This window comes from Phalacrocorax aristotelis, chromosome 2 (genome assembly GCF_949628215.1).
Source record: "Phalacrocorax aristotelis chromosome 2, bGulAri2.1, whole genome shotgun sequence".
Classification (NCBI taxonomy): Eukaryota; Metazoa; Chordata; class Aves; order Suliformes; family Phalacrocoracidae; genus Phalacrocorax; species Phalacrocorax aristotelis.
The window spans coordinates 41,037,429-41,181,607 of record NC_134277.1 but is presented as its reverse complement, the minus strand read 5'-3'; the positions used below and the strand labels follow the sequence as shown (position 1 = coordinate 41,181,607).

Here is a 144,179-nt window from a genome sequence, read left to right as displayed (position 1 = left end):
CCGAGAACCAGAACTGCATGATCACATATGATTCACTTACCAGAGCTCAGCTAACTGAAGGCAATGGAAGTCAATCAGGTTAACTCCTACTCTGCATTCTCCTAACTTGTCAGTCAGACAGGCAGACACGCAAACCCGTTAAACTGACTTAAACTTAAATGACAAAAAGTCAGCAATGACACCAGAATATTTTGAACAAAACCTCAGACTTGCATTTGTTCCATTTTCTCATTTTCCTGCATTTAAAATTTATGTTTTGCTTCACATATGGGAAATTTAATAAAAGCAGTTACCAACATGATGTTAAGCTTCATTTGTGAACTGTTTGAGAAAAATCAGAATCTGTCCAGCCCATTAGTGTAATGAAAATTGTACAGGCAGAATTCCAGCACTTTTTAATAATTGAATCTAGATTTGTTCATTACAGTAACCTTCAGGGAACTATAATGCAGATCCATGACACCAGCAGCTTTAATAGGGACAAAAATGTGAATCTCACAGATATTCTCAGAATTTTTCAACGCTAAATTGCATTTTACTTACAGATATTGAGTATACGCTCTTTACATCTCCTTACACAGAAAGTCATTAGCTTTATCTCATGTTACATGTAAGCTAGAGAAAGTGACAAATACAAATATATAAGTGGTTTTGCACACGAGGGCAACAGCTGGGGTGGAAAACTCCTGTGTGCCATCTCCAGGTACAGGGTTCTGAAGAGGCACTGACTGTGACAACAAAATGACTGTTAGTCACCTATGCCTACCAAGTATTGGTCGCACTTCGCTACTGTAGGACAGATTTCTCCTCTGGCTGAGCCTACCTTCACTTCCTGCCCAATCCTACGGCCTGTCTCCTATACTAACGATATTTATGTCAGAAAAAAAAAAAAAGGCTTTCTGTTTCCTGGGCCTGTACGCTCGCAACAGACTTTTAAAATCTTGTTGTCAAGCTCTAACTCTCACCTCACTTAAGCTGTTTCTAAAAATCTGGCACTAAGTTGGATGGAAAAAAAGTCTTCAGGTAGAAATACTTGGATCTTTTGCTGTATTGCACTTTAGCTGAATGACTGCATATCTTAATCACTTTCTACCTTGACTCCTTCCATACTTTTCTTCCAGGATGAAATCAGACCTCTTTGAAAGGGACAGTAACATTTCCGTCATTGTGGGAGGAGGGTGGCGGGGGAAGAGCACAACTGATATCACATCTCCTATATCCTCTCTTGCTTTTCTAGTCCTTCATTAGGGTGGAAAGAGAGATTTGAGAAATGGCGGTGGCTATGTTTTCCATGGACAGCTAAAGCAGACCTGTGAAAACAGCAAAACACCATCCTACATTTGTAAGCAAGTGATGCTACATTTCTGGGTAAATTTGGTCTTTCAGTAAATGTGGCAGACCGTGCAGTATTCCCCTGCACTTTGAAACTATTACATAATACAAAGGACAGAGCAATCAAAATGCAAACAGTTTTTTGCTGGTTACAGCTTTCCATTATTTATAGCTTCATGTCCCTTTTGGGAAATGCCATCCCAAAATTAAACTTAATTTTAGTCTCCAAAATTAGGCGAGCCCTATGACTCAGTGGAGGAGAGAATGTTACACATGCACACTTCTAAATGGGGCGGGCAGTTTAGTCTATTAAAACTCATTAGAGACTGAGTCATGATTGTGAAACTGAATTTACTTAGGACAATAACCTTCAAGTGAAAATATGCATGAGAGCGAGCCAGTTCTCATTTCAACAAGAAGTCAGGCAGCCTCCAAGCTGCGGTAATCCATTCAAGTTCCTGCTTGGCAGGATTTAGGCTGCCTCCTCTACTTTCATATATAAGAACTTTACCACATATGATATCTGCAAAAAAAGAGAGTCACATGAAATTGGTATTTGGCTGCCTGGAGTGTTTAGTCTGTATAACATCATTAGCAAGACACTAACAATTCATTCCCAATCTAGTTAAGGAGTAAAATTAGAAAGGGACCACATACAAAAATAACATGAATAAGTGGAAACAGCTGAAGTAATTCCCTCTGCACACAGCAAATAAAGTCTAATAATAATTTATTAAAACAAAATATTAAATGTCAGTTGGAGATCTAAGGCTAAAGTTAAATATTGGGAGTACTATTTCAAGAATGAGAAGCCTTGAGTACATTGCTGTTGATCACAGATTATTGACTGTTGCTGAAATAAAAATAGCTTTTAAAGAATCAAATCTTTGTCTGTCAACAGCTTCTCAGTTTGGCAGGAGATAGCTGCACCCAACTATGCAAGGGCATGGTTTGAGTACTTACTCACTTCTCATGGGCTGAGCGCAATTAAGTCGGACTCTTTCTCAGTTCTGACTTTGGAAAGTACCGGGGGAAAAGGATAACTTTAATGGTAGAGGATTTTCATCAATTTGGCTTCTGTTATGGGGTCATAGAAGTAATGATGCTGAAGACAGGTCAGCTCAGTTTCAAACATTGATAGCAATTGCAGAATGTCAAGCATTTGCTTTTCATTCTTTCCTGGTTGAGCAGTGTGCAGTATTCATGTACACTCAGGTGGTTCCGAACTTAATTTTGTCCCTATTGTACATAATTAACAATTAATACCGATGCTTCACAATTCATTTAAGCATACAGCAGTCCTCTGTTTTTCACAGTGGCAGTTGTGTTCCAACTCAATTGGAACCCTCCCTAAATCTATCCTCTAATAGATTGCTTAATTTTATTTTTGTATTCCACAGTCCTTGATAACAGCAAACTAATTTCTGTAACTCTGTTTGATGAAAATGTGCTGATGGAACTCATATTTCACTTCATTGACTGTAATGAGCTATTTCATCAAACTGCCCATGTGACACTATTATAGAGAAAATGATAAATTTACTAATTTATTCACTAGAAATTCCATTGGAAATTTAAAAAGGAAAAGAAAAGGGCCATGAAGTGAGTTACATTAGACTTCCACCAAATGATATGTCAGGGTCTACATGAAACAAAAGCACTGACTACTGCTACACTTAATGGAGTGTAAACATTAAGTACGTGTTGATTAATCACTAGGTTGGCTGAAACTCAGCACAACAAACACACGGACCATGATGCAGGTTTTCCCGTGTAAATATTTTCAAACTTTACCTACTTATCATATGCGGTGCTGCTACCATTAGAAATCAGAGTTTCATTCATACACTTCCTCCCCGTCTGTGAGATTTGGATAAATTCAGCAGCGGACAACCAAGCTCTTGTGGCAAAGAAATGATTCCTCCAAAGAGCATTTTTCCAAAGATTATTTGTATTTACCTCTTTTAAAAAGGAGACATCTGCAACTACACTGTTGTGTAGGATGAAACAGTATTTTTGGAGAACAGTAGGGAGTATGTAATTAGATTATTCATCTCATGTTAATATTAGGCCTGAAAATAGAGACAGTATCACATGGCCTGCCTGGCTTATTTTAATTAGATGTCCTCCACCTGCTACTAGTGTTATGATCCATGTATTTGATTGCCTGCCACAGACCATTCTGAAACCCAGGCATCAGCCTGGAGAGCATACCAAGGGGAAAACCATAAAACCAACTGGGGACAATTACTGACACACTACCTTGTTTCCCATTGTGTACACCTATGCAGGGGCTTTCTTCATCTGTACTCAAACCTGCAGCACACTCCATCTGCAATACTAACTTCCTGCACTTGTTTATTGTGGAAAGGGATTTTGTAGGAGGTTAAAAATTAATTTAAAAACACACACAATTTTAATTACCTTCAAAGAAGTCTAAAAGCAATAAAAAAGTTGGAAATAAAATAATATTTCATATCATGGAAGATTACTTTATTGGACATTTCCGGTCCACATAGTTTAGGGGAAGCCATTTTACATAGGGAAGTGTGGGAAGATTTGTTTTTTTAAATCTACTTAATTAAGATTGATGCTTTCAAAAACTGCTTTCTTTGCTAGTCTAGTCTGCTTGAAGGAGATGATGTCTGGAAGACTAAAATCCAACACAGATGATTGCATACCAAGCCCAAACAACACTTTGCATGGCATATCTTGTACTCACTTAAGGATGCACCATTTACACATAAATAGAAAACTACCACAGGGACACTGCAAGAGGTCTTGTCTTTTTCCTCAGAACCTGAACATTTTAAGACACCCACTCCCTGCTCAAAGCTGGTGACAGCCTGCTGAAGGCAGTGACAGAGAAGCAATCATCTTGCTGCTGCACAAGGGTTGTCTTCTTTGGGTATGTTACAAGGAAAAAAGTGGTCAATATGCATGGTTTAAATCAAACCATGAACAAGGCAGTCCAATGATTTTATGATGTAGTTAACTGGCAATCAGTAAACTATACATTCAGGATCAGTATCAGAGATACAATGCATAAGCCACAATATTAGAAGTTTCCAAAATGTTAATAAATACCTATGAATTTCTAAGCACACTATAACTAACCCCAAGAGTTACAGCCCCTCCCCACATTCACAGTTACACACACACTCCACCTTCTCATAGGGTTCAAGGGTAACAAGGCCTCACCACACTCTCCTGGGAGTGCAAATTCCCCTACTTGCACCATCTTGCTGGAAATGTGGGTGCTTTTGCTTTGTGTGTACACCTGCTGCCCTCTACAATCCCCATGTGGCTGAGAAAGCACCCCACAGGTTCACATACACAGGTCCTTACTTCCTGCACCCTGTCCTGTGAGTGTGGTGCCTGGACCACTCCAAAGGGGAGGATGCTCTGTTAGGTCTAGACAGAGGTCGTCATGCCAGTGGGTCACTTGTGGCAGTATCAAAATAGCTTTTGGCTGCTTCTCGCTTCTCTGTTCCCAATTCTCTCTCCCCTTCTGTCACAAATTTAAATCCTTCTTTTATACTTCTTTTCAAGTTGACTCATGCATTTATTTCAGAAGTTTCTTGGTTAGAGGGAGGGCCACATGGGTACCCCAATGAGGTTATAGCAACAGGTCCAAGTGGGGAAGAAGTCAGTGAAGAAGCTCTTCATGAGAGGAAGTATTTATCAGCTTGGACTTATTTCTACCCTCATGCATCTAAACAACATCTAGTCAGAAAGACCTCACACTCTACCTGTGCAAAGGACAGAGCAAGCTCACCTCTGATGACACCTGACCAAGAAGATGGTAGCTTATATTGCTACCAAACTGCCTGCTGGATTGCACTCTCCCTGTTTGGACCAGGCCTCTGGAGAAGTGCCATTTAACCTCCCACTCTGGTTCCAGCTTTAATTAGTCCTCAAATTGCCATAGCATTTAGACATATGAATGATCAGCGCCTTGTGCTAAGGTAGCTAGTCCTTAGAAATATAGCCTCTGTAGATCCTCTAGAAGTACAAACTTAGCTTTAAAAGTAGGCAAACGTTGAGGAATGGAAGCTGCTCTCTTTTTATGAGAGCAAGTATGCCACACTCTAATTAATATATATCATTATATAAGTCCTGAGCACATCAAGTGCCAGAGTCTTCCTAAGAGATTTCTGTGTAATAGGCTAATTAGTAGTTCCTAGATCCCTATCCTGGGATTTGAAAACAGTAAGAAGGTCCAAGAAAATCGATTTTGATGCTATTTGTAAAACAGACCACATACTCATCTTCATGCACAATCATCAGTAACCACTATGCTGATGATACTTGTACAGTATCTGTCTGAGGAGAAAAGTTGTTTCAGAAGAATTTCCATAAAGCAAGATTAGATTAATTAAACTGTCCCTGGTAAACCTGCAGTCTCCAGAATGCTGCTGTATGGTTAATTAACAAGTCTTTGTTCCGGTACCATTTTAGTTTTTTTTCTATTACATGGATTGATGTAGCAACCATCTATAACATGGATATAGTTGTAGCATAACTGGGGGGAAAAGAAACCCAACAAACCCAACAGTTTCCTGTCATGTAAAGGAATCCCTTCAGCTCAGGCCAGATGGTCTGATCGCAGTTTGTCTGCAGATCATGGAGGTAGCTAGGAGAAGCAAGTGGCCTCTGAAAGTTACTTTTGTTCTTGTCATGATTTAACCCAAGCTGGCAACTAAGCACCACGCAGCCACTCGCTCACTCCCCCACAGAGGGATGGGGAAGAGAATCAGAAGAGTAAAACTGAGAAAACTCATGGGTTGAGATACAGACAGTTTAACAGGTAAAGCAAATGCTGCACACGTAAGCAAAACAAAACAAGGGATTCATTCACTACTTCCCATGGGCAGGCAGGTGTCCAGCCATCTCCAGGAAAGCAGGGCTCCATCACATTTAACAGCTACTTGGGAAGACAAATGCTGTCACTCTGAATGTCCCCCTCTTCCCTCCTTTTCCCTCAGCTTTATATGCTGAGCATGATGTCATGTGGTATGGAACATCCCTTTGGTCAGTTGGGGTCAGCTGTCCCAGCTGTGGGATGGTGTGAGAGGTGGAAAAGACCTTGACTCTGTGTAAGCACACTGGCCAGCGGTAACTAAGGCCTTCCTGAATTATCAACACTGCTTCCAGCACAAATCCAAAACATAGCCCCATGCTAGCTATTATGAAGAAAATTAACTTAAACCCAGCTGAAACCAGCACAGTTCTCCATGCCATGGCAGGAGAGCAGAAGACACAAACTAATGGAGACATTAAAGACACTTTAGTCCTCTTCACCAAAGATCTGACTCTGGAGGCTGTTACTATAAGATGCTACTGTAGGAGTTTTTTCCTAGTGGAGCCACAGTCCTAATAATAGTACACAGAGTGAGAACACAGCAGAATACCATAAGCCTCCCAACTTGATACAATCAAAATTAAATATTTGATCAAGTCTGTGAAAATGGATATCGGTGCAAGTCTTCAAGGAATACAAGAGCAAAAGTCATTTAACAGAAAAGACTTTAAAATAGTTTTCAGAACCTCACTCTGTAGAGTAACCAAGCACTGGAGACAGACTAGCCAAGCCTTACCTCTTTGCCAGTCTCCTTACACATGTTCCAACTCAATTTCAACCTTACAGCAAGATGCATATCACCCATCTATACCAATATGAAATCACCCATTTGTCACGCTCTCAGAGTATGGTCTGCCCACAGTCCCTCAAGCGTCAGCCACGGGCACTATTGCAATGCCTCTGATTTATGTCCTGTTTCTTACAGCAGTGAGGAGAGTGATCCCAGAATCACTTTATGGAGCAATGGACTATTAACACAAGTAAAAATTGATCAAAGAAAAGCTCACATTAAAAATAAACTACCCAGCTAGTCAATCAGCCACCTAAAACATATATTTACCATAATTAAAGGAGCATAAGACACTTGAAATGGAAGGACTATATAAAGTAGAGGCATACAGAAGTGCAGAATTATTAACAAATCTCATCATGAAAACTACATGCAGATTTTGAACGACCATGCTGCTGCCAGTGGAAGTGAAACAGCCACTCGTTGACTCAAGTGCCCTAATACCACACTGAATAAATACAGGGTGTACTTAGAAAAGAAGTGACCAGCCACAACAGAATGGTGTTTAAGAATCACCAGAGTACAGTTCAACCCCAGGGAAATTACCAGCATTTAAATCTATGCTGAAATATCTTGTTTCACATCCTGCAATTTACGCAGCACTGAAATTATTTCAAGTTACAAGTTATCATAAAACACATTCTTTCTATGACGTGATGAATTCTACAAACACAAAGATCTGCCTACTTCTTGAAGCATGTTATTCAGCTGGAATTTCAAATTTAAGCTCCAGTTTCTAACATGATGCCAAAAAACTCCTGGCCAGCAACCTTCAGCATAAAACATGCTTATGCACCGATTCAATTGCACTCCTGCTTTGAGCTGGCACGAACCATTCATTGGGTAGTTCAGACAAAGTTTACAAGCCCAACCAAACAGGCTATTTCATCAGCTCAGGAGAAACTCTTGTTGACATGGCAGTCCACGTGGCAGCATAACCTATTTCAGTCCTGTTTGCATAGACAAGATCAAAACACTCGTTACAGTGCTTGGCAGCCAACTGCAACTTGCATGTTTGATATCTGTATGGAAAATACGAACAAATCAGGTTTTAAGAATGTTCTTAAAAATGCCAGGTTTTCTTTCAGAACACAGAGGGAAACACTTAAGCACTGTTTTGGACATCTAATCTAAGTCATATTAACCACTTTAACAACTTCTAGAGCACAGAAAGAATAAAAATTAACAGCATTTAATAGAAGCACAATTTGTTTGGCGATTTCTATCTTGCCGATATAACCTTAACAACATGCGAGTTTCTAACTGGATTCAAGTAACATTTTACTGGTTCACAAGGCAATTTCTTGCACTCTGTCATTATTTGGTGATGGACACTTAACAAACTGGCTAATCTGAAGTGTATTAATGAGATGCTAAAATGTTTTAAGGAATAAAGTAGGTGTTAAAATTTCTTTGATACATTGTATTCATTTAAAGGCAATTCATTTAAAAGTTGCAGGTCTTGATGGGCATATAAAAAGGTTTGTTATATAGAGATTTTTTCTCATTATTCACTTTTAGAGTTCATTTACCTTTGATTCATTTATTAATTCAAGCAGGCTTCACTGTTCTCAGAAAAGGAAAATACACACCATTTCATATACTTTGGCACATTTATGGTGGATTAGGAAAGAAAGAGACAGGATATAGAAGAACAATCCATAACCCAGAAAAAACAATATACTTTATCTATATTGCTCATTTCTCAGTCTCTATTTTTTTCTATCCTGTAACAATGACATAGCTAAGGGCTGAATCCAGAAGGCTTCAGAAAAGCGAGCTCCCACTCCATTCAGGGGCAAGGTGAATTCTCATAACTGGCCCTAACTATTCCAGTGATAATTATGTTTCAGTAGACAGTGAACAGTTTTTACTGAGTCTGTTCATTAATTGAAATTCAGGGAGATTTTTTTTCTTTGCAGTGCAAACCAGCAAGAGTTTTGCTTTATTTCCTGTACAAACAAGCAGAAGGTATGAAACTGAATTAACTGCTCTTAAAGAAGACAGGAAAGAACAAAGCAAGGCTCTGAATACTTATCAGCTAGAGAAAGGAAGAAGCAGGAGAGAAGTAGAGAAGGAACAAAAGTTGTCTGAATTACAACTGGTTGCTTTACCTACACCTAGAGAAATGCTACAAAAAGTTAGGGAGGTTTTCTGGACTAGACCCTTCAAGTCTAGAATCTTAGACTCAAATGTAGCATCACACAATTTCTTTTTTTCAGACCTAAGGAGCTCCACTTCAAGGCACCTGCAGACTTGTGTTTGCCCCACCATCATATGCACTCTGTTCTAAAACCTGCTTGTAACAATAGTTAGAAGCCTTCTTAAAGGCTAAGCCTACTTTTCCTTGTGGCCAGACTTTACTCATTTGCCTTTTTATTAAGGTTAGCACTTAACCTTCTTTTTCATTTTTGGTTTGTTTTTTTTTTCCTCCATGGTGTATCTGTACTTAGAAGCTTTGTCTACACCTCTTGTTTGTTTTATTAAACTAAAACACCAGGTTGTCTGAGATACAGAAGTCATTATCTTGGCAAAAGGTGACCACCAACAATATAACTGCACCAAGGTGGTGTTACAGCTGAGGCAATTAGCTCTGCTGAAGAACACTGCTCATTAGCCCAGGAGTGCAGTTAACACACCCATGCTGCCTGAGACAGGCTCTCAACGTTGGCAAAGTAGGCAGTTACTGAGCTAGTGCTGACGCTTCCTTTGGGATCAGGACCATTCTGCACGCTGCTGTGATGGACCATTTTGTCCTGGCTGTTTCTGGGCTCTGCTAACATGTCCCTAGTTTCCTTTTGGATGACATATTTTCCACAGAGCATGCCAAAAAACTGATTTGGCTAACTGATCCAGCAGGAAAGCCATCATATCTCTGTCAAAGTGTATAAAGGACAGAACAGGAGCCAAGATGAGCCAAGAAATGTTTTAAAATTTCAGGTGCTGATGTACTGGACTGTGTGCTGTTTTAAGGTAGAGTTACATGACTGAATTCTGTCCAGAAGTGAAACTCCTAAGGTCGTGCTTTGCTTTTACTGGTTGTAATTTTCTGTTTGTAGCTTACTACATGTTGGGACAAAAGGCAAAAGTGGACATGAGCGTTGTTTTGAGAAGATAGTCAAACAACGATCCCCATAACCATGGTATAAACCCTTTTTGTTAGGCTATGTTTTACCATTAGCATTTGGCCTTCCTATGCAATTACAGTTCATCAAGCATAAAAAGTATTTGTCAGTCTATTAATTTTCTACTGGAATCCTCTATTATTGCTCACTTGAGTGTGCAGCCCAAGCTTCTTCGGGATCCAGCTGGTAGTGACCGCTGTCATTAAGGAGGAATTCCAACCGCTGCGCAACCCTCCCCTTCATCAGTGGCTCCTAACTTTCTCATGCAAAATCTATCAAGTCAAAAATGTCTGTGACTGTTCTCAGCCCAGTGCTGAATTATTTTGGAAAGCATGAGTAAAATCAATTCAGTCATTTGAGTTAAGCCAGCATGAAAAATAAACTGCGCTTTCGCCATATGTCCTGATTGAAATTTTCAAGCATGAAAATCTTAAAAATGGCTAATTCTCCACACGTCAGTCCAGGTTGTATTATAAATCCTTGCAGAGGAAGGAAAAATTATTTATGGCTAATGAAAAATGGTTCAGTAATTGTAAACTTATGAGCATTTAAAGTCGCACATTTGTTTAAATTTTCCCTGAAATAAGGGATGAGTTAATGCTGCTCAAGTTTAGAGCTAATCAATTACCAGTAATGTGCCTTGGTGAAGTCTGTTTTAGCAAACAATTAAAGCATGGCTGTATCACATTTTTAAAGTACTTTTTCTTAAAAAAAAAAAAAAAAAAAAGAAAATCACAAACCAATAACACTGACACAAATTAATGAATCAAGACCTATGATTCTAAGATATCCCCAGATCCCCAGATATATGTTCCTCCAGTATCAGCTCTACCTTATTCAACACACTCAGTACTTACACTCACTTTCCTGCACTTCGTGAATCTGGATGTACTATTTTTTTCTGTTACTTAAACTGTTAGCTTGCCTACAACACACAGAAAGAATACAGTGGCCAAAACAACAAAATGACATTACTGATCATGTATCAGGGATAGGGATAGCCCCTGTCTTAATGGGGAGGGAGGAAGAAGAGCTGTGTGGTCAACAGGGCTGTATTACCTACGAGTGAGGGTACACCAAGCCTGTGAGTTACTATTACAGAGAAAAGTGGAGGGAGTTTTGTGCCTTTAGACCCCTCCTCAATAAATTGGCACTTGCTCGTACAATGCAGGAGCCAAAAATTCCTTGGACCTCCACAGGGTCCAATGGAAAGAGACATATCCTGCTTTAAGAGCTTTCAACTTGGAAGATAATTGAGGGCAAGCGAAAGAGAGATACCATGTAAGTGGATCATTAAATGAGTGATAGTGCCTGTCTGCTTGGATGTATTTCATTTGAAGGCTGGGAGGTAAAGTTAGGAGTTATGGCAGGTATAGGGTTAAAACAGTCAAAGAAGTATAGAAAAGAAAGTAGGGTAAAATACTTAGACGAAACAAATGAATAGAGCTACAGTGCAGAGCATACGAGAAGATTAAAAGACCTACAATCCGTTAAGGAAATACCACTACCTAAAATGTAAATCAGTGGAGAGTATTGAGCTGAAGACCATTTTTCTCTCCCAATTTCCTAACTGATCTCTCTGCTGAAAGGTTGATCCATCTAGAATTAAAAGGAACAAAAATTGCATAAAAATGAAATAAAGATCTAAGAATTTGGCCTCTAGTATTTTCACCTGACCTATTTTTTACGTCATCACTAGCAAGCTACAGCTTTATGCTAGAAAGGTAAGGCATCTGTGTAGCAGTAGTCAATTGTGTTCTCATTAGGAGCAACTGATGTTCTTCCAATTGTTTGAAACACTTTATTTGCCATAGCAGCAAGGTCAAAGACTTGCAGAAGTAAATTAATTGTAGCAGTGTTTGTCCTAGCTGAAAACACCTGCAGCTGCTCCTGAGACCTGATGGTCAATGTCACTAACCTAATCTGGGAAGCAATGATATGAAGGGTAATGATCTTGCCAGAGAAATAATCTTGTTGCTTTAAAAGATGAAGACTTTAAAAACCACTGAAACAACAAAAACAACCACCCTACAATATTTTTTTTTGCATAATAACATTTAAATAACTATGAAGTCACTGTAGAATCAGCATCATGCGGTCAGTACCTCCAGCGGTGCATTATCACCTACTTTTATTCCTTTATATTTCCTTTGTTTATTGGAGTTGCATGCATTCAGCAGTGCTAAATATCCAAGTGTTTCACAGTCCCATGTTTACATGACATGCAACTCTCAGTGACCTTTCCATGCAGGCCTGTTTGCACGTCTATTGAACCTGACCCCAGCACAGGCTGTCCAAATGCTTTTGCAACAATTCATGTAATAGTTGATCTTGGTTGTGATTTGAGTCTGTTTGCTACAGAGCTAATATCTGGTTGTTAGTCAATCATGAAATGTTTCCCAATGAGAAAATGCTTGCTGCCTCAGGCTATGTTTCAGACAATTTAAAAGTCAGATCCAGTATTAAGTTTTTATGATATTATGTTTTTACTCTTTTCCTCAAAGTTCTTAACACCAATAAAAATAAATGAGAGATTCATATTTTTAACCATTTTGAGATTTTTCACATAATTCTGAAGTCATTAAGTCAAGTAACTACTTCCTGTGAAAATCAATACCAAAACATTTTTCATCTTGTTAATACTGTGAACAGATGCTAATAATGGTGAATTTTTCTACCTCTAGTAGAGCAGACGTTACTGGACAGAAGATCCATCTGCTACGTGAGAAACTGGGGGTAGGCTACTTCACATATGTCTTCCCCATGTGACTTGGTTTAGCAGGGATTCTCTGATTTGCACAGGATTTTGCACCAACATGCAGCAGCTGCCTCTTTTCAATTTAAGTGTTTTTGTTATGGGCTTATTCTTCTCTCAGTAATTGCTTAGTGGCTAGTGTGCTTAAATAGGGTGGAAGAAAGCAGGACACAATTTTCCTTTACCTCAGAGGATTAAAACTTTCCCTAGGAAAGGGAATCACTTGGCTGTAAGTTAAGGGGAAAGGAGATGCTCTGTGCTCTTCTTGTGTGGCTGTGCCACTTCACAGCCAAGAGAACAAAGATTCTCTGAGAGGCAATGTTTCAGCAAGACTCTGTTGCTAAAGGGTAAAGCTTCTCACTTAGTTTGCCCAGTGAATTAGCCAGATTGCCAGCTCCATACCGAGAATAAACTCACCTTTTTTTTAAATCACTGTTACTTCCCCACTGTGACTTTTACAGGCTGGCAACCAGCAGGCTTCCACGGTGGGCAAAAGCTGGCTGCACTCTGCTGCACGATGAATTTCCCAGCAGTGTACAGATCCCAACACTGGAGTAAGGAAGGACATACTCATCATGTAACCATGCAGCACCAATGCCTGATAACCCGGTGTATCAAACCTTCTGGAATGGGACAGGACTGTTTTAGCCAAAATGCAATTCATTAATCTAAATCGGGATTTTAATTTGTGGAGCTGTAAATATTGGATGAATATCTAGATCCTCACTCAGTGCAAGGATAGGGTATTCTAAATATCTTCACTGAGGTGTCTTTTCGCAAGCGTAAAGATGAAAACAGAAGACAAACATAGGGCTCTGAAGACCCTCAGTTAAACATACATTTCCATCTGTTATCCTTTCAGTCAATTCAACCCTTAACTCCAACAACTACAACTCAGTGCCAAACCTATGAAGCAGTGCTGCCACCTTACAAACACATGTGTATGTCCTGAGAACAGAGCATATACCGTGCACCCAGACACCTTATATGTAGTAAATAACTTGTGTTTAACATTAAAACTCCTTGTGCTTCTGACACAGTTGCCTAGTTGCAAATGCAATGTCAGGTATTTTTATCTTGTTCAAGACTATGCTTCCATGAGCAATTATAATCTAATTAAAGTCATTAATGTTTATGCCCTAGGGAAACATTCAGTTATTTGTAGGCATCTGAGTTTTTCCTGTCTTCCGATTCTTGTTGTAATTTATGCTTTATTGAGCACTTCTAAATATCCACAAGTTATTTCACTGCCACCCCAAAGCGGTGCCACCCTGTAGCCTATGGCACCGTTTTCAGTGCTTCTATATAGAGTTAAATTGAATAAAAATGAGTAATATATCCATTAAAGTTCCAGAACTGGAGCTACAGCTTTTGAAGCCACGTTTTATAAAGTTTCCCCTTATACCAAAGGATGTTCAAGCTATTCATACTATAAATCATGCCTTAATCAGAGTTCAGAACTCTCTATGCCTTTCAAATGCAAGCAGATATCTAGGAGTGTCTGAAAGAATACGCTGGTGATTTAAAAACCTAGAGCCACTATAGGAGACGTAACAATGCTCTATAAAAATCACGTTGGAGCTAGGAGGAGCACAGAGCAAAGTATCAGTGAAGACTTAAGATAGTGTTGGAATATTTCCTGTTATTTACCAATTATATAGCCAATCTTTTCATCACTAAATGAATAATGTTGCATAAAGCACTAAGGTTTTCTTTTCAGAGTTCTGCTAGGGCCTGATCCATAGACATTAAAGACAGTACAAACGATCCTACTGATTTAGGTAAACTCTGGAGCAAACTTCTGTGTCTCTCAGAGCAAATACACTCTGGCCATGAGGCAAGAGAAGGAAGGGTGCAGTCATTACTGAAGGGCATCTCTAATAGCTCCCCAGGTTCCCAGGTTAGGACCTTTCGTACTTGGAACTGAGACTGTTTGGGTGCAAGGTGAAACAGCCAGTGAAAGAGCACAATTCCATTTCAAGCAATCTAACTCAGTTACTGCAGAGGGTGTGGGAAGTGATCTGTGCGTATCATTGCTGTCAGCCCGAGGAAGGATCATTGCTGATGGCCTGTGACAAGCAAAACATTTTCCCAGCTGTGTCTATACCAGTCTATCACCAAAAATGTTCCCCATCACTGCAGAGAACAAGGTATTTCGACTACAGCAATGAAATATTTTCTCATCCAACGTAATTCCAGATTTCAAATATTTTTTACTCCATGTTGGTGTGAAACCAGAACTTCCTGAAGGTTTTCACAAAGAGAAAGCATGCTTTCCCTGGTACTTCCAGATCAGGTTCAACGTGTTGTACAGTCTGGTCTAAACAAGGGAATTAAGGCTAAGCCTCTTTCTGACATATCAAGAGCACCAGGCTGTCTCGGGGTGGATTTTATTCTCTACTGTTGGAGCTGTTACATACATACACTATCTATAAACACCCAAAACATTTTACTGCTGCAAGGACTTGATCCCAGTAGAGTTTATGAACTTGATTGTTGTGGTTTGGGACTACGTCTACTCGTCCATCTCTATCTTTCTTCAGCATGGGGCCAAGATAGCTGTCCCAAACTAAGCCAAATACACTTTAGTTTGACAACTAGTCATTTTACGACGAACGTAATTCCAGTAAAATATTCCCAACCAGTGGCAGTAATGCTTCTTTTGGAACAGGTTCTAAATAGCAATCAGCATGGCCAACGTGACCTTGTCTGAAATCTGCTCAGAACACATTTCATTAAAATTACTAGAAAGCTATAATACAGCTTGATATGGCATGTGTTCTCCAAAAACCACTGTTTTAGCTAAGGTGTTCTTTAGTAGGGGGTCTGATGCCCATATAGTACAGTCCCATGATCAGGGCAGCAATTAAATGTGTCATTAACATGAAATGAGTGGGACTTAAGCACCTACTGTTACATACAAGTTGTCCTAAGTATGGATTAAGAAATCACTGCTCCTTGGGAATTATTCTTAATATGTGTAGAATTAAGAAATGCAAGCAGACGTTCTCTGGGGCTTTAGTCCCAATAGTGTAAACATAACTTTATTTGCAATGTTTTGAAAGCTGACTTCTATATATTCTGTATGTAAGAATACATACAGAATTGGCCTTCTTTCTACACGCTCTTCCACTCATCGTCCTGGAAAAAAAACAAAAGCTATTTTTTTTCTGTGTTTTCAAACAAGGAACACATCAAATAATTCTGAACAGCTGCGTTGCTGCTATCAGCAGAAGTGATAATCAACATTTAAGCATACAAAACCTGTATATTTTAGGTTCCTTCAGCATACCTTATTTACTGTGCAAGTCAGGACACCAAAAATTTAAACATTATGCTGGGAAGGTTTAATTATCTGCTATTTCCATCACGTATCTCCATCCCACACTTTACTGTCCAAGCTATTAACTGAAAATTTGGAATACAACTACAGATGAAAATGGATTTATTTGATTAATGTGAGTATACAAGTGTGGGTTCTCTTGTGAACTATTCAAGTGTTGAGTTTAATTGAGCTACAGCTGGTGCTGACTGTGTTTTCAGAGAGTAGGGATTTACTGACTGATTGACTGTCTCTCCCTTTTAACCTGGATGAAGATGCGTTCAGTAAGAAGAGAAATTTCCTGATGATACAAAACCACAGGGAGAATAGTAAAAAGGAGAATATTCAATAAATTGAATAGAAATAAGAGCACATAAAATCAAGTAGCTTATGCAGAAGGAGGGAAACAAGGCATACTGGTTAGAAAATGCACTAAATCAGGGATATTATCTGTAAATCTCCAATTCAACTTGGAAAATAAAAATTAAAAAAAAACCAGAGTTACGATTCCAATGACAAAGCAAATCTCTACTGGAGAGGCAGAATAAATTAAGTTAATGAACTTTTAAAAGCCCTTAGCTGAGGACTTCTCTCTCATGCAGCCAGAGTTAGATACAGCTGTTCAAATTGTATCACGGAGGGAAAGCTAAAGAAAAGCAGAAAATTGTAAAAAGAAAGAAACCAAAAATTTGTCTCCCCTGTTCATGGAAGTCAAACATTTGGTGTGACCTGAGGTAAGTACTGCTTACCCTAAGAGAAAGGGGTGAAACCAAATGTAAATTGCCAGGGTGCCAATAAAAGCATAAAAAATCAATAAAGCAATCCAGTTAAAACAAACAAAAAAAAAACCCAGAAGAACTTCACAGCCTTTACTGTCTGCAAAAACAATCCAAAATTTAACCCTTTTCCTCATTTTGGCTGAACAACAGCAGTTGTGGGCAATCATCCAGAAAGAGGTCACCACAAGGGCTCTTTCCAGCCATTCTGGGTATACAGAACCAATACTCCATCCTGCCCCTACACCATCTTCCAGCATTAACAGAGCCCATCCTGCCCTTCTGTAGGTGGGAAAGTCAATTCTGTGTTTCGGGTGTTTTCTTCTGTTTGAGCTTTGTTCTTTTTCACCAGTAATTTCATTCCTGTCTTTACATAAACTGTGATCTGTTCTTTACATGCAGGTTTAACACACTCCTTTTTTTTTTCTCTTGCAGGGGAATAATACTATAGTTTCTAATTCTATGTAAGTCTTGTTGCTGCCCACAGTTATAAATTAAGATGTTCTAGAAATATGGTTTGTTTTCATGATGTATGTTTTCATTCACTTGGAAAGAACAGGTTCTATGCAGAAATAATTGAGGAAATATAATTATCTAGAAAACCTTAGTAGTTCTGAATAATGTCCCAAATATGATTTTGTATGTAAAATCTAGGAAGCTGTAACACCACAATTTCCTGGTTTTTCTCATTTTTTCATATTAGGATAGGGACAGTTACAAGAAAACTCTGTGCCAGGTTTGCCAGTGTCTCAAAGGCTTGAAAATCTCAACCATCATCTGATTCAGTGGGTCAGGGAAGGAGATGCGCTTCTAAATGGACATGAGAGAGCTATGAGTGAAGACATACAATGTCTGGGACTGTGATGCTATTCTGTTGCAGGGCATTTTTTCTTCTAACTTGATTTTTAAAGCACAGGCCCCTCTACCTGGCTAATCCTAAACTCCACTCCACCAACGTTTTTGCTTCTCTCCTTTTCTATAACCCCAGTTGCCAGATCTATCTGTCAACAGCTGGCTGATTGGGACAACCGGCTTCTACTGGCACACAGGGTCACCAACCAGGAAAAAGCCTTGTGTTCAATATACTATGAAATAAAATATGGGGCTAGAGCTTAAGTGGCAGAATCTATTCCCAGTAAATGAGATCTGGCAAGTCTAAAGAACATACCGAAAGTGTAAGCCTCTATTCATACACTAGTAAGAACAACTCCTCAAAAGGATCTATCCTTATCCATCTGTCTTGAAGCAAGTCGATACAGACAAACACTAAACAATGAGAAGAAAAAAAATGTCAGAGAATACACACACTCCCAGTAATAACCTCTGATCACTGAGTATCACAATGGCAGAGAGAGCCTGATATTCCCCAAGTTCTTTGTTACAGTGTGTACAGTAAATACAATGCAGTTGTGCACAGTAAATACAATGCAGAATAAGAATCAGTAGGTGCTTCTGCTGTTGACACTTCTTTAAAAACCGTCCCATACATACGGATAGAAAAGAAACAAATTATGAGGAAAAGTTGCTGAGAGTTCCTATACTCAGCAGAGTATAGAGGAGGTAATTACAGTTTGGTACCCTCTCCTTTTTTTCCCTCTAAGAATGTTCTGTTCTCTACACCAGAAATAAACTAGGTGCCCTTCTGGATTTTATGAAGAATATTTAAGAGAAAGATTAAAAAATGGCATAAATTTAAAATATTAGCAGTAAAATAATTTTTAAAAGCGTGTAAATTGTTAATAAGCTTAGCATTAACAACCTGAATTTCTTTAAATTGTACCAAGAGTGACAGCTATTGCTTCATCCTCACAGGTTTGCATGTACATTACCAAATATACCTACACAGTATTCCCATTTTATTCCAGCAAAAGGAGATAGCCTTTGCTTCAGCCACCAACTCCTTTACCTCTCCTGGGCCAGAGTAATTAAAAGCAGAGCTGTAAAACTTCTAATACCTCCAAGGATTTATTGAAATCCCACAATTTTTTTATTCTTTTCCTCCAATGTTCTATTTATAAATCCTGCTTTTGAGACCTCTTATGCAAGGTATTTGTGAAGCACATTCAATTTGCAGAGTAATCTGGCTCCACCAAGTGACGATTTCTGGGATTGCTAGTCAACACTTGGACCTATGATAACACAAATGAGTACTAAATATTAAACTAATCTGGTAACATTGGGATTTTGTTGGAGAGCTCTGACCTTCAGAAGTTAATTTTAAATACATTAATTCATTGTAGCGTAGATGGTAAGTGAAAACACTGAAGCACTGTGAAGAATTTATTTGCCCTGCTTCTCCTGCATGATGCTGAAATTCTGTCTTACAAAAGAGGACATACTATTAGTAACTCCAACAACAAGACCTATGAGAATAATTGTAGTAGGGTAGAAGGGAGCCAGGAGAGCAAGTTATTTCCCTCAAATGCATTCCACAGCCTCCAGGTGCTGTGCAGGTAGATGACTAGAGAAAGTCTGCTGGAATATGAGGGACGTGTGGATGAAGTTACTATGCAGTCTTTAAAATAAGGTCTGACAGAATGTACTTCGGAAGGCTCAAAACAAAGTGGAGAAGCTTCCTGAAAATCACAAACATAAGGCAGGCCTGTGTTTTGTGCATACTGTTTTTTGAATGACAAGATACTCTGAAAGGAAAGATTTTTAAAGCACTCCAGAGTGAGAAGGCAGAAGGCTGGAGACAAACCCTGCACAGCCAGACAGTGAAACGGAGATTGTTTTGGGTGCTGCCTGCATCAGCTTTGTGAACCCATTCAAAGATCCCGGGCTTAGCTTTTGCAGGCTCACAGGGCCACGAAAAAGTAGATCTGCTGAAACTTGAAAGTACCTTGAGGCAGTTGGCATGTTTTAAATATCATTGTTAGTCAGCTGTAAATTTTACCATAAACAGTAGGATTTCCTTTATCATCATTACTTGCAGTTTCGTTATTTTTGGAGAGGAAGACTATGGAAAGGCTGAGCAAGCTGCCTTTTCTTAGCTCCGAGTTCTACATCAATTAATTTTTAGCAGAGATACCAGTAAAATGGGTCAGCAGCTACTGGAAACTATCATAAACTCATGCACACAGATATGCAGACATGCGCACACACCTGGGGCATACAGACTATCAGAAATGGACTTAAGGTCTTCGCCATTATAGTCCTCTTGGCATTGTCCCTAGCTATAGAGCAGTACATGGGCTATAGCATAACACAGTATGTTTTACTTGTGTGCTCCCAGTTACATGCTCTGTTTCATTGAGAAGACTGGATGAGGAGGAAAGCCCTCAAGACAATGGGAGATAACTCAGTGTGCTCAAGGGAGAGAAAGTCAGAAGGAATAGACAGGAAAGTTTCAAAACAGAACAGCATAGCTCCAGAAAGACTGGAAAGAAATTCCCGAACAGGACTACAGAGAAACTGTGGGCATTCAGCAGCTGAAATCCAGGATCTGTCTGCAAAGTGATGGTGGGCAAGAACAGTGGATAAATCTTATTTCTGTTGTGTCACCTCAAGTTTTCTTTATATAAAAGAAGTAGGAATGCAACTTTTTATTTAAATTAAGTGTGGCTTCTTTTTACTTTAGAATTTTTTGGTCTTTTGGGGGAACTCATTATAAGATGAAAGTCTGAGGCATTTCCACATCAAAGCTGTACTCCACTCTGCATCTTGTCACAGGAGGGAACAGACAACCTTGCAGACCAATAGAAGCTGCTAGTGTCCTAGATCCTGGTGCTTTTTTGAAGAAGGGCAGGGGGTTGTGAATAAAATAACAGGGAAAATCACCTTTGGATCTGAACAGATTCCTTTTGAAGAATATATTGAGTGCTTCTTGAAGCCAGATATTTGCTTAGATTCTGTCATCTTGTGTTAATCTGTCAGTGTGCATAAAGAAAAAAAGATCACTCTTACTCTGCTTGGTTAAGATCAGGGAAAAAATATATCTTTTTTTTTTTCCCCCAGACTTAGACCAGGATTCTGTCCTTAGCATTCTGGGACTTTATTCCTTTGGAGTTACACACTCTGTATGATTTACAGACTTAAGAATCAATGCAATACTTGGAATCTTGAACAATTAGTGTCACTGTTACTGTCTCTAACAAACACCAGCAACACCAAATTCCACTGGCTCATAAGACACCCACTCTAGAGTTAAAATCATATTTACCCCAAACTGTAAACTGACTGTTCAGTTAATAGCAGCTTAACTGGGGAGCAGAAAGGAAGGGAACAGGTAGATAGAATGCATTACAAATAAAAAGAAGAAAGAGTAGATCCTGGTAAAATCTGTGCTGAAGGCTGCGCTGAAGGAAAGAAATACTCAATTGAAATGTTTGGGAAGGAAGCTGATAATTGTGCATTCAAGTTGTACTTTGGTGCAAGATTTCAGGGGAAAAAAAAAAACCACAACAAAGTGAGTTTTCATGAGGCAACAAAGAACCACAATAAAACAGTACCAAGACACACCAAAACATCATCTTTAGAATAAGGATTATGGCAAATGCAGACCTCACTACTTCCTCACTAGTAAGTACTTTCTGGGACTACAGAAGACCACCGAATAAGCCCTAAGCCTCTTTACCATCAAATGCATAATCTGATAAACTAACTAACTAAATAAATAAATAAATAAAAAACCACAAACAGAATTAAATGGGTTGGCAGCTGGGTAAGGTGGTATTTCAGCCTACAAGCAATCAGACAAAATATCATGTGCCCATTGAGCTTCTATATTATGTGTAGTAGTACCTTCCTCCTATTTATAGGACTTCTCTGTTTCTACACCTATTTTACAAAAAGACAAAAAAAACAACCAAAAAACAGTTACTTATCATTTCTCAGCTGGCCTAAGCTGACCAAGAGTGTGTGACTTTGTACTTCCTTTTCTCATTGGGACAGCAGTCAACATATCTGATAGAGACAGTATCCATAGGAATGAAACTAGGAAAGCCAGAAATAAGTAGGTTTTCCTAAACATACGTAACAGGAACCCAGACAGACTCTCCCGTGACAGTTTGCATCCACTCTTTGCAAAGCAAAAATAGTAGGAGAGATGTGCAGGAAGGTGACTGAATGTTGAGTAGGCTCAGTGTCTGCAATTTCATTTTCTCTACATCATAGGAAAACTGTCATTTGAGCAACTCTACTTAGATTTGTGTTTATTTCTTGGCAAACAATTATTTCATTCTCATTTATATAATGAAATTTCTATAAAATTGCTTTGTACTAAAGCTTTTTGAGAGTTTTCTATTAGGTCTTCTCCCAACCTGTTTATATCAGAAATTGCTGGCTAAACCGCAGTGAAAAACCTTCTGGGAACATATTGATTGCATCAAAATTTGTGACAATAGCTTAATTACTTTTTTCAGTAATATTCAAGCATTTTACAATTATTTGATCATGGTAAATGCTATGCTGTATTTCTAATGATTTAAATATTGTTAAGCTTGAAAGAAATTTGGTTACAAGATCTCATTTTTCAAATATTCTTAAATTTTAGAATACTTGAATCACACAAAATAAACAAAAAGAACCATGGAACATCCATTAAAACAATCTTTTTCAACATACTGCTTCTGTGTTTCCTCTTTCTTAATACAATCTCTAGTTCCTCCCGTACCTATTGTACCTGCATATAAATATAAAATACCAATATTGGTACCTTTTTATTCTGATTTCTCCAGTAAAAGTGAAGGAAAGTATCCTGAAAGGAGAGAAAAACAGATTAAATTGTGGGAATGAAAAACTGTAACACTGGACACTGTAATACAACTGCAAAGTAAGATAATAGAATGATAAAAGGTAGTGAGATACAGTGAAGCAGAAGCAGAGAAAAGTGCAAAGATAACAGAGCCCAGAGAGTTCTGCCACTGTTCTGCTTTTCTGTCAGTCAAAAATCTTGTCATGTTTGAAGTCCACATCAGCTGCAGTTCAGTTGCCTTTCCGTATCTCTTTACCACTGCCATGCCACTTACAGCTTTCTCTGGTGACAGATTTGCTTCAACTGTTCAAATAAACATCAGAATGTTAGTGGCAGGCTAAGCTACAGGAACAAAACAACCCCAACCCTTCTAAGCCAGTTGAATGTCAAACATTATAATGTCATTTTGGCCATATAGCTATTACTTTTGTTGATCCTCATGGGTGCTAGTCTTTCAAGTGCCTCATTTCCTACAAAGGAACAGCAGCCTTTGCAGCAGCCAAGACACATTATCAACAGAGGCATGGAATGATGGCTGGGGTGTATTGCTTTATTATCACACTGACCACTCATTTTTTGCCTCTGTTTTCTGTCTGGTATTACCCACAGCATTTCCCACAAAGTGTAGGAGTTATAAAATGACCCTGCTTACTTACAGATGGGCAGAGTACCTAAAGCAGAACCAAATGGACTACTACTGAGGAACGACGTTTGCTTCTTTGTATATCCTTGGTTATAAATTATACCCTATCTTCTCTTCGTTGTTCTCTGTTGTGGACTGAAGTCATTAAAAAGTGCTTGCGCAGGACCTGTTGTGAGAGAACAAAGCGTCAGTCTGTATCTATGTCTTCTACCTATGAGCAATGATTAGCTCTTTGAAAGTCATTCACCCATGACCCAAACCTCTGAGAGCTGACTGCAGCAATACAACCCCAGCAGGAAGGAAAATTGCTTTTCCACACTTCATAAAAATCCTCCTTAACTGAATATTCAGATCTAGAAGCAGAGATGGTGTCCAGACATTTTTTCCCTGCCTGATGACAGTGAGCCTTAGCCAATGTAAATCTAGAATGCTGCTAGTAATTTCTTCTGTCCTTCGTCGTGTTTTATCGGTGCCTTTAAGAGCCAGTAAGGATTATACTATACCTAGTGCTATAAGGCCTCAAATAAATACCTGTATTCAACATGTACATATAAAGTAGTTGTGTTTAAACAGAAAGGTAAAAGAAAAGAGATCAGTTCTAATCCTAGGTTTGCCCGTAAAAACCAAGACGCTCTCCACCAACATCACAGTACCTATAGAGGGGAGGTATATAAGAGCGGGAAGCTGGTGTCACTCTGCTCCACCAGGATCCAGGGTTCCTGCACATACCATTATATGGTTAATATTGACCCTTCAGACTATAACAGGTGTTTCAGCGTTAAAAAAAGCTAAACTAAGATATGCTTTTGTATCCATGAATAAGGTTGTTCCTTTATGTCAGATAGTATCACCATCATCCTCATCATCAAGATCTACTATGCAGATAAGAGCACATTTTTGCTTTTGTCTCTTATGCCACTATTCTATTACTGTGTCCCTGAGCTATTTATTCATTAGGAAAAAATGGGTAATAATTATTGGAAAGACACATACTTAAACAAACACTATAAAGAAAAAAACAGTTTTGTCAGTAAATATTCCACTCAACAGTTAAGAAAACTTTAAAGCTTTTAAAAAAAACGATGTTTAATTAAAAATTCCTGGAAACCCAGAACCAGCGATAAGTCTCACTTCAGTAATATAAGACAGAGGTTGGTATGAGATTTGGGGGTAGAAAATTTGAGGGGGAGGATGTTACTTCTGACTGCATGTTCTATAACTGCTGCATATTGGAGAAAGTCAGGGTTCTAGTCAACTGACAGATGGTATAATGAAATTAAGATATATACTCAGTGGAAACATTGAGAAAATGTTAAACTGATACACACTTCATTGACTCACGTTTCCTCCTTTGCTCATTATATCTGTGTAGTTCCAAGATTTCAGACTGGTACTTCCATTGTTGTAATAGTGCCATGGGATTAAGGCACCCTTCTGGGACTCAGGATTTTCCCTGGCACTGAATGGAAAGATTTTGTGGCAACTTGGATGAGTATACATCACAGTATTTATAATAAATTATGTCTGTAGTGGAAGAGACAGCTATATCTGAGTCATATAAAAATCAGTGCATATATTTTCCTCTCTGGAATCTCTCTCATGAACAGATCAAGATACTTATTAATCTTTCACCTCCTTAATTATATTAAACTGATTAATAATTGAAAACATTCTAGAATATACATGTACGTCAAAAAGACACTGATACAATTAATTTAGGTATGCTGTTTTATAGCTTATTAATCTTAGCTTAATGAAACACATGTTGTCTCATGCTTCAATTAACTCATGGTTGTTTTCCTCTTACATGGTTTTAGTTGTAAGTAGAACAAAGTATTTTCAAGAAAGAAAAATACAAAGATTGCAGTTAGAAAGTGGTTATGAATAACTTAGAATAGAGAACACACTACAAATAACATATTCCAAAATAGAAGTGGTCTGAAGTTTAGCAGCTTATGGGCCTAATTTGATAAATCATTCTGAAATGTGAAAGAAATAGCACATATAGACATACATGAAAAATAATGACACCTAGATGATGCTCACAATTCCTTTTAACCTTGCTGAAGGACAAATATCAATTGTCTGGTTGTCAAAATCTTTTCAGCTCATTATTTCTACAGGATTTTCAGCCAAACTTGATCAAGTTAGTACATGACCTTTTTGCTCATACAAGTCCATGTCAGCATCTTCAAAAAATGTTTGCTACTTTTCTGTTTTCAGGGAAGCAGTGGGTGCATCAGCATCCTGCAGTCTCCACAGCTCTCACATACCAAATAGACTCCTGATATGACACTTCCAAGCTGATGATAGCTACACATGTCCTACTCAAAACTGATTAGAACCGAATAGTTTGAAGGCAGTTCACAAATGAGCCATCTGATGGTCGAGGAGGAAAGCACTGCAAGGCAGCATGAGTGTGCAGGTCACAAGAAATGAGAACAAAGCTGACTCAGCAAGCCATAGGAGCGCAAATGATCTTCCCCAACTCCAAAGGTAATGGAAAGCATGACAGTCCTGTGTGTCACTAACCAGTCTCACACTCCAGCTAAAGGAAGGAAATACCAGTAGTACATAAGAGCAACTTCTAAGGATGTCCTCTAACACAGAACACTTTGCAGTATTAATTAATTCGGTATTACACATAATAGTATATTGTAAACACTTTTTCTTTTGTCCTCACAGTATGCACGGCATCGCATACATTGTAGTTTCCACCTCTGTATCTTGTTTTGATAGAGGTAGTGAAATATCACAGAATCAGAGAATGACAGGGGTTGGAAGGGACCTCTGGAGATGATCTTGTCCAACCCCCCTGCTTGAGCAGGCACACCTAGAGCAGGGGGCACAGGAACACGTCCAGGGGGGTTATGAATGTCTCCAGGGAAGGAGACTCCACAGCCTCCCTGGGCAGCCTCTTCCACTGCTCCGTCACCCTCACAGGAAAGAAGTTTTTAGTTTTTTCTCATATTTAAGTGGAACTTCCCGTGTTCCAACTTGTGCCCATTGCCCCTTGTTGTTGGGCACCACTGAAAAAAGTCCAGTCCCATAATCTTGACACCCACCCTTCAGATATTTATAGGTATTGATGAGATCCCCCCACAGTCTTCTCTTGTCCTGTTTCCTGTAATTTGCTGTGATTATAGGAAGCAACTCTTTCCTTGTAGTATAAGTCAGTAAATCTAAGACGAGAGCAAACCTTTTAATAATCCACCAACTCCAGTCAAAGTAGCAACTGTTTTGTCACATGGGTACACCCGCTAGAAATAAACTAATAATCTAGAGCACTTCTAGCATCAATCACAGCATCAGTCTTCATAGAGGAAAATGTGAAATTGCTCACAGAAAAGAGTCAGTCAAGCTAGAAAAATTCACTGCTAGGAACGCTACACTATAAATAAATAAAATAATACAGAAGGTGTAAACTGCAAATAATCTAACAGAAATACAACTGTCTTCACATGAGAATAACGTAGAAATAGGCACGCCTTGGTAGGAGCAAAACTGTGATTATCAGGACATAGAAATTCAACATTAAAAAACAAAAGATAAACTGCAGAAAGATTCCAAAGTGTTTCTGAAAGAGATGTAACAAAATTGATGGGTAACATTAAATGCAGTAGAAAGAAAAAAGGTGAAGAGAGTTTTTTCATCGTGATATAAGTGTTCTCAGGGAAATAAAAGTAATTAAGAGTAGCACTTAGATAGCAATGAGGAAAGCATTCTTCTTCAGTCAAATCCAGTTCATTTAATGATCACTTCATTTAATAACCCAGTTCATCACAATCAGTATATTCATAGAATCACAGAATCATTAAGGTTGGAAAAGACCTCTAAGATCATCAAGTCCAACCATCAACCCAATACCCCCATGGCCTCATAAACCATGCCCTGAAGTGTCACATCTACACATTTTTTAAACACCTCCAGGGATGGTGACTGCACCACCTCTCTGGGCAGCCTGTTCCAATCCTGACCACTCTTTCGGTAAAGAAATTTTTCCTAAACCTCCCCTCATGCACCTTGAGGCCATTTGCTCTTGTCCTATCACAAGTTACTTGGGAGAAGAGACCAACACTCACCTCACTACAACCTCCTTTCAGGAAGTTGTAGAGAGCGATAAGGTCTCCCCTCAGACTCCTCCAGGCTGAACAAGCCCAGTTCCCTCAACCTCGCCTCATAAGACCTGCTCTCCGGACCCTTCACCAACTTCATTGCCCTTCTCTGGATAAGCTCCAGCACCTCAATGTCTTTCTTGTAGTGAGGGCCCCAAAACTGAACACAGTATTTGACGTGTGGCCTCACCAGTGACAAGTACAGGGATCACGATCACCTCCCTACTCCTGCTGGCCACACTGTTCCTGATACAAGCCAGGATGCTGTTGGCCTTCTTGGCCACCTGGGCACACTGCCGGCTCATGTTCAGCTGGCTGTCAACCAGCACCCCAAGGTCCTTTTCTGCTGGGCAGCTCTCCAGCCACTCTTCCCCAAGCCTGTAGTGTTGCATGGGGTTGTTGTGATTGAAGAACAGAACCCAGCATTTGACCATGTTAAATCTCATACAGTTGACCTTGGGCCATCAATCCAGCCTGTCCAGATCCCTCTGTAGAGCCTTCCTACCCTCAAGCAGATCAATGCTCCCACCCAATTTGATATCATCTACGAATTTACTGAGGGAGCGCTCAATCCCCTCATCCAGATTATCGGTAAACATATTAAAACAGAACTGGCTCCAGAACTGAGCCGTGGGGAACACCACTCATGACAGGCTGCCAACTGGATTTAGCTCTGTTCACTACAACTCTCTGGGCTCAGCCATTCACGCCAAGCAAATGAATGACTAAGGGCTAAAAGGCCTTTCCAGCATTACTAGAAACTACTGATTGCTACTTGGCCAAATGCAAAACACCTGCTAGCTTTAAGTGAGGCAAAGTTTGTAGGGAAGGGTGTTACTTTTAGTTAGAATAGCTAGTGTTTAGCTGAGGGAAAAAAACAACAAAGCAACCCCCGAAGCCTCCAGAAGTTGAGTTCAATGAGCTAATTTCATCTAATATTTAGAGAGAGCTGTTTGCAAGGATCCAGATGAGGCTGTTAGCTGCTGTTGAGCAGAGGAGTACGACCAATTATTGCCTGTAAAACAGCAAGAGGCCTGTAGGAAACGGATGCAAGGTTAATTGTACAATATCAGAAAGCAGGTATTGCTAGTGGGTATGTGATTTTTAATATCCAGTATTTCTTTTTCTTCTTTTTTTCTTTTTTTTCTTTTTTCCACAGGCCTGTGGGATTTTATTTTTGTTTTGGGAGGGTTGTTTGGAGTCTCGAAGGATGGGTTGGTAGGCGTTTGGTAGACTCAGCAAGCAGACAGAAAGAAGCAAAAAGATGTAAAGAGAAACTAAATTGTGTTGCTCTGGTTTTGTGTGACACTACTAACTGAGTAAGAGGGTCTAATGTGTTTAATTTACTCTTAGCTTTTCATGCTGAATCCTAAAGAAATTGTGATTCTTTTTGACATTATTTCATGTCTCAAAAGGGGATCATCATGCTGCCTAAGGAACTCTGGAAGGTAACTTATTTGTTAACAGGAAATGCAATCCTACTTTATCAGTATCTATTGACGAAGTAACAGAGTAAGTTGAATGATATTTATTTACACTACTGTAAACACTACATAGATAAGGCCAGCTATTTGCAGCTGGAGAAACAAAAAATACATACTCTTCATAGAAGTGGGAACGGATAAATGCATACATATCATGGACTATGGTTTCTGTCACGATCTATGAAAATTTTTCAAGTTTGAAATCAGCTTGCCACACTACATCCAAGCTGTAATGAATAAAATAAAGTAGGCAGGAGCAGCTGTTAGGAAAGAAAAAATGTAGTAGCTACAAAATCCTAATTTCTCAGATAAAATGGTATCATTTATTCCACTGTTTAAGATATTGCTTATTTGATTTTTTTTTCTTCTCCCATCATAAACCAGTGTTTAATCACAGTTCAGGAGTCCATGTTCAGTATGCATAGATATTAGCATTTACTAATCAGCTACAGTTTTTACAAGAATGATGTAATCAAAGAAAAGGCTCACAGGGTGGTTGGGAGGCGGACAGCGGCCTCAAGCCTAGTGCTCCCCAGGGAGGCCCCCCTCGTGGACGGGCCAAGCCTCGCCTCAGCCATGTTTATCCTACGCTTCACCGCCCCGCCACGCATAAACCTCACAGAGCAGCAGTTGCCATCACCTTACCAATGGGATTTCCGAACATTTTCTTTCATTAAATAAGTGTTTGAAAATAGGTTTAATTCTGTAGCTTTTACAGTATTTTTGTTTCAAGCTGCAAGAGCACAATTTAGGAGCCCTCCACATGAAGCATGGTCCAGGAAGAGTGGGAAAGGCTCATCTTGTTACCACTGCAACAAGCAATTGCTGTTAAGTAAAATATCTCAGACTAACGATTTTTATCTCCTAGTGTGGCTGTTTAATAAACAGCTGTTGTTCTGCCTGTGTGTCTTTCCACTACAGCAGCTGAGGTAGCGCAAGACCCGAGCCGGGCATACGACCGGGGGAGGCGCGTCAGGGCCCACCCGGCCCGTCAGCCCTGAGCCCCGGGGCGGGGGACAGGAACCCCGGGACGCCCTGTGGGCCCGCTAACAGCCACCACGACCCCCACAGACCCAGTGCGGCTCCACAGGGCGAGATTAGGAGGGGTGGAGAAAGGGCTGGGCGGGGATGGCGCATGGAAGGGGGACGGCGCGTGGAGGGGGGGCGGCACCTGCGGTGCGGCGCCGGGGGCGGGGCCAAGAGCGAGACCCGGATGAGCCGGGACGCCACGCGCCGGTCTCACCAATGGCAAGGCGCGGCGGTGGTTTTTGAACGTCGGGGAGGGGTGCCAACGGCCGAGACGCGCTCGCGGGGACGGCCTGCCGCCCCTTCCTCTCCCTTGAGGCCGAGCGGGCGGGTGGCGGCTGCTGCCGGGATCAGGCCTAGCCGAGGCTCTGCGGGGGACGGCGGCTGGCGGGCAAACGGCCGCGGTGCCGCCTCCGTCCGGGGCTCGGGCAGCCGCGGCCGCGCGTGGGAGGTGCCCGGCGGTGTATGCTCCTTCCTGAGGAGGTACGGCTGGTCGGTCGGTGGGTGGCGGCGGCTGAGGGTCTTCCTTCACTTCGAGGAGCCGGGGGCCCGCTTCCCACACCTCGCGGGCGCCCCTGCCCCGCCCTCCCCGCCGCACCCCGCTACGCGCCTTACCGCCCCGATGCGAGTGGTTTGAGGCCTCGGCCTGGTCTTCGCCGCGGGCACCGTGCGTTTTGCTGTTCAGATAACAGATAATAGTGACAGTAGCCATGCTGCAAAAATCATTTTGAAAATGGCCGTAGCTGTGTGTCTCATCGTATTTGTTCGTCTCTTCTACGTGTGCGTATGCAACTTAAAAATAAGCTTTACCCTTGTTTCTCTGTTCCTTTTGGCGTTGGGGAGCACTGTGCAACACCAGCTTAATGAGTTCTTCACTTTTTTTTTTGTATCTCTGAAGGTAGAAGATGGCTGAATGCTTGAAAAAGCCCTTCAAAGACAGTCTGAGTGACATAAAAGAACGAATGAAAGAGAAAAGAAATCAGAAATGGATGAGGTTGGGTAAAATTAGCCAGGTCTCTGCTGTAAAGTGCAAAAAAGCAAGTAAGATGCTTAAGTATCTTAGCAATTCTCATAATTATTTTCTTTTTAAGCTAAGCTGAAATACTCACTGTCCTGTTACAGCCAACAGCTCCATGCAAATGAAGAGCATCCAAGCAAACAACAAAGCTCTAGCTCAGGCTTTGCAAGAAGAAAAGATCAAACTGAGGGATGCCCAGGCTACCATTCTTCATTTAAGGAAAGACTACCAGGATCTGAAGGTTCAGATGTTTGACTTGCAAAGAAATCTTGGGTTCAAGCAGGCACAAGGACTTGTTGAGGTATTATTAACAACCTGATGATTTAGTGAAGCTGAACATCAGAATCTACACCAATGCACTGATATCTTTATGATCTTAAGTGTTTCATAAAAAATTGACTCAATACATAGAATGAGTTTTTTCATATTTTCACCTAACCTAGTTATAAATTAATCTTTTTTTTATTTTCTGGCTACTCTTCTTTAATTAAAATCTGTCTTCTGTGAATGTCATTTTTTTTCTATCACAGATGAAGGTACCTGACACAGGTATCTTCAGGATTTAATAATCTCCTAATACTGGTAAAAAGTTATTCCACTGGTAGTAGATACTGGAGTATGACAGTAACACGGTACTTTCTTCCTTTTGTCCATTAGAATCAGCTGTCAGCCGTGAATGAGATAATTTCAAAAGTTTCTCAGAATTTACTTGACTCAATTGATCTCCTTGGTCCAGTAAAGAATTTGTGTTCCACAGGTGTCGTAAGTACCTTTTCCTCTTGAGGGCAGGATTTCTGTTAATTCTTCTTCCTTCCAGCATGGATGCACATAGTTTTTGAGACTTGAACCTTAGTTTGGAGGTATGACTAGTCCCACAGTTCCTAGCACAGCATGGGGTGCACACTGTGGGGGTGTGTAGTAGGTTGTTAGTGGGCCTGAGGCTCTGCTACAAGGTGATAGGGGCACCCTGATTTTGTATGGGGTTGTGTCTTGTTCCCTGTACCATCCTCACAGTTCCTTCCTCTGTCCACTATCTCTATGATTGGGCTGGTGATGAATGTGCTGACTGGCAGGGGCTGAGTACGTGAGATCCCACAGCACTTTACGTGAGCCAGCCAGAAAGAAGTAGTCAAGGGCCTCTTTGGCCTTCCTGTGGGTAACCTGGCTGTTGTCTAAAATTTGTATATGTTGCAGGCTTGTTTCAGCTGTTTAGTCACAGTAAGATCTATTTTGTTGACAGAATCATACAGTGTTTTCTTCAGTTCTTGAAAATAGTTCCAGTGTCGTACGACAAATACGTTCAGTGTAAGTATCTTTTATTAATACCTATTTATATTTGAAAATTCAGTGACAGTAAGCTTAATTTTCTGATTAGAAAAAGGGAAGATATCCAGTGTAATGAAGTAGTTAATTATAATAAAATATAGTGCTATTCAGTAAATACTACCTTTGGTATTTTCTCTAGAGGACCTCTACAGTGTGCTGATGGATATGATCAAGTACTTCCAAGTGGGATGGAGGCTGATAGTGATAGAAATGAGCTGGCTCATTCTGTGTCGGAGATCTGTGAGGAATCTGACAATGCCATTTCCCTGATCAAAATAGTTCCAGACAAAGGTAACTAAATCGAAGTATCAGACACTGCTCTATTCTGAATCGGGGGGGAGTGGGGGTGGAAATGTGTGAGTATAAGTTATGTTTTAACTACTGATTTTTGAAGTAACTGTCAAGTAATTTTCCACTCATTGTCATAAAGGTTATATATAAACGTTGGCAACTGGTAGACTTTTTGAATGAAGACACATAACAAAATGGAGGAGGAATTTGAAAATGCTTTGTCTTCTAGATACCTGCAATCTAATGTCATTATCTACCAAACAGTTCAACAGAGTAAAGTAATCTTTAGTCATGCATCATCACTTATGAAATCAACAATTGTTAACAAAGCTAAATGCTTAAAATAAATTACCTGTAGATAACCTTTCTAAATAGAACAGTTTAGAGGAAAATCCTCATGTCATATACTTAACTGTTTTCTGTTTGGAAGCTAAATTAACAGCTTATCTTGACTGCCAAATACTGGCTCATACAAATCTATGGAGAAAATTCTAAGAATAGTCTTAATTTTTGACAGGTTCAGAATCTGTAACAACCATTTAAGGTTTTGTGCTATTTAGCTTTAATATGACTTTTTGTCTTTAATTACAAGGACGAACATCTGATTTTCATGTGGACAACATAGGGTCAGAGCTGGAAAATGTTTCCTCAAGGGGAGAGGATGGATTTGGTAATGCATTACCAAAAAGTGTGTCCACCAGGCGTCGCTATTCAAAGATGAGAAATCATGTTGAACTTTGCACTGGTGTCTTGGACTGTTCAGAAGCACCTGATTCAACAAAAGAGCTTTCTAAAGAGCATGAGAATAGACTTGAGGAAAGTCTAGAGAAGTGTACTGTAGAAAACATAAATTCAGATATTTCTCGGTTGAATGAAAATGAGGTAGGTTCAGAGCTGGTGTTGAGGCAGGTGGATTCTGAAACTACACAGTTCAACTTAAACAATAATTCTGATCTTAAACAACATGAATGTGTAAACAATAATTCTGATCTTAAACAACGTGCTTGTAAAAGCGGAGAAGACTCTCAAGTAAGGAAAGAGAAGCATCAGAAGGGAAAACTGGAATGGCCTAAAAATACTTCCAGACAAAGACCAAAAAAAAGACAGAGTAGAGAGGCTTCCAAAGAAAAGTCGGATTTTTTGGGTGGCTCCAGTGATGCTTATGACTTTCATTCTGAAGAGCGTGTCCATGTTACACCTTTTAAACAAAATAAGGTGAATGATGCAGATACTGGTGTGGATGACAAAGATGACTTATCTGACACTAGCACCATCAAGTCGAGTGATACTGAAGAAGACTCGGATGACAGCCTCTATGAACCTTTCCAGAGTAAATCAAAAAAAAGGAAAAGTTCGGTGGGCAAGACGGATACATCGCCAGTCCATGCAAGGCCAAGGTCTAAAAGATGTTTGGCACTGCGCGAGCAGAAACTCCATAATGAAAAACAGGCTGAAAGCAATAAATCAAGTGACAAGTACATTAGTAAGTACAGAAAGTGTCCTGTAATTGGTTTTGTTTCCTTGAGAGATTACACTGTTTAAGGGATTTAGGCTTTTTTTAGTTTCGGTTTTTTAATATATACAAAAAGAATAATGTTATAGCAACTGTTAGATTAATTCTTCTGTCTGCCTTAATTTTTTTCCCCAGCAGAAATTGGAAATAAAGATATGTTTTGTTTAAGAAATTGGTCAACAATGAATTAATACGGTATTTTAGATGTGTTTAATGATGTATTAAAGCTGAGGAAAGAGAGGAGAACAAGAGTATAAATTGAGAGAAAAGTGGAGTAACAAATCACGCTTTGCCTGGCACTGCTTAGTGTTAATTTATTTTCCAAACTAAAATCCCGAGTTCATCATCTTACATACTCTTAAGTGAAAAGATGTTAAGTAACTCAGCTATAACTATTATTGTCATCTAGTATGTTCACTGACATTCTCTTTTAAGCTAGCTTGCCTGAACTGTCTGAAGTGTGCTTAATTTCTTCCCAGGGCAGCCTTCTGAGCCATCTCGTCGTCATCTTTGTGATGTTACCAATACAGCTTCATTGCTCCCTGGCACTGGGAATGCAACTGTTGTCCCAGAAGGTGAAGGACTGCCATCTTCAAAACGCAAGCGAAGCTGTACTCTTACTGTGAGCTATAAAGAACCAAGTATTGCAGGGTAGGTGTCCTACTTTCCAGTTTGATACAAAGTTCATGATACTCCATCAAACAGAGGATTTGAAGGGATTATTTAAATATTAGAAATAAGTTATTAACAAAACATTCAAAGAGATGTCTGATGCTAGTAATACTAAATAGTTCATGTGAAATTGAACTTACTAGCTGAAAAGTCATATTTTAAGTGATGTGGGGAACAAAACTCAATTTTGCCTTTTCTTTAGTTTGTGTTTTTGGTTTTGTTTTTTTTATGTTCTTAACCAGGAAACTCAGGAGAGGAGATCCTTTTACAGATATAAACTTTCTGAATTCTCCAATTTTCAAGCAGAAAAAAGATACTAAACGCTCTTCTATTAAGCAAGAACCTCTGTCAAAATACAATGAGAAATTTGTTGGTTGTCATTGAGATTTCTCCATGAAGAAAGAATCTTTCATCCAGGAAATTACTGCTGCACAAATTCCAACACCAATATGCGGCTATTTCTGTATGTCTAATATTAAGGATATAAAATTAAGGGGGTTTGGTTTTAATCCAGTGGCTCTTTTTAATGATATAGAAGACACAAGACAACTCCTATAACTAAGGTGATTCCATTCAAACTCTTTTGAGAAGAGGCCACCCCTATATCATGACTTATACCCCGCTTGATCCCGCAGCGGTTGGCAAAGGTGAACTTCAGGCACTTAAGATCAAATGTTTTTGCGGTTTTTTTAATGTTTGTTCAGACCTTGTTTATGTAATGGTTGTAGTTTCATATTGAAGCTCATAATAAATGTCTTAAGTGTTCAGAAACAGCTTGGTGCTGGTTGGTGTTCTTTTTGCTCCACTGGAAGCAAGTATAGAAACCATGCAATGTGAGCAGCAGGCATGCTGCACAGTGTACTCCTTCCCCACCTTACGCAGTGTAAGCATTTCTCAGAGGCAAGACTGTCAGTAGTATTTTGATCATGTAGCTGGAGCTCTTAAAAGTAGCAATTTTAGGGTTGGTTGGTAGTGCTATCAATGCAAGTTACAATCCGCTTAAATTTACTTTGTTCCTCTCCAGTTATCTGTGAAGGTCAGTGAAGAGTGCTCTGCCTTGGTGGAGTGTAACATAAGGACTTCATAATAATTTTGGCCCTGCTTTGCAAAGTGCCTTTACCAGGGCAAGATCTGCCAAATCTGAACAGGTATGATTAACAGTAGTGTTCTTCTGACATACTGCTTTAAACTGTCCAGCAAGTTTTCAAGGTTGTGGAGCATTCAAACCAGCTTTTCTTTGCTTGAGAAACATTTAAGAAGTAGTAATGGATGCGTGAATACAAAGAAGACAGCTACCTTCAAAATAAATAGTGGGAAAGTACAAAAATACAGGTTCTTCATCTGTGGTGCAAGACTACCTATCTCACCTCTCCCGCTTCAATAGGTATAAGATCTCTCCCTTTTGTAATAAAAATGTATAGAGTGTTAATTACTGTCTCGCTAACTCTCAACAGTAATAATAAAAGCTGCACTTACTGAGTATTTGAAAGTATTTGTTCACAGCACATCTTCACACCACAGCCTTTTGATGTTGGAGTTGCGACTTACCCTTCCATTTGTATGCTAAAATTCTAGCTCTGGGCTTTGCTGTCTTCGCTCTGAAACACTTTATTACTATAGGAACTTAAGCTTGAATGCTTGAACTTCAGCTGCTCTCTTCTTTCAGCAAACAAATATGTAACAGCTGTTTATCAGGGACAGAAAAAGAACAGTGTGGTAACAGAGCAGCCTAAGACATGTGTGGTGCGTCTGGGGTTTTTTTCTGGACTGAATAAGCTTGAAGAAGTGGTTGGTACTGTTCCATCACAACTGTAAGGGGGTGTCAGTCTAGCTCACCTAATCTCAACTGACTGATATTCCTAGATGCGTCTAGGACAACAGCTAAGCCTCTTCACCACTACTTGCTACCCTCCAAACAGTGCACTTTCATGTGATGTGGCACAGGACTAAATCTTGGTGGATGAGGGGGGTGGGGGGGAAATCTTCATACTCTCTATTTGTCAGGCATTAGACAGATGCAGAGTTTACGGCACGCAAAATGTGTACCATCTGAGTAACATCATGGAGATAGTGTGCAAGTATAAGCTCCACATGGATGGTAGCTTATGTATATTGTGCCTTGTGGATACAAGAGACGACAATGAGAAAACAGCATAAGCATGCTTCAAGGTGAAAAATCAAAGCTGTTAAAAAGTGAAGTTAAAGAATGCTTTGAGATGTTGAAGAGCCAGGACTAACAGCACTGCAGCTCAGTATGAGCTGGGAATGCTACTTGGAACAGACACAGCCTTCCACACTGAATTCTCCGCTCAGGTTAGAGCACCATGCTCCCAGTGAACTCAGAGGCTTTTTTGCATATCTTCTGGTGTACCGGGAAGATGCAATGGCTGCACTCTTGTGGATTCACTGTGCTCAGTTTTGAAATTGCTTCAGTGTGTTTATTTGCAGTACAAGAACTAATTAATGAAAAAAGAGACCAAAATAAGGGTTTTGTACATATATAATTTAAAACTATTCTGTACCAGTACAATATATTAATTTTACAAATGTAAAGTTCATCAGCTGTTAAAGCATTTGCAAAAACCACATATCCTACCATAACCTTATTGCACAGTATCTATGAAAATATTAATTCTTAAATTAGAAAACAAATGTTTCAATATAGAAGAGACAATCTGATCGAAAGACGGTAAGAAAATCTACTCTGAAAATAACAAAATTTCACAGGATACCAAGCTTAACAGGTGCATCTGTAGGCCCAATCTACAAAACAGGATTATAGCATCCAGTACTGGCTATTAAGAAAAAAAAATACTCACTGTACCTTTGTTATAGAGCCAAATGCAGGTCAGACTAATCTCATACAAAACACTATGGCAAGTCTAGTGTTAACATTTTGAATACCTTGTGTACCACATTTACTACTTCCAGGTAGTCCCTGACATCTACTCACTGAATCGACTTGTGATTTAACATTGCACAGGCATTTTGCAGGAATATATTCTTTGACACAGCACAGGATTGGGGTTTTTTTCAGTCTTATAACTATTGAATTTTACCAGTGTAACATCTGTAAATATAAAACACCAAGGATAGAGGTTAAATCTGTTTTTCACAAAAGCAATTATAATTTACAGTTACAAACTAATTAGAAAATGTCAAGTGACAACTTTTTTGGCCTGCACTGATCTGTTAGGAAGTTAGGTGTACCTCTTAAATGTAGTGTAAGCAGCAAAATATATATATATTTTTATATATATCTAAATGCTCAATTTGAAGATATACTACCATGAGTTGTAAAATGTTAATATGTTCCTGGGTCTAAATAATCACAGTTAATTAATAAGCATTTACAATAAAGCTTGGTAGAAAATCCAGTTTACCACAGAGCCAAGTATATAAGCCAGAAGCTGTCATATGTTGACTTCTTTTGTGTACAATAGGCTTATCTCTGCTGAATAGTCTAAAGTATTTATCAGTGAAGAGTAGTAAATAGGGTGAATCATGAAGTGCATCAAAACCTTAACTCTACTAAGCCAATTGAAATTGTCTGGTGTATCCAAATCAGACTCCCTGAAGTCATTTTGGGTACTTATGTCCTGCATAAGCCAAGTCACTATGACATTACACATCTAGCCAGGTATTTCTTTTGTTTTTTTTTTAAATAGTGGTTATGAGATTACAATTTGCAGGTAAAATATTTATCAAAACCCAAAATGAATAGAAAAAACTTGCATCTATCAAAGATAACAGGCAGTCCTTTTTCAGAACTGGCTGCTCTTCTCTCACAGCTTCTCAACCAGCTGAGTGTTTCTTTTAAAAAATAATATCTTATAAAAAGATTCTACAAAGGAACAAGTGTTTCAGAAAACCCCCCCAGCTGTTGTTTTCCCTTACTGTTACTTTTTTAACTGGAAAAAAAATAATAAAACTTTATCAAATAGGTACTGCATTAAGTAAGCTATAACATCTGTTGTCTGGGAATCCTCTTCACCTTCCCAAACATGTGCAATTCCCCACGTGTTTTGTGGGATTTGAGGCTGTAGCTGATAAACTTATTATGAACATAGGGTAGTGGGCACACAAAAGAAATTTTCCGTAATTAAATACACTATAAAGCATTTTAATAAAATAATTTTTGTAACTTCAGTATAATACATGTTTGCAAAACTAAAAGGGTTTTCAAAAGTGCTAAGTATTAAACAGAAGTTTCTTGAAACCTTAAAGTTCCACAACTCAGATATGTAACGGCTTTCCCTGCCCATAAAGTAGGCACACTGATTGGTTGTAAAAAAGACAGTGTCACTTGTCAATTAATCCAGCTTCTTTAATTTTTGTGTAGAAGAATTTCTCCAGTATATTGGCACATTTGTAGTATTCACTCTCAGGGGGGTTGTACTCTCTGCAATTTGTAAAGACTCGCTGCAAGTCTGCCATGAATAATTTCTTAGACACGTAGTACCTATTCTTGAGTCGCTCACTCATTGTTTTGAGATCTGTACAGGAGAAAAATAGATTAACAGCGTTTGATTCAAATACTTTTTGTACGCAATATCTCTTTAAACTGATTTGCCATTTAACATGAACTGGCAAAGTTAGGATTTGGAAGTTAGAATTGCCTTCATCTAAGGCACGGTCCCTTTTTTAGCTTCAACAGCAATTGAAGCTGTTGTCCGCTGTACTGGAGGAGGCCTTAGGAATGTATAAGCAAAGAATTCAAACATCACAAAACATGTATGTTAACCTGAAATCCTCACTTCTGTGTGAACACAGCAGAGAAGAGACATCTCTCTATACCACAAGCAGTACTTGCAGCTTTGAAAAAAGATTAAATGTTCCACACTCTGAAGATATAATAAAAATATATGTAGGGTTTATACTTTTGTATCCCTTTAAGAGTCATGTGAGAACAGATCTCTCCTGCTTTCAACGTACTGTGCAAAACCTTTACTTGCAGAACATTCTTTAAAAATGTTTTCCTTTATATTAAAATCAGTCATCCATAAAATACGTAAATCATCTCAGTGCCCTCCAGCAATTCCTATCAGGCATTTAAAAATTTTGTCTATGTTACAAGTGTTCTAGGAATAGAAGCAGTGGGAGGTGTGCTGGATGCCTTGGCTTTTCTCACCTAAGATGCTCTAACAACTCTTTTTTTAGCAACGCTTGAGCCAGGCTTCTGCAGCACCTTTGTGAAGCCTTAACAGAAACGACTGAAATGGAGAAGACTTACTGCCAACAAGTACTGCAAGGAAAGCAGAGATCAAAGACCTCCAGTGCAAAAGAATTAAACCTTAAAACTTAAGATTTTAAAATACGGTTGTGGATATTTTTGTTTTGGTTTGCTTTTTTTGGACTGTTTTGTTTTAAGGGAGATTCGACTTCGGTAAAATAGAGAAAAACCCTGTCAAATTGACAAGAGGGAATTATTTAAGAAAAGTTTGACGGATGCTTTCAGATACCTCTTCCAATGATATATAACTTGCCATGCACTGGTGTTGCACAATATTTCGAAAAAGCAAAGGCTCATTCAGCTCCCGTTAAATCTGAAATTTAGGTGCCTACATCTAAATTAGATATCCATAGTCTAACTGTAGTATCCAGCAGAGAAGGCTGTTCAGCTCACCCTAACGCAAACATTGCCTGGCTGGTCAGTTAAACTGTTCTCCTCTAACTACAGTGAAAGGTTGGCTCCATCTGTCACTCAGCCATACAGCTTTTGTATTGCAGATGGAAAAAAAAAAAATAAAAATTTATTGAAAAGCAGCAGCTGAGAGAGCACTTAAAACAGAGGAAAAAAGTGTTTATACATGAGAACTGACCTTAGAAGGTAGCCAAAAAACCCTACAGCCATATCTCTCAACTATTGTACAATTTAGTCTGTATGCAAACGTAAAGAAAAATGTTCTCTCTTGTATGTGATAGCATAAGAAAAGGCAATGCTGTTTCTTTTTAATTGAAATGATGTCTGAGTGATTTTTGCTCAGTATCAGCTTGCTGACAATGAGAGCGGAAAGCAAGCAGAAGTTGATCATGAATCAAAACGTGGTTTAGTTGTGCTGGGTTCCTTAGCTGAAAAAAACAACACAAAACTAAACCAAAGCCCTCCGCTTAATCCTGAAATGAGAGCCACTGCCCCCACCTCCAATGTAATACATCTGAACAAAGAAAGAACAGACAACATTCCTACTTTAGGTTTGCCAACCTAGGCAGTAAGTTCTTCGTAACCACTGCTGAGATTAAACAGCCATCTAGATCTAGTTTCTGTTCAGAAAAGCAGAAAGAGAAAACTGCCACGGGAGGGTGTCAACATTCTTTTTCTTCATTGCTAGAAAATACAATTGTGTCAGGGATACAGGAAGCCGGCTGCTGTTTTATGAAGTACACATATATTCACTGTTTGGAAATTATAAGTTGGATATTAAAAAAAAAATTAATCATTAAGCCAAATTCGTATATACAGGCTGGGAGCCTATGCAAAGCAACATGAATACTTTCATCCTCTGAGCAACTGACTGATAGGAGCCTGCAATGAACTTGTATTTCGTTCTCTAATAACCTTAAAAGGTACAGATACTGTAATCAGAAAGATGGAGGTGAGTACTGCATGAACAATGAGGGAAGAGCAGGATTCTGTTTTAAATCTGCTGCAATACAAATCAAAACAAGCATCTGTTTAGAACAGCGCTGAATCATCAGTGAAATTACATGACCCAGCAGTCAAAAGCAAACAAAAACGTTATTAGCAGTTGTGTACTTCCTGTTGCAAGTAATCCTGCATAAAAAATAGCTGCATGATTTAAAAATATAAATAAATAGATAAATAAATAAACCACCTCGGACAACTTTGGCAGATCTAAAATACAAAGATAAAAGTTACCTTGCAAATCAGTTGCAGGAAGCATTTTCCTACACTTACATTGGAGCAAACTGTTAAGACTGAATTAGAAAAACCTACTTTTGAAAAGATTTTCTCTGTCATTTAGAAAGCTTAAATCTGTTTTTCAAAGCAATTCAAATGCTCAGGTGCTCCTGAAAGTTTGCCTTGAGATTTTTTTAACATACCAGTAGGATCTGCAATGACCAGTTACCACACACAAGAACATATTCGTACAGCTCACAAAAACCAGCTCAGTCTCAAAAGTTTCTAGCTGACTGCACCGCTGAAGAGCTTGCTAGGGCTCTCTCAGGCATACTAAGATTTCACATGTATACGCTACAGATGCTTCACAAAGGTCACAAAGCAGTCATAAATTTCAAAGGACAGAAGCATCATACTCTTGGCACTTCAGAGCTTCAAGCTATTTAGCTGCCAGTAATATATATCTTTCAACATAAAACAATCAGATTACAATTTATCTGCTATGTCTTTGGCTATAAAGATTTTTAAACTCTATACTTAAAAAATGTTAATGGCATTACCCATGGGAAACCTTATAACTTCATAATATCCAGGAGCTTCTGTTCTCTTCACAGGTTCCATGAAGGGCCAAGCGCTTTGATGGCTCTTTGGTAAAGAAAAAAGTAAGGTATCTAATATGGAAACTCTATATTGGAAATCTTTTAAAAATCTTTACAGAAGGTAAACTAGAACTAGCACTCACCTTCACCTGCTGCAGGATGGTTTTTAATGTGCTGTAAAGTTGATCTGGATCCTTGGATTCCTTACTTGAAAGAAAATATGAATACAAAAAGATTAGCTTGAATCCCTTATCTTCATTCCTGTGACATGCATCTTACCTAAAAGAAACTCCAAAGTTTCAAGCCATTTACGAAAGAAATAAAATTTAATTTTATAAACCAAAAAACCACCACCCACCCACCCTGGGGAAAAAAAAACCAAACCAAAAACAATTTAGGAACTCATCCCTTGCAGATTATTTATCTATTTTCCAGTAGATGGGAGGAAATATCAAGTGACATTATTTAAAGACTTCTGTCAAAGGAACCTCCAAACTGCTTCATCATTTTACTTTGTGTAGCACTTACCCTCTTTCTTTTCCACTTGGTTTCCAGCCAGTCTCTCCTGTACACCAACAACATGAGAGATTACATGGGAACTACAGTAGGTCAAAACATTAACTGAGTTATTGCAACTCTAAAAACTTATTCCATTTCAGCACTGCTGTAGTAAAATGGCTTTGTTTTAATAAAAGCTACTCCTAATAAATAACACAACCATTTAGCTTACAGCCCCGTTCAATTTCCTACATGCCTCTTTCTCCAGACTGCTGAAAAGATCCTAAAATATTCCTACATGAAACACACATTTTTTTAATAATTCAATACGTATTTTACCACAACCTCTGTAAAGAATAATGATATCAAAGTTATCCAATTTGATTCCCTAGGGACAGAGAATAAACTGCAGAAAAGCACACTGAAAAAAATCCCCCAAAAGGTGATACTTAAATGTTATAATTCTGTTTTGTCCTGTAAGTCCATGTTTAGTATAGAACACATCATTGCACAGGAGTGCAGTGCACAGCAGTGGTGCCAAAGAGAAATTACTGCCTACACTACACTATAAATCCAAGAGGGATCACGTATAAGTAAAATTACACAAAAGTACATAAAAGAGCAACAGCCTGGGATGCCCTGGAGAAGTCTCAGAGACAGCCACTGTACTGGAAACACAACGATCTTCATAGAAATCAAATCAATAGACCAAAACAATTAGATTTTAATCAAAAAGAAATACGTGGCTACATTAGTATTTCTAGTCTTGGACCTTTCTTGAGCTGTTCTGCTTCTGTTCTACATTAGAAGAGGTTGATACATACTGATTCCAGGAATGCTTTCTATAGGAATCTGCCGTACTCCATCTTTGAAGCAAGAAAGGCCAGGATAAACTTTTCGTATCTGAGCTTGTTTCCTCTCTATGAGCTTTTTTATGATCTGTAATAAAGCAGCAGAGAAAACAAAAAAAAATTATTTGCTCAAAAGTAACACAGAGGGTTAATGACAAACTGTGATGAACAGAAACACTCTCGCTTCCTAACCTTATGGTCCTTATAGATCCCCTGAAGCTGGTAACACGGGTGAGCTACCTGGTCAAGCACTGATTCTGCAGATGAGGCTACCAAGTCTCAGCTACCTATTTAGGCACAAATCTGGAAGAAAAAGGGGTCGTTTGCTGTACTGATCACAAGCTGCACAGCTCCTGGGAAGGTGGCAGCAGAGGTAGGGGAGGAAATTTCCTGGAAGCAGGTTTGGAAATGCTCTGATTCTAACAGCTGTTGCTTCTGAACTGCTTCAGCACAGCCTGGTCAGAAATTTCAAGGCATATATTGAATACACTTTATTTCAATGCACATATATCTTCATATTCCAAAATTTCAGAAATACCTGTTCACTTTGAAGTCTGTACATGACTGTAGGCATTGCTTATATATCAGTCAGAGATACTCTTACTGAAGATTTTCTCTTGAGGAAGTCAGAATGATGCCACTCTTTGGAACTGACATTCTACATCTGCTTGTAAATGCCAGAATAGGCTTTCCCAATTCTGGGGTACACTCTGTTCTACTTTGCAATCTCACTATCTCAAATCTAAGTAATTTGCTTTGGTGCTCTTCATAAACACTTTGACGCTTACCTAAGCTTTGTGTTTCCTGAATATGTCACTTTCAAAATGGCTCACTTCTTAACTGGGAGTAAACAAATTCAGACCACCACAGTTTGAGAGACTATTTTCTTTGGAAATAATAAAGATGGGCGTATTTTTATTTTCAAGGACCTTCACTCCCCCACATATAGTATTTTCTCTCAAGGAAGAGGAAAAGAAAATATCAGACTTTCAACAGAGGTTACAAATGATAAGAGAAATACAGTATACAATAGCACCATGGCCAGATTCCAGCATAATGTCAAAATACTTTCAAACTAATTGTTAAACACACCTTAAACCCTTCTTATAGTTTAGGATATAGCGTCTCTTCCTGATTAAAACAAGCTGTTCAATCAGTAACACTGATTACTCACAAGTCCGCAGGTCACAAAGCTTTGCATAAAGGGATTTTTCATATTTTTCAGAATGACTGCAAATGAGCTACACATCAGGCAGTGCAAACTCACAAACAGTCTCTGACCGGCACCCAGTGTTGGGTGACATGGTCTTAGCAGCTGTAGGCATATACTCTAATTCTTTAAATAAAAGCTTAGATCCCATGAAAAGCTTCACTTCCAAAAGGACAGGACTAGAAAAGTCTGATGTTCAGTACTGGCCAACACCAGCAGCAAACAAAATCAGCCTGTAACCCATACTGTCAACATTCAAAATTCTACTTATGTCCAGGTATCATCTTCATTGCTTTTGATTTGAGCAGACGAGCGAATATTCTTCATAAAGCTGCAGACTGTGAGGGCTATTTCTAAATTTCCTTGGACATGGCTACTATCTGCCCACCCTGACAACATCCCTGAAGGGGAGGTGATGTGTCCAGCAGTAGACTGGGGTCTGAAGAGTAACGCAACCAAGCAGAAATGAAAGGGAGAAAATGATGTTCAATGTTGTATGGACATATGAAAACTTTCCCAATGAGTGAAGTTAAGAAACCTTGTAAACTAAATGTACAGCACTCAGATTTTGTCTGTCGTTCTGCAAGCATGGGCCAAATAGTTCTATTGGAAAGAAAATGACTGTTCCATAAAGAAGCATTTTAACAAAATAAAAAGTCATGAGATTTGACCAACCTTGAAAGAGCAAATTATCCTCGTACTTTGTATCTCTTCAAAAACCCAGGAAGGTATTTAAACACAACTGGAAACATTTTAATTATTTTGCTAATAAACTGCCTTATTATATTCTTATTATAACTAAAGAACAACCCACATAAACTCCGAAGACAGACAGCCTGGAATTTAAGACAGCCCACCTTTGATTTGTATATTAAAAACACAGGGGAAAAAAAATCCAGAAAAAATAATCCTCTTTCTTTCCAGTAAAACACAGGACATGCAAACACTCCATTCAAAAGTCACTCTAATGAACACTATTGTCACTGGAGGGAAAAAAAAATTTACAAAGCTGCAGAGCAAATCAATCTCACAAGATTTTGCTTAGTTATCATCTATGGCAAAATTTAGCTATAAGATACTCGTCAAAATATCAGTACTTTTCAACACTTCTGCTATCGTAAATTTAGTAAGGTAAAATTTAATGCTTCAACTGCAAAATTATGGCACTGGGACTTGAACAAAAGAATTATTCTAACTAATAAAAGCATACGTTCCAATGTTTTAAGCACCAAAGCAAAGAAGAGAGCTAACCTGGCACTGACTGAATTGTTTCTAAACAGCTGAATAGGTTATAACGCTCAGTGTTTCATTTCAGCCTTTACCTCTTTTTGCTTTTTAATGATGACAGAAAACTCCGTATAGGGGATCCTTGGGTTTAATTCACATCCCATTAATGTGGCTCCCTCATAATCCTTGATGTAGCCAACATATTTTGCTTTTGGTACTTTAATATCTTTGGAGAAACCCTGAAGAAGAAAAAAAAAAACCTCAAGTTGTCATGATGCCATTTTCCTTTTACATTTGTCTTAAGAGAAATGCTATGATGATTTAGAACCAAATTCATCATAATGCTATAATACAGACAATATAATGGAAAGCGTTACAGACCATGGTTCACAGTGTTGCGAACACCTTCTCATGGGAGTCACTTGGTACAAGAAGAGTTAATTGCTTATATGTATAGGAAAAGAAGGGAGATAGGAGAGAGAAAGTAATGGAGGAAAAGATTTTTACTGTGGACAAGCTTCCTGGATTTTACCAAAAATTTGCCATTTTAATATTTAAGGATGCCAGTCCTGCAGTCATTAGTCAAGGAAAGTTGCTGTTGAAGTTGATGAGATGACAGTAATCTTAGAGTCAGAAAAAAAATTTCTTTTTTACTTTTGTATTTCAAGTGAAAAAATAAGATAACAAATCCTATTAATAGTTCCAAAATTATACTACACTCTTCATACCGTTCAAAAGTTAATAAAAAAAACCATAAAAGAATCAACTGGGAGAATAAAAAGCAGTGTAGGATTCTGATTTTGGTTGCATTTTATTCTTCTGTTACAGTGGTATCTAGGAAACCTAAGTAAAAATCAGGAACCCAACCAGGGCTTCTGCCTTACAATTTACCATCAAAGGCTTCAGACTTACATGGAGACTGAGCACCTTCAAACAGGGGAAGCGACGTTTCAGACATGAAAAGGGACTGTCTGCACAGATCTGATAACAGTACCACAAGCTAAGCTTTTATTAATTTTGAATGTGTGAAGAGCAAATTGTATCACTTTTATATACAGAATCATAGAACAGGTAAGGTTGGGAGGGACTTAAGGAGGTCATCTAGCCCCATCCCTGCTCAGAGCAGGTTTCATCAGATCTGGTTGCTCAAGAGCATGTCCAGCCTTGAAGGCTGCCAAAGACAGAGATTCCACAACCTCTCTGGGCAACATTTTCCAGTATTTCACCATGCCTAGGACAGGAAGGAAAAAAAATATTTCCTTCTCTCCAGCTGCAATTTCCCACGATCCAGCTTGTGTCCGTTGCCTCTAGTCCTGTTGCTGTACACTCTGAAAATAGTCTGACTCCATCTTCACTCTCTTGTCTGACCAGATAGTTGACACTTGTTTAATCTATCAAATCAATTTGACAGATCAGACATCGCAATCTTTCCTGAACTTGAACCTCATGCTTCAGATCAGGAGGAGCTGTGAGCACAGGTCAGGTAAGTTCTAGTCTGTGTCTTTACACTTCTTATAGAATCAGTGAAGGTACTGAATGAATGAAGAAGCAACCAATCCATATTCAACTAGTTTTTAGACTTGACAAATCATAGGCTATACTGTACGCCTATATTCAGACTATTCAGTCAAAGTAGAAATGCGTTATACGCCAATATCATTATACCAGATGAACACAGAGCACATTTTGTAGATTAAAAAATACACACACAAAATTTCACTATGCATTTTATCCAACTACTTTGCCATGTCTAGTTGTTTAGTTCATCACTGCTGGATGTTAACTTCTTGCACCAAGTAATTTCTTACATGGACTTACTTGTTTTTTGAAGTAGCCAATAGCATATTCATCTGCATACGTGAGAAAGTTGAGAATGTTGTGTTTGATGTGGTACTCCTTCAGATGGTTCATTAGATGAGTCCCGTAACCCTGTGTGAAATGTACGAGGAAAAAGACATTACAAAGCCTTTGGGGGCTGCACATATTAGAAATTGTGGACTGAGGGTTATAACAGACTGTTTTTCAAAATGCAGTCGTTCCTCTAGATCTTGTTTTAAAGATTTTCTCATAACTAACTTGGTGAAGCATACTCAAGATCAAACTGTTTTCAGCCTTGCAGGGTACCTTTGAGACCCAACAGGGAACAGAAAATACCACAGCTTCTAGAGTCTGAGTCCCTTTTAATCTAAAAGAGACTAAAACTAGACTCTCTCTAGGGTTAAAGCACAGCTCTAAAGATGTACATTGTTCTGGAAGTTGTAATTCAAGATGCACGCTATATTTTCTTCCTTGTTAAGTTAGATATCAGCTATTAATAATCACATATTTCACCAATAACAAAACTATACAACTATATATTGTAAGAATAGGGCATCCTGTCTTAGCTGTATCACTTCAGAACTGCAAAGCAGTAGGAATACCAAAAAGACTCCTCCTAGACGAACCCATTCGGAGACAAGATCTCTGTTTTATACTGTGTTCTCTGCACCTGCAAGCAGAAACAGCCTCTGCCTCAAAGGATTTATAACCTGAACTTCATAGGGCATAAAAGGCAATAGTGAAACAGTTATTACCATAATAAGGAGCAGAAAATTATTGAGTCCACAATCAAACAAATAGCTATGCCTTCTGATGGCACACAGGAATAATTTCCGTTTTCATTTAACCCCAAAGTAAACAAAAGGTTCCATTTATTCACATTTCCACGTAAGCTATAGTCTTCATCTTCTGCTGTGAGATGAAGAAATACAAAATAGACAGGAAAGCCCATAGTAATGTGTTGTTCCTGCACATGTTCCAATTTTTACATCATAGTGACTAACAGGACACTTACAAAAACATACATGGAATCATTTTGGGTACTCTGTTCTTGAAAACTGGGGAAATTTTTACTTACTTACATAAGCCAGAAAAATAAATCAGAAAATACATACTTCTGATTTAATTCACAATTTAGTAGGCCCAAACATGGAAACAGACAGATAAAAGCAAGTTAGGTAAGTGCTGAAGCTCCACAGAAAAAAAATTAGTAGTGACACATTTTCTTTAAAATCCTACTAACCGAGGTACAAAATCTGTGCGTTAGTCCTTCCTTGCCAGCTAGAGTTTGGAGCATCTGGTATTCAGACCTCATATTCAAAATTAAGACCTCATATGTGTAAAAATAAGTACTTCTGATTTTGAGGAAGCTCTTAAAGCCATATGTTCATTTGTTAAAGTGGCACATATCACGCATGGCACCAAATACAAAGCAGTGGCTTGACAAGTGACAACATGTTAAGTGGTACAGCACTTCTTAGAACTCCGAAGTGCTCAACACAATCAGGAGACTTTCTAATTGCAAATTTGACTTCTCAAATTCTCTGAAGAGAACAAAAACTCAGAACCAAAATTTTTAATGAAAAATATTTTCTTTAAATGCAGGCTAGCAGTACCTGAGCTAGCCAAGCTCCTCACTTCCCGTATCAGCAGGGTGAAAGGAACAGCATATGAGACACTGATGTTCTATTTATATCTTAAACATTGCGATTCATTACAGTAATTCTAAAGCTTCTAACCTCTGACCAAAAAAAAAAAAAAAAAAAAATCAACTTTGTGTCTCAAAGGAGTTCCATCAATTATAATGACAATTAATTCAGATATTTTCTGCTGACCTATTAGTTTTATAACCTTCACAGGATTTGTTCATTCTCACAAACACTTCCCAAAGTCTAACAATCCTAAAAGGAATCTAAGCCATGCACAGTAAAATTTTAAATAATTCTGTAACATGGGATCAAACCACCTCAAAAACAATCCAACTTTTAAATATCACATATAAAGGAAACCAGTACCCACATTTCTTACTCTAGCCCCAAACTGAATTAAAATACAGATTTATTTTTCCCAAGAGCAGACAGCTCACCCACATGTGAACATTTAGTTTTTCTCAGTTACCTGCTGGTAGGGGTCACCTCACTCAGAGAGGAATGTGGGGAGGCAAATTTTCATGAATAGTCAACTCATACAGCAAGGCACCCAGAGGGTAACAGAAGAAACCGGGTGTTATGAGTGCTTATGCAACCTAGGAGGCACTCTGATGGGTCAGATTTATTTGCTCTATCATATTCTGAAAGGTTACCCTAGAGAATCACAACACACCTCTGGCAGCGTGATTTGTGTAGTGCAGTTGGCTGTTTTAGTAGAATGAAAACACCTCTTATGAATTAGCCACGCTTAGAATAGACATAACTTAAGCATAACCCGTTACGGTTTGTATTTGCTAAAACACTTGGGACACTTTTATGACAGGCCACTGCAAAGTGCAGGGGAAATGTTCTTCTCTAACATGAGTTGAACAAAATCAAACATAACCCAAGGACTAACAGTTGTCGCAGGCTTTCAATCCCGCTGTGTTACCCTTCCACACCGAGAGCTCTTGCCTTCAAAACAGGGCACACAGTTTCTGCATGTTTAACTACACTCAGCACATCTCAGCAATAACAGTTTCAACTGAAAAACATAAAGCTACAGCACCATCTAAAGGCAAGATCCTGAATGAAATGGTCATAGATCTACCTGTAGTCCCCAGGAAAGCAGGAGGAATCTCCTGTATTCATAGTGCTTTATATTCTTTCAACACAGCCACTAACTCACAACTCTTGGAGAACATTTTATGAAATTAACTCAAAAAAAAAAGTGTATAGAATAGACTATGTGCTTATTCCAAGATGCAAAACTATACCTATTTTTTTTTCCTATATCTCATTTTGATTGAAGTCATGTAATGCCACAAAGTGATTGAACACAAATTACTGCCACACTCAAGCAATACTTACTTCAGTCAACCATGAGGTGTTACGCTACACGGAGAGGCAACTGCTGAGGACAGAGGAGTGAATAGTCCAAGAATGGGAGACTACTGGCTACTATTATTGTGTTGAGAAAGATTTTTTTTTTATTTAATTAATACAAGTAATCATACTATTATGCTGATGATTCTAAATCTGCACATTTGTTTAGTTTTTGTGTATTATATTCAGAATCACTGTATCTTTCAAACTCAGCAATATATTTAATGTGACTAACAAAATTAGGAGCATATGCAGTAGTGAATGGGACTCAAATACCTTTAGTAAACTCTAACAGAGAATTATTTTTACCTTGACTTGCTCATTGGAAGTCACGGCACAGAAAACAATCTCCGTAAATCCTTGAGAGGGGAACATCCGGAAGCAGATACCACCAATAACACGACCATCTTTTATTAATGCAAGGGTCTTGTGTTTCCTGAGAAGACAAAAATAACTGTCACTTTAATTCATGTACATAGTACATAAAGTGCAGTTACCTTCCTTTTTTCAGAAACTTGATTCACTTCTTTCCATTATGCTAATGCAATTGTATATGCCTCTGTTAAGCTAGCTGCTTGTATCTACAGAAGAGTTGCTATTTTAATATCGTGCTTTGAATTTACCATAAAATTCATCATTCATGCAGCAAGGTTCTGGCCTTACCAAGTACTCCTAAATACTAGGGTAATGCCCAATAAATAAGAGTTGTATTGCTTTCATTGAATCTATTGCTGACAGTTATGCCATTGCACAGTTCTCAGGATGATTTTACCCTGACTAAATTAGATATTAATGGAGTTACAGGACAGCAAGTCCTTCCTAAGAGATTCCTGTTTCCTTGCGTGCACTCTCTATAGCTAAGCTATCAGTTTCAAATGCAGCTCATGAAGCAAGAAATTATATTCCTTATTTCTGATCACCCACTCCTAGTGGAATCAAGACCAGAATAAATACCCATTTCTGTTGCACTTACATTGACTGCCAGGAAAGACATAATGAGGTGCAGTCTGAACTCTTGTGTCAAAGATTAAGAATTTTAGTGTAATACTCAAGGTCTGGGAAGATTTACACTGCAACTGTTCTCTAGATTATTCAATACACAGTGTCATATAAACTGTATAAACAATACAGTAAATTTACAGAAGATATCTTTTGGGGGGAAAAGGTTGGTGCCAAAAGTCAGCCACTGCCAAAAAAAAAAGTAGTCTGAAGAGTAGTTATATTTTATGTGCCACTGTTGAAGGACTTATACTTATTTTGTACTTATTTTGGTAGTTTTTATTCGTGGGATGACAGCTGCAATGTAGTAGCTTGAGCTTTTAATTTTGTTTACTCATGTTTGAGCTGTTTAAGCAACAAGATCCAGTAAGGATGGCCACTTTGGAAATAAGAACATTAAAGGTGATAATAAGTAAGGTAATATCTGAAAGAAATTTCGGAATAAGACTGTTGGAATCCAGTATCTCACACTTGACATACGTTTGTGAGTACCCGCAACTCAGCGTAGGTCTCCACTGTGTGTCCTCAGAGATGCATGGCAGATGCTGGGGTACTCTGAGCTGTGCAGGCAATGTGCTTCACTTCCTTTGGGTCAAAACTCTTTGCCTCAGGCACATAAAGGAGGGCATTTTCTTGCTGTAGCAAGATCCATACCTCTTTCTCAAGCACAGACTGCTCTCCAGACAGATATCTACACCGGAGAGCACTTAAACTACCGGCAGTTCCTCTGAGCCTACCAGCAGAGTCTTTCCCAATAATAAATATGGGAGAAGGCCATGACTCAACACCACTTCAGAACTTTGCCTTGATGTTCAGTTATGAGGGAACCTGGCTTCTCCAACCAGTAGCTTCTGCCTGAGATCACAGTGCTGCTAAGGCCCCTGAATTCAGACAAGATCCCAGTGCTGCCTCCTTCTTCCAGCCGAGTGGTGCTTACCCCCACATAGGAGAGATAAAAGAGTCTGGACTGGTGCTGGCCCTCAGGAGGCAAGTGCTGTTCCCCTCTGAAGAACCCAGGCAGAGGCCCCAAGATCAGTCTTCTGTGCTTAGAGACCGAAGTCCTGTCCAACAGTTCCCAGCACTGGGCTGTTTGTGCTTCAGGGACAGCACAGACCCAGCAGCAGCATTTGCTGGTACCGAGAGAGTACTGCTGAGGGAGTTATAGTGAGCCTAAATGCAGAGAAAATGGTTCCAGAAATTTTTGTTACTGCTGCGGTTATAATACCGGGCACAAAGACAAAAGGCTGATACTGATGGTGAAGGCTATTCCACAAGCCAGGCCGCATAGTTGGCTGCAATCAGCTCAGACAGAGCTCCTCAAGGTCTTTGCTGACACACAACAATGAGCCCACAGGCATCCTCCACTGTGAAGTGCTGCGGTCAGTACAGCAAACCCCTTGGCTATCATTGGGCATGGATCGTTCAGAGGCAGAAATTTTGGGTGAACATACTGCTTGAAAGGAAGCAGACTCTGCGGGAAACACAACGGTGGAAAAGTGCAGACTTCTGAGGAGAACCTCCTTCCATGCTTGAGCAGCTGAGGCACAATTCAGTCAAGACACTAGGGTAGGTGGAGGACCATGTGCAACCTGTGGATGCTGCCACAGCCAATGTGTAGAGTTGCACCCAAAGCAAGACAGGAAATGTGCACTGATAAAGAGAAAAGCAACGTGCTTGGGTGAGGAGTGATTTCCTCCATACTGACTTAAATGCTGCTGTTCTTCATAAATCCCACAAGTTCTTCTCACTGAAAAACTTCAGTCTCTGCTGCCATTTGGTTCACAATCTCCACAGACAGAGGATAGAGCAGCCTGCAACTTAGTATGGGCCTGGAAACCACTAATGAGCACCATAATTTCTTTCTGACTTTCAGTTCTAACATTTGAAAGTACCAGACAGTTAGGAGCCTTCCCCACAGGCCCACATCCCTGTATTGTGTTTGCGTGGCAATGTTTTGGTAGCGGGGGTGTTGCAGGGTGGCTTCTGTGAAAAGCTGCTAGAGGCTTCCCCATGTCTGACAGAGCCAATGCCAGCTGGCTCCAAGATGGACCCACCGCTGACAAAGGCTGAGCTCATCTGCGACGGTGGTGGCATCTCTGTGATAACATATTTAAGAAGGGGAAAAAGCTGCAGTGCAACTGCACAACTGCAGCCAGAGAGAGGAGTGAGATAATGTGAGAGGAACAACTCTGCAGACACCAAGGTCTGTGAAGAAGGGAGAGGAGGTGCTCTGGGCACCAGAGCAGAGATTCCCCTGCAGTGCATGGTAAAAATCATGGTGAGGCAGGCTGTCCCCTGCAGCCCATGGAGATTAATGGTGGAGCAGATATCTACCTGCAGCCCGTGGAGGACCCCACGCTGGAACAGATGGATGCCCGAAGGAGGCTGTGACCCCATGAGAAGCCTGCACTGGAGCAGGCTCCTGGCAGGACCTGTGGCCCCATGGAGAGAGGAGCCCATGCTGGAGCAGGTTTACTTGTAGGACTTGTGACCCTGTGGGGCACCCACACTGGAGCAGTCTGTTCCTGAAGGACTGCACCCCGTGGAAGGGACCCATGCTGGAGAAGTTCATGAAGAACTGCAGCCTGGGGGAAGGACTCACATTGGAGAAGTTCGTAGAGGACTGTCTTCCATGGGAGAGACCCCACACTGGAGCAGGGAAAGAGTGTGAGGAGTCCTCCCCCTGAGGAGGAAGGGGTGGCAGAGACAATGTGTGATGAACTGACCACAACCCCCATTCCCCATCCCCCTGTGCTGCTGTGGGGAGGAGGTAGAGAATTTGGGAGCGAAGTTGTGCCTGGGAAGAAGGGTGGGGTGGGGGAAGGTGTTTTAAGATTCAGTTTGATTTTTCATTACCCTACTCTGATTTGATTGGTAATAGATTAATTTTCCCCAAGCCAAGTCTGTTTTGCCCATGACAGTAACTGGCAACTGACCTCCCTGTCCTTATCTCGACGGACAAACGTTTCATTATCTCCCATGTCCAGCTGAGGAGGGGGAGTGACAGAGCAGCTTCGGTGGGCACCTGGCATCCAGCTCGGGTCAACCCACTACAGTCCCACAACAAGAAGCCACTTGTCATTAATATAGCCACTGAGATAGTATTTGGGTACAATCCAATTAGACTGGCCAGGGGTTATGGGAGCTTGAAAAGATGGGAAAAGGATAGCACAAGCAGAGCTGCCCTCCATGCCACCTCGGCTGGCCTTTTCCTACATCACTGCCTGCAACCAGCACCAGCCTCTCTCCATCTCACCTGCCAAACCTCCCTCCAGTGGTACTCACGGATCAAAGACCAAGCGTGTGATGTACTCCTTTGGCATTCGAGGCAGCTGATGGGAGAACACGTTCTGCAAACCAACCAGCCACATCATGATCTTCTTGTTGGGCTTCTGGTTCAGGGAGTTGCCGACCACATGGAATTCAATCACCCCCCTGCGCTCCTCCAGCCTCGCTGCCTCGTCCCGGGCCGAGTGTGCTGAGAGGAAGTTGGTCTGTACCACACAAGAGAGGAACAAAATCACGTGTTGGAGATTTCACATCCTCTGATGGAACAGCCTTAACGAATAAACAAATGAAACCCCCTCTTTATTCTGAGCCATCTTTTTACAAAAATAGAGCTGCCAATGATCACCTTTTTTTAGCAGAAGTGACACCATCAAATAAGGTGCCCAGACGTGTTGTGGAGTCTCCTTCCCTGGAAAACTCAAATCCCGTCTGGATGTGTTCCTGTGCACCCTGCTTTAGGTGTACCTGCTCAAGCAGTGGGGTTGGACAAGACAATCTCCAGAGGTCCCTTCCAACCCCTACCATTCTGTGATTCTGCGATGGAAGTCTACACTACCGTGTACAAAGGCTCATTCAAACTTCTTTTGGTAAAGATTAGGTAACAGCGATGGTTATGACTCAAAAAAGTTCCAAAATCTCTCAAGGGACAGCACTCATCCAGTTGAAGCCTATGCCACTCAGCCTTCATATTTTCTTAATCTAGCCAGCTTGGACATAAGTAGTAGATTTGCCTACACATACTGCAAATCACATATTTTAATGGCGGTGCAGGCAAAGTCATATTTTTTCATTTTAGTAGTGCCTTCCACTATCCATGCCACTATCGTGAGAGCCTAAAAAGAACATTTTAATTCCTACTGATTTTGCTGTTACATATCTAGCAGTTGCATCCACATATTTGAATGGAGATGAAATTAATACAGACAATTTATTTAACTTTTTTTTCCCAAGATTTTACAATGCCAAAACATCTCTGCATGCACATACTGTTTACTTTTTAGAGCAAAGTTTGGCTGCTGGGGTTTTAGTCACTGCCAGCCCCAACATCCAGACTGGCACAGCATTTATAATATGCAGAGCCATCAGTCACACTATATAGTTTGAGTAAGAAATGTAGGTGGTTCCAAATCTTCAGCAGTCTCTAGCTAAACCTTGGCAAACAAGAGCTGCTGGCAAAACATAGCCTGGCGAAGGGAACAGAAGGAGGAAAAGCCAGCCAAAAAAAAAAAAAAAGTGTGCGATTCCGTACATGGCAGAATTCTGAAATTCTGTTTGTTTTTCTCTTCCAGAAGGAAAAAAAAAAGAGCAACTGTGGAAGACAGAGTAAATAACTGTTTAGATCATCCCTTTTGCTCTAGACAGAGGTTTTAACTTTGGATCTTTCATTGTACTGCAATATGTGAACTGCATTTACCTTGTTTTATGAGCTACATCTACGATTAACAATAAAACTACCTTGCAAAATAACCTGGGATCTACTTTTTTACTATCGCTAGTTTCCAACCCTCTTTGCAAACAGTACACAATGCATTAAAAAAAAAAAAAAGCAGTACTATTCTTTATGTTAATGATGCATTTCATCAATATCTTTTGCTCACCTAAACATACTCTCTGAAAGTCTCTATTTTTCTTACTGACAGCATGGTAAGTTTTGTGGATTCTTGTCTTATCATATTTCACCCATGTAGAACATTATTTAAAACAGACCATTTGCAAACAGACCAGGTCTATATATTTCTCACCTCTGGCCCAAGCATTGCTGCAGGATCTGTAATTGTTGACATTACTTCATTGATTAACTCGATAGGAATATCTCCTACAACCCTTGGTCTTTTTGAATCCTCCAGAGAATAAGGTTCATTATTTTTTCTCTTTTCCCCTACAAAACAAAACCAGGACAAATTAGAACAACCAAACTGTCACGGGCTACCACCGTGAAGCCTAGCACTTCTGTTATATTCTTTAATTTGTATGCCAAGTTTGGGGATTTTTTTTAATCCCTCTAGAAAGGGAGAAAGAGAAAGAAATCCAATCCAAATGCTGTAATTTTGTCTTTGTGCTGGGATATTAACATGAAGCAGGATGAATATACCTCTCCTTCTCCTATACCTCTGTAAATTTACAGTGAAACTATTTGCTTTTCTTTTTGCTTCAGCATCCTCTGCAGCGAACCTCTGTGTTGCTGTCTTGGAAGGTCAGCAACCTTCCAAAACACAAATTATAGTGCATACTTTTGTGTAACATGAAACCCCATTTTGCGATTCACTGCAATTAAATATCCATTATAGATTTCTTTCACCCTTTTTGTAAACCAAGCAGCATGTACAGTCTGACACATCATACATATTTGACTTAGAAAATCCATATGAAATTTCCAAATCAAAATATCCCATGTTAATTATTAACTGCCCTACTAACTTCAAACCAACATGCAATATAGCAAAAGGAACTAGTTAAACAAATTCGTGAACGAAAAGTCCACCAAGGACTAGTGGATACAATAACACTGATAGAGCCAGCTGCTAGCTGAGGATTTATCCAACCTGCAAACTGTCAAATACTAGGAAAGCTACAAACAGGAATATCACTCCATGGTTACCTTGTTCCTGTACTCTGTCCCTAAAGTTCTGGTACTGGTCATTGTCAGAGCCAGGATGCAGAATTTTGCCATTGTGATCAGTGCTTGGCAGGGAGATAAGTTGGTTTGGTTTTATTTATTTTTATTTGGGATTTGTTTGTTTCTGCTAAGGAAAATCCACAATAGCTTTAAGATCTCTCTGAAACAACGAGGTAGTTTAGGGCCCACTATGCCCACCCACCATTTTACATATACTGCACAGATTGTTTTTCACAGCACTCTAAATACATGAGGACCAAACTGTTTATTCCCCTTTTCAGAATTTCAAGCTGAACAATTGTTTTCTTCACAATAGCATTTTATTGTTAACCTCCCTTCATTGTGGGAATGTTTTATTCCTATTCTTTATTTCTTATTTTTTAAACAGTTATTCATACGTGAACGGACCTTCCTTCTTATTTCCCAAGGGATTAATTTCTTGGTTTAAAACAGAATTTTTTGAAGCAATTTGTCAAAAGCTTTCTGGAAATCCAGGTACACAAAACCCCTTCCAAATGCTCACTACTTCCTTCACAGATATGTAAAATTCGTGAGTTGTAGGAAAGGCACGCTGAATTTCCACACATCACATTACTCGAACACGTACTCATTTCATTGTTCATCAGTTTATTATTGTTTCTTCTAATTGTCTGAAATAGGAGGCTTAAAATTGACAGTTTCCTGAATTCTCTTAGAACCCCTTTAAAAACTAGTTTTGCATTTGTGTGTTTCAATTCTGTAACGCTGAGGGCAATTCCAATGACAGCTCAGCTGCACAACTTAACAATTAGTTTGTCAATTCTGGGTTTTTTTCCACACTGTTAAAAAATATAGTTCTTCTAGTGACTACTTACTATTCATTTTGCTGATCTGTAACAAAAACCCAAAAACAAAACAACAAACAACTTCTCATTCCCACTTTTAAGACCCTTTCCCAACTTGTCCCTCAAAGAAAGCTGCAGTTTAGGTGCCACCTTAAGTTACTCTGTAACAAACACTGAGGCTAAGACTTCATTTACCTTTTTCTACTTCCTCGAGGACGTACTTTACATGAGCTCGTGATCATCTCCCTGACCTACAAACTCTCTTGACAGGCTCATTAACCTTGAGGTGTTTGAAAAACGATTCATTAGGAGAATTTATGCATTCAACAACTTTCTTCCCAAAAAAACTTTTTTTACCTGACCTCGTTCAGATTTTAAACGTAACCATGTTGGTGTGTTTGTGCTTTTCTTTATTCCTTAAATAAAGTTTCAGTACCTTGAAAGATTAAAAAAAAATGCAATGGTCCCTTCTACTCTGTCTTAATTTAAAGGAAACCTTTTTTCATGGCTTATAATACATGTACTCCAAATTAAGTGTTCTTCAACAACCTCTGACACCAGCAGACCTTTCCCCATTTTAACTATATCTATACACACCGATTTTTTTTTTTTTTCAAATACAGTTGCCATTTCTGCTAGTTAAACATTACCATAGTGGACGAAAAATATGTGTGTGCATGTCTTTCAGCAAAAACACCTCAAGGTCACTATTGCAGAGTGAAGGCAACGTTCACCATATACTGCAACTACTGATAACATCGACAGAAGCCCAAAAGCAAGTCTCCCTCTTTGTTACCTAGGTTTGGGTCAAGGGCAGAAGAAACTTTGCAAGCAGGACTCATATTCCCACTGTTTGGTTGCTCCAGAGATGAAGGACTTGCACTGTATGAAACAGATCTTGCAACAGGAGGAGGATTGATAACTGTAAGGCCATAAAAGACAAACACAAAAACATCAGGACATGGAACCAGTTACAGTGCTGTCTGAAGGACTGTCACAACAAGGGACCCAACTTCACACCCACCACCTACCAAATAACAGCTAACGTTGTGCAACAGAGCAATACCACCAGTTTGCAAGCAGAGACATTAGATCTTTATCTCAACATATTCTTCTAAACTTCTATCTAACGAGGGACTGTATTACTGCTGGATTACAGAGTTAGCTTTACTTCACTGCAAATATCAGGCTTTATTATTCTGCAGTGCTGAGCACAAGCTAAGAAAAAACTTCCTTCAAATACCTGCCAAGCCTGCTGGAGTTCAGCCTCACGAAAACGCTTTTTGTAGAGGTCTATTGAAAAACAAAATCTCATAATTCAGCTTCAGCTGTCCACTGTAACAGTGTTCAAAGACTGGTTGGACAAATCAAAGACAATAAAGGGAGAAGTTGTTCCACCAGTTAAGAGGATGAAACTATTATTTTAAAAAGCACAGACTAACATATCTCCCTCGAGGTTTTGGTTTTGTTTTTTTTTTTTAAAAAAAACCACTCATCCCAAATCATCCAGTTTTCATTTGTGTCAGGACTTTTGGCAGGCAGGTGTGGGGTTGAGGTGGCATCTCGTAGTCTGGACACCTGCAGTCTTTCTCTTTGCATAGCTTTATCCTGGTGTCCTCACCAGCAACAGCTCTTTTGTGCCATATTCATGCCAAGAATCCAGTACTTAAGAGGTGCACATTGAAATGAAGCACTGCAGAAATGTACATGATAGAATGATCTCTGAGAGCTACATGACTTTAGAGTTGCAACGAACTTGTGCCTAAGGCATAATTCACTGTTTCATGGTGCAGAGCAGGAACTTCTCCCAAAAAAAGCCTGTATCCGTCACAGTGGAGTTTCTGTACGACTCTAGGAAATTCACTATCAGACAAAGTGCTGACATGATGTTTTTGCCAACTGATAATCTACAACTGAAAGAAAACCATCATCAATGTCTCCCTACAATTTTAGGGATGACTTACACTCAATATCCTAATTGAAGAAAAGTAAATAAAGTTCCAACAGAGCCAATGAGGCACATAAATAGGAAATAAAGCAAGGAAAAGCTATACAAAAACAGATCAAAGGCATGTGTGCAAAGGCAATGGGACATCTGATGCGGAAGGTCCCTACTTCTCTACTGCTAGATCCCTACAGATGTAGGTCCCTGCTGCTAGGGAGCTGGAGGACTGGCATGGGTCCTCAATGCGAGGGGATCGCTGTCCAGCAGGTGACCCACCACAGCCATCTACGCACTGACCATTCTCACTTGCCCACGCTGAATGCACTCATGCTGCTTGAATACTCAGGCGATTTGCCTCAGCACCCAGCCTGCCCCACTGGCACCTTCCATTAGCTGGATTTCATTGTCAAAATGGGCTCTCTATATGAGGAAGCACCAGAGAGTCAGACATCTGTGCTTACTTGAGGCAGACTGATTTTGGTATAGCCTGCTATTTATAAAGCTGCATATCTAAGGCTCATTCCTTAGAATTCATCACTTTGACAAATTTATCTTTATATTCAGGTGCTCCCTAACCCATCACTAAATGCAAATTACCTGTCTGGATCCCCAGCTGGCCAGTTCGGGAACTAGACACCATGAAATCCTGATCCCAAATGGGAGAATTCTGGCTGTACACTTCTTCTTCCAGCATTGACAGAAACCTAGGAACAAAAGCAGGTGAAATATTAACTTAATAGGATCATTCAAAACTGGTTCTTTTTCAAAGTAAGTATTTGCAACTTTTTTTTTATTTGAAAAATATTTAATGATTCAGTAAGAAAAGGCTGTTGGCCAATTCCTTTTCTAAAAATACTGAACACACACACACAAAATCACAAGCCAGAGTAGACATTAAGTATCTTAATTCAATAGACCACTTTCACCTATGAAAATTTATCTTTAATTATAAGCAATATTCATCTAATTTGCAAATGCAGAAAGAAACAATTACAAACTACTTTTACAGAACAAAACTGTGCACTAAGAAAGCTATGAGTTGACAGATGCCAAGGTACTCATGTTATACAATGACGACAAAATACGTCAGTGTTGATAAACTTGCTTTCCGCCTTACAGATTGATAAAATTCCAGTCTTAGTTATTAACAATGCTCTTAGGAAGATATTTTCATTCCTTTAAGTGCGCTACTGTAACATCTAGTTGGCCTTTCGTACTTGCATGACAGTATTTTTAATCTTACTTTGGTACACTTACAGAAACAGCGTGATTTTAAACCTCTCTTAGTATTATTATATGTGAGAGAAATTCCACAGATCAGACTATCCAGCACACCTGCCCTCACAGTCTAATGCATCAGTTCCCTTCAGAAGCAAAATAGTTGCTTATCCTATGTTGCACAAAAGGCATTTTCAGACCAGAAGTTGACACGGCACATTTTTACTCTCTAGAGCCATCTATATGCAAAGAAACTGTCCAGCTGAAACCAACGGGACTGTTGACTACGGCCTTCTTGAACAGGATAAGGATTTTCAGGATCAAGTCCTACTCTTGTATTTTATATATAGGACATTTACACCTAAGCACCGCAGTGTGCAGTGTTTCTGCTGTCTACACAGCTGATAATGGCTAAAAAGTTTGTAACAGCTATTTGATCATCTGTGATGGAAGAGAAGCATAAATTAAACTTTAGCAAAGACTACCTTTACAGGTAGCACAGAGACTCTTCATTCAGACCCCTTGGTGACTATTTCCTAGGTACACACAGACATAACCTGTGGGTGCTCCCTTTGCACTGGCTCTGTGCTCTGAGCAGCAGCTCCTCCACAGGGTTCACGCTGCATAACACCAGCAAATAGACAAATGCTTCAGACAACTACAGCCCATAAAAGATTTAAAATGCCATTCATACTTCCCACAGATCATCAGCAAACAGTGCTTGTCTTTCTTTTTTTCCCAGCAGAATATTAAGAGGAACTCCAGTGAGTAATGCTGCTTTTCAAATTACTTTTCTAGGCTGTAAAAGGCAGTGGAAACATTGGGGCATATACACACCTCCTTCCTCCGCAAATCTGCTCCTTCTATCTGTGGGGTGGTAAATAGTTTTTTATACCTATTTCAGGGCCAGATCATAATTATATTCCCAGATGTACCCAAGCATTCCTGTATCCATAACAGTCCACCCCAGAAACAGTTTATGCTTTTCAAAGTGGTAAAAGGCACTATTAATAACCGTAGGAACAACAAATCCTGACTCCACCCAGCTTTGGAAAGCTCACGTTTTTCATTCCCCTGGGTACGAACACACTCTAGTCCCAGACAGCAGCTTGCACTGCATCAGTGCCACCAGCTCTCCCGTAGGTTCAGTTCCTATGTTGTTAGGAGGGACAGACTTTTAAAACATGGGCTAGGGAGCCAAGCCACCCTCACAAAATACAGGTATTTTTCAAGCGATACAGGAAGCATATAACGAATGATCCTGTCACCACCCTTAACCACCAGTAAAATGTTTGAAATTAAGGACTGTCAAAGTTGAGCATGTTTCAAGGCAAGTCGTTCCCCCATATACCCCAATATATAATTATTGTTGTTTAATTGTGAGAGATTGTCATCAATATTCCAGTACTGGTACAGGTAGTCAATACAAAATTAATGAGTTTAGGATTCACTGATGCAGCTTTATACTAACTACTGTCTTTTCAAATGAGCATATCTCTTCTGGGGGTGGGATGACTACTTTGTTCCCTTTACAGTGTTGAATTAAACTGAAATTCTTAGGTGTATATAAACTCCAGTATAACACTCCCTTTTTTACTGCTCCATCACAATAGCAGAAGCGAGCATGTTTTCAGAGATCTGGACCTACGTTGCTTCCAACAACTACAGAAAGATAAAGTAAGTGACCAACAATACCTGCTAGTAGGTAATAAGCACAATCTCCCAGCAAGATGAATAATCCTTTCTATAAAGTAAAGCCCTAGGACAAAGCAAAACAAGCGGTGGTGTACATAAAATACATAGTTCAAGCTATGGAAGAAAAGAAAGCTGCAGGGTCTACTTGTACTGAATAAAAGGAGAAATGATTTTAAGCTGCAGGTAATTTTTCCATTTCCATGCCAAAGTTGCATACTACTGGTTAACCTTGAATGCAGGCACATTGCGACCCCTTACTTTGGAAAATGGGTGAGGATTAGTGTTCGTTTCTCTTGAGGAAGCTTGTCTTTTTCTTGCCTGGCCTGCTCTAGCAGCTGCCGTCTCATTACAGTAAAAACAGAGCGAAGCAATGTCCTGCCGAAAACCTGGGTGGTTTCATACCGAGGTAGACTGTCACAGAACTGAGGGACATTGCAATAACAAAGCCACCTGTAAAGGGAGAAAAAAGCCAGATAATTATCACCATCTAACATATGAATTAATGCAATAATTTATAACCATTATAATCATAATTTATAACCAGCTGAGAGCTATACGACCATATAAATCCATTCCACATCAAGTCCAAACAGAGTTCAGCAGCATTTATATTGCCCAGTTTTTTAAAGAAATGACAGCCAAGTACTTTTAAGTCTCCATATACTCTCCTTCTCTGCAGTCTAGTTTCCAAAGTGCTCTTGTTCCAGACAGTAATCATAGATCACATGAAATTCATGTTGATATCAGAGATTCTCTCCACAGCTCATTCATTCAGACTCCCACATCTCCTGCCTGTGACTCCAAAGACCCTTACCCTGGCTCATCCTCCCCTCTTTAAACTTCTGCATTTGCCCATGGAGATGCAAAAGGGGCAACACTTCTATCTCCACCCCAATCCAACTGGACTCCCACCCTGATCTCCCACCAGCTGGCTTCTTCCCACTACACCCTGACTCAATACTCTTTCATTTACCAGTAACTCCCTCTGTAATGAGTTTTGCATTAATAAGTACATATGAAAATGTAGCATGTCGTATTACCCTTCTTGGAAAAGGATCATGGTACTGAAGAGGTAGATCAGAGGTACACTATGTAGGTCACAACAGATGTTAATTTTATAAACAAGACTTCAATATCTGCATGTAAGTGAACAGTCAATGGTATCTGTAGCTTTAACAGGATCAGACCACAACCATTATGAAAGCTCCAACAATTAAAAAAGTTAAGAATTGGATCCAAACAGACTGTGCTGGATCCTGCACTGTTTTTTTCATCCCAAAGTACAGCCTGTCTCAAAATGCTCTCCCAAACTCTCATGTCTTAATCTTTGCAAACACAGCAGTTGCAAAAGAATTGTCAGATACAGATGTTCACAGACCTCTACTCCTTGTTCTTGGCTGATAAAGCACACCTCTCAAAACACATGAATGCATGCGAAACACTGATATAGTTTCACTCAAATCGTCACGTTTTCAACTGAAGTTGGTGACTGCAAGAATTCACGAGGTGCACCCATGGCACACAGCGGCTTCCTCAGCACCCCGAGCAGTGCCTTGAACGCCGCGGAGGGGAGAAGCTCAGGCTGACAGGTTAGATCAGACAGAAAGAGTCAACACTTTGGGCCAGAGGGAGCCTTACGGACTGCAGCCAGGAAGGTCTGAGAAACAGCAAGTGATTAAATGATTAACAATAGAAGTCACCAACGAGAGCCAACGCTAGCTATTGATTCCTAATAAAAGTTGACTCCAATCCATCCTGGCTATCTGACATCTTTATCACAAACAGAGGGCAAAGACACACCAAATATAGTCTTAGGAGCGCCATGGATTATCAGTAACTGTTCTTTAAGACAGGTAGTTGTTTGAGGCGACAGGTCATCTGAGAGCATCCCTGTCAGACACAGACACAGCACAGTCTGCTGTATCACCAACCATAGTCTCAACTCACACCAGGATTTGCTGTTCTCTTTCACAGAGCTGTTTTTCAGAAGAAAGGCCGCCAGAAAGGCAGGCAGAAGGCAGTGCTCATCCTCAGCCAGGAAAAACGTCCCTGACCATTCCTGGGAACAGGTGTGCTGACAGAGACGTTAGTTAACTGCTGCCGGCACAGGTTAACTGCTGCCTGCGCCAGCAGGAACCTTAACTGCTGTCTTTGTGTTAACTGAAAAAGGCATTGCACTTTTGTTATGAGAAGAGCAAAATTAGAAGGGACCCAACTTTTTACCCTAGCTCTTCTTCCCCAAGTGACTAAGTTATTCCTTTGAATTCTGACAACATATTAAAAGGTCGTAACAAGAACCATCATTTTAAGGAACCTAATAGTATCTATTCACCATTTAGCATTCAAGCACTCACAAAATTATTTTAATTTTTCAAATCTTCCATGATTTGGTTTCAAACTGTGATGCTTTGCAATGCTTAATGTTATCTTCTTTTTTTTTTTTTCCCAAGTTGAATAACAACCTGCCTGAATTTTTAGTACATGAAATAAGGATCTTTCACGAGGCTTATATCTTAAGAAGGCTGAGAGCAACTTTGCAAACACAGGACATGCAAAAGCGTTGTAGATACACATGTTCGCGACCTCTTCTCCCTGCGCTTGGCTGATAAAGTACACCTCTCAAAAGACAAGGATGCATGTGAAACTCTGCTATAGTCTCACTAAAATCATCAGGTTTTCATATAAACTCCATGACTGCAAAAATTCACAAGGTGCACCTACGGTGTGCAGGTAACAGTGTATTCCTAAAGTATGCACATGCCATATTTGTAGGAAAGACTTGTAACAACAAAAGCAGCATTACCTGGTATAATTCACTTTATACCCTGCAATATCATCGTTGGGTGATCTTAGTCTTCGCTGAGAAGGTGTCTCCAGGTGCCAGTAGTTAATGCGGTTTAGAAACATTTTAGCCAGTTCCACTATGGTTTGCCTTTCTTTTGAGGGTAAGTGGCTAAATTTGTACTGCACAAAATTATTCACACCCTTAAAACAGAAGAAAACAATATTTAATTATTTAGCCATAATTTTTGTAGGACTGACCTCACTTAGTGTTTATTAACACTGAACTTGCATTACATGGGAAAGAAAACAATTACCGAAGACCATGAACTCCTTGCTCAGCTACTTGTGTAGCTGCCACAAGCTGGTTCCCCTGCACACAGCAGCAGGTGCATCCAGATGTTTTTATTCTATCCAATTCCAGCATCTGACTTCAAGAGGGAGAAGGAAAATTCTTTATTTTTCCTTGCTTCTCAAAGTAAAAAACTTTGTCAGGGAACAGAGATCCAGTAGGCTTTCTTCTATATGCTCACATATGCAGAGTTTTACTGCTAACCATGCTGCATGATTTATTTCCCCTGTAAATCACGTATCACCTACAAACCTCTCCAGCTACTTTTCAACAGTAGACTAGGGCTTGTGGACTTCTAGTTAAGTTTGTGTCTACAATAGATTAATATAATTAATAATATACTATAATTAATAGAATTATTTCTTCAAGAAGTGCCAGTATTTCACAAGTATGTCCCCTCATTGCACTTTGTATACTGTCCACTTTAAAAAAAACTACTGAAGATAGTTAAAATGTGTGACTAAAAGTGATGCAATAGACATATATTATAAATCAATTATAATACTGCTGCTTGGCCACTAATTTCGTGCATTTGAGTTGCTGAAGTGCTAAAAACAGAATTGAAAATATCAGTCTATTTTAAGGAAAAATTACTTCAAAATAAACTGTAAGAAGGATTACCCTTTCATCTCTAAGTTTTACTTTTTTAAAACAAATTGAACAGTATGAAAAACGTAACAAAAGATTAATTGTACAAAACCTTTTTAATAGTATATTTTAAGGACTAGGAGTGTACAGAGATTACATACACTTACTCTTTGTTTATACTCAAACTAAAGGAGAACTTAAGGTGAAGAATTCCCAGAAATTCAACAATAAAGTGCTTTGATTTTCCTAAGTTATAAGAAGTGAAAGTTGCAAGGAAATAACTACTACACATAATAGTCTTCACATTTGAAACATCCTGTTTAACAATAGAGCATCCACTCATCCACTGATGGGAAAACATTGAGCTCCTTTTTCAGCGAGGTACGTGAGCCTCTGCATAGTCTCACTGGAGCTAACGGGCCCACCTGTGTGCCAAAAGTGCATTCTCAGGAGCTTGCTTAACCAAATCTGAATTTGACATATGTCCTTTACCCACTGAAAGTTACAAAAGCCTCAGTTATTCTTTGGTTTTGGCTTTGTTTTTTGTTGTGTACCCTTTGAAAGAGAAGGCTATGATCTCACTGAGTTGGACTGTAACATTTTCATTGATTTACAGAGGACAAGTGTCTTTTTAATATCAGATTTCAAACCTTCAACAGCATTTTTCATCACTTGAAACAAAGAAAGAACTGCCACACATAAAAGCAGTACTTTAAGTTCTTTCTCTAAAACCACAAAAAAGTCAGTATCATTAAAACATAAGATGAATGATGAGAGAAGTCAAATAATATAACTATTGTACCAACACTAAAGGAGAAGTAGCAGCAGAAGTCTCCTACACTCCCCTACTTTGTCCTAAGTAATACACAGAAACATTTGCAAACTGCCTAAAATACCATGTTTTTAAAACCAGTGCCTACGTTTACAAAAAAAGAAAACCCAAAACAAACAAAACCCAAAAATCCCCACCAAATCAAAAAATCCCACACCAACCAAACTCACATGTTGACTGTTTACCTGTTCAATGCTGGGTTTCTCAAATGGGGGACTTTCCAAAGATCCTTCTACTACAGGTTTTCCCATCTGTAAAATGCACTTCCTCAAAAGCTGTTAAAAATATACAATTTTTTTTAAATTAGTATATTTGCATGCATACGGTCAATAGAAGTCACAGGTGCGTAACACCTGTTTTCAACACAAGCAGTGTTGAAAATCTCCTGGCTCTATGTCTGCTTGTTTAGTCGTCTAATTTTATAGCTACTAAACTTCACTGTGAATTCACCTTCTTTGAAATACATACAAATGGCTTCTCTGAGCAAACGTAGGCAGCTAAGTCAGCATTTACATCAACTGACTCTTCCCGATGTGTGAGGAGGGAAAGGCTTGCAGGCTGCGCACTCCATAGATGGTACTCGGGTCAGCTCCTGAATCCTCTAGCATGACTTTTGGAGTAAGGTGCGGTACATCGCAAGTGCCACAACGTCTAGCGCATAGTTAGCCACTAAAGCATCACACCAGAGAAAAAAGTCTCCCCAGATAAAGTCAATAGACGTAGGAGGGGCAGTGAAACTGGCTTATGAATGAAAGAGTGAAAAATCTGAGAAGATATTACACAAGTTTAGCTTACTTTGAACAGGTAGAAATAAACTTGCTTGGTGTCTGCATCTTCTTCCTTGTGGACACAGGTGAACAAATACTCCACATCCAACACGATTCCCAGGAGCCTATTCATTTCTTCTTCAGACACATTCTCCAGGTGAGAAACATGAGTAGCTAAACGAAATTAAAAAAAAAAAAAAAATTCCAAACCTGTAAAAAACCAACTGAGAGAACCGATAGCACAGATATTCCCCAGGATATCTCAAACTAAGCCCTAATGGGAAAGGCACTGATCCCGTAATAACCTATTTAAACAAAACGTCATATCAGAGGTAACTGTAATATATGTCACAATAGAGCAATTTGTAAAGGTAGCCCAGGGGAAGCGATTCCCACATCAGAGGAATGATGGCTAGTTGGAATAACAGTGTCTGTTAGCACTTAAAACAGACCACACAAGTCCTGTCTGTATTAATATGCTGCAATATATAATTAACTACATATATTTTTGTCCAAGAGTTATGTTTTTGAGACAAAGTTTCTTGACTAAAGAAAATAAATCCATAATTCCTACAAATTAGGTAATCCAGTTGTTGATACAAGTAGCACTTTATTCCATGAAGATTTTTTTTTTTTAATTAAATTAAAAAGCTTGGTAAATAGGCTTTTTCTTTTAAACTGGACATTATCAGCTGTCTCATACTTTCGTATCATTTAAAGTCAAACCATGCTTTGTGCACACTATATTAACAAAGCTTTTGCAGATTGCACATGCTTGTTTGTTCAGAAGTTTACAAAAAAGCAACTTTCAATGTATGATAATTTTCAAGTGACAAACTCCCTTTTATCATCTCCAAATGTAAATACAGTTCCACTCTTCCAATTTTCAAAAGCTTGAGGTTTGTACACGTGAAGCAGGACATTCATTTCAAGCAGGTTTGAACAACTGGCCCCAGGAAGAGAGAAGGCAATTTAAAACAAAAATTCAGGTCCCAGAAAGAAGATATTTGCACTACAAAAAGCAATGCTCTTTGCTGACTCCCAGCCAATGTACATGGTATGCATATCCTTTCCTCTGAAAGGACAAGAAAATATCCTCTACAAGAAAAGGAAAATTATTTAAAAGGTTGTGCATGTTAGATTTTGTCTAATAAATAAAGTTATTAAAAGATACAACTATATTATCTTAGATATGCCAATGTGATTAGGATTGGTAAGAATTTTTCAGCATAAATCTGATACCTTAAGGGGAGAGGAACCAGGGAGAAATAACACTTGACTTAAAAACGATCATATTTATTGGCCACCCAGCAAAGATGGTTTCTTTCAGAAAGTTTGATATGTCATCTGTCAAAACATTTCAATTCAATAAATTTGCGCAGCTTCAAGTGAAAAGGACACCACAGCTCAAAACGCTAAAAAGATGCCAGGAATCATTTCAGGAATCATGCCAGGAATCATATAAATGAAATGAACATTTATAATATAGTGTCCTACGTTCTGAGCATATGCTCAGAACTGAGAGGGGGATGGTCATCATGGACTTTCTTTAAGGACAAATATTCAGCATTCTGGGCATAATAAAACTACTTCATTTCTGTCCTTGAGCCAGATATGAAGGTTTAATATTCCTAGCTGTCTGTTCTGATCTTGTAAAAGTAATAAATTCCCTCCTAGATGAGCACTGCATTAGAAATTGATAGCATACTGAAGAAACCTTGCATTCAACTAACAAATGAATAAAATATTCAGCACAGAATCCATTTCCACACAGTTTCCATAACAATCCTGAAAGTTACCTTGACTACTTAGTGGCCATATTTAAACATGTTCTTAAACTGGAGAATTATCACCCATATGGTGAATCTAAAAGTAATATAAGCACATTACCAGCATGTATTTACTACCAGTTACCATCTACTACAGAGTCACCAATGTCTGTACATCAGTCCAGCAAACTGTCTTTCTTTGGACATTCACAGCCCATTCCCAAATTTTTGTGGCCATTAGTAAATGTTTTGTTAAAATCAAAGCTTTAGTACACTGACATCAAATAATGAGTTACTCTTGACTAGAGTTACCCAGTCCCAGTCATCTGCATTGCCCAACTGGTACATCCTTCCTCAGCTGCTGTTGTGGTTGCAAAATAATAAATTTAAAAATAAAAAAATCACGAGTACAGCTTGCTACAGCATATGGAAGAAGAAAGCAAGCGGAAAGAGCAAGGCTAATGCAATGATATGAAGACCTGAAAAATCGTAAGATAATTATTTTGGTTGTGCAACTTCAATAAGCAAGTACTTGAGTGTATGAATTAGAAGCAGTTAGAAAACAAACTCATAAGGAATGTGGCCACAGTCTATCTCAAAATCAGCACGTACACAAAAACGTATGGAAACACCCAAATATGCTACATGAAGGTGCAGAGCAGGAACTGAGGACAGTGTTGGGGATTAAAAAAAGAAAAAGCGCCTCAGTGTGTACATAGTGTACTAAGCCGTCAATTAATGAGTTTTAAATGTACGCTAGACTCAAGACCAAAAATGTTCAGCAACAGGAAAATGCACCCCGTAACACAGGAGAAACCAATTAAATATAAAAGAGAAAAAGAGTCTCGAGGCTGGTAGAGAGTTAATTCTTCCAGCACAGAATTCAGTCACCACTTCACAGTGTTACGGTAGTAACCCAATATATCACCCAAATAAAATAAGTATTCATTAAAAGCCCAGTACAGAGCCAAGCTGTGGGGCCGAGCCACAAATAGAAGAACACAAGTTGCAGGTAAGTAGACAGAAATAAGCTCCATAAGCTAATACGCACCACCAGACAGATTTATGCACCAAAAACTGCACTGGCTTGAAGACTGAACCATACCCCCAAAAACAGATGTCTCAAGCAAGACTAATGTCTAGGATTACCTTTGGAAGAAAATAATAAATTTTTTAAAACGGCAAAAAAACCCAAACATCCCACGTTTTACATCAGGTATGGCTTTAACTGGTACAGGAATTTCTACATCACTATTTCAAAGGCTCTCCAAGGAAGAGAAAATGCAGTGCAGATGATAATCTGAAGCCTGCACACCTTGTGGTCAGTCTGGTTTTATAGATATTCAGCAGGAACACACTAATTTAGAGGAGATGAATAGGAAAATTATCTTGGAAAACACCACTTAAAGATGTATTTTTGCCAGTAGTATGAGGAAGCAGACAGCAACTTATTTCAAATGAAACTTCATTAGCTGCAGCAGACAGAGTAAGAAACTCTACCTTTCTAAAAACAGCAATAAATAAAAATACAGTTTGTTCTCTAAGGTACATTTCACTGGTACTGGTTTTACAGTACTGATTTTCCCTGGTTCCCTAGCTAATGAGCAATATAGGATTTTTTAAATAGACCAAAACAGCCTCAGCCTTTAGAAGAGCTGAGTTTTTCTACAAAATACATAGCCATCACAAATTCCGCTGAAGAACAGGGAACTGAAAAATGCATCATCTCATAAGGTTTTAAAAAAAAAAAAAAAAAAAAAAAAAAAGACCTCTCTTCAAAGGCCAGGAATGAAAGGGCTGGGTAACACAAGCTACCCTAACTGCAAAACCAAAAGCAGCACAGAGAAGCTGCGTGATGAAAGGTTGAAACTAACTTGGCTACAGCGACCAAACTTTCTGTGATACTATGCACTTGTTAATCTTCTCCTGCAAGCAAACCCAGAGATTTGGGATATCAGGCAAGGAAAGAAATCTGCTGAAAAGCCAAGAAATAGGTCAAATGTAATGAGAGTATAAAAAGAAAGAAAGCAGAAATAGAAATAAATCCCAATTTAAAAGAAAAAAGTATTCCACACAAAGTACAATATTATTTTCAAAAGTAAAAAAAAAAAAATGATCCATTGTGAAGGTTTTAGATTTAATCTTTCTTTCATTTCGCTGTCCTAAACTTTGGACATCAAGAAAAATCAAATAGCAACTTCTCCTTTTCAATTAGCTCTGAATTCTATTTTAGCTCAATTTTTATTCAATATTTGCTATTGTATACAGAAAAAGTCATCAGCTTTTATTTTGGATAAGCACGAATTCTTAAAAAAACAATACAGTGATCCACCACTCTCAGGTTATGTGGGTAACAAATCATTATTTACTATTAGTCTAAAAAAAACCCCAAAGCCCCGGAACAGTATTTGACAGTAGATTTTGAGCAGTTGCTTCCAAGATATGCAAGTTGTCTGCACAATAACTTGGACAACGCTAAAATGCACAACCACGGGATTATCTTCTGTTACATGGAAAAGGCACAGTTCTCTTTGTAGGTAAGAGTACCTGCTTTAGCAACATTCAAGAATATTTTGTAGTTTATTCTGTAGTAAGAAAACGTCATACAGCCTACAGGAGAGAGTCACATTGTAACTAAGGCAGCTGACAGATAAAACAATGTGAGGTTAATGTATATGTTACATGAAGTATTAGAACTGTTACGGGTAGCTTAAAGTGCTTTTGCATTTTAACAATTTATGATGTCTGGGTTGTTAGTAGTTGTATTTTAGTTCAATTTCTTCAAAACTCATTTTAGGATATTTCTGACATTTTCATTTAAGTTAATTAACATTTAAGTTAATTGACATTTATGTCCAACCGTTACCCCCATTTCTAGGTCTTGGCATGGCATCTTGACTTTTGTCCCGCAAGAGTGGAGACTTATGGGTATAAGCACATGGATTGCAGGAGAAAGGCAAAAGCTTACCCAGCGCATGGTTGCAGCTGCGGCAGGGTTCAGCGAGGCTGACAACCGCCTGCTGCAGCTCTGCCCGGGGGGGCGTGGGAGGCGGGTTGGGGTTCTTCCAGCCATTGCATTTACAGGATTCCTCAGCCTAAAATCAAAGCAAAGGGGTATCAATCAACAGCGTAAAAAACCAGGAACTTGCTGAGCCTGCATTATTTCAAAAGCAATAAAAAGTAACATTATTAATTTCAAGTCTTTTTTTGTTTTGTTTTGATGTTTGGGGGGATTTTGGAGGTGTTTTGTTGTTGATGTTTTGTTTGGTTTTGGGTTTTTATCCATCACACAGCTAGACTTTATTTTCTAGAAATAATCAGAAATAGAATAGCACTCCAAATAGAGAGATTTACATGGTTCTGGTAAGCAATCTATGCTCAGAAAAATACGCAAACTTTAATTCCTTTACAGAAAGCCCTCACTCTAGCTCCTATATGAAAAGTTTTCAACATTTACTGGTGTATCAACAGGTACAGATCCTGCCTGCAAGACAGTTTTAATGATTTAAAAACAAACACGCCATCTAACAGGCAACACGTTCATCACTACCTTATCAACTACACCGGCAACAAGGAATCACGCAGCTGAAGCCAAGCCCATGACAACCCAAGCAGGGTTAACTAAATACTGAAATAAGCAAACAGTAACAACTGCACTACTGGAGAATGCTGTCTGAAGCAAGGTGTGGCCACAAAAGCAATGGATGCCAAAGACAATGATACTACCAATGAAACCTGCTGCTTACCATGGAGAGCTTATTTATGCTCAGGGACTGCGAAACACCACCGACAGCCTGCAGCTAAAAGTGGGTTACCATGAAGGCAGAGGCTGTGACTTGGGTAATCGTGTTTCAAATCATTCAGAAGTTCAAAGTCCCTATTCTAGTTATCTAAAGAGCAGGAGGGGATTTTCTTCTGCATATCCAAAAGATCTTAGTTATTTTGATGATAGAGTTCTTCTAACAGCATTCATATCCCTGTGTGAAGATCTAATCAGAAGAAAAGTGTGCTCCTCCACTCTTCAGAGATAACTGTGCACTGGGCTGCAACAAGATACTCATGAATCTGCACTGCCAAGACCTCAGTGAGAAAGTATGCCAACTGCTGCATAAGATTTATTATTGAAATAACCTTAGAAGTAAAAATTGTGATGTTAATATATCCAGCACTAATGTGTCATTTTTCAAAACCGATCCTGAATATATTTAATGCAATCTATTTCAGGAACCTATTTCATTTTCCTTTTATGTTTCCAAATCCCATCTTAGCTAAGGAAGAAACACCCAGGAGAAGCAGAAAGGATCACGGCTTGACAGCTCCTAAGACTGACAGCTTTGTAGATTGATGCTAAATTGTTCTTCCAAACTAATTTCAATATTCAACAACCTGAGCACCAAGAAAACTGCTAGCTGCAGTTTGCTGAGCACCACATGATGTTTTTACCATCTCTGATGCTTAAGTCTTTATCCAGCTGGGCTCCTGGCCCCAGGTGCCACGGCCTCTGCCTGGGCCCGGGGCAGTCTGGCAGGTATGAAGGGGTGTGATTGGCATTTTCAGCAGCCCAAGCTACCAGGATGACTCAGAAATCCACCCACAAGTGCCCAGCAAAACCACTTCCACATACTTCCCTTGGAAGGGGGATGCCCTGAGTCACCTGAAGCCCCTGGCTCTCCAAACTCGGTGCATGGGTGCGGGCCGCCTGCCACCCCATGTATTTATGGTGTGGCATCAGGGAGGTTTCAGTACAAAATGTGGGGAAGATTAAAACAATTTTTTGAAGTCTTATCAAGTGCAATTTGGATGGATTTATGGTGAATTTTATGTTATTTTTCTATCATGTTTTCTATGAGTAATATGACTGGCAGAGAAGTGAAGAAGGCCCAATGTTATTTTACAGCAGAAACCGTCTCTTACAGTTCCACGGGCATTGGGCCAGTTTTATTTTCGTTTGTTATCCGGACCTACAGGACCTCTTAAAGTTAAATGACTAGATCAGTGATTGAATCACACCTTGCAAACCAAGGATTGCCCTAGTGTGGGGACTTTGGACGTCTGTGAGATAATGTGAAACCACACTTTCAAATGGCATCTCAAGCTAGGCAAAACCAATGCCAAATAAGCTATCCACATTTGTTCTGTGGGAGAGGCAACATTGCCATGAAAGCTTTTGCAGTTAAGACAAGGACAGAAAAAGCTGTCAGAAAATGAGATTATTGCCAAAGAAAATTCAAAAGACAATCGAAAAGAAGTTCTCAAACATAAATGCACTGAATATTACTTTAGGGAACTAAGATTTGATCCTTCCCATGCAGCTGTCCAGACAAATATTGAACACTGTAAATTACTGACACCCTATCATGCTTATTATTAATTGCCTTAAAATCAAACCACAATAAAACATGTCCAAAAAAACCCCCTCAAACTAGGCACAAGCTTTTTGAGAATTTTATCTCCAAGTGGAAACAGTATTTCACAGAAGCTCACCACACAATATTTACTATCAAGCCTAAAAACTATAAACAGTGAGTAACTACACAAACTTTAGTGTCACACAATAATTAACAGCAAAGATGCAAACAAACAGATGTAGGAATCATGATAACAGCTCAGTAAAACTGCCAAAAATAAGTATCAACCCACCCACAGAAGAATAAAAACAGCATTTTCAACGGCAGATTTTTTTCTGCCCTCGGTAGTATTTCCTCGCCAGATCTTTTTGAAGCAGATGTTAATTTGTATTGTTCAAATTATTCCAGAGACCTTTCTCGAACAACTACTAGGGTGGGTTCTTTTGTGTTAATCTTTCTATAAAACACCAGAATCAGCATAAATGTTCTGTTAACCAAAGGGAAACACAACCCAAAAAGGTCCTCTTTAAAACTACGCTTTCATTGTAGATGTTGACAGTGCAAGTATTTTGCAGTGAATAGGCAATGTGCATTCCTCAGTGGCTTAAATTGCTGAGTTGTTTTAAGTCTTCCACAGCGTTTTGTTCATTCAATTCTTTCTTTGACTATCTTCAGCTTTTTCCTTTCATTCTTCCTTTTTTTTTTTAATAATGTCACTCATCTGCTTTTCATTAGAAAATAAAGTATGACTTCACCTCTGCAAAAACTTAATTTAAGATCAAAACAGTTTTGAGGGGAGGAAGGAAAAGAAGCATTTGAACCACTGCATCCAGTCCTTGGGGCTTTGTTTTCTGGGACATCTGCAAAGCTTTGATAAAGCCACTGGAGAAAGTTGGGGACTTCTGCCTTACTGAAGCCTGCAAAGCAACGACTGCCATCTTTGCAGGCCCAGGGATCAGAAACACTGCATCTTCATCGGCGGCTGTTAATAAAATTGGATGAGTGCAGTATAATGAAACACAATTACACACTGTTGCCTGCTGCTGTCCCCCCAAAAAAAGTGCAGAAATTATGTAGTTTGCACTGTACAATATAATTTCCATCTTTTTTTAATGCCTTCCGTGTTAGGTGAAGCATTACAATGTGGGAAATCAAACTATCCAGTAGCCCTGGGCAGTGAAAACTCCAACTCTGGGCAAACTAAAGTTACTGTTTGCTTTAAAATACCAAGTATACTGAGAGCAGGTCAAGAACGGACAGTGAAAAAATACAGCACATTTTAACACACGTTGTTAGGATTTTTATTTAAAAAGGAAGCACGTGAAAGTTACAACATTGCACATCACAGCCCCTTTTAAGTGGGTTTCAGGTATCTAAATAATAATGAATAAATGAAGGTAATGGTAACTAATGGACTAATACATTCATCCCCTTTTCGGATAGTGAAAAGAGCATAGGAACGTGCAAACTTCAAGCTAACTTAATTACAAAGGGAAAGATCCCACAGTCTTAAAACTGGGTTTCAAAACAGCTGTTTTGCCAGGCTCTCTTTCCAACCCCAAATCAAACAAGTTGCCCTGTCTGGTAACTGAGATGCAAAGCAGACTCAACAGATTCCATATATACAACATTACAGATTTTTCTATTTCCAGCAAGTATAATTACTCTAGAAAAAAATATTCTTCCTCACAACACAAAAGCAATGTAAAATACCCTGTAAGTTTTTTCCTGCAAGCAATAATCTCAAATTGATGCTTTTAACAGAGAACATCACACAAACCGTAACAAATACCTTGATGAATTTAAAATACACATTTTTTTTCCTACTCAAATATCTAGTACCCAGCAACCAGATAGATGCTGCTTGGAGAGCTGCTCATGAACACCAGGAAATTAGCTGTCTTTAACAGTACAAAATGATCAGTTCAATGTTCAGCTCTAAGGACATGTTCTTCATTATTCATCAGTCCAAGTATTTTACTCCCTGTGTTTTCCAGTTTCATTTACAGAACATATGTGAGCTACCATATAAAGCTTTTCTTAATAATAGGGGCCCAATACCCACCTTGTAAAGTTAATGGTAGATTTCCTATTTAATTTAAAAGATGATGCTTAATTGGGCTTGTAAGACATTGTCAAACAGATTCACCCCACTATGAAAATGACTGTAACAAAGCTTTAGATGTCTTTTATGTCTCCTATACATTTCTAAAGAAAACAAACAATACATTTCTAGTTGAGCTTCAAGGAGCTGAACTCGCACTATACGGAGCCCAGCAGTAATATGGCCAAGCCTGCCTCATCTTAATCTGCTTTACAAAAGTCAGCAAAAAAAATATTTCATTACAGAAATGGTAGATTCATTACAGAAACCCTTTTTTGTGTGTAGGAGTGGGAAAATTCCATAGAGGTCACTCTAGCATGAGACGTGGGAAGAAGTGATCCTCTACCAAGGGTCAGCAGCTGGCCTGGAGCCCGGGACCCAGATTTTACTTCAACCTCTGCCACTTGCTCACCTGCTGCAGGGCCTTGGCCAAGTCATCTCATCCTAACCCTTCTTACCCTCTGTCCATTCTGTTTACCTAGAGCACAAGATCTTTCTTCACAGAGGTATTATTCCCTGATACCTGTGCAAATGCCTTAGGCTACTGGGCTCTGATTGTATTTATAAGCATCCAGGCATTATTATAAGATTATATATAATGAGAAATAACCAATTTTACAGAAAACTTAGTGTACTAAAATAGGACATATTTCAACTTGTTTATAATAAAAAGTCCCAGTAAGACTGGAGAGAGAGTTGTATTTTCACATACTGTAAACCAATAGGGAAAAGAAGCCGAGGAGACTTCCTCCTACATCTTCATTAAATATATTTATGTGTGTAAGTCACACAGTGCTGCTTTTATATGAAAGTGCTGCAAGCTTGCATGCCTAATGCTCAATTTCACACTGGACAAAACCAAAACGATGTATGCAGCCATTCATATGCGCACAGATATAGCAAGTGCCAAATACAAAACCTCGCAGAGCATACAGCACTACTGTGCACTTCCAGAAGTCATTAAAACTGTGCCAACTAGTAATATATATCTTATTGTTCAGACTGTGCTTTCTTCCCCCCACACACCAGCTTGGGCATTTAAGAAGGTTTTCTTACACAGGAGAGCCTGTTCTCTCCCTTCCACCCTGACCTTTTCTCACAGGGGAAAATGTCAAGCAGAGCAGCTCAACAGCTACAACTCTCCTGTCCCAGTTCTTTATCAGGAAAAAGAAACAAACCCCACATTTCTCTACCCTGGGCAGCATCTCCCTAAACTTCACTCTCATTCGGCTCAGAATATGTGCACACTGAAGTTGTCTTTGCCAGGAGTCTTTGCCTGTGTTTTCTGTGAAGGGATGACTGAAGAAGGACCAGGAGGTCCCTCTGGAGGAGTGAGCATCCTAACCCAGGGCAGCACCCTCCACCCTTTTCTGCTCAGCATTTCTGCTGTCGCCAGTGAGACCCACCTTCTACATGGCCACCAACTGCTCCATCTTCTTGTGTCACTGCTCTTCACCCCTAGCGAACACGCGGTCCCTGCCTCTGCTATTCCCAGCATCTCTGAAGTTAAGTTCCTAATAAATCCTGCGTGCTGAATTTTGCCATGAATTTTACGTGGGAGAAGGTGATCGACATTAGGGATACCGTTATGCATTTTCTGCACTCCAACCTGAACAGCTCTGTGTCGGTTTACACAAGATTCATGTATGGCCACTACTTGAATGAACACAGATGTCCCCTTCAGAGGTGGTGTGAGTGTTTGCCTGCTCTCACTCTTTTGCACTCACGCAGAAATGCAAAATAAATGGAAGAGAAGTTGCAACCCAAAGTAAGAAAAAGTTGAAAGTTACACTCTGCACTGCTAGTTTCTCACAAGCTGCTAATGCTACAAGCCAAGCAGTGTTGTTTAGGAGCACCTGCCAGGTGTTCAGGTAGAAAAATAACACATTCTTCCACCCTGTTCCATCTTTCCCCCTTTACCCCACAGGAGAAGCCACTTGATTAGTTTACAAAGAGCTTCCTGTCAGCCTGCTTGCTTCTGTTTAGAGACCTGAAAGCAAGCTGCCTGCCACTGAATTACTGACGAGAAGCAAAATAGCAAAGGTAGGTTTTGCATTTTAATCTGAACACAGAGCAGCGTTTAGTGCTGTGGCTGTGCCTAGGTCCTGGCCGGAGGAAGAGGCCCTGGGGTGCCCTCGGGCATGTGTCCCGCTCCATCCACCACTGGAGTGCCAGTGGGGCACGCACCCAGGACTTCTCCCAGAAGAGGACCAGCAAGGACACCCCAGCAGCGCACTGGCAGTAGGAGCTGTCACCAAAGCGTACCCCACCACCAGAGCCCCGTGAGGGGGAAATAAGGGCTGGCGGCAGGCCACAGCATGCCCTCCTCCCCTCCCAAACGGCACTCGTCTGCCTTGCAACCTGCGGCACTGCACGCGCGGGGCAGGTGAGTCCCCAAAAACGCAAAGGGTTTGGGGAGGAGGCAAGGCTGCCTGCACTTCTCCACAGCACAGCTACCTCTGTGGGGCAAAGCACCTCAGGCGAAAGCTTTTGCCCTCACAAAGATCACCTGGAGGTACATCAGGGAAAGAAAAACCAGCCAACCAGGGAAGAAAAACGCAATTCACGTACACGCATACGCACTCCTAACATCCCGTGAAAACCTTACCCATCCCATAACCAGCTTCCTTTAACAGCAAGTCTTGGTAACATTAAAATATGGGGGTGCAAAGGGGACTCAGCACTGGGAAAGCTTCAAACCATGTCAGCCAGCTGGCAGTGAGGGCTGCAAATTCCAAGTACACAGGCTGCTGTTTTAACTTACTGACACTGGCGTAATCTTACAGCGTCCCACGTTTGCACCAAAGCCAAAGTGGAGGTGCCCGCACCTTTGGAAACAGCTAAAAAGCTGCAATGTGTGTGGCTTCCTTCATTTGCCCTCACACGACAGCATTGCGCCATGCCTTCAGCGTACAGTTAAAGCTCCTCGCACCACCAGACAGGGCTACAAAGTCACACTATGGTGCTTCCTCACGTACGTTAGCATTTAGTTTGGCCTTTCACTTAACGTTTGCCATTTTGAGGCTTCCAAAGTAAGGGACCAGAGAAAATAAGACGCACATTTCTCCCAAACATCTATTTTCAGCGCTGAAAGCATTACTAGCGGATTTGACATGTCAGCGCTGCCGATCCGAACGCGACAGACCCCGCTCCGCACCCAGGAACTGCCCCGGCGGCCCACGCGCCGGGCACGGTCTCCTCCGGTCCGCCTCCGCGCGCCGCACGTGCACGCGCACAGAGGACAACGCCAGCTGTCACAGACCTCCGAAGGGGAAGCGACAGCTCCGGCCGCGCTCCCTCCCTCTGCCACAAATAAGCAAGCCCTGCTTCTCCCACCGCGCAGGAAAATGCAGGTGGAGGGAAACCCAGGGCAGCTCTCCCGAACGGGAGAGCGCCGAGCAGGCGCTGGAGGAGAGGGGCCCGCCGGGGCAGGGGGCAGGCGGGCGGCGGTGCCCGCTGCCGGCCCGGGCACCGGCCCGGCGGTACGTGACCGGCGGGGACGCAACTTTCCCAAGCCCGGAGGCCGCGCCCCTTCGCTTCTCTGCCAAAGCGGCTGGCGACGGTGCCGGCTGGGGGCAGAGGCTTTTTGCGATTGTCAACAGCTCCGCGCTGCGAGGCCGCCGGCGCGCCCCGGCCGGACCGGCAGCTCCCGGGCCGGGGCTGGGGGTCCGCTCCCCCGGGAATGGGGCCTGCCGTGACCTCCCCCCCGCCCCCCCCCGGGCAGGCGAGTGTCCCCGCTCCCCGCCGGGATGTTTCCGCGGCGGGCAGCTACGGCAGCGCTGTTATCCCAGCGCTTACCGCCGGCACCAGGAGCCGCCTAGCCCGCCGCCGCCTCCCGCCGAAGGACGGACAGACGGACTGACGGACGCCGGAGACGGGCACCTCCGCCGCCGCCGCCCGGCTCGGGCAGGAGGGGGGCAGCGCTGCCCCCGCGGTCCCGTCGTCGGCGTGTTTGGGGTTTTGTTTTTGCGACCGCCGGCCGGGAAAGCTCCGGGGGGGGGAGCGGGATGCGCCGGCACCGCCACTTCCGCGGGGAGCGCCGGGCTGCAGCCGGGCCGCCTCCCCCGCCCGGCACGGCCCCTTCCCCACCGCCTCCCTCCCCTCCCCTCCCCTCCCTCCCGTCAATCCCCACCCTCCGTGGGCGGGGTGGGCGTCCGCGGCCGGGCGGCCGGGTACCTTGCAAGCGGAGTAGACGCCCAGCTTCTCCAGCTTCTTGGCCCGCGGCGCGGCGCGCAGCTGCGCCTTCTTCCCCGCGGTGCGCGCCGAGCCGGGCCCCCCGGGGCTCTCGGCGGCGCTGCGGACCGGCCCCCCGGCGGCCACCCCCCCGGCGGCCGGGGAGCCCTGCTGCGGCCCGCCGCCGCCCGCCGCCCCGGCCCCGGCGCCGCCAGGCTCCGCCATGCCCGCGGCGCGGCGGCAGCAGCCGCCCGCCCGTCCGGCCGGCCGGCGCGGCGCGGTGTGCCCGGCCCTAGACCCTCCCCTTCGCCGCGCCGCCGCCGGCTGCTCCCCGGGGGGGGGCGGGAGGAGGGACCCGCCGCTCCGCGGGCGGCTCCAGCCCCGCCGGGCGGGGGGGGGGGGGAGCGAAGGGGGGGCCGCCTCCCGCCTCCGCGTCCCTGCGCGGGGGTTGCGCGGGGGCGGGCGGCGGCCGCAGCACCCGCTGTGTGCGGGAAGCCGCTACGGAGCCATCCCCGCGCCCCGGGAGGCTGCGGGGAAAGTTGCCCTGGGAAGAGGCGGCACCGCCGGCTGCGCGCACCGGCCGCAGCGCCGTGAGCCGGCGGTGCTGCCCCGGCCTCGGTGCCCCCTCGCAGCGGCACTACTTTGTTTGACTTAACCATTGCGTTTCCCCACCGTGCGCTTTGCAGCCGCTTTTAGGCGATTCATTTTTTTTCCACCCGGATTATTCCTATTTCAGCCGATATATAAATATCCAGTCAGTTTTAAAGACAGGAGAATTTAGAAGACTCTCTGCGCAGTTCCTCACGTCATGGTTTTGGGGCTTGCTTGCCTTTTTTTCTTTTCTTTTTTTTTTGTCCAGGAACAAGTGTAGACAGCAGGTCAAATTATGTCTTAAAGGGATTACCTTTTAATTGAAAGCTAAAATTAAGTATATGGTCCCACCACAGAAACTGCTCTCCATGCACAAAAGCAAGTGCTTGGGTTTTGAGGCAGCTACGCTCGGTTGCACGTATGTAAAAACGTGGTTGAGCCGTGAGAAACCACAAATGGCAATTCTATAGTACGGCACCACGGTTTAAAAGGTTGGGATTGAGCCTGGGCGTTTGCGTGGGATCTACGGCTCTTTGATGTGTAAACCTGAAGCAGCAAAATAAGTTTGGAAGGGAATCCCGGTGTATAAAGAGCTCTCGCAGACGGAGGGTCTTGCCACCTTGCGTGGGGCAAGCAAAGATGACTCCAGACTTCTGCAAAGTTAGGAGTAGTATTTGGGGGGGAGGAGAAAATACTTTCCCTGTGGTCTCCCTTTTCCCTCGCCCCCATTTTCTCAGCTCCTGGTGATATTTTCAAGCGTCAGGTTATGCAGCGAGTTGGCACTTACGTTAAATGGTGGGGGGGGGGGGGAATGGGGACCTGCACCCCGGCCTCCGCCGCGGGGTCCCCGGGGCCGGGGTCCCCCGGCCCCGGGGACCCCGCGGCGGAGGCCGGGTCTGGCTTAGGGTTTCCCAGGAGCTGTGACAGCGACCCGTAAGATGGCTGCTGCCATCCCCGGTGCTTTAAGACGGACTGTTAAGGTGGAGGAGCCGCTGCCCTCGGCGGCGGCTGCCCCAAGCATTGCAGCAAATTCAAGGGATTAAAAAAAAAACAAAAACAAACAGCAAACCAATAACAACCCTGTTTCTCTTAAATTTAAGAAAGAATGAATATTTTTATTATTTTTTTTTTAAAGTGGCCGATTCATGTTGAAAATAAATAGACGCTGTATGGTAACAGCCACCTAAGAACTCTTCGCTTGTATTTTTTTTTTTAATGCCGGTTAAGTTTCTAGTTTCCTCCCAGGCTTGAAAATGAAACTGCTCTTGCTTAGTTTCACTTTCAGCTTCCCCCACCGCTTTTCTTCGGTAGCAAATGTTACAAGCGAAAACCGCATCTGGAACAACATCTTGGCTCCTATGGACCACTTAATATCCATGCCTGAACATAGACTCCTTGTTTTTTCTGGGAGACATTGTAGCCCAATATGTTCGTTCTTTCCCCCCCCCCCCCCCTTTTTTTTAAATTTTTTTTTTTTTTAAATCACCAGCTTCTCCTTTAAACGGTAAGCTACTGATTTGTAACCCAGCATCAACTTTGCACACCCACATACAAATGAATTACAAGTTTCAATTCTGAAAATGCATTTAATATTTTTTACACAGGTGAGTAACTCCGCTGGTGTTTATTAAGGCCACTCAGCATGCATTTACGTCTGAAGCTGCACAGGCGAGCATTCACAGGACCACAGCCTAAGCGAATGACCTTCTTCTTTCAATTTATTCTTCAAGGTCCTTAAAAACCTGATAAGTTTTTGCTTCCATTGCAGTACAATCAAAACTGAAAGTTGTTATGAAGCAGATAGAGAGTTTGGTTAAGTGCCCAAATATTTGTTTACATTTCATGGTGTGCCTGTGAGGACCTAATGGGAACAACACTGCTTTCTTGCATACAGTAAGGCACTGGTTAGCATAAAGGCAAAAAATACTCTTGCTGCAGTTCCTCCTTGAATCCTCAAGAGCATGGCTGTCTTACAATATTATGTCTTTTTTTTTTTCTTCCTTTTTACCTTGCTGCTCACTAGATAACCAGAACAGTAAGTCTACCAGCCTGTGGCTACGGATACAGTTACTATAGTAACATTTATAAACACTAATTTCACTACACACTCAGAACTACTGCCTGCTAATGCAGAGAAGCAGCTTAGAAAGAAATCACTCTTTGACTGCAAATAGGTAAGTCTTTTTCTGAACTTTAATCCTGGTTTAAAACATTGTTCTCATTTTAACTTTGTGCAAATACATTGTTTAAAAAAAAAAAAAAGCTTGACTTTGCCTTAAACTCCTCCAGTGACAAGTAAAATATTATATTGACAATTTTGGCAGGAATAAGGAATGGAAAGATCAACTGCTGGCCGGAAACAAGGCACTATAACTTGGGCTATGTTGACCTGTGGTGGCTTCAGTGAATATAATTTGGCCCTGATGGGTTGCACTACATTAGAAAAACAGAAAAAAAAATTATGCTTTGTCATGTGAGTGTATACAAGTCATTCTTGTTTTCATATATCCAAGCTGGCTTTTTCCGTTGCCTGAATTCACAAGCAAGTAATACTTCCTAATTGTGATGCATGTGTAACTCCATTTGAGCACAACAGAATCACTCGGGTGCTTATTTTTCATCATTAAATATGCACTATGAAGATACTAAATTAGATTCAAACTCAAAGCATTGTCTAAAAAACCCTCACCACAATTTTCAGTTTCTGTCCTTTGGGGCATGTCAGTGGGTTTGCGCAAGTCGAACTGACTCTGAAGCCAGCATTTAGCAAGGGCTGGTGGGAGCCAAGCGAGCGTAGCTGCCTGCCGCCTGCCTCCTGCTTGCGCTGCTTAGCTTGAAAATTCAGGTGAGTAGCCCCATGACTACAGGAAGACTACTCATCCGCATCAAATTAAGCAGGCCAGGAGCTGGATGCGACACGAGTGCCAGCTCCTGTGATTCTCAGGTCTCTCTCAGGCTGCTGACAGCCCCGAGGAGGTGCCTGCTCAGAGCTGGTGCTCCCAGGAGACTTGCCTCTCACGTTTGTTGCTCTCGCCAGAATTCACTGTGAACACTCAACAGGCTTAAATGCAAGAGGGTGTGCGTTATTCCAGCAAGGGAGGTGGTTGAGTCACAAAAGAGGGAATTAAAATGCAGTTTCGGGTGTGCCTGGTTATTACCTAGTTGTCATTTGGTGCTTTTGGGGCCTATCTCGGTCACGTAAATTAAAGAATCACTCAACTAATAGCAGCCTAATGCTGAATGCTGCCTCTCTGAGAGGGACCTCCCAGCCTGCTGCCGTGGGAGCCCACCCATAGCCCTCATCCCCGTCTCCCAGCCTAGTCGGAGCAAGTGTGCCCAACCCAGCCCCTTCTCCCTCTCCTTTGTTCAAGATGGGACTTTCTTCCGGCTCTCCCACCTGTTTTTATTCTTGCCATTCAATGCAAATGTAAAAAGCGGAGCTCTTGCCCCTCTGGGGAATTTCTCCCAATATAAAATCCTATTGTGTCCTTTCATTAGCGCATTCCTTGTGGGTGAAGTGGCCTCCCTCTTGGCCACCGCGCATTCAGGACTGCTATCAATATTTTCTGAATCACTGGAAGTATTAAAGTACAAAAGTTTTGTTCATTATGCTGCCTCTAGCATCTTGTCAGCTTCCCATGGTGCTTACATGTGACTTTAATAATGCAGATGGCAGACCTTCCCACTAGGCCTCTGTCTGTTATAGGGAACCTTGAACTCCAATTACCCAGTTTTTAAAGGAAAAAAAATTAAAAAAGAGAATATGCCATTGCAACACTCATGGCCATTTAGTAATACAAACTTCTCGTTAATGATGGAGCACTTAGCAGTTTTTATTCACTTTTTACCCATAGGATGCTCTTCTTGACTACAGAGTTTTGATTTAACAAAAACCAAGCGAGAAGACTGAAGGCTGGGCTCACCCAGCACAGGACATTTACTGCCTTTGCCAGTACAATGTGAAGCGTGTGTGCCAAGCTCAGAAGCTGCTTGTTAAAGTTATTTAGCCATCTGCAGTCACTACATAGGCTTACACTATGTTATTTTGTGGTAGTGAGAGCTCTAGATTGCTTCACGCAAACATGGGATGTACTACCTATTTTTCCTTTATATTTTTTTTCTTCTGCCTGCGACAGGGTTTTTTTTTGTTTGTTTGTTCCTTCCTCTAACATATTTTTCTCTTCTTCCTGTTACTTAACATGTGGCAGAGATCCCCGCAATTCTCTGGAACCCCACTCAGCATAGTTTGTCTGCCTATGCCTTGGCAGTTTTGCTGATCACCCCATCCCGGTGTAGGGCAGGTCCATTGGTGCTGGCAGCCTTACAGACCCCTGGGTGACTGGCACGGGCTCAGCTGGCAGGAGGTAGGAGGGAAGGGGGCTACTTTCTGCTAGCTGCACTGGAGTAGCCACTGACCAGCACCCTTGATACAACAGTGATTTAGATAATAAAACTCTGCATAAAAAAAATAAATTATAAAGAAGTTACACTGGTCTAAGCACATCTGACCGTGCAAGCCCCCTCCTGGGACTTCCCCATATCCGTGAGGGAGAGCACCTGGAAAGCCTAAGTGCTATCGATACCACTGCAAGCACCATGGCTACTCACTTGGCTAAACCAGAGAAACTAAACAGATTAAAGACCTCTCTTTAGACAAACTATAATTGCAGTGTGTGCAGCTGGAAAAAGCAGAGGAACCCCAGGAGGACAGCAGTAACCCCAGATGTGGGTTTGTGGGGCGAGGCAGGCAGGGGGTTGCTGGGAGGAGAGTGCAGGAGGCACAGTTATGTTATCTTTACCCATCTTCCACTTCTGCCACAGCTTTCTCCTTGTGGATCCCCAAAACCTCAAGCATCTGCTGTGCCTTCCCTCCCTTGCCAAGCCCAGCAGGCTTGCCGTCTCCACTTGATGCTTTGCAGCCTCTCTGCCCGAAGCAGGCATTCGGTGGGTTACAAACTGCCACCACTGCCCCACCCAGACAGACCCGGCTACCAGGAACAAGTGCAAAGTATCTGGGGTGTAGGAAGAGCTATTTCTGCCATTTATTTGCTACTCCCATTTCCCAGTTCGATACTTCCTCTCAGCTGAGGAACTGCAGCTGTGCCCGAGCAGACAGTGTCACAAATTGTAACTCTCACCTACGAAGACCTAATGATGGGGACTGTTTCCACTTCATAGGATGACTCAAAACTGGTGGGTCTGGAATCCCAAGATTCCAGTCTTGGACAACCCTTGAGATAAGTAAGATGATAAATAAATAAAGGGACTAATTATCTTAATTTATTCCATAATTATTTCAATTATTAATCACTTCCTTCTTTCTTGCCTATTATCAGGTCTAGAGGTGGGAGTGTTCCCGAGGCAGGCTCTGCCCTTGGCACGCTCCTGTGACTCACCAGGTTCATCTTTATCTCTTCCTACACCTTTCATAACAAGTCTTCCTTGAAGCAGCATCATTGCTTCTGGAGATACAGTAAGTAGGCTACTACGCACACCTAGGTTGACTCACTTGGGAGAAGATGTCTTGTTCCTTCTGCATCAGCCCCTCTGCAGATGGTTTTGGAGAATGAGGGGGCAGGCTCTGCTAAAACTGGTGGAAGGTGTAGGGTATGGATGCTGGGTTAGCAAATAAGTTTGTCTTTTCAGGTGAAGAGATTTTCAGAGGTCTTATATACATTTAATAAAGGCTATGTAAGGTTTGTTCACATATTGGCTCTTTGCTGCTTTGGCCAAAGGTGACCATGTAAAACTGGGACCTGGTAAGGCAGCCCCAGCGCAGGTGACAGTGCTTGCCTGTCCCCTGGCTCAGGCTGTGCCACAGGGTATGCATTGCACAGCACTGTCAAGCTGCACCACAGCAAATGCTACAGCCCCACTGGCCACCAGTGGTGGCTCCTTGGCAGGGGCCAGTCGCGGTGATGCCGAGAGTCCCCGCCACGGTTTCTGTATGTGGGTATGATGCGTTCGCTAACAGTTTTCCAGGGGAGGGGCCACTGCCAAACTGTGTGACAGGTGGAGGGAAGGGAAATCAGTCAGGAGGAGAGAAGCCGGCCTGAACACACGGAGGCAACAGGAACCACATCACAGGCACATGAGAAAGGGTGGCCCAAGAGGGAAGTGCTGGCTGAGGTATGAGCAGAGGAAAGGCATGCCAAGAAGTAAAGCAGGGAAGGACAAGACAGGCAAGGAAGCCGGTGCTCATTCAGCCAGAATTTGCAGCGGTGAGGCCTGATAATACATATTAGCAGATAATATTGTGATGAGCAGCTCAGGGAGACTGTGACCTCCATTTCCCATCACACAGCCCTTTTCTGCCTCTGCCTGTTACCCGCAGGCAGGCATCTTCCCGGTACTGGTTTCAGCATCAATAATAGTCACCATTTTCTAAGACCAAAAGTATGTAGCAAATAATAATAAAACCCCAAATCTCATGGAGGAAGGGGTTCAGGACTAGAGATTGTGTAAGTTAAGTGCTGACTGTGACAAAGGTAGGTGAGGAAGAAGCACACTCTGGGTGGAGACGGGAATGACATGTGTCAGAGGGAGATGACTGCATATGGGACTCTTCTGTTCAGATACAAATCAGATCCTGGATCCTTGAAGCTCAGTTATTGACATCTTCACTAATTAAAAAATGAGATTGTAGTGCCAAACTGCAGAAACAAAATAATCTTGTTTTACTATATGAACAGCAAGCAGCTCCAAGTGCCATAGCAAGAGAGGGTTGCCAGAAATGAGGTTTTCAGAGGTGGTAACATCCTCTGCCATACAAAGCCCCTGGCCTGCAGTCTTGTGTTCTGCCCCTCTTACAGACAAGGCAGTGTATTGCAGAGAGGGGAAGCAGCCTCCCTTTCCTAGTGGCAAGACTAAGCATTGACCAAGAGGGTCTTCGTTGTGACACAAAGAGTAAATAGGACTTTTCGCTTAAAAATGCATGCAATCTCCAACTGTGGTTCCCTCCCCATTCCACATCTAATTTTTTTATCTACTTCTATTTTCAGCTCAGAACATGAAACAGTGCTGGGTTTTGGCTCCCTAAATAGGCACAGGGAAACTGCAGTGAGCTAGAAAGCAGAGTTTTATCTTTTGCTCTCTGAGGCTGAGAGCACTTTAGCTTTGTGTATTGTGCTGTCAGCATCTCACTGTTATCCTTTAACCTGACAGCAAAAAACTTGTGAGTCTGTATCTCTTCCTGATGAGGGAAATGCAAGCAGAGAAGAAAACACAGACTAATCTTTTTACTTCGTAAGAGACCAACAAAGGAAATGTTTCCTTTTTTGTTTCATTTTTACAAGTTTTTCCAGCTATTAACATAAGCAGTGTATGCATACTACATAAAAATTAACACCAGGGCTGCCCTTTTAATAGTTATAAGTGAAATTATTGCAACTGATATGAGTTGTAGCAGATCTTGTTGTTCTACATGAATTATGTACATTATCCTGGTTATTTACACATTGTAATAAAGTGGGACTGTTTTGGTACTCTGAAATTGATTTGTTAGCACTTCCACCCACTTACTGAGATATAAACAGCTATAAAGTGTGTTTAAGAATTAAGTTTACTGAGGTCAAACTAGCATTTTCTTGAAAGTCCTCAATTTCCTGTCTCTAATCCAAGGGGCTTTTATATATACCAAATGTAAAATGAGTTCATATTTAAAAGGCTGACAAGACGCAGCTTACCAGATTTTCTGTATCTATTAGCCCTAATTTTTCTCATCCCATGAATGCATCATCATGATGACAGCAGTGAAGAGGCTTGTGCAATTTCCCAATCTCAGATTCAAACTGTGCAGAATAAAGGAAAAGGGATCTAGGCAAGCATATCTTTCACTGCTATTTTAATCACATACCTCCTTAACTTGCACAGCTGAAGTGGTGCAGCATTTCTAAAGGAGGCTGATGCTCACCTCTTGTGAAGAGATGGACTTTCCCATAAACTGGTCCTAGAGCAGATTGAGAGTTGTAGCCACCTGCAAGCTTGCCTCTGCAAAGACAAGGTATGCTACAGTGTCGTAAGGGTTTTTTTTAAGTGGCTTTACTAATATTTCAGTGTCACTTTTTACAGAAGATATTTTCTTTTAAAAATCGTATAATTGATCTACCTCAGCTGATCAGAGGCGCTTGATTCTTTAAGACGTGTTAAGATTAATTGGAGCTGGAGGAGGTTGGAGCTTTGTCTTTTAATGCTCCTGTAATTCTCAAACAGTTGAAGGAATTTTGTCAAAGAACTGTCACCACAGGAGAAAAGTACATGCCTTGAAGAAGCAAATAAAGGAAAAGCTTATAACCCAGAGGTGATGAACAGAAATAGCACAAGATAAGACAATGTACTTCACAGCTGAAATCCTGGAAGAGACAACAGTTGCAAAACAGTTACTTTAAGGTGTGGTTGTATCAACTTTCAAGACAGAGCCCCAGAAAAGGGATGGATGAGGTTGAAGCAGGATTAAATTACCAGAGGCTACTCTTGTAACGTGGCTGTGGGATATTACCACTGCTAAACCACCTGTTTGCCTTAGAGGTGGATTAACAGAGGTAATGATTTTAAACTGAAAGAGAGTACATTTAGGTTAGATTAGGAAGAAATTCCTTACCATGAGGGTGGTGAGACACTGGAACAGGTTGCCCAGAGAAGCTGTGGATGCCCCTCCCTGGAAGCGTTCAAGCTCAGGCTGGATGGGGCTTTGAGCAGCCTTGTCTAGTGGAAAGTGCCCCTGCCGATGGCAAGGGGGTTGGAACTCAATGATATTTAAGGTCCCTTCCAACCCAAACCATTCTATGATACTAACAAAGCTTTACTGAAAGTCAGAAATCTCAGAAGAGAGAACAAAAATCTATAATAAATGCATTTTTGCCTGATCTCTCATCCATACACACGTAAATACTAAACACTAAATAAACACAATTAACTTAAAAAATGTAAACACTATGTTTCATACTTAGTAGAGAGATAATGCATAGGGTGGCAAGCTGAGCATCTCACATGGTGTCCGGATCTTGTGTTATTATGGTGCTGTACACGTATGTTATGTGCTGATCTAGAGGGAGAGGATGTTCCGCAAGCAGCTGTAAGGCTTAGCTGCACAGCACTTTATAGGGCACGGTAGCCATTCAAACAATTTCATCTACTGCCTAAGCAATATTGATATTTACATGGTTTCTTACTCATTTCAAGTTATAGGCAGAATTATTATAATGCTGCTACCAATAGGGTTGCCTCATGGTTTCAGTAACTTAAAACTCTGCCAGGTATTAACTGTTCATACTGAACTTTTTCAAGCCTGAAGAAGCATATGGGAAAAAGTTCCAGGTAACATGGCTTAGCTGTTTCTGAAAATATTATTTGAAAAAAAATCTGTTAGTTTGCATGTATTAAACCAAAATTTTAATAACACTTTTATAGAGAAATCTCCAAGGCTGTCAGGTTTTAAACTAGGGCTTGGAAATTTAGGCAAGACGGTGTCTGTGGTACACCTTTTGTTATTCTCATAGGTTTACCCAAATCAGAGCAAGTTACAATATTAAAACTGAAGCATCAGTTTGCAGGTGCCGAGTGGAGCGTGTAGGTGCTGAATTCAGGCAGGCCCCTCTGCACCGGCTGACCTCTGTCAGGGAGTGCCCCGCTAGGACTTACACTACAGCTCTGACTCTTGGGCTTAGAGCACCAGGTGCCAGACCCAAGTATCGTTAAGCAGCATCGAGGAAAGAGACTGAGGAAAGACACTGAGCTGGCGAGGAAGGGGAGACTGGAGCAAGGAGCTGCAGTGGGAGAAAGGAGGTGTATGGCGACAGGAGAAAGGTATTAGCTTTGGTTGGAGAATGGGCAGAGAGGCGTGTGCCGACTAGACCCTATGATATCCCTGCAGTACCTGGCCTTGATTACACATTTTCAGCCTTGTGGCCCTTCTGTAAGCTCTGTTGCAAAGTGCATCTCTCCTTCCATCCTGATGGCTGGAGAATAGAGGGCGCGTGCTGCTGCTCACAGCGCTCTCAGCTCCAGGAGCAGGGGGGTGTCCCACAGACCTAAACACTCAAACACTGCTTGGCCCATTCAATAATACTTTTGTGCTTCATTATGCTTTCTTGATTTAGACACAGACACATTCAAAACCCATCCTACATTAAAGGAACACGAACATTGCATAATCTAGCTCTTGCAGGCAAGAAATACAATAGAATATTGACTACATAAATGTAATTTACCTTTTGCGTGCCTAAATACAATGGCATAAAAGAATTTTTTTCCAGTTGACTCCTAAAGTCCTCACAACTAAACCTGATGGCAATAAGAGTGAGATTTCATTAAAGATACACCAGTGCTTCTGACCCTGCTTCATATTTTCCATACAAGATTGGTAGATTTTTTTTTTAGTCTTAATCTTGAATGTGCTTTTTTTTTTTTTTTTTGAAGTAGGAATTACACTCAACTACCATGTCTGGAAAGTGATGAATAGACACAGAAGAGCTGATGAGGAACTATGTCGTATTTACAGTTCTAACTGTGAAGGCTCAGGGTTATGCACTGAATCACAAGGAGGAAACAACTGACTGAAACCTCACTAGGTACAAAATAATCTAAATTGTGTCATGAACTCTGTATTTCCAAACTTTTCACTACTTGGATTTGCTGTATTACTCATTTTAACATAGTTATTAGTTACAGTTTTTATATAATCTCACGTGGGTTTCCCAGTCTCTTGACCACATATGCATTAGTATAGAGCGATGCAGTTCAGAATTTATATAAGAAAGTGAGAGCAAGGCTTAGGTAAATGTAGTGTTACCTAATATTAAAATATTGAAATATGAAAACTCTTAACATACTCAACTCCTTTACAGAATGACATGGGAGGAAAAATCTCAGGACAAAACAAACCCACCTGATTTTGAACTTTCCAGAGATGAGGAAGATCACCTGGAGAGGGTCACAATTGCACCTGAGAACGATGACTCCAAACACATTTCAATTTTTTGCTTTGCATGTCAACAAACAATATATCCATACCACCTTCTTTATCATAAAAAAACCCACAAAGCCCTAACTTTGCTGGGCTTTGACAGTCCACAAACGAAGACTGACAAGAAAACACTTTTGGCTCAGAGACAGAAACTAGTTTCAAAGTTGACCAAGACTCCTAAGTATTCTGAGACACATAGGCAGAAGATTGATTATTCATTTGAATTCCTTATGAATAATCACACTTCTACATCATACTGTGATCTTGCCAATATTAATGCTCCAAGTACTTTTACGAAAGTAAATAATTCTTTAATAAAAGCATTATCAATTTGCCAAGATAAAAATTCCACATGGCAAGAAGACATGGAAGACAGATTTATCGTGCTCGACAACTATGGAAATAGGTCAGATACGTGTTTTCTGGGGCTAGTTGATGGTTCTCATGGTGTGACAGCTGCAGAAACAGTTGCAGCAGAGCTTCCACTTCTATTCCTTGACCAGCTTGCTCAAATGGATTCCTCCTACAAGAAGAGTAAGAATGAACAGCAAATTCTAGATTCCTTTGCCACAGTAATCAAGGCAGATTACAGGGAAAAAGAGAAGATTTTCACTGATACACGCAGCAATGACAAGACCAAGAAGACCAATACTTACGAGTGGATTCACAAAGCATATGCCAAGTCCTTTTGGAGAATGGATAGACTTTTACGACTGGGAAGGAATGAGGTTTCCAAAGTTCGCTGGAGTGGTTGTTCAGCGGTTACCTGTTTGGTGGAAAGAATCCCCAGCGAAGAGACAGATGGCACTGAGGAAGAAGAAAGAAAACATTCTGAAAACACCACACACCGTCCATTAGCCAGGGCAGCCAAAGGGGTTGCTGGGTTACTGCACATTGCTAACATAGGTATGTACATTCCACACCAGGATTTTTTTTTTCTCCCACCCAATAAAGAGAGAAAAAATAACCTAGAGATTTGTTGGCAGTAGTTATCTGGAGATAAAGAGCAGCAATTGCTTAGACTTCACAATGTGAAGGAGACATGATAAATTCCCTCGCAACTGATAGCGGTAAGACAATAAGTAGTAAGCTTACGAGATAAGTAGCTCCAGTGTGATATTTGAGTTAAAGCAGTGAAGTCAATTTTCTAATGTGAAAGACAGATAGGAAGCACTCCATAATACACAAATGACCTCTGTAAGAGTAGTAAGGATTTTATTTTTTTTTTTTTAAGATCCAGAGGAATTTTAAGGTGTTATCACTTTAGGGCAGGCAATCACAAATTTTCTAGTTTTATATCCGATAAATGCCTTGCATCAATGAACATGCTTAAGATATTATTTTTACTTGTTTCATTGAGACTAAGTGCCACTGCATTTTCCTACCAGCAAACTGAAAACACAATCTGTGGGGATCATTTGAATTATTAATTTCTGAAATAGGAATTGGTTATTTACTGGTGTTATGGAAGATCTATTCAGACCCGTTTCCTTATGAAGCAGAACGCAGCTCTGCCTTTCTGTAGTGTAGAAAATCGGTTATTAATTACAGTCAGGAACACTGATACATTCCTAATGCTTCTCCACCCAGCCCTGCTGCAGGAAACACTAAAGCTCTTGCAGTCTTAGCAACTCACTGTATCCTCCTACTTGGTGATTTTTGTTACCAGTTAAGCTCTCTTGTGTACCAAGACAAATGTAAGATTACAAGCAAGGTGCTTGCTTTCCCACAAAGGAGTACACGAGCAGAATTACATTTTAAAAAAAAAAGCTGTTGGGTGAAGTTTCAAATGGATTTGTGTCTACGGTTACACCCTCTAGTGTCTTCCAGCCTCTGCTTGAAGCATGTGCCCAGCACTATAATACTTCTCTATCACTGTTGTGGTTCAGCCTCAGTCGGCATCTAAACACCACGCAGCTGCTTGCTCACTCCCCCTATCCCTGTGGGATGGGTGAGAGAATCAGAGGAGCAAAAGAACTTGTGGGTTGAGATACGTACAGTTTAATAATTACAATAAAAATAATTATAACAATAATGATTATGATGATAATAAAATGGAAAAGGAAAAAACATACTGGGCATGGCATTACATGATATGGAATATCCCTTTGGCCAGGTTGAACCCACTCTCTTAGCTGTGCCCCCTCCCCTCCCACCTTCTTGTGCACGCGGCAGAGCATGGGAAGCTAGAAATGTCCTTGACTAGTACAAGCACTACCCAGCAACAACGAAAACATCGGTGTGTTATCTCAACGTTGTTTTCATGCTAAGTCCAAAGCACAGCACTACGCCAGCTGCAGTGAAGAAAATTAACTCTATCCCAGCTAAAACCATGACAATCACTCTCCCTAGCATTAGTAAGGAGTGCACTAACACTGCAACTTTCCATCAACAGGGGCACTCTTTCCTCCTCAGATGAGTGTATTCATAAAACCTCTAAGACTTCTTCATATTTCTTCATATCAAGTTTGACTGAAATTAATCAAGAGAGTTAAAGATCAGTAGGGAAAAGGAAAACCATTTGGGAGGCTTCATTTCTTCACTAGGCAAAAAAAACCCCACCTTGTTCTAGTTACTTGCCTTCATCCTTCCCTCCCAGATGAGGTTTTATGCTGGATGCAATTAAAGATACTGTAAACTCAAGCTCTACTAATGAGTTAAGGCTTTAAGTTGATCACAGATACTTTAAGCCTTTTATGATTAAAGTCCACATTTTTGAACCACTTCTAAATAGACATTTATTTAATCTAATACACTTAATTTTCCACCAAATGCATCACATAAAAGATTTGCACAACATTGAGCTTCGACTCTCCCCCAGAAATGTGTTCTTACAGAAGTATAGACACACTCCTCCAGCACCAGGTAAGCAACTGAAGAGGATGATCAGATACGAAGAGCAGGAGATGGTGGCATTGGCCAGCTTTGTCTTCTTCATTTAGTCCCACATCAATAGGTCAGCTAGTTTTTTTCAATTCTTTTGCCCTGTCGCTGGTTTGCAGACAGGAGACTTGCAGCCAAAAGCGACTAGATTTTACTCTTTCTTGCAGTCAGATTCTTCCACATGGGTTATATTACGCCCTTTGTTAGGCTTACAGCTGGTGGTCTTACTTGGAGGGTTCAAAGGAAATTTTAGACAATCTTCTAGCTTTCCATGGAAATCAGAAGAAGGAGGAGGGAACAAGCAAAAGTAAACATTCACACAGCGTAACTTAAGGCATCTACATTCTATAATCAATAATAAGGTGTGTCCTTCAGTTTGCTATTCTGAATCACCTTCTGGAGAAATCTGCCTTCACATAGACTACACTTAGCTGTCTCATACACTAGACAATGCCAATATTGCCCAAGAAATACAACTACTGTATAAGCTGTGCCTACTTATAAACACTTTTCAGAGATCTGTGCCCTAGTCTAGCCAGATGATATTAAAAGCACAATATAAACGAACACACTGCAGCCAGCTTACTGTCTGGAAAGCTACCATCCCACTCAAGTTCCTTCTGTAAGACATCACTTTTGCCCTCATGCCAACACATGGGAGCAGACCAATAACCTCTTCTAACAAAAAAATGGTCTCCCAGCGTAGCCGTAGAGGATCTCAAACAATACATCACTTTGTTTCAGAGCTGCTTTCCTTTACGCTCTGCATTCAAGTCTGACAAGACTAGTCACCTGCAGTGTTGCAATTTCTAATACTTTTAATTCTCACCCTGCAGATTTCAGAAGTGTTGAGGGAAAGGTAAAGTACCTATTCCTACTAAAGGAAAGAAGTTAGTCTTCAACGTCTCATTATGACTGTGAGAACTCTTTCTCCCTTGGTCCCTTAACTGAGGAAAAGATTTAAGGCATCATCTTCGTCAACTGTAAATTATACACAATGTCCAAATTATTTTCAGGTACTAGGAATTTTATACTGCCAAAAATAATATGAACCTGACACTTCTTAATGAGTTCATTCAGCCATATTTAAAGCACACACTCTCCTATGAGGGGTTAAAAAAAAGTATTTGAGAAAAATATGCATTCTTAAAAAAAAGTCAAGGTGCAACAGTTCTATCAGACTGCACTTTAAGCTGAATGAAGACTCCTCGTAAGAGTTTAGTTGCAGTCAGAAGAAGGTGGTTCTGGAATAGTCTTCTGAAAAACAGGAGGGGAAAAAAAAGCCACAGAAAACTTTCCTGTAAAATAGAACCAGATTCATCAGTGGACATATTGTTGCCTGTGGTAGTAGATAATTGAACTACAACCTCATTTTCCCAGTCCTTAGCAAAAGGCTGTTAAATGTAACAGCACTGTCTTACAAAAATCAGTATTCTGTAACTCAAAATGTTCTTTCAATTTTAGGTAATGCACATGCTGTCTTATGTAAAAATGGAAAGAGCCACTGTCTCTCAAAAGAGCACAGCACTTCTAACGTGAGTGAGAGAAAACGCATACTTCAGAATGGTGGAAACATCAGCACTAATGAACCAGATGGGTTAGTAGAGGGGTACCTGAGAACTACAAGGGGTCTTGGACATCACGGAGACCCCGTACTGAAAAGATCTGTTATACCTGTACCTCATACTATATCTGTCCCTATCGATGATACTTGTCAGTTTCTTATTTTAGCTTCTAACGGGCTTTGGGAGGTTTTGGATTACAATGAAGTACTTGCATTAACTCTAACAACATTCACTCATTATTTGAGAATGCATGAATGTGTTCAACAAAATGGGACTTCTCCATGTAAGTTTCAGTATTTGATGCCCCTCACTGAAGACAACTTAAATGACTCAAAGGCTATTCATGATCTGCAAGATGGAATAGAGATACCATATCCCAATGAAGCTATTTTCCTCACTGACTCAAAAGGCAACCTGAAACAAAATAAGCCAAAATGTTCTAGGAGGAACTATTTGCCAAGTGAAGATGGAGTTCTTAAGGAAACCGATGACCACAAAAATCAAGCTGATCCAAAACAGTCTCTTTTCAGTAACAATGAAGTAAACTCACTGAACAGAGAGATAAAACAGTCCAATTCTACCACACAAGGTGGCTCTGAAGAACTGAAGCAGGTTGAGGACAGAAAAGTTTATCTATGTAACAGTTTTCCGCCACAGTCACAGACTGCAGAGCAAGAAGAAACAGACACTGACACTTTCTGCACAACAGGTCCAAGTCGCACCTATAAACAGCTGCGAGAGAATGTACTGGCAGTAGGGTCTAAAGACATAGAACAGCCCCCAAAAGATACAAGAGCATGCCTATCTAACTATGACTCAGTTCCACAACTGGCAGAAAAAAAGGACTCCAAGATATTTTGTGACAAACCTGCAAGTTACACTGGTCAAGCACTGCTAAAGACTGTAACGCCAGTGGGTTCTAAACCACCACCACAGTTTGAAGGCGACACAAAAACGCACCCACTCAATTGCAAATCACAAACTGCAGGAAGAGGCAGAATCACCTCTGAGACATTCTACGACCACGCAGCAAGCTATATTAGTGAACAACTGGTAAAGACTGCATTAGCTGCAGGTTCAAGAGATAATATTACTATTTTGATTGTACTTCTAAATGGATGCGATAAGATACCCAATTACCTCAACACTTAAAAATTTATCATACGATAACTGGAGCGCCACAGTACATGTAGTACAAGCTTGTATTTAGCTGTGTCATGAATTTACTTGTAATCATCTTAAATGCTGCCCCATGTAAATCAGACACCTTGTCTAGAAATGTGCAAATGCAATAAAACCTTCTGAAACTCTCAATAAGAAACAGTAATAAAAAAATCTTTTTTTTAAACCACTTTATTCAAACCTGAGCACCTCAATATAAAACTAAACACTGGTGAACTGTCATTTTCCTTGCTAAACCCAGATTACTGCAAATTTAAAATCTGCACAAGTAAGTTTCTGCTACCAGTTCAACATTTAAATAGACTAATTCATCTCTTCTGACACACTTGGTAGATTTCATATAATGAAAATAACTAAAAGAATTAGTGCAATATACTGGACAGATAAAAATAAAATGTACTTTGGAAAACAAAGTTGCAAAGTTCATTACTGACAGACAGCAGTACTTATGTTACAGATCCAGGAGCATCATTTATTACTGTTCTAGCCATAAAGGAAGAACATAGAACCCCCTTTGATTAGAGAGGAAAAAAATTAGCTTTAAGTAACTGTACATTCTGTATATCTTTAAGCAACTCTTAAATATTACAGAAAGTATTAAACAAATGTAGACTACAATGCAGAGTACCTATTTACAGTACATTAATATCCAAATTTAAAATCGAGTTGGATGTACATAATTGTTAGTGCACTATTTTTTTCCTTAGGGGAAAACAAACTGTAATGGCCAGCAACGATCAAAACCAAGAAAGAAGTCACAGACACCGAGTTTGTTGTGGTTTTACTTGAAGAGCTCTTACAGTTTGTAGAGGGGGGAAAAAAAAGAATCCGAAGCCGTAAAAGTTGAATTTACTGCTCTGTACCCTCTGAACAGATTAGAAATGAAGTTAAACTTGATTTATCACTAATCCCTTTAGATAACTAACTGGGTTGATATAATTTACATACAGTGTACCAACTAAAAGTCCACTTTCCTGCAAGCAAAGGGTTCTTAAAATCATTAATGCAAGTATTATTTGTAATTACATTATTAAACTATGGAATGTATAACTAAACAGTAGATAACTGCAGAAATAACTGGTTGCATCAATACTGTGAATAAGTTTAAGTAATTTTTAGACCCTGTTTCTAAAAAGGTTTTAAAGCACAACTGAGAATTATGAAAAGTCCCAATTCTATTTATTTTAACAGTAATCAGTATTGAGGCTACAGGAACTGGCCAATTAGGTCCACGGAAGGTAGTTCTACACCCCTAATGGTAAGTGATTTTTAAAACCTTTCAACTGAAGGAAGTTTATTCCGCTTCCATCTCTCCTCTACTGCTGAAACATTACAGCCAGTGGTGGATACATGCATGTTAAAATTTTAGGTCAAAAAAACCCCCTCTGTATCATGAACTTGACTATTATCATAAGTCTCTTCACTGTTTGGAAGCTGTACTGGGCCAGGTTAAGCACTCCAATTCCACGGTTATTAACAGTTAGGAAGCAGAAGAATATTCAGAACAGTTTAAAGCAATTGATGTTTTAGTTACTACAACATTGACTCTTGGGTGGTTGTGTGGGTTCAGTAAGATCTACTCCTCTTCCTCTGGCAGAGTTGGCTCCTGCATTCTGTGGTTCATTCTTGGGCAATTTTTTTGCTATAAAATCAACAAGAAATAAGAGTTAAAACTGAGACTGTACTAATATTAAATCACCCGAGTACACAAACAGTCAATACTATTGCTCTATAAGCATATCAATATAATCACTATAACATCTGATTTGATTCAGTACATTGGTAATAAAAGACAACACTTAACTTCTTAATGATTAACTACCTTATCCATGATTTTCAAGAGTGAAATGCATTAGTAACTTGAGCAGTAAAATGTATCTGCACAGGTATGCTATGCCAGTAAATGATGGCTCTTGTGGGAATCCACCTACACAGAACAGGCTTTAAGATTAGCGTGTTAGTGCTAAAAGATACAGAAAGACTGAAAAGGCACAAAACAGACAGAAATAGATCCAACTACTGCCCAGCTATCTAGCCAGAATTAGTATCTGCAGTCAATTGACTGTGATAATTTCTTTGTTGTCCCTATAGCTCCAGGGTACCTCCTCTGTCCTGACATGAAAAATAAGAGTGATAGGTGTTACCCTTCTCAGCAGTAGCTTCTCCTAGCAGTTTTCTGATGGAAAGAAAGCTATATTGTACATAAAAGGACTTCCATAAGGCTGTCTTGCCCATGTTACCAGGACCCAACAACCATCCCTGTTCTACAGTTTGGTTGCATGCTTTGACCCCAAAGCAACTTCTTTATCCAGCTTTTTAAAGAACGACTTTTCCTAACGGGAATGAAATACAAGTATAACAGCCAGAAAACAACCACAGTACATATCAACAAGATGTGCTGTGGTGCTACATAATATCATCTAGGCTCCCTTTCCCACAAAAGGCTGGACCAGATGATCTTTTGAGGTCCCTTCAACTTGGGCTGTTCTACAATTCTGTGACAGAACCCAAGAGTTCACGTGGTACTAAGCCGCTGAGACAGTAGAAAGGGACAAAGCATCAGCAGCAAAATGCCTTCAGAGCACTGTTTTGGATTCTAGGTACATTCTAGAACTGTAAATGAATATGCATTTTTTTAACTATAAGTTCTGAATGAGCTCTAAAGCAGTCAATTTACAAGCAGCTGTAGCTTGCATCCCTCAAGTCTGTCCATGTTCTCATTTGTCATTTTCTCCCATTTTTGAAGATCAAATTTACATATGGTCCTGAGAATTGCATTCATGTTGTGCAAAAGGCCATTCCAAGTTCTGTGCAATACTTATATCCTCATCAAGATTTCCTTTCAGGGTCCATTGCTGGCGAGATCTTATTCTGATGCACTGACAAAGCTGAATTTCACCCATCAATGTGAAAGGATACTCACATGGACAACCAACCTTGCAGACAAAACACTCAGGTACTAATTGGGCATTGTTTTCTCAAATTTACTTTGTATACCTCATTAAAATATGGAGAGGTAAGAATTATTGTTGATATAACAAATTACAGGAAAATCATCATATTTTGGGGATTAATTTTCCTTTTTTTAAAAAAGATGCAAACTGCACCTTTAAACAAATTGATTTTAAAATTTCACAACTGTGTAATTGATCATTTCTGTATCATTAAATAAAGGCCTGTTTATCTTGAACATTTATGAGAAAAAATACAGTTTTCACTCATACAGTTATGTGGGTTCCACCCCCAAGTATTTATAGTTAATATGAAGCAAGTACTTGTTATAAAATGTTGCTATAGTGATAATTTAATTTGCATCTGCTGGAAGTTTGAACCACACCACAAATTACCTTCTGCTTTACTGACTTGGAAAGCAGAAGATAAAAGCTCCTTAGAAACATTCAATTTTGACAGCAATGCTGTTTTTCACAAAAAGAAGCGGGATAGAGAGGTCACTGTAGTGCAAAATATGAAACAGATTTAGTAAGATTATTTGACACTATATATTACTATTCCCCAGTAGCACAGCCACTACTGTGATTAAGTTAATTACTAAATAGGTTGGTAACCAAACTAAAAATGCATGTTTTTTCCTCCACTTTCAAAATTTTGTTAACAATGAAATACAATTTTGTGTCTTCCAATGGAATTCACAAAATTCCTTAGTAATTTATACTTACTACTACAAGTTAGCATCTTTACAGAAATCCCTAAGATTATGTCAAGGCTAAAAATATATTAGTAAATTTACTCTTCACATGAAGAGTCCTTTACTTCTACTTGCACATTGAATTTAAGCACACACTGCCATCTTTGGAACAACTTTTGGATCTCAGATAGCTGCATTTGGCAGTCAAACAAAACTTTAACACAAAAGCATATGTAACAAATATTTTGTTAAGACTAAAATTAATACTTGACTTTTTTTAAAGCAAGTCCATTATCATTCCCCTATTTTGATTTTTTTCCAGCTTCAATTACCACTGTCTCAAAAAGGTAAATCACTCCAGGTTCTGCACCTACCCAAGGCAGTGCAGAATCTGCTGCAAACAACATACTACCAAAAGGCACACATTAATACACTTTCACTTACATTCTTACACCCATTTGATTACAAATGCCAAGTACATCTTACAATTACGAAAAGCTGTGTAAAGCTTTTTATGGTTACCTATACCATGGGAAAGGTTTTTTTTTAATATAACAACTGAAGCTTAATTTTGTTTGCACTTGAGGCAGTACAAGTTTTCATCGTGGAATCAAAATAGGCACACAAAACTTGCTGACAGGATTCAAAAATAACCTATCTTAGCTATTCCAAGTTAATCCAAGTGTTTTGGTGCTTGACAGAAGACTTGTGCAACTGTACTTCAAGTACATTTATCTGACTTCTCAACATCAAAAAGGATCCGAAAGGGCCTAAGGAAACTTCAGTGCCAGAAATAATTTAGTTGAAAAAACAAAGATCTTGGGTTAGGAAGATTGTGATGGTACATATCTCAAAACAATTCCCTTAAATTCTCAGTTTGTTCATAAACTCACCAATTGCCATGAATATTTCATTTACATTCATAGATGTTTTGGCAGATGTCTCCATGAACAATAGGCTGTTGTCATCTGCATAAGCTTGTGCTTCCTGGAAGTTAATCAGAGTGTATTACTTCATCAAAACAAAACATAAAAACCACCAAAACCCCCAAAACAAAAAAATACCATTTTGAAAGAAAGAAAAAGTTTGTTGAAACACTTATGTGACAATGTGTTATTCATCAGCTATGAAGAATTTACAATTCCATCAAGCAGTTAAACATATAGAAATGTGATCTTAAAAATCCTTACTAATTTTAAAAATATCTAGATGGAAAAATCTCAGGGAAAGCTAAATAGTAAATAAAAATATTAAAATGACAATCCTGATCCAGAACACTAGCTGTGAGAGCAAGAATGAATAAGCTCCAGAAAGTGACATCAAATGTCAGAAAGCCTGGGATTACACTGGAAAGAAGCCAGTTTGTGAACTACCTTGAATCTTTCAATTATCAGAACAGTTTCATTATCCTGACAGAAATGCACAATTATAAAACAAACAAGCAGTATTAAATATCTTGCCATGTTATCTCCCTTTTCAGTCTGAATTTTCATCTGAAATACGCTGCTTATAAGAAGTTTCCTATTTTTGCCACTTTTGTTAGCCAATTCAGCTGACTACTTATGATTATGTAACTACTTTTGCATTCAATAGGAAATCTGCAAAAAGCCAAACTGCGGAACATCTACGACGAAAAAAAAATCTACAGTATTCTATATTAATTTAAGTGACATCTGCTAAGATCTATGTAACTATACCTGAAATAACACATTAACACCTAGAAATCTAAACTGTGCTTTGGACTGAGACAGGATCGCAAAGCCTGCAAGGAGCCCGTAAATTCACGTTAACAAAACCACCCTAACGTTTGAAAAATATTAAGATTATAATTGTACAAAAAATAGTATAGGTAGTTCTACTTTGGTAATGAAATTTGGTGAAGTTTGACTGCACACATGTATGAAATTTGTTAAATATCACATTTTTTCACAAAACACAAAGATCATCTGTCACACGTTTATGTTACAATTAACATGGAAATATAAAATTAGAAAACCGAGTTGTTGAACTCTGGCAGAAAAATACCTAACACACTGCAAACCTTCATAGTCCAACACCTATAGTTACAAAAGGATTCTTTACTATACACAGTAGTATCTCACAGTGACACCAAATACAGATTAAAACTGTAAGAGAATTAATGACTAAAAAATATGATCTTAATTCAAATTCAAACAACCATGTATGGACCAGAATCACCTGCAGCAAGTTTTACTTGCTTTGGAAGCTATTTTCTGATTACTTGGTTAACTTTCTGGAAGATAAAATGTGCTTTATATCATACAATAATCAAAATTCTCCTGCTGACAAGTCAGAGAGAATGGTTTGCACTGAGAGTTACTGCTGTCTCACCCATTGAAACTCTAGTTACCAGTAATTTCGGGTAGAAGACAGGAAGAGGTCACATCAAAGAACAGAAATTCAATTAGCCTTAAAGATATGCAAATAAATTAGTTACTCCTCAAATTTAATTAATCAAAAAAGTCTATTGCTACATATCACTTGTACAGAAATAGATTTTTCAGTAGCATGTATAATTTAATTAGTCTCAGTTGACGTTTATATTTAACAGCATGACCTCTATAACAACTAGCTAGGCTATGCATAAAGGCTCCTCGGAGGTTTACTTTCTACTCCAACAAAATGCTATTTCTATAAACAGAATTCACATACATACCTGGAAATCCACAGCTCTTTTGTTAGCTAGATCAGCTTTGTTTCCTGCTAAAGCTATTACAATGTTAGGACTTGCTTGTCGCTGAAGTTCTTTGACCCAATTTTTCGCTCTGGCAAAGGACTCCTGTTAATGATTGCAAAATGATGCAACTGAGCTTTACAATCCTTTTGTACTCACCTATTATCACATATTATCCCAATGTCTGTTATCTATACTTCAAGCAAAAGGCCAATGCAAGGCTGCTATCTTTGTCCATCGGTACACTCGTACCAACTTGACAATTGAGCTTTTAAAATGAAACATTTCTACCTTAGTTCTCAAATGTGCTTAGTTGGGATAATGCTGAAAAAGTACGTAAAGATAGGAAGATCTATTTTATATAGACAGGGAAAGGAAAGCAGCAGTTAAAAGGAAATGGGAATTTTAATTTCTCCTCTAGGAGAATCAAGTTTATGAACAGCTATATCGAAAGGGTCTCAAAACACTTTCTAATTACTGCAGACTGTTCATTATGGTACAGGGTTTCTGGGTTTTTTTTTTTTGAGGGTTTTGGTTTTTAAGTCTCATTTTACCAAAAACTAGTGAAGCTCATCTCACCTACATTCAAATAAAAAGAAAACAAATACCCTTATGTTGTGGTCTCAATGGCTTTTGCTACCTTTCCTTACCTGTAACTTGCAATAATACAGTACCAAAATAATATCTTTCACTATCAGAAACAAACTGTCACCAGCAATGTAGTGAGAGCAACAGCTTAATTCTGGTGAAATGATTTAAAGGTGGGTTTGAAACACTTCTGCAATGGAATTTGCTTTCTTTCTCTTTGTTTTAATACAATAAAAAAAACCCTAGGAATTATCTTTTGGCAAGTTTACAGACAATTTAACATTTCACAGTCCAGTATGAAATGTGCAATCTGATCTAGTGAAAGATGTCCCTGCCCATGGCAGGGGGGTTGGACTAGATGACCTTTAAAGGTCCCTTCCAACCCAAACCATTCTATGAAATGATGAATTGATTCACACAAGTCAGTGAGAAAAAAGGCAAGATCGATGCAAGACTGGTAACTTCCAAATCCCCCTTGTGCCTCCCTAATACAGTACATACCTCATTTGTAATGTCGTATACCACTATAGCTGCTTGTGCTCCTCTGTAGTACATGGGTGCTAAACTGTGGTACCGCTCTTGCCCAGCTGTATCCCAAATTTCAAATTTTACCGTTGTATCATCGAGACATACAGTCTGCGTTAGAAAAGCAGCTACAAAAAAGATAGATGTGCTGAAACCAGAAGTCTGCTTGTATGTCTATATTCATACAAAATTACATTCACAGAGATGCAAATACGATTTCCTTAAACAATTCAAGCCTATTATCAAAATATAGCAGGTTTGAAACAAGCATTAGCTGATAAACTAACTCTGATCAACACAGAATGGTTATTTACCCAACCAGTCATAAGAATTCCCCTTTTTCTTCTAATAGTGAACCTGAGTAACCACAAGCCTTCTCTTAAGCCTTCTAGACACATTTCATTCTGCTTCAACAGACAATACAGAGTACCAGTAAGAGCATCCCATCACACTATAATCCAACAGTTCAGATATTTGAAGTTCTACACATTTACATTACTTGAATAGTATCTTAAAGCCTTGATTTTCAGCTCCTGATAACTCCACCTTAGCCAATGGATATAGAAAAAAGTTCTTGTTCTTAAAGCAATCACATTTTTGACTTTGCAAGCGATCTCAAGAACTAATTTCAGCATAATTTTGACAGCCTGGACTTTCATGGAAACTTGCATTGGAAACTTGCATCCATTGCCACTACAGCTGAATGCGTTACCATAAATAATGGTCTTTTAATTACAGAAAACAGTAAGTAACATATTCCAAGTCTTCACACAGTTACTCTTAGTAAAAGTTTTTCCGTTCAGATTAAGGTACCTGAATTTTGGGGTGGGGGAGAGGGAGGGGAACGGAACACTGAAGACCAATATTTCCTTCCACTGAGTTCTTGTAACCCTTTGAGTTTTAACTAAGCCATCTGTTCTACCTTAGCTTTTGAAGTTTAAAAATAAGCACACAACTATTATAGTAGTCTGACAAGCTGTCTTCATTACCTGCTTTATAGTCACGTTGTTTGGCCATTTATAGTACATACACAGCAGAAAATGCAACAATTCCAAGAATTTAGATGAAAGTTTGAACAATCCAGAATAAATGCTTGGAGCTGTTTTTCCAGTCACGACATTTAGTGAAATACTGTGGACTGGCTTGCCCTTGCTCCCTCCATAAACAACAACAAAAAAGTAAGACCTGCTTTATGAAATGTTAAGGGAAGCCCCCTACTTGGCTGAACTGGGGATTCTCATCACTAAGCATACTAACAGATTGTGCCCAATTTAAATCAAATGTCTGAAGAGGCACTGGCCCATAACCCTTGCACACCTGGGATTTTACCCTGTTCCACATACTCCAAGGCATCACAGCCTATGAATCATTCCAAAACTGCTGCAACTTTCAACTTCTTATAGTAAACCAAAAGCAAGTCAATCTTGCTTTATAAAGGACACTGCAACTACCATACAGAAGCTGAGTAGTTAAGTGGTTAGGTATTCCTGCTTCAGGGGTATTAGCATCCACCACAGATGAGCAGGCAGGTTGGAGAAGGTAAAAGCTTTGATGTTCCAATGTTAAATCATCATAAACCTCTCTGAATGCTAAATATACAAGCACTGGTAAGACAAGCTCCTCTTGGTAGCTCCCTCAGCTGCCCAGAACCAAAATAAAGAGAAAAAACCCATATACCCTGCATCAGACTAAGAGGCTTCCTCCTCAGAACCAGCTCAGTATTCTATTTCTCCAAGGCAGAGGCAAGATGTTAAACAAGTGGAATTTGAAGTTCTTACAAACATTATTCTCTCAACAGAAGAATGTACCTACACTCCATAGATGGAGGTATATACTCAGGAAGATAATTAAAGCAAGGATTTTATTCTATGACATCCTCTCGGTTTTGTTGAAAGGAACACCACTTAATTTCTGCAAACACTGTAACTTTCTTGTTTCTTGCAAGACCATAGTAAATTAACAATTAATCAGCTGTGTTAATTATCTGAAAGCCTATCATCCTTAACAGCCATACTTTTGTCTTAAGCAACTAACAGGCATTGCTACATTAGCCTGAAGTGGCAAAGTCTAGTTATCAAACACACCACCACCATCCAACATGTCTGCCTTCAAATGCACTCTCTTTCAGATGTTTTTATTCAGATTGACAATGCACATAAACCTCTCTTTGTTAAAAGGCCCCTCTGTGTACAAAGGAAATTATGCCTTAGGCAACTACAAGCTACAGAGTTAGACAGTTTTCTCTACAGAAAACCTTTTCTGAATTCCAACATTGCTATATTTAATATCTCTCAGGTATATTATATGGTGTTTCCTTGTTTCTATTTTATACAGAAGTGGCACAAATTAATACAGAGATTACACTAAAATCTATATATCTGAACTTGAACTTAAGCTCTTGGTCAACCTTTATATAGATTTTGGACAGTGTAACAGGGTTTGGGTTATCTCTAGTTCTACCCAGACACTAAAACAAGAAAAAAAAAAAAGGAGGTTAAACAAACTGGAGATGGCTGAAATTGTACAATGAATTTCACTTAATTTTGAAGTGTGTTTTAACTAAAAAACCCACATTGATATAGGGAAGTTAATTCGCTACAGATCTTTGAGAATGCTCCCCATATTACCAAACAGCTGTATAAGATAATACAGAAAACTTTCTCACTCTTACCCTAAAACCACTACAAAATGAACAAAGCCAAAAGTGAGCATTGTTAAGACTGCTGGAGGAGAAAAAAGTGGTTCTCCATTTAAGCTGACAGATACACAAAATAAATACACATAACAGCTAGAAATAGGGTAAAAAAATGATACAATGCCATTCAGCTTGTATTTATTTTTTGTAAGCTTTGTCGATTTTTTTTTTTTACATTTCAACAACTGTCATGTGTAAAGACACATACAGACCACTGAAAGGGCTTCACATAAATATTACAATGAAACAGTAATTCATGCAGCAACAGGGGCTACTAAAGAATATTTATCAGTCCACAAAATCCATTTTGTTTAAGTCTGTATGTAGTTTTAGGATAACTTTAAATTTATCCACGGAGGAACACAGCTCAAAGTACAAACAACTTCAACACACAATACAACAGAAGTAGTCTGCCGGGGGGGTAGGGTGTGGGATAAAATCTATTCACAATTAAACAGATTTTTTTCCTTTTTAATTCTAGTAGCCAGCACCTGTTTTTTTTTTTAAGTCACAAAATCTTAAACCAGAACATTAAATTCTGTGATTACTAACAAAGAAAGGTATATCCAGAAATTTAGCAAGTTCTCCCAAATCAAGAGAAAAGCCATCATGCATGAATGACAACACAACCTTTCTGGAAGATGCATCACTTAGTTTTCACAGAAGCTAAGTTCTTAATTCTCATTAAGTCGTTATTTCATGCATTAAGCATACAGCACAATTAAAATAGCCACACATCCACCCACAAACACAATGTAACATCAAGCCCATTTTTCAAAACTATTCAGTTCAAGCACACATTTGCTTTCTCCACTTGACTAGTATGTTACAGCTTGAAGCTTAGAAAGTTATAGTGCTCAGATTTGATCCTTGCTGTCAATGACCCATTCTAGAAGTGCCATTACATTCAAGGTTGTCAAGGGCAAAGACAATATAAACTCAATGTGAAACAAATGAACAGGATAACTTTCTCACCTCCAATTGTACTTTCTTGAAACTCATGAAACTGTCCTTTTACAAAACGAAGCACCAAACTTGATTTGCCAACTGCAGACTCTCCTAAAAGTACTAGTTTGAACTGGCAAATTTTATTTCCAGCATTTGGCCCATTGGGTCTTGTTGCTCCTCGATTAGCCATGCCCAAATTAGACAGAAGTCCTTTGTTTCAAGCTCTTGAAAGCAAGTTCCAGGATTCAGATCTCAGTGGTGCTTCTGCCAGTAAAAACCTGTTTATGAGAAGACAGTGGGTGGTATTAGATTTACAAACCAAGTCAGAATAATCTAATTCACTAATGCAATGTGGATTACATACAACTTGCCCTAATATTTACCAAAGTCAGTAGCCCAGATTACAGCTGCCATGGCTGTTGTCAACTATAGACAAAATCTGTTACAAATGAATGTTATCTTCTTCAATAGCTAGTCTTCCCATTAAAGCTTCAAATCAGCACATTAAAATCCAATTGTTTCTTCTTGCAAGACTTCAGTCTCATTTCTTAATGTATCAAGATTGAAGTATAACACAACAGATTCAGACTTTCACATTATTGGTAAAATACTATTTTTTCCACAATTTTGCTATTGCTAAGCAATATTCTGAAGTCAGCACCACTAATGGATGCTAAAAAATTGAGCAAATCAGGAAAACTCAATCGCCACATCAAGTTCTTTGCAAGTATACTTCATCAATTCACTTCTATCCCATATATTGAATGTAATTTCCTTAGAAGTACAGAAGTCTTGACTGACAAATGATTAATACCTTCTCTAGTTATCAACTGTACTTTGAGAAGCAAAAATACAAAAGCCTTCCATATGTAGGAAAATGGATTGTCTTGACCAGTAAGAATTCCACATCACTTTGTGCAAGCCACCAGAGAACTAGCATATGATGATAAATTGCTAACTCCAGTATTAACACATGTCCTAGCAGATCAATATTCACAACACAGATCTTTGTTAAGGACAAGTGTGAACAGTGCATTCCTTAGTCTACTTAGCCTTCTTTCTAACTCCCTAAAAAAAAAAAAGGTGACACTTACTTATATGGACAGGGAAGCCTTAGGCTCTGCTGGTATCACTTCTGAGCCTAAGATTTACGCTTTTATACACTTAGCAGTAGAGATTAAATCTTTCATACAGCAGTGCCTACCTGCAGAAAGAGTGGTATAATAATTCGCTTGCAACACAAGTCCTAAAGAATCTTTTCTGGAAAATGCTTCTAGCACTCTAGCAGGACCCCATCCTCCACTAAGATACTCTCTTACAAACTAATTTCCATGCAATAAACGAGACAGAAACCTTAGCATTATTTATTCACTAACATAACAGTTGAAAACCTGGCATTTTATTTCTCACTGTAAACAGAACCTGAATATAGGTCTTAGAAAAAAATATTTTCAACATCTTAAAGACATTCCTGTTTGCTCATGCCGCTCCTTTTCCCATACCTCTCAAAATAGTTTAGCTTCCTCCAGGTAAGATATTCCAATCCTGTATTCATCCCTGGCTGTCCTGAGTTTGTGTCCTGTTTGAGTTTGTGTCCTGTTTGACTATTGTGATACCCTTAAATCAACAGGGTTTTTTTTTTTATTTCAGCTGTACAACACAATCTAATATCAAATTGTAGATATAGGTTCTTACAAACATGTGAAAGTGCACCACAGTGAAATAATGTCTCTATGAAGCAGAAAAGCCCCTGCATATCCCACCACCATTATTAAGTGCCATGATAGTTACATACTAAAATTATTGCTCATTAATTTCTAAAATATTCAACCAAAATGAGTACAGGAATGGATCAAGTTATTTTTAAAATACCAGACCTTTCATCCTTACAGCGTAAAACAATTCACACATAGTTGCTGTGTTGGTTCTCAGGCAAGACACTTCCCCCCCGCCCCAACATGTGCTGCTGAAATACCCTTCAGAAGTTGTGGGGCAATTTGGATAAATATGGATCAGTGACAACAGTTAATCTTTCCCTAATTACACTACAAAAGAGAAAGCAGCAAGGCATAGCCAAAATGTAGGTAGCTCAGAATACTGTTAGACATTTGTTTATCTTTTCCTTTGCAAAAGTAATTAAGACAATTAAGTTATTTCTGTTTTAAAATTAAACACATCTGTTTGCTTTAGCATTCTAGTGTGTTTGGATAACCATGAAATAATTAAAAACTCTTTAATCTTAATTCATCCCATGTTTCTCTAGACTCTGCAGCAATAATAAAGACATATGGACTACATCCAATGACCATGTGAGTTAGTACTCTTTGGAGCAAGTGACTTCTAGATGACATACAGCAAGGAAGTCAACCACTACACTGGTTACTTGCTGTGACTACTTTTTTGCATACCATTTCCCATACTGAGAGCAAAAGGAGGTATGACAGAAAACCAGGCAAGACTGATTTAACTCACATAATATCCATTTGTTTCAACTGGCCAATTACAGGTTTTAGTTATTCAGATTTATTTCACTTACCAAACACTAATTACTACCCCTTGCAAATCTCCTTCAGAACCCAAAGCTGAAACAAGTTGTCTAGAAAAATACCTAATTCAATTTTTATAGATGCCCAAACTACAGAAGCTGTAGTTAGAGAACTTCAAAGTTTACACTTAGACACTAAGATACCATGTACAAAAATAACTACTTGTCAAGCTGAGAGAGATCACAGTACCTGAGAGAAAGGCCATCAAGTCCCAGAAACGTACTGCAAACTTAATTCATTCAATAGTCACATAAATACCTTAATAATAAAACCTACTACAGTCATGCCACCCACTTTGTAACAGCTCAGGATAAAAAAAAAATGCAAGACTGAAAACCTGATAGGGCACATCCAGCTGATTTTGACATATTTTAAAAAGTCACTAACACCTTCTATAAGTGTATATGGAAATCACCATCTTCTGAAGTTTCAGGTGATATTGAAACTGTTCATTAAGCTCACAACATGGCAACATACAAACACAAGAAATGAGGCAAAGATTTACTTAACCTGAAGAGAAGCAGTACTACAGTTTGACATAGCCATTACAGAATGGTTTAGGCCTATTCTTTTCACATTTGTGTGGTGAAAATTTTCAGGAAAAGACCCATTAACATCCCTCCCTCACCCCTTTTTCATTTGCCAAGCAAACTTTGCAGTCAAAGCGTTTGGAACATGTGAAATAAGAAAACCTGATAAGACGTATTGATTCCTCTATGCAAAAGCAAGTACACAACTGTTTGACTTGAACCAAGCTCTTAAACAGATACGTATGGAAGTTATGTAAGGGAATTATATAAAAATCCACTGAAGAAAATACTATTAAAGTTTCTTAAATGGATGGCTTCATATAGGCAGAAATGAGGAAGATTTTCTTACTTTTATGAAGCTTAATGTGAGAACTCCATCATATATTAAATAGCAAGGCCCATTTTACAGTTGTGGGCACTGCAAATATGTAGGTCCTTCTGGTAAGTAGCAACTTTCACTCTTCTTCTGCATATTCCCCAAAGGCACAGCAGCTCCATGCTGAAGTGCCAGAACAACAAAGTTTGGAGCGTATTATCAGGAAAGTACTCCAAGTACTTTACCAGATGCTGGGTATTCTCATCACTCTAGAAGCAAAATTTACATGCTGCTAGATAGTCTTTGTTAATGAGTTTTACTTATGAGTCATAAGTATTTTAATAGATCACCACACATTTTATTAGTTTGAGCCTGTGTACATAGTACCAACAGTTCTAGCCAATACCTACAAACTCACAATTTAATGGCATAATTCACAGTCATGTGAGCGTTCAGACCAGTGCCTATTTTAAACTGCAAGAAAGCTAATACAGAAGTATCAAAATAACACCATCGACAAAAGCCAGCCTACTGACGGGATTAAGACAGCTAACGCTATTCCTACAATGAATGTAATTAAGTACATTATCAAATACAAAAACCACAACAAAAATTCACGATAAATTTAAAACTGGAACATTCCACCACTTTTATGTTTCAGAGCAAATGACACTTTCTTACTATGAACACACTTATTCCTGTAGTAATTTCTAATAAACTTTTTCATACTTCATCAACAGGGACAGCTCATACAATGCTGAGGTTGCAACCATTACCTACTTTGAATTTGTTCACACTGGACTATCTTGAATGTTTTAAAAAGCAGTATCTAAAAAAGCCCACTCCTACTAACCAAGTTTTTTTGTTATTCCCTTCCAGGTTTGGCAGAAGTAGCGTGGCATCTTACTGCAGCATTCCAGCCAGCGATACGTATAACTATCAAAATGCTTGTCACACATAAGCCAGTTTATATTGAAACATAATGAGACACTAAGTTAAACAAGTGAATCAAGATAGTCACTGAAAAAAAAATAGCCTTCCAATTAAAGATAATAACCATCTCATAAGCTCACATGAATGATGCATAGTGCCAAATGCTTTCAGATAAACTGGTTTATCATACAGGAAATATAAGTTATGATGACTGTGCCATCATTGTCTCCAGCCACCTCACTTCAGCCAACATCTACCTTTGTAGATGTCATAACATTTGTTATGACAGAATAACAATACACACACACAATGTAGCCTGCCTGCAACTCCGAAAAGTCACTACCAAATTGGAAAAAACCAAAGATGCCATGCTTTCTAGTTGGTCTGAACCTTACATGGAAGAAGCTGATTAATTTCAGTTGCTTAATTAGCCTTTCAGCCTCTTTTTCCATCCCCAGGCCTTGAAACAGGCATAGGATAGAAAGAAAAAAGTCACTGAAAATGCTGAGAGAATAGCCTTTCACGGTCCTACTGTTTGGAACATTTTGATAGTTCTTAAACAATTCAGCTCTCCTCTAAAACATAAGAGGGCACAGATTTGCTCTTCCACCAGACTCTAGCTTTACGTCTAGTTCGGTCTTGTGCAGAGCATACCCCGTACACTAGGCCAATCGTGATTCCCCGGACGGCGACTCGTTGTCTAATTATTTTACCTCCCACCTCGTTCACCGTCCCTCCACCAGCTGCAAGCGAAAGGGAAATCAAGGGACCCATCATCCAACCCACCCCTCCGTATCTCACAGACAGCTCGAAGGGACCAGCCCTGCCCTTGTAGCTGGACCCAAAGATAACTCATGGCAGGAGACCCGGGGCACAGGGAAGGATCCCAGCCCTGCCCTCCCCTCCCTTCTCCTCCCCTCCCCGCCGCGGCCCCGGGCCCAGCCCCTCCAACCCCCGCCGCCGCCAGCACCTCCCCTCCCCCGCGGCTCCCTTCCAGGCACAGGAATAAGGGGAAGTGGGAAAATCAGGGGCGCCATTTTGAGACGGGAAGGCAGAGACCGGCCTCTCCTCCCCGCGGGCCAGGCTGCCCACCTCGGCAGCCCGCACGGCGGCCCGGTGCTCCCGCATGGCCCGGCGGCGTTGCTCGGGAGGAGGCGGCGGGCGGCAGCGGCCCGGACAACCGCCGCCCCCTCCGCCCCTCCTCGCCGCCGCCGGGGCCCCCCGCCGGGTCGCCCTCACCCCGCCACCGCCATCTCACCTGGCTGGGCGGCGGCGGCGGCGGCCGCGCGCGGGGGAGGGGGAGCCGGGACAGCCGGGCAGCGGCGCAGAGACGTCTGTCTGTCTGTCCGTCCGTCTGTCCGTCCGTCTGAGCTGGCGGGTGAGCCGGTGCAGGGCAGGCGGGCGGGTGGAGGAGGGGGAAGAGGGAAGGCGGCTCCTGAGCGGGGCGCGGGAGAGGGGTGGGGGCGAGGGGCGGGGGCGCAGCCGTGCCTCACCCAGCCCGCCGCCGACTTCCGCCGCCGCCTCGGCCCGACCAAAACACACACGCACGCACGCACACGTACTTCCGCCGCCGCCGCCACGTCACGGCCCCGCCTGACATGCGCTTCCGGTTCGTCCGCCTGTCACGTGACCCCACTTCTTTCCCTCCTTTTCCCCCCTCTTCCTCCGTTTGTTTCCTCTTCCTTTCCCTTCCTCCCCCCTCCTCTGCCCGGCCGTTACCATGGCAACGCGCGGGGGGGGCTGGTGCCCCTTCCGTACCCTCCCCCCCCCGTGTCTATAACTGAGGAGGAATTGTGAAAAATATGATAATTTAGGGATGGCCTTTAAGAATAGTTAAAAGACTGGAAAACTTGCCTCACCGTGGAAGACGCGAAGACCTGCTGACCTTGTAAGAGAGAAGGGTAAGGATCACTTGTCAATCACTGTAGTCACAGACTGTAAGTGAGCTGTATAGGAAACAAAACAGTGATGAGAAGTGTTTCTTCAGTCTAGCAACTTTAACAAGGTCTTATAGTTGGTGTTTAAAGGAAATAAAAAATAGAACTGGTAAGACATTTAATAAGTTTATCCATCATGGTATTCAATCATTGATACAATTTAATGAAGATTGTTTAGATACTCCGTTACTGGCAATACTGAACCGAGATTTGATGTTGCTGGTGTCTCAAAATATGCTTTAGTTCAACCACATGTATGTAGCTGAAGCAAAAATTAAGTTAGGGAAAGCCTATGGCCAGTGTTATACTAAAGGTTCCGTTACGCCATTCAGTCATAAAATATATGACATCAGTGGTAGTTGTCCAGTCAGTCTTCTTGCCAGTGCAGATTTATCTCCCCCTGTTTTTGCTGCTACTTTAGAAATAATGCTGAGAACAGAAAGAAAGGTATAATCTATCATGTGGCAGCCTTTTCTTTTTTCATCTCCACTCTTTAGTGCAGCTTTAGAAATATCTCATTACTTGTGAAATATTATAGCTGATGGCCTTGTAGAACGCGAGGGAAATAAACAAATCTCATATCTGTCTGCTTTTTTGTTTTCCTTTGTCTTTTATTCTCTTCCCTAGTATGGACACACTCTGGAATATGTTAAAAGATTATTCAAGTGAATGGAATAAAACCAGACTGTTGTTTTCCTTTTCATCTTCTTCAATTCTCCTTTTCCATGTACTTTTCCATTGTTAAGAGGTTGGTGTCAAGAGTAATAATTTCACCGTTCTGCTTTGCTAAGTAAAAGTTAATCACTTACGTAAATGCTTTTTGTAAGGCCAACATGGAACAATAAGGCCAGATGTGTTTTACTATATACATTATGAGCATACATCCAAGCACCAGCCAGCATCCAGCCAACCTGGCAGCTGATGCTTGCTTGCCCACTCACTCAGCTCCCTATAGCAGGACAGATAATAGAATAGGAAGAACAAAAGGAAGAAAACTTGTGGGTCAAGCTAAAGACAGTTTAAAAGATGAAGAGGAGGGGGAAAGGCAATATGAAGAGAATCACTCACCACCTCCCACGAACAGAGCAATGTCCAGCCAGTCTCCAAGCAGCAGCCGTCTTGGAAGCCAGTTCCTTCCTCTATCTCCAATTTTTATTGCTGAACATGACACTATGTGATATGGAATATCCCTTTGATCAGTTCGGGTCAGCTGTCGTGGCTGTGTTCCCCTCCCAGGTTTCTTGCCTGTCCCCAGCATGCCCCCTGGGTAGGGACGACGACAAAGCGGGGAAAAAAAGAAAGCCTTGACCCTGTGCAAGGACTATTCAGCAGTAGCTGAAGTATTGCTGTTATCAACACTTCAGTCACAAACCCAAACAGCACCATATGGGCTGCTATGAAGAAAATTAACTCCAACCCAGCCAGACCCCGTACATACATGAACAGTTTGGGGTGAAAAAAATGAAAATATTACACTGAATTTTTAGAATTACTTGAACTTAGATTCAGTTTAGAGATAAAATGCTCATGTTATACATGGCATTTCACGTTTCACTTAATCCACTCGAAGAGCAACTGATGGAAGATATGATCCTAGTCTATTTCTGTTTACAGTTGCAAGCTTGCACCTCTTGAGCAAGTCGTGGTACCCTACGGCTGCAGAGTGAGTTGGATCAACCACCAATGTCATGCAAAAAGTATTCTCCAAAAGACATGGTTTTCTGCTGGCTTGGCTGACTGAACCAACTCGTGGCTGCAGGCTGAATAGATCTGGTGCAGATGACAGTAAAGGAGTATGAGTTCAGAGAAGAAAAAGAGCCAAGAACCACCTGTTTTGGCAGTAAGCTTCAGTTAAGTGTGAAACCACGTGATCAGAGAAAATGCAATACATAACACAGCAATGTTCCAAGAAGAACTGTGACGTACCATATTAAGGGATCAGGTATTCTATACTTTGAATATAAATAAATAAATAAATACTTTCTAAATCCAGACTAATCTTTCAGATTAGCAAATGTATCTGAAATACAAGACTGAATGGAATTTTTGATGCAGGAGTTACACTCGTGATGTAATTGCACTAATAAAAAGGGGGCAAAAGTGGTAAAGTATTATTTTCTCATGAGTGAGAATTTGCCCGTTCAAAATCCTTTGAACAGACTTGAGATATGTAGGCCGTTTTGCTGAAACTGCTAGCATGAATGCAAATCTCTCATGCTTTTGTCTCTTAGGCGGTTCATGTTTTGGGTTACATGATGGACGTGCTCTAAGACTCAGATCCTACAACACCAAAGCTATGATATTGGTGTGCTGCTAGAAAGCATGTTACATGCGCGAGATTCCTACTGGCCAACTAACTCCCTGACAGCCACACAGAGTATGTCTCTTTTGCTTTGTCAAACTCCCAGATTGTTCATAGCTGGTTGACAGGGACGTACGGGGTCAGCAAACAGCAAAGAGTCACTGTGAATGTATGAAATGGAGGCGGGGGAGCATGTGGCAGTAATCAAATGACTTAGTTCCAGTTACCATGTTTTGGCCTTGACAGGTCTGTGAATGTTAGTGGTGAAGAAGAGGTTCTTTTGTTTACTCTGGACAAATAGCTGTTTAAGAAAAACTCTGAAATCAACCAGACAGCCCTACCAATGATCATGTTTTAATCTTTTATGTCATCTTGGGTCATATGTCGAATACCAAAAGTGAAACTCTGTTTAAAAAAAAAAAGTTATGTGCGTGGGTCATGATATCACCAGATGGGTTTCTATTTCAGCATTTCTCTGCAGAGTTTAGTAATATACCCTGCTCAGTCTTTTTGTGTTTAAATCTGACTCTAGATGTGTAATAATAAAAGGAACTTGACTTTAGAGGATGTGCAGAATCTCTTTATTCTGTTTGAGCTTCCCAATTATTTCTTCATGTGTCCATCTGCTGTAATATCCTTTTTTCTGTCTTTCTTCTATCTCTGCTTGTATAAATTGACTCTGTACATCCATTGCTTTCGTGATACCACAGCATATAGGATGTGTGCAGCACATAGAAAGCAGTAATTTTCTATCCATAAATGCGTTGAAAAAAAACCATGAAAGTAACCAGGCAATAACGACAGCAGAGTGTATCAGCACAGCTAACGTACTAACAGTTTCATGAAATTTGCAGTATTTTACATCAAGTTCTCAGGCCTTTAGAGACCTTCAGGAGTTTACAAACTTAGTGCTTAGATTGCCATCTACGCCAGCACCATAGTCAGAATGAGAACTGTGTTGCAGAATGGGGTCTTTGTGCTTCATAAAGAAAGTAAAATGCAGGGTTTTAGGCAGTTTCAGTTCCTCAGTTTTAGCCTGAACAAGACAGAAAGAAGGCACTATATTGTGTGAATTTGTTGTCAGCAAATAGTGGTAACTTTCAAATGACAAGTACTGTTAAGTAAAAAAGTACTGCTGTAGAAGGGAGTATTTTGTTCAACTTTTTCCAAAACAGATTTCTCTAGAGGTGTGATTTTTTTAATGTAGATGACAAAATCATGCTGAAGTCAAGAAAGTTTTGATCTTTTATTCTAAAATGGCATTCAATTTTTTTTCTTACTTCATCAGCTTTAAAAGATCCTTCCTACCCTACAAATATTCTTCCTGCACACCAATTTTCAATTTAAGGAAGAATGAATATGACACTGATTCCTAAAATGAGCAGAATTATAGGGAGAAGGTGAAGCTCTTTCATTGGATACATCTACAGGGAACTTTGAGTTTACATTTTGTATCTGCACCACGGACTTTAGAAAATACCTAGAAAACAGAGGTAAGAAACTCTAGATTTTACTACCCTTTCTTACATTGTGTATCCACCCATAATATGCTGAGAGTGCACTTAGCCTGGCTTGTACCAGGCTGAATCCTATCCACTTTTAATGCAATTCATATGAAGGCAAATCTTTCCAAATTCATCCGCTACTGTTTTAGTTTCATTTCTGTGACTTCAAGATTCCCAATTTTAAGAATATTGTTTTTTTCTGATAGGGCGTGAAAATCTGGATGTAGTTTTTACAGCTTAATAGAGGAGTATTTTTTATACAGGTGAAAGAAATGTATTCTTCTCTACCTTTTTACTAACCAGTTTTCTACACTATCCACCCTGCTATAGTAATTTATAATAGAAGGAGCTCCTGCAGTTAAAAATGTTGTCCTGCTTTCTCGGGCACCTGGGTGCATCTCTCGTAGAAAGCAGCCAGTGAGGCACTTCCCTCTTCAACAAAGAGGCATTCTTTGTGGAACAGGAATGCCAGGCCCTATTTTAATATGTTTGACGCAACCCATGCCATTGGGGCTGAGCAGATTGTTTCAATTAGCAAGTGTAGCCACCTACTGTGGAAAAAAAAAAAGTAAAAATAAACAGAAATTACAGAATGTACAAAAATTGTAATACCTTGAGCACAGGTAGATAGCCAGCTAGAAAAACAACCAACAAGCATAAAAATTCAAGTCCCAATTTCCTGCACTGTACTATTACTGTGTAATTTTTGTGACACTATACTTGGCTCTTCCTCTGTATAAACACTTCCCTTTTCTGACAGCTTTATCCTTACCCAGTTATTTCTCTCAATCAGATCAAATTCATCCCTGATTTCTAATACTTGTAGTTTTGTTCAAATCACAACTTAGCCTTTACTAGATAGAAATTGCACCTGTCAGAAGAACAGATCACAAGGCAAGACGTAACCGATCATTTTATTAAACTACCAACAGTTATTGCTTTATTTGGCAGGAGCACTCTAAACTTTAAGTAGCAACAATTATGATTGAAGGCAGTATAAATGAACTGAACATGTTAAGAGTTTACAAAAGCGTTTTTAGTTTCAAAGTTGTAATGGATGTTCTGTATTAGTGGTGTTGTACAGACATCTACAGCAGAAAAACGGTGTGTTTTTTTGAAAAAGGGCACCATCAGTGGCCACAGCTAGATAATAGCTGAAGATAACATATGTTACATGGAGAAGATTAAGCTATGTTCACATGTGCTAGAAGCTCGCTGGTCATAGTACTGATATGTACTGTTGATGCCTCTGACAGCCAGAGCAGGTAGTCAGGCAACCCTACCGCCTGGTGGCACGGTCATCAGAGGGCGATCGCTGCCCAAGCCTCTCATCTTCCATTCGCAGGAAAGGGTTCCAAGAATTCAGTTTTAATTTAGCTTCCTTCATTTTAAATCCTTATCAAACAAATGTTAGATCCGAGAATAAAATGGTAACAGCTGGCAATGTTTGTTAATTAATTATGGTTAAGGTCTGTATGTTTATCTAAAATTGGTTTTGCCGTCATAGAACTACAGAGAATGGAGCAGGATGTGATTAAATTTAGATGTTTTGCTGGGAAGAGGGGAGCATTTACTAAATGTCACCTGAGAGTAGAAGTCCTTGTAAGAGCTAGAGGGGCTTTTAAGCAGAGGTGAAACTTGTTCAGTCTCACCCACGCTGCTTTTCTGAAATAATTTGCATCTGATTCTAAAACGCAAATACAGTCGTTCAGATATGCGATGTGTCAACTCATTTAAGACAAACAGTAAGAGCATTCATGTGTCCTGATATGTGGGTAGTACTGACAGGCTCTCTCACCCACCTTTGTGCATAGTTTTCTCTAGAGGAGAGGTCTCAGTATAACTTTGTTAATATGTTTATACATGTGATGACATTTGTGAAAGGGGCTGGATTTTATTAGAATGGTTAATAAAGATTTAAAGTTTGATCACACTTTTGACCATGTAAGACCTTCTTTCAACCCAAAGAAGACTCAATGTGCCTGTCTGAAGGCTGGTGGTTTTTCAAGGACTTTTAGTAGAGACCATTGGTCTAAGAAACACACTACCTCTGCAGATGGACCTTAGTTATTTTTTTAGATCATGAAAGTTACAAAACAGCCTGAGTGCAGCTTGCTTCCTGGCTTTCTCCAGGGGGTGTGAGTGGGGAGTATGGTGGTGCTGGGTGCGAGGGAGATGGTGGGAGTGCGGTGGGTGCTGGGGGTGAGGGAAATGGCGGGAATGAATGTGCTGGGCGTGAGGGTAGATGGCGAGAGTGCGGTGGGTGCTGGGTGCGAGGGAGATGGCAGCAGGGCTGCGCTGTGGGGGGCGGCGGCGCTGCCCGCTCCGCCCGTCCGCCCGCTCCCGTCTGCTCCCGTCTGCTCCCGTCTCTGCCTCCAGCGGGGTCGGCGGCGCTGCGCGCCGACGTTACCGATCGAGCGGGGCAAACGGCCGCCGTCGCCCCGTGCCGCCATGGCGGGGCAGCTGCGGCCCGTCTATGAGGGGCGGTTCACTGACAGGTTTCCCGAGCTGTCGGCCGTGAGTGCCTTCGCCGACGGGTTTCCCCGTCGCCGCGGAGCCGCCCGCCCGCTCTCTGCGCCCTGCTGGGGCCGGGGCCTCGCCGTGGGCTGAGGAAAGGGGCAGCGTGTGGGGCAGGCGGGTACATCCCGCTGCGGCCCCCCTCTCTCCCCCCAAAAATGCGTGTGGCTCCTCTTTTCCCCGCTTTTACCAAAACGGGGACAATTGGACAACATCTCGTGCAAGGTGTCAGGCCCCAGTTTGACTAATTGTGCTTAGTACCATGGGGTCAGTTATGCCTTATTTTTCCATTGTGTTTAGGCTGGAAAGTTGCTTCCCACTGGCGATACGGCTGCGAGTTGCCTCACTGAGGTTTTACCAAGGGTGAGTTGGTTTTCCGGGCGCTCCGTGTGAAACTTTTCTGATAATTTCCCATTTGTGACTGTGCTTTGAGACAGGCCCTAAAAAAAAAAAGGAAATCAGTGAAACCTTGGTCATTTTTTCTACGTCCCATCTCATTAGAAGTGACAGAATTTTTTTTTATGTTCGTTTTTGTCACGTGGGATTAGAGAATAGCTGGTAGGATTGTAAAACACTTCTGGCAGTTCATTTTCACTCTGCATGTTTTATTAAATTCACCATGCCGACTTAGATGGAACTACCTAGAATTGTTTCAGACAGTCTAAAACAATTTTTTTCCTGTCTAAATACAGTTATAGTGGTTATTATTGGGAATTACTATTACTTCTGATGGAGGCCCTTCTTCTTTATTAAGGATGCCCCTCAGAACTGTGCTTCCCACTGGCCTTTCCCCATAACCCTGAAGAGTCAGAGGGTGCTGAAATGCAAATGGATCCCTGACTCTTCCTTTAAATGGGTAATTAAAAAATACCCAAAACTGTGGTTAAAATAATTTCTGAAATTGCTTCATTGGTGGTGGAATTGTGAATCAGGTTAAAGGTTTCTGAAATTCATAACTAACATCTACTTTGCACGAAGTATACGTGAAGAAGCTGTTATCCATCTTAAAGATGGAACCATATAGTTGAAACTCTCTCGTTACTTCTGTTGCTGGTTTGATAAAATTTAAGCAGGGCTATGTTGACCTTATGCTCAGAGTATCAGCATCTGCAGGAGCATAGGCATGTGTTACAGCCGTAAAACATCCTCATGGTTTATTCTTAACCTCTGTGGAATCACGCTGAAATGGCTGCTGTACATTTTCTTTTCATTAATATTTTGTGAATGTCTGGTGTAAAATTGTGTTTGCTTTGCCTTATGTGTAGCCCATTACTCCAGCTACTGTGCGAAAGTTTCGAAATACAACAAATCCAGCTCCTGGTGTTGAAAGAATATTCTACGGCAGAGCAGATGATCCTGACATTGCAGCTCACTTGACGCATGGCATAGAGTCACATTCTTCACTCAGTGTAAGAATGTGACTTGTTTACTTTTGTTCAAGAGCAGACTGCTTAAGAATGTCCTTAATAAGAGCAACTGTTTTCTTCATAGTCAGGGATAAAGGTACATAGCTGAGTGATTTACAATGCAGCATTTCACCACTGTTGTGGATTATCTGAATTCTGAGGTCAATTCATAGGATTTAATTAGCATGATTGAAATAGGAAAACACTTGAAGTTCAGTGACTTTTATCAGTGCCTTAACTTTTGCAATGACTACTGAATTACTTGTTTCATTTCAACATTTAAGTTAAGGAACAGTCTTCTACCCACAAATTTTGCTGTTTTCTTCTTCTTCTTTACTGATTCATTTACTGAGGTAAAACCTGTTGAGCTCTTAGCAAGAGAACTGCTATCTGAGAACATGCTTACAGTTCAGTGTAATTATTATGCATTCTTTCTTACCTTTGGGTTGAAACTGTGTTATCTAAAAAGTGATGTTTTGGATATGTCAAGACTATTTTATCTGTATTCTTCAGAAATTATTTTTGTAATCTGTAATCAAATAACTGAAGAGATTGTTGGTGATTTTATCACCTAATTATTGTTCAAATCTCTAAAAATAACAGCTGTGTTAGTAAAATACACTTTTATGATGGGTTTCATCAGCTAGGCTTGTAAATTGATAGTTTTCGATCTTACAAATGAAGAAGTTGAGGCAAAGAGGAGTTCAGATCTCAAAAACAAGTCTTTAGGTTGAAACACATAAGTCCTGATATTAGAGGATGTTGAGCAGGACATTTATTAGGCATATTCAAAATGAAAAAATCAGGTTTTTGATGTCCCTCCTCAGAAGTTTTATATTGAGTGGATTGATTTGTTTAGCCTATACTCTCTGTTGAAGACTGTTTAACCTTGCATTATTAATTAAATATTAACTGGAGGAAGAGTTGGAATCTTATTGAGTTCTCTAAGCATAGGTTTGCTACTACTTTTGTCAATATTTTTTATATAACATTCAACAAGAGCCTAATAATAAACCCTCTCTAGAGTCCCCGTTAATTTGATGGGTAGCCTGAAAAATCAAATTATTTGGGGATATCAAAATACCCTGTTTTGACATTTAAAAAAATATTTTTTTGAGATCTTCCCCCCCCACTTGCAGTTGACCTAATTTTACAAGTAACTTCTATTGGCCCAAGCTCAGTGTGTACACTGAGAAAAAAAAATTTGTCCAACCTAGTACTAAGCTAAGAAAACTTTGCTGAAGTAATTCTGTTGATATGTCATTTTAGGATGCAATATTAGTGATTATCTTGAAATATTATCTTTAAATTCTGCACTGGCAGAATTGGGAGTAGCTGTTTAGAGAACAGATTGTCTTAACTGCTAGACAATAGATGTTTTTAATCATAAGCACCAGGAGACTTTGTTCCAGAGATTTTATAACTATAACCATTTTCACACTTAAGTTTTGGTCATATTGTAATTTGACTATAGTTTCTAGTATATGCTAAGAACAGAAAGGCCTCAGTCTGAAATGTTATAAATTAACAAGTGGAAAAACTGTCATAAAACCAAAAAGTTCTATCTCATAATACGTATTTTATTTAGCTGGAGATTTAGCATAGCAATGATTATTAGTTGTTTTCTCTCAAAATACAGGTTTGTTTTGCAGCTTGGTAGATAAAATGATGTCTGTGTAATCATGTAAGATATAATTAGAACACTTATGAGCAAACTTTTATTTGTGTGTGTGTGAGGGGGTAGCCATATTGACATGCGAATGATTAAAATTTGCTCCTTTTCCTGCCTGTTGTTGTCTTTGTGATGTTTTTAGGCAGCTTCATTGATAAATCCACTTCCTAAAACTAATTTTCAACAAAAAATACAAGACAAAAAAGAAGCAATCTACTTTAGTAATCGTCAGGCATGCTTGGGCAGATCACATGATCAATCTTCTATGTTACCTAAGGGCTTGGATATAATTAATACTACATTTGGAATAAAAGTTATCCAAGGTAGGAAAATTTAGTGTTAAAACATGTTTTTCCTAAATACAAGTTAATATGCAATTTAGTATCTAGCACATATTGTACGCTTCCAACAATTCCAGCTTAATAAAAAAGTTTCAACAGCTACTGAAAGGCATAAAAATGTACTAGTATTTTTCAGTTATGATGAACAAACAAGCAACTGAGAATGTGTGGTAAATAGTAGGGCTTTTGGCTCTGTTCCAGATCTGTCTTTGTAGATCTCCTTGGAGAACTGTTTAGGTAGCTTTTCCCAACTATTCTAATAGGTCTAATAAAAGATATTACCTTGATCTGTGAATCTTCTCCTCCATAGATTGGAGCAAATCACATACTACATGTTGACCATGTAGCTCATTTGCAACAGTTACGTTCATCTCAGTTTCTGTGATCTTTTTTTCCCTAGTCCATGCCATTATGCTGTAAGGTTCCTGTAGATTGACTAGAAAAGTGGTAAGAAGTATCATTCTTCCACAGTACTAGCATCTTATCTAATAAGATATTGTTTAAAATTAAGAATTAACCAAAGAAAACACCCATCCCTCTTACCTCCCCCAAGCATATATTTATTCCCTACTTTCCAGATGTATCAGCTGGAGAGCTTATAAATCCACCAAAAACCTTTGAGGAAGTGGATAAAGAATCCAGAGAAGGACATGATCTGTATATTGTGTCACACAATGATTATTATGTGGGTAAGTTCAAAGGCTGATAAGAAACCGTGTAAAAGGTTCTAATAGAAATAAAGGTAATTGTTCCTCTTTGTGTCTTCAACACATAGTGTATGCTATTTTTTGAGATGAAAATTGTTACTTTTTACTATTGCGTTGCTATAATATACATTCTTTTTAAAAGTAATGATGTGAGAAAACTACATAAATGCAACTGAGAGCAAGACATGTTTCTAGAACTGTAGATCACTTTGTGGTGGGTGTATTAGTATAAGAACGTAATGAGGGAGTTGGAAACCTGATTTCTGTTGGGTGCTATTTGAAAAGCAAAGTATTTCCAGGAAACTAGAAACTCATAGATGCCCTTGTTGCTTATTGAGTTTGTCATTGTTTATGCCATCAAGGGCTTAAAGCCATAGACAGTGAGCCCAACCCATGCCAGTACTTTCACCTCAGGTTCCTATCTTTTATCAGGATCCAAACAGAATTTCAGGGCAGCTAGATTTTCTGTAACAAGCTCTGGTTACAAGGAGTTTCAGGCTGCTGGCAGGCTCTCTGGAATGCAGGTTCCTCAGCCTACAGCATCCTGCCTGTGAGTCTGTGCCACAGCTTCTCTGTGCCCTTCCAGCGGGCTGTGCCTCCACTGCTCCAGCTTCTCCGGACTGTACTTGTGTGAAGCGGTCTGCTCAGGGATTGTTACCTGTATCTCATAGGTCTGCACAGGAACAGAGTGACAAATATCACTCTGAAATGCAGTACATGTATTACTTTTGCAGCCACTTTTATTTTTCCCAGTTCCATCATTTCCACAGGCTGAGAGACTTACACTGCTGTTCTGTAAGATTGGTATAATAAAATTGCCTGTTGTGCTAGTACCAACAGTTTTGTAGGTGAACGCCAAATGTAAGAAACTGCAATACAGATATTTCAGTCATAATAATGTAAATTCTACATGGATGCAGTTTCGTAGAAATGAAATTATAGTAATTTATTTTAAATTAAATTTCAAAAAATAGAAATTTCTTTCATTGAAAAATTCTACTACAAGTATTATTGGTATAAATTGGCCAAACTTGTAGTTTCATTTCTACTCTTCCTCACCTTTATTAGGTGTTTTAGTGGAATTATTAATTTTCTGTTTCTGTCTCCTTTGTAACTTCCATCCACAAGATCATGGAGAAGCCAAGCCAAAACCAGACAGACAGGGAAAGAAAAAAAAAAAAAGTGAAACGTGCCCCAGTTTTGAACAATAACATAACAACTCCATGCTGCTATACATACAGCCAGAGGAAGCCCTTATTAGAAAGCATGGAGTGAGTAATATTTTTTGAAAGTTCTCATTGTCATTCTTTTCAAAAGGTGATTGAAAAGAGCTTGAAGAAACAGAATGGCATTTTTTTTCTGTGATAAGAAACATATGCTTCCATCTCACTTACATAGCATACTTATGTGGTATTCTTGTATGTGAAACTTCATTTTATAGGCAAGACCAGATTAATAGATTCATGAACAATTAGGGTAATATCTTGTTTACAAACAAGTTAGTGGCAGAGTTTCCACTGAAGTCAACATAGCAAGAGCAGATATGAAAGTACAGCACCTCAAAACCCATTTTTTCCTTTCAGCATTTTTTTAAACAAATAGTAAATTCAATGGTACACATCTCTGCACAGGTACAGACATTATAAAGTGATCTGTTTGCATGACCCTCACTACTTAGGCTACCTGGTATTTTTTCATTCATTCTCTTGGGCTTGTCTTTAGGCAGACATAAAAGGAAATCCAACTATTTTATCACTGAAGCAGTTTTTGCTTTTTATTTTGTCTTTTATCTTCACTTTGGACAATGAGATTATTCCTAACTACTTAATAAACATGGGGAATGCAAATTAGTTATTGTTAATTGCACAGAATTCTTAGTTATTTGCTTTTGTTTCTTCATTGTTTTGTTTTAAGAATGAAGATACTTAATATATTTTTCTTCCTGAGGTGTTTTATACAGGTTGAAATGCTTACTTTTTCAACAGGGGAAGCAATAGACAGGAAGTATGAGTCACCACTCTTCAGCAAGTCTGATGTTTATGGAATAAAAACCCCTCACTTTAAAGATGGGCGAAGTGTATCCAAATGCTTAAATTGGCTCTATGATCTGCAATTGTAAGTTGCGATGATTTAACTAGTTAAATAGTGGTGTGAATTCTAAAAAAGACTCTTCATATTTGAATATAATTTTACATCTCACAATCCCATCCTTAGCTATATTGAACTGAATAGAAAATGCAAAGAGTAATTTTCAGAATACTTCATCCAAATAAGTTCTGCCATAGTATAAGAGCACTTGGTGTGTCTTTAAAATTATGTAGACCTCTTTGATTTTTAAATAGCAAGGTTTTTCAATTACTAAATTTCTGTTTGTCTTGCAGAAGAGTTGCTATTTCCTTCTAACATTCAATGATATTTTTTAATATTATTGAAAAATTGTTGAATATTGTTAAACAAATATGTGTGAGAACTATTTTCATAATTTGTAGGAAGAGAACAGCAAAAACCGTATCAGAACAAAGTGATGATTTCAAGGACAAATTTCAGCCTCAGCTTCGAAAAGTCCTTGATCCGTAAGTAAACAAAGATACCATCTAAGAACAAAATGCACTCACATTTGCCAAGTCTCCAATATCTTTTTCTGTACTGATTAAAAATTATAACTCTGCTCTCAATGCTTCTACTGCAGCACTCAATTACAGAACGGGACTTCCTGCTTGCCCTAGTAAGGCTGACAAGTATGCAAATTACTAATGAAGGCTGTATTGTGTCTATGTGGTGAAGTTGTGTCTTATTGTTTAAATGGTCTATTCAGTATCTGAATTGATCAGATTTGCACCAAGCAAATTACAAGCACACTGTAGCGCTTTGGGTTTTTTTTCTGTCTTTTGCACTTAGGAGGGCTTGAAAGAACTGAAATGTCTCACCTATTGTTTGGGGATTTGACCATTTTACTTACTCTGACACTTTTTTGTCACCTTTGTTACATCACCTGTATTCTTACTTTATTACTTCCTTCGAAAAGAACATGGAACTAAATTATGTTATTGACTAGCAGCACATATCAATCTCAGTTGAATCATTACAGTGCTTCATAAACCACAGGTGATCTGGAACAGCTTTTTAATTTTACAAAATTAAAGGCAAGTGCAGGACAACCAGGGGATCAGGCCCAGCCAGCATGGGTTTGTGACAGGCAGGTCCTGCCTGACCAACCTGATCTCCGAGTGGATGAGGGAAAGGCTGTGGATGTTCTCTGCCTGGACCTTAGTAAATCCTTTGACACCATTTCCCACAGCATTCTCTTGGAGAAGCTGGCGGCTCATGGCTGGCTAAAAAACTGGCTGGATGGCCAAGCCCAGAGAGTTGTGGTGAAGGGAGCTAAATCCAGTTGGCAGCTGGTCACAACTGGGGTTCCCTAGGTCTCAGTGTTGGGGCCAGTCTTGTTTAATATCTTTATCAAGGATCTGGACAAGGGGATAGAGTGCACCCTCAGTAAGTCTGCAGACTTACTTGGGTGGGAGTGTTGATCTGCTTGAGGGTAGGAAGGCTTTACAGAGGGATCTGGACAGGCTGGATTGATGGCCCAAGGTCAACTGTATGAGATTTAACATGGTCAAATGCTGGGTTCTGTTCTTCAATCACAACAACCCCATACAATGCTACAGGCTTGGGGAAGAGTGGCTGGAGAGCTGCCCAGCAGAAAAGGTCCTGGGGGTGCTGGTTGACAGCCAGCTGAACATGAGCCAGCAGTGTGCCCAGGTGGCCAAGAAGGCCAACAGCATCCTGCCTTGTATCAGGAACAGTGTGGCCAGCAGGAGCAGGGAAGTGATCGTGCCCCTGTACTCGGCATTGGTGAGGCCGCATCTCAAATACTGTGTTCAGTTTTGGGGCCCTCACTACAAGAAGGACAACAAGTTGCTGGAGCATCTCCAGAGAAGGGCAATGAAGCTGGTGAAGGGTCTGGAGAGCAGGTCTTATGGGGAGAGGTCGAGGGAACTGGGTTTGTTCAACCTGGAGAAGAGGAGTCTGAGGGGAGACCTTATTGCTCTCTACAACTTCCTGAAAGGAGGTTGTAGCGAGGCGGGTGTTGGTCTCTTCTCCCAAGTAACTTGTGATAGGACAAGAGCAAATGGCCTCAAGGTGCATGAGGGGAGGTTTAGGAAAAATTTCTTCACTGAAAGAGTGTTCAGGGATTGGAACAGGCTGCCCAGAGAGGCGACGCCATCACCATCCCTGGAGGTGTTTAAAAACCATGTAGACATGGCCCTTCGGGACATGGTTTAGGAAGGATGATGGTGTTGGGTTGTTGTTTGGACTTGATGATCTTAGAGGTCTTTTCCAACCTTAAAAATTCTATGATTTTATGAAGAGTTATAGTAGTCCTAAGACACAGTGTCGTCAGGATCCAGCTGTGCTACAAATTTAGTTTTCTTGAATGTGTACAAAGACTGTCTTTGAAATACCGGAGATTTCTGCAAAATTGTATCTGAAGACTCACAAAACACATTATTTGCTTTGGTAGCAAACTTCAATTTTAAGCTCAAGGTAACAGGCTTAAGTGACTCTGGAGAACTATGCCTGTAGTACATGAAGGGAGTGAACACAAATGTGAGCCATTTTCTCCTCTCCCCTTCACTGTGTCCTAGCTTACTGTGAAGTAGACCTAGAGTGTGAGCAGCATGAGGCAGTATGATCTGTCAAGGAATACAGGCTGCAGTGCAAGCTCAAACCCAGAACTATTATTACAAGACATATATAACCTAACAATTTTGTTTAGTGAATTTCATACCATCCACATCCTATGTGTAATATGAAAATAATAAAAGAAAAATGCATATAGTAGTTTTTAGATTACAGTGCTTCTGTCTCTGTGCAGGTTTTGTGTTTGTTTTATATTGTAGAACCAAGCACTGATTCCCTTTTCAATTTTGATGGAGATTTCTGATTCATGTAACAGTTTTAATTATTAAACACAGAGATAAAATTAACATTGCATCTTTTTCAAATAAAGAAATAAACAAACAGTTCTTTAGTGTCATCAACAGCATCTTAAATTTCTGGTAAATAAAACTGGGCCAGGTTTTCCGGGTGGATATTGGCTTGGTTACTGGTTTTGGTAGACTCAAAACTGCGTATGAAAAAGCATGTGAGATGTGATTCAATTTTTCCACTTTTGACTGAAGTAGTTTATTTGGAGACGGTATTTCAGTTGGAGAACTGGTTTGTCCTAAACATCCCTGTTATTTGACTAGGATGTTAAAAGGACTTTTCTCATCCATTTCTGTCACTGTCTTAGGAAAAAAAAGATATTTCAACATAAAATGTTTTTACTGAGTATAAATGTTCAAAAAGTTAATGTTTACATTTGGTTGAGTTGTATTATGAACAGCAAATGTTCTAAACAGATTTATAAAGGGATGCTTTTCTGGAATGGCAACTTTGTAGTGAAGTACTGATAAGTTATGGAACAGATGATCACTTTTATGTTTTTAATAATAGCACAGGGTTTATTTTGGCTATTAATAAACTATTTGACAATTAACAATGAAATGTGCTTATTGACAGTGTAGCAGAAACTTTGAATGTTTCCCCAGGCCATACATTTGGAATGTTATGCCGTCCAGATGAATATGGTAAGTTTAGGGGCAGAATAAAATCTTGTTTATGAAACTATGCTGAAGCAATTACTGTTGGTTGTGTAGTATATAATTTTCCTAAAACCTTAGAGGCAAGGTACAAAAACTTTAAGAGTGACACTACATTTTTGGAGGGAAAGTTTGAGAAGAATAGAAATTGCTAGTGGAAAAAAAGTGAATGTCGGACATAAAGAAACTTTAGTTTTTGGATTTTCTTTAAAGCCTCTCTATCTGAATGTAAAAAAATGGGAAATGGCAGAAAACTCATACTGACATCTAAGTGACAAAGTTAAAATGGCTATTTATATAAATTTTGTGTCTTTCCTCTCAGTGATTTTTCAGCGCTCCTATAAAAAAAGTAAAAATAACAAGCAATAAATAAGAATAATAAGTTTTTGAAGGTAGCAGAGAAACAGTAAATGGATGAAAAAGAAAAATTATTAATTTTCATTATGACAAAATTTTGAAAACTAGTCAACTCAAATAGTCAATGTTGGGATTGATAGTGTTTTAATATTATGTTTAATGACTAGGGAATACAGTGAATAGTTAGGCAGCAAAAAATGTAAGTGGCTCAAAGTTATTTAATTAATGAAGACCAGAGAAGGCTTGTTCAAATTTTGCATAGGCTTTTATACATGCTTTACTATGTGGGGTAATAAAGTTAAATATTTAAATGTGTAGGTATGCTTGTCCTATAAGGAACAGCAGAAAGAACTGAACAAAAAAAAATTAATAACAAGTAGAAAATAATACATATACATTGCTGTTAGAAGGGGTTAGGTGATCTGTTCCTGTTTGTTATTGGACTACGAATGAACTTCTTGCACCCTAGAAAGTGACCTTGGTGTCCTGGGGACTTGGATGAAGACTGTAGCTCAATGTGCCAAAGTGTTTAAAAATACTACTATACGTAAAATATAGGAAGAGTAACACAAAAATAGTACATTGTTGTTCTACAAATCAGTGGTATATAATTATCTGAAATATTACATTGACTTTTCCATTGGTTCTTGTAAGTATCCTGAAATACAACCGGCTGGAAGAGACAGATTAATAATACATGCTCTTTTGCTCTCAACTCTCAGGACATCAGGTAACTCTTACTGCTCTCAAACTTTTGGAAGCAGTGGATGAATTTGTGAAGCTATATTAAGATGTTTCAAAAGTTTTGATACTAACTGCATGTGAGTAGAGAATCATCATATTTGATCTTTTAATGAAATGGCCATTATCAGATGTTCAGCTGAAAATCAACATCTCAAAACTGAAATTCTCCTTTTCCTTAAGACTGAAAGCCATTTTTAAAAAAAGTACATTTTCTGTGTATGTGCAACTAATTGAGAAACTGTTTATTTTAACAGGTGTTGGTGATCTTCTTCACTGCCGGGTTCCATGTGAGTTCCTCTGTGGTAAAGACAGAGCGCGAGCTGTCTTGGCTGCAGTTCGGCAAAGTTTGAAGAGAGTTAACTATGAGAATTTCGACATGTTACTAGCAGCATTCAGGCATTATGATAAGGTTAGTGCCATGAAAAAATATAGATGTAAAGGAGTGTGTGACATTAGTGCTTCTGTGCTATGGAGATACAGACATGAAGAAAAACAAGTATAGCAAGGCAACTCTAGATGAAGACTATAAACACAAGGTAACTTCATAGTTACTGTATGTTTAATATACTGTGATATGCTATGGATTTAAACATAAGAGTATTTGGAGCCTCTCACAACAGTATTTGGAGTATCCAAGTTAAAAGCAAGCAAGGGACTTGTAAGCAGTAATAATCTTGGCATTTTTTGCTCTTCAAAATTTGGTATTTCTTCTTAAAAAAAATGCAGTTGAAGGGATTATGTTCATACTTTCATCCAAGCTGTACTTCTTGACTGAGACTTCAAGCATCAGAAATTCATATCTTTTTTTCTCTCTGGAGAAAATTATAACTGATGTTTCATATGTAACATTAGGTGTAATGTATAGAGAATGATTGATGCCTTACTTTCAAAAGAAATCTTGGCTTTGCCTCAACGTTTATGATTAGATTGTTATCTTGTCACAATACCCTGTCACACTGACTTTCTTTTAATATCAAATTACTGTATTACTTAAATCCAAAATAATTTATTGATACTTGCATATTCAGATTTTTAATTTCTAAGTTACTCAGGGTTTCTTTTTGTACTCAGCAATGTTACTCTTCTGAAATTGTGTGCCTGGAGCTATAGAAAAATATATCACTATCTGTATATATAAACACACGTGTATGTGTTCCTTTTGGTGGAGCCTTCTTATAATGGCTGTTATAACAACTGTTTTATATTATTATAATAGAATGGTGATGGAATGATAGACAAGGATGACCTGCGAAAGTCCTGTTTTCAGCTTAACCTGAATCTAGATGATGAGCTCCTGGATTCCTTGTTTGACTGTTGCGATTTGGATAAAGATGGTCTGATTAATTATGTGGAGTTTGCAAACTTTCTGAACTGGAAAGACAAAATGGCTGTTAAGGAGTTCGAAGAAAAAATAATTACAAAAGGTAGGTGACTTAATAGTGAGAAATTGCGGAGGTGATCTTGTTCTTACAACAACTACTGAAAGGACATTGCTGGTGTTGACTAGGTGCTCCTTTGGAGGGGTAGGATTTAGAGGGTTCATTTTGTCCTTGCCTGCCACCAGCAGTGGTATCCCGAAGGAAATGGAATTTTTGGAATTTTCTGCTAAGCCATAACAATGAACTATGTGAACCTGGCAAATCAGAATTTGACGCCAGAGTCGGGAACTGAGAGATAGACAAGCACTTGTTTTGTGATTATGGCCAGCTGAGAGGCTGATCAAAGCAAACATCCCACCTCAGAAGCTGCTGAGAATGGGGTGACAAAGTGTATAGTCAAGGAGAACAGCTAATTGGGATGTAGATAAGAACTGAAACGAAGTGTCCTGTAGGGGAACTATCCTTGTTATAATACTAAAAATCAGGCCCATAGGCCAGGAACTCCCCTCCCCCCCCGCCAAGTAAGTCCCTTACTCCCTGAGCATGCATGGTAAATTAGAAGTGAGCTGTACCTTTACATGGAAGCGAGAAAGAAATTAACCAATTATTAGCTGAGGCATATGAATATTAGCTGTGACTGACACATTTAACTGTATAAATGCCTTGTAGTTTCTCAGTGTGGGGTGCTAGCTTTGTGGAGTTGCCACCTAGCACCAATCTGCACAAAAATGAATCAAATAAAATACCTCTGCTCTGTCTGTAGTTTGGTGTTTTGCACATCAGGCGAACAAACTTTTCAGGATACACACTTTTCAGGATAACAGCAGAGCCTCAGATAAAAATGTATTTTAGAACCCTGGAGTTCTATGTCACTTGTTGAGAATGTCCCATAAATCAGGAGAAAGTAAAAAATCTTGTGGAATCATTATCAGATATGCAGATTAATTATCTTGTATTATCTACTTTATAGTTTTTCAAGGATTCAAACAATGTTTTTTACCTCTTAGTCTATAACATGCTGGTAATAAATACTGGCTATACCATAACTTTTATTTATAGGGAAAAAAACAGATGTTCCTGCTCTGCCTGAAGACACAAAGACAAACAATGAGCCACTGCTGAAGCAGGAAGATCTTGCATTAATAGAACTGGGAAGCTCAGAAAAGACACCAAAAACACTTACCAGATCAACAGATCATGCATTTGGAAATTATCAAACAACTTCTTCTCAGTATAACGCTGTAGTTGGTGGTCTCCCAACAACCTGTAAGTACAGTGGACTGTACTTCTGAGTGTTAAGACAAAATCAGGAACAAATTTAAAAAGTATTGCAACAGGTTCTACTAATGTACAATAGTGAATTAATTTATTTAAATTTGTTAGGATTGTGGCTTGGAAGTTGGCATGGCTTGGATGTTTGGCGTGGTTAATCCATTCAAAACATGAAAGTTAATCTAGATGTCTCTGAGAAATTATGCTAGTAATTTTAGGAGGACAATATTTTCTTGAAATCACCTAAAAATATTTTTAGCTGGAAGTACTGGATAAGTACTAGAATATTAGTGCAAGGTGTCTTGTTGTCATGCTTCATGATGTAGCTGGAGCTGGGAATTCTAAAGATATGAAAAAAGAGATGAGGAATAAAGTTATATAAATTCTTATTGAACCTAAGTGAGACAAAGTATCAAATTTGTTCTCATTTCATACAAAAGGTTTTATCCTCCCTGGTGCTATCTTTACATACTGGCTTTTCCATTCTACCTGTTGATTGATTTCCACAGGTTATCCAGTGTGTGGTGTTCCAACTATTCGTTCAGATATTCCTGCTCCTCGAATTCGCCGCATCAGTGACCGAACTAATTATGGAGATGAGGCCAATGCTTATTCGTTATTGTTCCCTTCTATCTTCAGCCAAAAAGGAGTGTATGAAAGTGACTTTTTTAAAGCAAGACCAAAGGCAGAGGTATAGTGCATTTCTTCAGAATATTCTTCCAAGATAAATGTACCTCTAGCCATGTGGGAGTGGAAAGTCATATTATCAAATAAACAGGTTGTAAAGTTCATTGTTGTAACATTACCATCTTTCTTTACACCTATTCCACTATCTGAAAAATATGTACTCTTCATGTTCAAAATTATTCATAAAGGTGGTAGATACTAATTTTATTGAGATCCAAGTTCAATAAGTAATATAAGGAAGCACGTCAGGTTGTTGCTATTCACATGCTCAAATGTTGTATCGAAGGAGGGCTGGTAGTTAATCTAGGGCTTATGAGTCTATGACTCATCAATTCTGCAATGTGAGAAGAGCAGAGCAGTTGTGAAATTTCCGTCCTTGGACATATTCAAATTTCTGAGTAAGGTCCCAGATAACATGGTTTAATGGTAAAGTTAGCCCTGCTTTGATTATGTGGTTAGATGGATAATCTGCAGAGATCTCTTCCAACCTGATTATGTGAGTAGATGTCTTAAAAAGCCCCACAAGAAGATTTTTACACGTATGTAAATCTAGTTTCTATCACAGAGCGATGTTCAGTGGAAAATTTTACTCAAGGTGTCTCTCCTCAGACAAACTTGCAGGTTTTGCTAATGGCCAATTCAGCAACCTGCTTGAATATCTTTTAAGTGCTCTGCTGAGTCAGGGTCTTAGGCTCAGATCTACAAAGGATTTGTACAGTGATAGAGGATACAGGGAGCCACACCCCAATGCTGGGCCATCTCGTATTTCCAAAGGGAAAGATAGGACATGAGACTGTAGGGACTTACTTGGGACTCTGATTTTTCCTTCTGCTATCTCTGGAGGCTGCTACCACTCCTCTTACCTCACAGCCCAGAGTTCCTCCCACACAGATACTAAAACAACTTTGCTCCTTCTTCAGTATTGTTTATTCCTTTGCTTCTGGATTTGTATGCATTTTCAAGTGAAAAATATTAAAAGGTAATTTCATTATCTGAAACACAATTTATGAGACAATTGTAACAATGTGAAATTCCAATCTAAAATGCAAAAAGGCAGCTTGGCAACCTCTCCCTTTCTACTAGTCATTATATTAAATATTCAGTCATGTTTAAAATGGAATGTTTCAATGTTTTAGTGATGGTCTTTGATTTATTTTGGTATGGAGCATTAATATTTTCAAACGTAATAGTTAATGAAATTATTATATGAAAGCTCAGTGTCTTTCAGTGTTACCAGATTTTGCATAGGCCTGCAGAAACGAATGCTAATGCTGACTCTAAAGCAGTTTCATGAGGTAACTCCTTATGTTACAGAAGAGCAAAATAGTTCAAGGGCCTGCTATTTTCTTCACTGGAATTCATCCTAATCTATTGAAGAGAACAGAAGTTATATAACTGAGTAATAGTGTGTAATTTGTATTAAACTTGATCATATTTATAATAGGTAAGGGTCAGTTTAACCCCATCTGCACACTTGATAGTCTGTGATCTAGTCAGTGATTATTTTATGCTTGTTGATGAACCAGAACAGAGTTGTATTTTAATACAGTGAAACTGAGTTATGAGAGCGTGTAATCCTTTATGGTCCCTGCAGTGGTATCCTGTAATGGAATATTGCTTTTAGTCCAACTTTTAAATTTCACTGGCGTGTTGAAGACATTAGATTAAATCTGGTTTGTTTTCCTCATGAGTAATGTTATTGATTTAACTGAAACAACACCTATACATAAAGAAATAAAATTTAGTCCATGTTTTCCTCCTGTAACTTCAGCTGGCATGAACTGTCATAGATTTAATGGCTAAGATGAAACTGCAGGTTTGCTGTACTGTGGATCAGGCCTGCATTTACACAAAAGAGAGTTTTACAGAAAGATGGCAGACAAGGTTGACTTGACTCTGTTAAAGGTCTTACTTTATTAAAACATGCATAAAATCTCCAGAGCATAAATATGACACATGTGCACACACACACAATACAACTGAAGAAGCCATATGTTTGCTAATACTAACAAAAGCCCAAGTCATGTCAATGTTCTTCTAAAGCCGTCTTCCTCAGGTCAGTGAGGAAGATCAGTGACCTGAGTCAACAGGTCAGTGTAATGAGACATACAGCAGGAAGCATCCAAGTGAGAAAATACAGAAAGAAAATATTTCTTCTGAATTACTTTGATGTGATACTATAGCAAGAACCAAAGTTAGTGTCAACTATTTCATTTAAGTCACCTCACCCTTTTATCTATACCAAGTGAGATCTTGCATATAGTATTCTTGCTGTGAAATGTACGCAATAATACAATCTGATTTATGTTGATAACTGCAAATAGTAAAAAAACGATGGATAAACAGGACTTAACTTAGGGCCTTTAGAAAATGTTTACTTTTCCCTGAATCTTCTGTGTTTGATTTTTCCGATATTGAAGTTGCATCAACATTACTTTATTAACTAACGACAATTTCGTACACTACAGCTTTCATCCCAATAGGATTCAGATTTACGTAAGCAGGAACTTCTTTGATTAAGAATGCAGGATATGGACTGTACTTTTTATTTAAGAGTGGGAAAATATCCTTTGGCAAATAAAGATTGCTAGTATATGTAAAAGCCAGACTCTATATAGTTTAAAGAAAATGCTGACCAGAATGACACGAACTGTACTATTTTGTAGATTGCACGAATTCTCCGCAACATTGGCATGAATATTTCAGATGAAAGGTTTGAAGAGATATGGAAGCAAGCCTGTATGAAATATCAGAAAGAAGAGGTTTGTGCAGAAAGCATCAAGAATGTACTGGATGAAATACATGTGTCACACACAAAACCCAGTTGCTAATTCTGGTCCTTGGGCACTGCATTTACATTTATTTAAATAGACATCAGTCATAATTCTTATGCTGAATACAATAAACATTTAAAGTAAGGTGTGTTTACAGAACTTGAATTCATTGTTTATTTTCTTTCTGAATAGTGGGTTCACCACATTGCAGTTAGTAGGAACTAGTATCTGTAAGAACAAAAGAAGGCAAGCATGTTTGTGAATGGAGTTCAAGTATTTATCTTATAGACTTTATCTTTTTACAGGGTTTCTAAGTCTAAATAATAATACTTTGAGCATGGACACATTTGCATTTTTAAATTTATTTTTTGTCTTATAAATGGAAGAACAGTTTTGAAAGTACTTAAGCTAAATGTTTCAGGTATGCAAGACCTCTTAAAGATTATTATCATACAGTGGCATCTTGCCTTGCTTCAAACGTTCCATAATTTCTTGTAAACGAAATGGTAGCTAACACAGACCTGGCTGTGGTAAGTTATTTGATATGTTTAAAAATTCATGTGAGAAAGTGCTTTACATAAGATACTAAGGAAACTACATAGTCATGGGGTGGGATCTAAAGTGGTGTCATGAAACAGACTCCATAAGAACCAATTGATTAAGTAGTGCAAAAATAAACGCCCAATTGTGTGGCAGAGGGCTCATGTTCTTTATGCAAGCTTATGGCTGTTAGGTAGAGGTGTTCAGCTTTCACAGGCAAGAAAAAAGAATGGGTGTTTAGTGGTGTATGTGTAAATTACCTAAAAATACAGGCTAGGTTGTGAGAAAAGTTTGGGAGGGTTTTCAGGGAGCCAACTGTTCACCTGCGACCAATGCAATTTCTTGGGAAGAGGGATCTTCATAAATGAAAAACACTTGAGGAGCGCTATGGAAATCTCAATGAATATATATGAAGTCCAATATGAATAAAAAATGGAAAGCAAATAATATTAAAATCTGCATCTGTGAACTGGAATGTTCACTGTTCACCTACAGTACTGAGATTGGTATAAAACAAATGGAAATTGTTTGGTATTGACAGTGAGAATGATTACTTTTTCAAATTAATTGAAACGAAAAATCCTTGCCCAATGTAATCTTAACATACGGGATTTCAGGAAGGATATAACTTTGTCACTTATCAGTGCTTTAATACCTTAGTAAGATTTGAAGGATTAGATAATGTTGCCAGACAAAATTTTACTGAGTTCTACAATGTAAGTGAAGGTTCCATATATCTTAAATACTAGGAATGCTTAAAATTTCATTGTAACTCTTTTCTCACTTGGCACTCACATGATTGCTGAGATTCCTCTTTTGCCAGTGTTCTAGGAGCTTGTAATTTCCTGCTTGTTATGTGAGATCCAAGCCAAACTCATTTGTACATTATTATATTAGCATTAATAGTAGCTGTCTTACATCAAGTAGAAAGAATTTGCTCTCTGGTATCTCCAGGGAGCAGGTGGTGGAAATGCTGCGTTATGAAGGCAGCTTCTTTCCTGCTATGAAAGTAAGTTGTTCTGTGCTGTTGTTGCCTTGCCTTCCCACCCTTCTGGAACTCTGTGCATGCACTGGGAAGCATGCAGAAGGCAGACTGTTACTGTCCCAAGTGAAATCATGACAGAAAGATGAATGTACTGCTAATTTCAATTGAATTTGTTATGTCAGGATTTCACTACCTCTAGTGAAATTCTCTAAAGCTCCTCTTCTGCTCATCCAGGGTGGGAGGGAAGAATCCTTTACCTTTGTTGTGGTATGCTTACAAAGGCATCAGGCAGAATTACTTCAAAAAAAGTATATTGTTTTCCTCCTTCAATAGAAAATTTTAGATGAAGCATTTAAGCTCATTTCAGGGAAAAAATAATCAAAAAAACCAAACCTAGATCTCTGTGTGTGTGTATATAAAAAAATATATACAAGAGATCTGTTGTGTTTGTGCAGCAGCTGAAAATTCTGTGTAGCTTATTTTTTTAACCTACTGTGAAGATACCCACTTTCATTCCTCTACTCTCAGTAGAATCTTTTCCTTTGTCACTGAAATGGAATTAACATTGTTCTTGGGTAGTCTGCTGAATAAGTCAAGAATAAAGAAGACTGGTAAATCATAGTTTAGTTTTTTGCCAGTATGTTTCTAACCACAGACTAAAGGTTTGCTTTTGAGCTTGGGTTTGAAATGAACTGGAAGTGGTGTTCACCTAAACTTACCTCTTCTGAAGCTTTAAAGGATTAATCACTAAACAGAGCTGTAAATTCTACCTGTAGGTGCTTGTTTTTTATCACAATATACATATGAGGCCTCTGAAAGATTTAATCTCTGTGACACAGTTACTTCTGTGGAATTTCCCAATCCCTTTGTTTTCTTCTGTTAAATGCTTTATGTAGAGAGTCTTGCTGCAGATTTTTGTATTTTGTTTCTCTTTGACTTCCCAACATGTATAAGGTCAATGACATATTGATAGGCTTTAGAGCTGCAAGTTGTGTTCTGTGATTTTTATGTTTACTTTAATATATTCCAATTGACAGAAAATAAAAACTTTGCTTTTGTTGCTATTGCAGCATGGTTGCCTTTATCTAGGTACAGAGTTGATTTAACTAGGACAGCACGCTACCTTTCACTAACCTGTGGGCTGTATCTGAGGCAAAGTTTTCCAGAAAAGGTTAGCAAAACAACCTTCACTATGACTCAAAAGCCGTGCATTCTAAGAGCAAACATAAAAATTTAGCTCCTAAGTGAATTTATTCTGTTAACAGTTATATTACAAAATCACAGAGATTTTAAATATGTTGACTAAGGCTTTGTCGACAAAACTAGTAAATGGCAAATTCTGACAAAGGTAAATGTTTTGGTAAAAATCAATGAGTTCTAGACATTTTGGGCTAAATTCTTTTTCAGAGAGTTTTCATAAAAACAGGCACTGGGTAAAAGAAACAGCACATTCTGATATTTGTGCACTATTTCTCCATTAATCTTTGTTTCACTACAGTAAATATTCCAAAGAATAGCATATTTAATAATTACGCATTTTTAATTGGTTCTGTCAAATGCATTGAACTCCTCTTAAGTTCTGTTAGCACAGATAAGCGTGCAGCTAATATGACTTATTTGGCTGTGACTTGTGCTACGTAAAGCAGATGCTGGACTCAATTACTCTTTTTACTGTTATCTAATGGAAAAATTAATCTGTGCAATGACTTGTGTTTGAGATGCTGGAAGACCCAGCCGCTTTCATCCATAAAAATGTACGTACAAATAGATGTAGACCTTGCCTTGATATTATTACTATATAACTTTAATACATGTCCTAAAAAGATTAAATATTCTTTTCAGTAAATTAAAATTACTAAAAATTGCTGGTTTTTGGTGATTTACCTGACTCAAGTAAATTTCCTTGTCCTGGAACTCATTCTTAGAAGTGAATGGCCAGTTTTATTTGGTTGGTTGCTTTAGTTTTTAGACAACTGTATGTAATTATTTGGGTGCTAAATAGAATGCTAGTAATCCTTTACGCTGAAAATGCTCAAATGAATGTGTAGGCAGAAGAAGAGGTATTGGGGCAAAGTGCCCAGAAGTATGATTTAAGTCTTCATCTTGCCAATAGATACGAATAGGTAGGATGTTTTTGGAATGGCTTATACAGCCTAATTAGTTGGTGTTTGCCATTAGGAGGTATTTATTTGAAAACCGGTTATTTGCATTCGACAGTCTGTCATGGGGCACCATCTGCCTGTGTGGTTTCACCTTGCTGAATGGCCAGAATGCTTTTCTAGCAGATGGGTATGAGTTTAGGCATGCCAAAGAACCACTAAATGCTACGTGGCTGAGTAGTTGGGGTAGGATCTATATTTATTTCTCTTTATATTATTGAAAATGCCAACATCTGGGAAAGATTTTGTCATCTTTGATCAGGAGTAATCTGCAAAGGGAAAGGTAGTTACAACAGTCTTCACTGTGTTCTGATTTGCTAAAATAGGTGCTTGTTGATTTCCGCCAAATGCATGTGGCCTCTCTGAGCGGACCGGAGTAGAGAGAGAGCTTGTGCATCCTGGGTCCACATTCCTGACTTCCGAATGTCATAACCATGTAAAAATATATTCCTTGCGACACATGTGTGTGCAGCTGTGTTCTGAAATTATATTTGAGGAGATCAGGTGGTAAATTC

The 144,179-nt window shown here is 39.7% G+C and overlaps 5 protein-coding genes across 22 annotated transcripts; 3 read left to right on the top strand and 2 right to left on the bottom strand.

Moving 5' to 3' along the window:
- Positions 1–30,093: 30,093 nt before the first annotated feature.
- Positions 30,094–35,520, top strand: SGO1 (shugoshin 1). 2 transcript variants are annotated; one of them, XM_075083223.1, is made up of 9 exons: positions 30,094–30,410; positions 30,826–30,968; positions 31,050–31,246; positions 31,603–31,707; positions 32,186–32,250; positions 32,411–32,562; positions 33,155–34,045; positions 34,555–34,726; positions 34,990–35,520. In XM_075083223.1, exons 2-9 carry the CDS (start codon positions 30,833–30,835, stop codon positions 35,129–35,131), a joined length of 1,860 nt encoding a protein of 619 aa, XP_074939324.1. In that variant the 5' UTR covers positions 30,094–30,410; positions 30,826–30,832; the 3' UTR covers positions 35,132–35,520. The 2 variants fall into 2 exon arrangements, with proteins under 2 accessions (XP_074939324.1, XP_074939325.1); XM_075083224.1 differs by having other exon boundaries at positions 30,266–30,410; positions 30,826–30,964.
- A 1,709-nt stretch (positions 35,521–37,229) lies between these two features.
- Positions 37,230–82,379, bottom strand: KAT2B (lysine acetyltransferase 2B). Of its 6 annotated transcripts, none has more exons than XM_075083222.1 (18): positions 82,130–82,379; positions 73,470–73,596; positions 68,761–68,906; positions 68,151–68,240; positions 66,216–66,397; positions 63,671–63,862; positions 61,097–61,203; positions 59,351–59,476; positions 56,856–56,992; positions 55,111–55,319; positions 51,136–51,262; positions 47,813–47,923; positions 46,090–46,233; positions 43,531–43,645; positions 42,737–42,773; positions 42,352–42,415; positions 42,170–42,254; positions 37,230–39,243 (listed from the first exon to the last, which is right to left on the bottom strand). In XM_075083222.1, exons 1-18 carry the CDS (start codon positions 82,349–82,351, stop codon positions 39,050–39,052), a joined length of 2,415 nt encoding a protein of 804 aa, XP_074939323.1. In that variant the 5' UTR covers positions 82,352–82,379; the 3' UTR covers positions 37,230–39,049. The 6 variants fall into 6 exon arrangements, 3 of the variants coding, with proteins under 3 accessions (XP_074939323.1, XP_074939321.1, XP_074939322.1); XR_012658951.1 differs by having other exon boundaries at positions 38,391–39,243; positions 42,352–42,411; positions 82,130–82,378; XR_012658952.1 differs by having other exon boundaries at positions 39,058–39,243; positions 42,737–42,807; positions 82,130–82,378.
- A 1,233-nt stretch (positions 82,380–83,612) lies between these two features.
- On the top strand, positions 83,613–99,480 carry PP2D1 (protein phosphatase 2C like domain containing 1). Of its 11 annotated transcripts, none has more exons than XM_075083205.1 (6): positions 83,613–84,221; positions 84,322–88,190; positions 90,590–90,719; positions 93,137–93,285; positions 93,562–94,586; positions 98,028–99,480. In XM_075083205.1, exons 5-6 carry the CDS (start codon positions 93,563–93,565, stop codon positions 99,278–99,280), a joined length of 2,277 nt encoding a protein of 758 aa, XP_074939306.1. In that variant the 5' UTR covers positions 83,613–84,221; positions 84,322–88,190; positions 90,590–90,719; positions 93,137–93,285; position 93,562; the 3' UTR covers positions 99,281–99,480. The 11 variants fall into 11 exon arrangements, with proteins under 11 accessions (XP_074939306.1, XP_074939311.1, XP_074939314.1 ...); XM_075083210.1 differs by having other exon boundaries at positions 83,613–84,447; positions 84,741–88,190; XM_075083213.1 differs by lacking the exon at positions 90,590–90,719 and having other exon boundaries at positions 83,613–84,610; positions 84,741–84,891; positions 88,054–88,190.
- Positions 99,481–100,074: 594 nt separating this feature from the next.
- RAB5A (RAB5A, member RAS oncogene family) lies at positions 100,075–116,129 on the bottom strand. 2 transcript variants are annotated; one of them, XM_075083218.1, is made up of 7 exons: positions 115,991–116,091; positions 111,502–111,611; positions 110,435–110,685; positions 106,741–106,892; positions 105,634–105,756; positions 103,850–103,943; positions 100,075–100,952 (listed from the first exon to the last, which is right to left on the bottom strand). In XM_075083218.1, exons 3-7 carry the CDS (start codon positions 110,595–110,597, stop codon positions 100,837–100,839), a joined length of 648 nt encoding a protein of 215 aa, XP_074939319.1. In that variant the 5' UTR covers positions 110,598–110,685; positions 111,502–111,611; positions 115,991–116,091; the 3' UTR covers positions 100,075–100,836. The 2 variants fall into 2 exon arrangements, with proteins under 2 accessions (XP_074939319.1, XP_074939317.1); XM_075083216.1 differs by lacking the exon at positions 111,502–111,611 and having other exon boundaries at positions 115,991–116,129.
- Positions 116,130–122,912: 6,783 nt separating this feature from the next.
- Positions 122,913–142,566, top strand: EFHB (EF-hand domain family member B). Its single transcript, XM_075083219.1, has 13 exons — positions 122,913–122,993; positions 123,294–123,356; positions 124,259–124,402; positions 126,214–126,394; positions 126,991–127,101; positions 129,105–129,234; positions 129,609–129,692; positions 132,688–132,755; positions 134,123–134,277; positions 135,085–135,292; positions 136,307–136,513; positions 137,029–137,210; positions 139,873–142,566. Exons 1-13 carry the CDS (start codon positions 122,928–122,930, stop codon positions 140,035–140,037), a joined length of 1,764 nt encoding a protein of 587 aa, XP_074939320.1. The 5' UTR covers positions 122,913–122,927; the 3' UTR covers positions 140,038–142,566.
- Positions 142,567–144,179: the final 1,613 nt, after the last annotated feature.

What these genes read in the sequence shown, in the direction of transcription:
- SGO1 (XM_075083223.1), top strand. Translation starts at nt 30,833, where the DNA reads ATGGCTGAATGCTTGAAAAAGCCCTTCAAAGACAGTCTGAGTGACATA. An exon ending in AGGCACAAGGACTTGTTGAG is followed by an intron (nt 31,247 to 31,602) that starts GTATTATTAACA and finishes TTTGTCCATTAG; the next exon opens with AATCAGCTGTCAGCCGTGAA. An exon ending in ATCAAGTGACAAGTACATTA is followed by an intron (nt 34,046 to 34,554) that starts GTAAGTACAGAA and finishes ATTTCTTCCCAG; the next exon opens with GGCAGCCTTCTGAGCCATCT.
- KAT2B (XM_075083222.1), bottom strand. Translation starts at nt 82,351, where the DNA reads ATGGCGGAGCCTGGCGGCGCCGGGGCCGGGGCGGCGGGCGGCGGCGGG. An exon ending in AGAAACCCAGCATTGAACAG is followed by an intron (nt 66,398 to 68,150) that starts GTAAACAGTCAA and finishes TTCTGTTTTAAG; the next exon opens with GGTGTGAATAATTTTGTGCA. An exon ending in CTTCCAATGAGCAAGTCAAG is followed by an intron (nt 47,924 to 51,135) that starts GTAAAAATAATT and finishes CATTTCACACAG; the next exon opens with GGTTACGGGACTCATCTAAT.
- PP2D1 (XM_075083205.1), top strand. Translation starts at nt 93,563, where the DNA reads ATGACATGGGAGGAAAAATCTCAGGACAAAACAAACCCACCTGATTTT. An exon ending in ACTGCACATTGCTAACATAG is followed by an intron (nt 94,587 to 98,027) that starts GTATGTACATTC and finishes TTTCAATTTTAG; the next exon opens with GTAATGCACATGCTGTCTTA.
- RAB5A (XM_075083216.1), bottom strand. Translation starts at nt 110,597, where the DNA reads ATGGCTAATCGAGGAGCAACAAGACCCAATGGGCCAAATGCTGGAAAT. An exon ending in TATACGACATTACAAATGAG is followed by an intron (nt 105,757 to 106,740) that starts GTATGTACTGTA and finishes AATCATTAACAG; the next exon opens with GAGTCCTTTGCCAGAGCGAA. An exon ending in TGAAATATTCATGGCAATTG is followed by an intron (nt 100,953 to 103,849) that starts GTGAGTTTATGA and finishes TTGATTTTATAG; the next exon opens with CAAAAAAATTGCCCAAGAAT.
- EFHB (XM_075083219.1), top strand. Translation starts at nt 122,928, where the DNA reads ATGGCGGGGCAGCTGCGGCCCGTCTATGAGGGGCGGTTCACTGACAGG. An exon ending in TGGAATAAAAGTTATCCAAG is followed by an intron (nt 126,395 to 126,990) that starts GTAGGAAAATTT and finishes CCTACTTTCCAG; the next exon opens with ATGTATCAGCTGGAGAGCTT. An exon ending in AAGCAAGACCAAAGGCAGAG is followed by an intron (nt 137,211 to 139,872) that starts GTATAGTGCATT and finishes ACTATTTTGTAG; the next exon opens with ATTGCACGAATTCTCCGCAA.